Below are 110,978 nucleotides of genomic sequence, written 5' to 3'. Positions count from 1 at the left end.
AAGGTTACACAGAGAGGAGGACCACTTGTTGCATTTCCCTCTTTGGTTCAGATTTGTTGTATCAAAAAGACTCCTCTACCGCACTGTATGTATACAAATGAGGAAAGAACAAACAATGTTGCAAAATCTTATAACAGTGTATGGAATGTCTGTGACTGAGAACGGGAGCTCGATACAAGAAGGTCTCGTTTCTGCTGCTCATAAATCTGCTTGTGTGGATTGTTAACACTTTTACAGCTTTATTCTACTGAGACTCACATTGGTAATGCTGGAATAATCGTTTGTTGAAAATCATGCGACCTTTCCCATCGTGTGCAGCCGCCTCCTGCTGCTGAGGAAGCAGGTCCTGTTCCCAACAGCTTCCCTACGTGTGATAATACCTCCAGTACGACTCGAGTTGTCACTCTCACAGACCCAATGTCATATAGTTACCATCTGATAGGCACACACGCATCATTAGACACGTTTACGCTTGCTATGCAATCAGTGCACGCACAGTATAGAGGATGAGTCCTTGTGTAGAATATTTGCAGCAGGTGGAGTCGTCGGCCTGAAAGCGCTCTATTGTCCCTATTGTAGCGGTTTCACAATGAGCAAGTTGTGAGGCTGGACTCCTCCCTCAAAAACCAAAGGTCTTCGTCCAGGTCCGCCCTAAGATTATAAAAAGAAGACTGCACCGCAGTAACGTACGTCGTCATACAAAAGGTTTCCAGTTTCACTTAGAGCGGAGGAGACGAAGCTAGAATGTCCGGCAGAGGCAAAGGTGGTAAGGGGCTCGGGAAAGGAGGCGCCAAGCGCCACAGGAAAGTGCTGAGAGATAACATCCAGGGCATCACCAAGCCTGCCATCCGCCGCCTTGCCCGACGAGGAGGCGTGAAGCGCATCTCCGGACTCATCTACGAGGAGACCCGCGGGGTGCTGAAGGTCTTCCTGGAGAACGTGATCAGGGACGCCGTCACCTACACCGAGCACGCCAAGAGGAAGACCGTGACCGCTATGGACGTGGTCTATGCTCTGAAACGCCAGGGGCGCACTCTCTATGGGTTCGGGGGCTAAACGCTGAGGCGCCTCTGATCCTCTCACCCACATAAAGGTCCTTTTCAGGGCCACCCACCTATTCCTCGTGAGAGCTATATAACATTGAGCTAGCATTACTGCCGCTCGTGGCGGTCCCCTGACTATACGTCGGCGGAAGTAAACGAAGATGAACTTACAAAGAAGTATCATTTCTTTAGGTTACATGTTGCATGCATGTAATTTGTAACAACTCGCACAGGCTGAGAAGATTGTTCTAAATCTGTAACAATGATACGTGCTGCAGCCTAGACTGTAATCCTTTGTTTCTGAGATGCCTCCAAAATATGGTGGACAAGAACTTGTCTTAATCTAATGAATACAAGTTATTATTTTAACAAAATAGACTGCAAGAGACAAATTCTTAAAAATGAACCGGGCTTTCATACAGTTCCGTCTTTGAAGACGCTGAAACCTCGGTGTCCTGGCAGTTGATCTACACTACTTTGTGAAAGTCAATAAAAGAATTAAAAAAAAGACCCATCACATCACATGGCCTCAGGACTGAGATGAACATGTTCATTCGCATTTGGCCCCAGGGACGTAGATTTGACACTGTGCTCTCCATGATTATAACGTACTGCATGATCATTATGACACTACAATACTAAAGACCCGATCAAAGTGAAAAAAAAAAAAAAAAAAAACATGATATAACTATAGATTGAGTCCCGTTGGACTCTATAAGAGCGCTCTATAAAGAACATTATTATTATTATTATTATTATTATAAGGTTCTGCGGCGCCTGTCATTCTAAATTATACATATCTACAGTATCTTTAATAGCTGCAGACTTGGAAGTTAAAAATACAATGGTAAACGTGATGCAACTATATGAATAGGAGATGTAGGAGCAGAAACATATAAACACCGTATCCCGGATCCTTTTAAATTCTTAACGTGCAGAATGTAAAGCAACGTATATGAAGTGGATGGATGACTACAGTAGCTGTCACAAATCCCAGCTAACACCGGTAAACATGATGCATTTATGCTAATGTGCTTGAATTCTATACACCGGCTTCGTATGCCGATTATTTTATCCCAGGATCTGAAACAATCGGCCATGGCTAGAAAAGGCGGGGTTTTTTTGAATGCTTCAAACGGTTGTATTAAACCAATCGATAGAGGAGGCATGCCCACACTGTCCAATCAGCGTGCAACACTGTGTATAAATAGAATAGCAAGGGGGCGACGTTTCTAATACAGTCGGTACTGTAGCTGCACGCATTTTCTTTTGTGATCATGGCCAGGACCAAGCAGACAGCGCGTAAATCCACCGGCGGGAAAGCTCCCCGCAAGCAGTTGGCCACTAAAGCCGCCAGGAAAAGCGCCCCAGCTACCGGCGGCGTGAAAAAGCCTCACCGCTACCGACCAGGGACCGTCGCCCTCCGCGAGATCCGCCGCTACCAGAAATCCACCGAGCTGCTGATCCGCAAGCTGCCCTTCCAGCGCCTGGTGCGTGAGATTGCCCAGGACTTTAAGACCGACCTGCGCTTCCAGAGCTCTGCCGTCATGGCCCTGCAAGAGGCCAGCGAGGCTTACCTGGTGGGGCTCTTCGAGGACACCAACCTGTGCGCTATCCACGCCAAGAGGGTGACCATCATGCCCAAAGACATCCAGCTGGCCCGCAGGATCCGAGGGGAGAGGGCATAGAGATATTCGGCACTCCTATACACGCAACACCACAAAGGCTCTTTTCAGAGCCACCAAATCTTTCTGAACGAGCTGAAGCGTAAAGCACATTGGTGTTTGAGTGGAATGATGTCAATTCCTTTAACGGGGGGACAGACACCCGGGCTCCAAATTGGTACCCACAGCGCATGTTCCGCTCCTACCTGGCTTTCACCCTGCTTCTGAACCACCTCCATATGCTTTGCGCAGGGGGACTACTCCTAGTCTTCGCTACGAAAGGTTAGACTAGTAGATCACACGTGTGTAAGAGGTGCATTTCGAGAAGTTTAAAATGGCATTTTCTAGGGAAGTAAAAGCACGTGCGGCTTCCCGGTCCTCCTCACCAGGCACGAAATGTTACTATACGGGCTGAAGCATAAGCTACAAATAAGTGATTTTTGCTTCCTGGAACCTTGTTCTTAACGCCTCGGTTCCTTCCTTTGTTCCCCGCTCCTGCCAGTATGAAGGGCAGATCTCATCTGATTGTGATAGGCAGATGCACAAGCTCCGTCGATGCAGGGAACGGTCAATCACTACCGGCCTTCACCATAAACATGATTAGAGAAGGGACGAGGTTTCCTTACATGGATCAAGCTCTCCTGCCCTTCGACTGTTTCCAGAGCTAGCCTCTCCTGTCCCAACAGATTCATGGGGCAGGTTAGCCGGGGCATTTACACCCTCCCTTCCTCCCTCCCGTACAAAGGTCCCGGGTACCACTTCAACCTTTCCCGCTAAATCGGGCTAAGGACTGACATTTAGCCAGTTTATAGAGATGAATCAGCACTTCACAGTCGGGGTGGGTGGCTCTGAAAAGAGCCTTTGGGTCAATAACGGGTAAAACATCTGACGGTCACATCACTTGCTCTTGGCTGGCTTGTGGCTCTCGGTCTTCTTGGGCAGCAACACGGCCTGGATATTGGGCAGTACACCTCCCTGGGCGATGGTCACTCCACCCAGCAACTTGTTGAGCTCTTCGTCGTTGCGCACAGCCAGCTGCAGGTGGCGGGGGATGATGCGGGTCTTCTTGTTGTCGCGGGCAGCGTTACCGGCGAGCTCCAGAATCTCAGCCGTCAGATATTCCAGCACCGCGGCCAGATAGACGGGAGCACCGGCTCCCACACGCTCCGCATAATTTCCCTTTCTCAGCAGACGGTGAACGCGACCAACCGGGAACTGTAGACCGGCACGAGATGAGCGAGTCTTGGCCTTTGCCCGGGTCTTGCCGCCTTGTTTGCCTCTTCCTGACATGCTAAAATGTTCAATGGGCGCGTTTCTTCAAATTCGAAACTGTACTGCGTGCAGACAATGCGCTCTCGATATCGCCCTCCTCTTAAATATACACTCAGGAGGGTCCAGTTCTTGCTGTGTGATTGGTCTGTGCAGGAACCTGATCTGCATTGGTTACTGTGTAACTGGACCAATCTGCAAATGGCGGGCGGGGTTTCGCCGACATCACTCGTAGCCAATAGTGTTACCAGCAGCGAGGACGCCTCGTTTGCATAAGCTGCCTATAAATAGAGCCGATCTGGAGCGGCACAGGACAGATTTTTTCTGCAACGACTCAGAAACGATTATCTGACAATATGCCTGATCCAGCCAAGTCTGCGCCGGCTCCCAAGAAAGGCTCTAAGAAAGCCGTGACCAAAACCCAGAAGAAAGATGGGAAGAAGCGTAGGAAGACCAGGAAGGAGAGTTATGCCATTTACGTGTACAAGGTGTTGAAGCAGGTGCACCCTGATACCGGCATCTCCTCCAAGGCTATGGGCATCATGAACTCCTTCGTTAATGATATCTTTGAGCGCATTGCTGGGGAAGCTTCCCGCCTGGCTCACTACAACAAGCGCTCCACCATCACCTCCAGGGAGATCCAGACCGCCGTACGCCTGCTGCTGCCTGGAGAGCTGGCCAAGCACGCCGTGTCCGAGGGCACCAAGGCCGTCACCAAGTACACCAGCGCCAAGTAATCTCCCCTTCTTCTCCCACCCACACCAGCACAAAGGCTCTTTTCAGAGCCACCCACCTCCTCTCTAATCGAGCTGTAACTATGATGGTTTTTGCTGTGTCCATGCTCCGACCGATATAACTGACTTGTGACGTACCCTCTAGCTATTGTTAACCCTACTGGGTCACACAAAAAAGTGCCTTTATCTCTACCACTTGCAAAGCTGCATTCTGTATTTCTCTTTCTAGGGGATCTGAATCCAGTTTCAAATGTAGGACCGGTTCATTACGTTGCAGATGTCACTGGCTGCTTAAATACACAAAAGATACATGCGACCCATAGGGTGGCCAATGTACACCGTTGGCAATGGATCGCTGTCTTTTTTTCTGAATGAAGTGTGCAGTACGTCAACGTAGCTCAGTACCCAGTTACTTCTATGACCTCCGGTTCCGTTTCGATGCATTTAATTAAGGGTGAACACGTAATTCCTGCTCAGGCACACTTGGTTCCTACTGTAACACGCACACACTTGATTGAAAGGCGATTACAGTTCAGAGCGCCGCAAAGCTGAAATACGCACCGAGTCCGGGAGCCAGGGAAACGTTACAGTAATGGCTTTAATTTCCCGCCGATATCTGAGCGACTCTCATTGTGTGGGTCCATTGTCATTACCAATTCCCCCACTTTCAAATTAAAAATATACAATGTATCTATATCTATTCCACGTATAATAAAATGAAGGGAAAAAAAATAAAATAAAACTAACAACGTTGGGTCATTACGTTTCATCAACACAAATATTCACCACAACGTAGTTGAATGATTTAGTTCTCTTATCAAGCTGATTTTTTACACTGGGTATTAACCAAGAAAAAAAAAAGAAAACAATACCAAGAGAGCAGTTACTATAAATCGAAACATAAAACAATATCTTCTTGTAGCGAACAAAAGGAAAACAATCCAAGGGTTGTGCTTATGAACGAATGGCAAGGCGAGCCATGACTCCGCCTTTAAGTCCAAGTCACCCATCAGGTCCGCTTTCCACTTTATAAAAGCCGCTGACAGGAAAGCTTACTCATTCTTACTGATCGTCACAGATTTTTTGAGAATGTCTGGAAGAGGTAAAGGTGGAAAGGGGCTCGGCAAAGGAGGCGCTAAGCGCCACAGGAAGGTTCTCCGTGACAACATCCAGGGCATCACCAAGCCTGCAATCCGTCGTCTAGCTAGACGAGGGGGTGTTAAGCGTATCTCGGGACTCATCTACGAGGAGACTCGCGGTGTGCTGAAGGTGTTCCTGGAGAATGTGATTCGTGATGCCGTCACCTACACCGAGCACGCCAAGAGGAAGACTGTGACCGCTATGGACGTGGTCTATGCTCTGAAGCGCCAGGGCCGCACTCTCTATGGGTTCGGGGGTTAAATTCTCAGGTGCCTCTCATGCGGTCACCCACACACGCACAAAGGCCCTTTTCAGGGCCACCCATCTTTTCTACGAGAGCGCTGTTACATCCTCCATGTTTAATGTGGCTATTTACCGGGTCCTAATATGAATTCATCACCTAGCAGTGAGGTGGGTGGCGGGTGCAGTGGTTCCTTTTTGGTGTCGGTGATCGTGTAATTAGGTAATCCGCAATATATAGAAAAAAGGTTACGTTACAAACCACGCTGTTAGCGACCACTGCACAGAGGCATATACGTTTTCCGGAGAATTGTGTTTTAAAGGGTCACGAGGAATGCAGATTGAAGAACGTTCCAGTCCGCCTTCTTTGCGATTTACTAAGCTCTATATATACTGTATGTACCCTTGCACTCATACGGTTTGCAGCAGTTAAAATACGAGGCAGCGCTAACGAGTTCTATAGTGGTGAATCACACACCTTCCCTGACAGCTCTGCCACAGATTGAGCTTGCCCTTACAGAGGATGTAGGGCATCAGAACCGGCTGGGAGGGTATGGTGCCACAGGTGAATGCCGCCGGTTTACAGCGATTCATTGAAATGCGCACTAAAACGCTATGCGCTATGAAGCGTTTATTGAAGAGAGCTGATACGTAACGGTCTCATTAATCCCACTTCCCAGCACATATGTTGAATTGTAAAGTGACTGAATTTAAGGGGCAAACTAGAACATTCTGGTGTACCTATTGATTACAAACTGAAGGGCGCTGCCATCAGGCCACGCCCTGCGCTCACAGCTCTGTCGAGAGAGGGTGGGTGGCTCTGAAAAGAGCCTTTTGGGGGAGAACAAGGGAGCGAGGATGCGGCGGTTCAGGCATTACTTCTTTGCCGCGGCTTTCTTGGGCTTTGCTGCCTTCTTGGCTGGGCTTTTTGCGGCTTTAGGCTTCGCCGCCTTCTTGGCCGGACTCTTGGCGGCTTTGGGTTTCGCTGCCTTCTTCGGCTTCACCGCTTTAGGCTTCTTCGGGCTTTTGGCAGCTGCAGCTGGCTTCTTCACCTTCTTCGGGCTCTTGGCTGCACTCGGAGCTTTCTTGGGCTTCTTCGGGGATTTGGCCACTTTCTTTGCAGCAGGTTTCTTGGGCTTCAGAGACTTCTGGGCAACCTTATTGCTCTCCGCCTGCTTCTTATTGAGCTTGAAGGAGCCGGAAGCGCCGGTGCCTTTTACCTGAGTGAGAGTTCCTTTGGTCACCAAACTTTTTACACCCAGTTTCACGCGGCTGTTGTTCTTCTCCACATCGTAGCCTCCGGCAGCCAGAGCCTTCTTCAGGGCGGCAAGGGAAACTCCACTGCGCTCTTTGGAGGCGGCCACGGTTTTTACGATCAGCTCGGAGACGCTGGGTCCAGAAGACTTGGCGCTCTTCTTGGCTCCTCCCGCAGCTTTCTTCGGCTGCCTCTTCTTCTTGGATGCGCCCTCTGATGGAGGGACAGCGGCGGGTGCAGTCTCTGCCATGTTAACACAGACAAAAGGCACAACAAATAAAAATGCAGTACTACTAGCGCACGAGTCACGACAATCGCGTTCTGGATTCTTATATACACGGCAGGCTGTGCTGTGATTGGCTGCTGGGCGTCCAGTGTCCTGTGCTCTCATTGGCGGGATAAGCAGAAGTGTGAAACCTTTCCTTGTCTGAGTTGCAGGGACAATCAGCTGTTACCTTGTGTTTCCATAGCGCAAAAAAACAGTCATCAATAGCGCATGAGGTGAGCAGCGAGGTGCCTCTTTGCACCACACCCGTACTCCAAGGTCTCCCCTATCCCTGTATGCCCACTGCTAGCCTAGAACCTGCGGACCGGGGCAGGAAAATCGAATTGATACTCACCCACACCAGGCTGGATCTGCCCGGCATGTAACCCGTTTCTCCTTTACTGTGACATTAATATGTCCCACCCGGGCTTCTTCTCTCCTCGCAGCCCTGGAGATAATGAAGGTGAGCTGCGGGACACACGGTGCAGAGCAGTTAGCCTGTTGAAACCATTTAAGCTGATGTGCGAGGTCATGTACACACAGCTGGCTAACACAGGCAGCTTGCATTCCAAGGTAGCCTCTATAAACTCTAGTTTCTATTCCGAGATCAGTATACCTACTAGCACAGTCGATAGCCGAGGACAGCGGGTGCCACATCCACTAAATTGTCTCAAAGAAACCCAAGGAGTTCATCACTCCACTCTGTTTATGCTAGTTATACAGTACGTGTCAGTAAATGGCTATATTCACAAGGTTGTGTTTCTTTCAGACTGCTATGAAACACACCTCCAGCGAAATAGCTTTAGTTTACATTCAGCCAGAGCTCAAATCAGTTCAAAAAAGACTAACGGGTGCAAAAAAACAGTCAAGGGCCAATACTAGGAGTCGGTTGGAAGTGGTTGTTATGCTATTGTAGCACACCACAATGACAGGACCACGGGGCCAGCCTTATAGTATACACTGTAATACTGCTCTTGTTAGTTTAGTTTTTGTCTTGGGCTACTTGGCATAGTAGTCCGGTTTGCATTGCAATCCCTGTCCGCACTCATCTCCGCATTAAGAATTGCGCTAGAATTGCTTTGGGGACTCCTGCCAGGAAACACCGTGGGAATCTAGGCCTAGGTGTCCGACGCAATCCATAGGGGAACCAGAGGAAGTAAACTTACAACTGTCCGGCGAAGATCACGTCCTCTTCAATTCCTGCAGTAGCCTGCCTAAAATCTAACATCTTTGTTTTTGTGTGCGATGAGTCGGTTTCTGTCTTTATTTTGATCCATACTGCTTGATAGTCACTGTATTATTTATTTATTTACAGTTTCTTATATAGCGCAGCAGATTCCGTTGCGCTTTACAATAGTAGACAGTGATAAAACAAATTGGGTAACAACAGACAGACTTGGAGGTAGGAGAGCCCTGCTGCAAGTTTACAATCTATAGGAATATAGGAGGGAAAGAGGCACCAGTAATAGCATAGCAGTCCCACCAAGTTACAAGTCCAGAAGGGAAGAAAATAATACATAAGTGCCTCAGAGGGTTATGCGTGTAGAACTTAAATATGATAGGCTTGCCTGAAGAGGTGAGTTTTCCGGGAACACTTGAAAGTTTGGAGGCTAGCGGAGTTCTTATTGTGCATGGAAGGGCATTCCATAGGATAGGAGCAGCCTGATGAAAGTCCTGTAATAGTGAATGGGAGCTAGTGTTCCGTGCAGAAGAGAGACGCAGATCTTGTGCAAAGCGGAGTATAACTGTATCCTAGGTTTTCACCCACATTTACATCAGATATTCTGTCACCAGAACTTAGACATAGAATTTGATGGCAGGTGAGACATTCTTGGACCTTCTTCATTTTTTCCATACTTACAGTATTCTCAAAACTAATTCTTATTTTATTGTAATTATTATTATTATTATTATTATTATAATTTGGTCTATTCCAGGCATGATTAAACTGTATTACCATCTGCCACAATTCATGGGAGGCTATTCAACTTGTCAGCTACTTTTTTTTTGCTGAAACAACTTTTCCTCAAATTTGCCTCTTAATCCATTTCCTTACAGTTTCCTGTCATGTCCTAGGACTAAGAATGTTTCCGTCATTTACCTTGACTGTTTGATTTGCCCCTTTTTTTGTGTGCCGTGTCTAAGGTATTACCTTCTGGAGACATGGGCAACGGATCTTAACATGGCACTCTGTACGGCTCTGTATCAATGACCTTTACTGTGGTAGATACAGTACATTAAAAAGAGAATCCCATTGGATCCTTCCTTTTCCATCTCAGAAGTTCCCATCATAGTGTCGTAAAATAAAAAATAAAAAATTAGAATATGGACACCTTCATTGATTTATTACAATGTAGATGCCTCATTCTTTAAAACTAGAGACAAAGGGGAACTGGCTGTGGTTGTGGAGACACTATGGGGCTTGAGAAACAGAAGGGCTATGGCTGGAGAGATAGAATGGTGGATTACTTGTGAGATTGAAGGTGGGTTTACTGATAGGACTGGATGATAAGGAACAACCATTGAGGAAGAATAATTTCATTGTCAAGGCATAATAGGCCTGGCTAGGGGTTGAGACGAGAAACAAAGAGGGTCTGTACAGACAGAAGGGGACTGGCTGGGATTGGAGATACTCCATAGGGCTGGAGAGACAGAAGGGTGATGGGAGAAATGTAAGGAGCAGCCAAAACAGAAGGAGAAGGGTAGCGTCATGTAGGCCTCTAACATTAGGCAGCTGCTTAGGGGCAGGATCGGGAGCGGGCATCATCGAGTCTGCCCACCACAAAATCAGGGAATCAGACAAGACATTAAACAGACGTGGAAGACGGAAAAGGACTGGTTGGGAAAAGGGAAGCGACGCAGGGCTTTAGAACCAGAAGGGAATTGGCTAAGGTTAGGGAGAAATCACAAGGCTGGAGAGACAGAAGAAACAGCCAGGTATGAGGAAAGGAGTGGGTGGCAGAGGAAGAAAGAGGGGGTTGGGGGGGGGGGGGGGGGGTAGGGGCTGGAGAGACAGAAGGAGTGCTGGCAGAAGCTGGCTGACAATGGATGAATGGATGGCTGGGGAGACAGAAGGCGCTGATTGTATATTCTCCCTGTACTTGCGTGGGTTTCCTCCGGGTACTCCGGGTTTGTTCCAAAAATATACTGGTAGGCTAATTGGCTCCCAACAAAATTAACCCTAGAGTGTCTGTCTGTGTGTGTGCATATGTGTGGTAGGGGATATAGATTATAAGCTCCACTGGGGCAGGGACTGGTGTGAATGTTCAAATATTCTCTGTAAAGCGATGCGGAATCTGTGTGAGCTATATAAGAAACTGTAAATTAATTCATTACAATCACTTATTTATTTTAGTCCATTCTCGTCCTCAAATTGTCTGTTAAGGTCCTAATTTATGTTTGTGTATTTGTAATAAACAATAAAGACGGATGATCGGTCTCCGGTCGTTGCTGATGATGATCATTAAGTTCTTACCACTCTTCTCCCAATTCACTAACATGGGGATTCTATTGAAGATGGGTTGTTGACCGTAGCACGATAACAGATACAATCTGATTGGTGGTTGCCATTGGCAACAACCCATCTTCAGTGGAACTCCCATCTCAGTAAATGTAGCCCAACGTCACTCACATTGTCATTTGAGGGTTATGCCGTGTGTTCGGGTATTGTGGTGCCGTTTATTGTCCCCAGCTTCTGTTCTTTAGTGTTTTATTAATGGTTTAATAGTTTCAAATGAGAGGATTTTATTAGCTCCTGAAATCATCCCGGAGAGATCGTGCGTTCATTGAAGAACTAAGGTTACACAGAGAGGAGGACCACTTGTTGCATTTCCCTCTTTGGTTCAGATTTGTTGTATCAAAAAGACTCCTCTACCGCACTGTATGTATACAAATGAGGAAAGAACAAACAATGTTGCAAAATCTTATAACAGTGTATGGAATGTCTGTGACTGAGAACGGGAGCTCGATACAAGAAGGTCTCGTTTCTGCTGCTCATAAATCTGCTTGTGTGGATTGTTAACACTTTTACAGCTTTATTCTACTGAGACTCACATTGGTAATGCTGGAATAATCGTTTGTTGAAAATCATGCGACCTTTCCCATCGTGTGCAGCCGCCTCCTGCTGCTGAGGAAGCAGGTCCTGTTCCCAACAGCTTCCCTACGTGTGATAATACCTCCAGTACGACTCGAGTTGTCACTCTCACAGACCCAATGTCATATAGTTACCATCTGATAGGCACACACGCATCATTAGACACGTTTACGCTTGCTATGCAATCAGAGTCCTTGTGTAGAATATTTGCAGCAGGTGGAGTCGTCGGCCTGAAAGCGCTCTATTGTCCCTATTGTAGCGGTTTCACAATGAGCAAGTTGTGAGGCTGGACTCCTCCCTCAAAAACCAAAGGTCTTCGTCCAGGTCCGCCCTAAGATTATAAAAAGAAGACTGCACCGCAGTAACGTACGTCGTCATACAAAAGGTTTCCAGTTTCACTTAGAGCGGAGGAGACGAAGCTAGAATGTCCGGCAGAGGCAAAGGTGGTAAGGGGCTCGGGAAAGGAGGCGCCAAGCGCCACAGGAAGGTGCTGAGAGATAACATCCAGGGCATCACCAAGCCTGCCATCCGCCGCCTTGCCCGACGAGGAGGCGTGAAGCGCATCTCCGGACTCATCTACGAGGAGACCCGCGGGGTGCTGAAGGTCTTCCTGGAGAACGTGATCAGGGACGCCGTCACCTACACCGAGCACGCCAAGAGGAAGACCGTGACCGCTATGGACGTGGTCTATGCTCTGAAACGCCAGGGGCGCACTCTCTATGGGTTCGGGGGCTAAACGCTGAGGCGCCTCTGATCCTCTCACCCACATAAAGGTCCTTTTCAGGGCCACCCACCTATTCCTCGTGAGAGCTATATAACATTGAGCTAGCATTACTGCCGCTCGTGGCGGTCCCCTGACTATACGTCGGCGGAAGTAAACGAAGATGAACTTACAAAGAAGTATCATTTCTTTAGGTTACATGTTGCATGCATGTAATTTGTAACAACTCGCACAGGCTGAGAAGATTGTTCTAAATCTGTAACAATGATACGTGCTGCAGCCTAGACTGTAATCCTTTGTTTCTGAGATGCCTCCAAAATATGGTGGACAAGAACTTGTCTTAATCTAATGAATACAAGTTATTATTTTAACAAAATAGACTGCAAGAGACAAATTCTTAAAAATGAACCGGGCTTTCATACAGTTCCGTCTTTGAAGACGCTGAAACCTCGGTGTCCTGGCAGTTGATCTACACTACTTTGTGAAAGTCAATAAAAGAATTAAAAAAAAGACCCATCACATCACATGGCCTCAGGACTGAGATGAACATGTTCATTCGCATTTGGCCCCAGGGACGTAGATTTGACACTGTGCTCTCCATGATTATAACGTACTGCATGATCATTATGACACTACAATACTAAAGACCCGATCAAAGTGAAAAAAAAAAAAAAAAAAAAAATACATGATATAACTATAGATTGAGTCCCGTTGGACTCTATAAGAGCGCTCTATAAAGAACATTATTATTATTATTATAAGGTTCTGCGGCGCCTGTCATTCTAAATTATACATATCTACAGTATCTTTAATAGCTGCAGACTTGGAAGTTAAAAATACAATGGTAAACGTGATGTAACTATATGAATAGGAGATGTAGGAGCAGAAACATATAAACACCGTATCCCGGATCCTTTTAAATTCTTAACGTGCAGAATGTAAAGCAACGTATATGAAGTGGATGGATGACTACAGTAGCTGTCACAAATCCCAGCTAACACTGGTAAACATGATGCATTTATGCTAATGTGCTTGAATTCTATACACCGGCTTCGTATGCCGATTATTTTATCCCAGGATCTGAAACAATCGGCCATGGCTAGAAAAGGCGGGGTTTTTTTGAATGCTTCAAACGGTTGTATTAAACCAATCGATAGAGGAGGCATGCCCACACTGTCCAATCAGCGTGCAACACTGTGTATAAATAGAATAGCAAGGGGGCGACGTTTCTAATACAGTCGGTACTGTAGCTGCACGCATTTTCTTTTGTGATCATGGCCAGGACCAAGCAGACAGCGCGTAAATCCACCGGCGGGAAAGCTCCCCGCAAGCAGTTGGCCACTAAAGCCGCCAGGAAAAGCGCCCCAGCTACCGGCGGCGTGAAAAAGCCTCACCGCTACCGACCAGGGACCGTCGCCCTCCGCGAGATCCGCCGCTACCAGAAATCCACCGAGCTGCTGATCCGCAAGCTGCCCTTCCAGCGCCTGGTGCGTGAGATTGCCCAGGACTTTAAGACCGACCTGCGCTTCCAGAGCTCTGCCGTCATGGCCCTGCAAGAGGCCAGCGAGGCTTACCTGGTGGGGCTCTTCGAGGACACCAACCTGTGCGCTATCCACGCCAAGAGGGTGACCATCATGCCCAAAGACATCCAGCTGGCCCGCAGGATCCGAGGGGAGAGGGCATAGAGATATTCGGCACTCCTATACACGCAACACCACAAAGGCTCTTTTCAGAGCCACCAAATCTTTCTGAACGAGCTGAAGCGTAAAGCACATTGGTGTTTGAGTGGAATGATGTCAATTCCTTTAACGGGGGGACAGACACCCGGGCTCCAAATTGGTACCCACAGCGCATATTCCGCTCCTACCTGGCTTTCACCCTGCTTCTGAACCACCTCCATATGCTTTGCGCAGGGGGACTACTCCTAGTCTTCGCTACGAAAGGTTAGACTAGTAGATCACACGTGTGTAAGAGGTGCATTTCGAGAAGTTTAAAATGGCATTTTCTAGGGAAGTAAAAGCACGTGCGGCTTCCCGGTCCTCCTCACCAGGCACGAAATGTTACTATACGGGCTGAAGCATAAGCTACAAATAAGTGATTTTTGCTTCCTGGAACCTTGTTCTTAACGCCTCGGTTCCTTCCTTTGTTCCCCGCTCCTGCCAGTATGAAGGGCAGATCTCATCTGATTGTGATAGGCAGATGCACAAGCTCCGTCGATGCAGGGAACGGTCAATCACTACCGGCCTTCACCATAAACATGATTAGAGAAGGGACGAGGTTTCCTTACATGGATCAAGCTCTCCTGCCCTTCGACTGTTTCCAGAGCTAGCCTCTCCTGTCCCAACAGATTCATGGGGCAGGTTAGCCGGGGCATTTACACCCTCCCTTCCTCCCTCCCGTACAAAGGTCCCGGGTACCACTTCAACCTTTCCCGCTAAATCGGGCTAAGGACTGACATTTAGCCAGTTTATAGAGATGAATCAGCACTTCACAGTCGGGGTGGGTGGCTCTGAAAAGAGCCTTTGGGTCAATAACGGGTAAAACATCTGACGGTCACATCACTTGCTCTTGGCTGGCTTGTGGCTCTCGGTCTTCTTGGGCAGCAACACGGCCTGGATATTGGGCAGTACACCTCCCTGGGCGATGGTCACTCCACCCAGCAACTTGTTGAGCTCTTCGTCGTTGCGCACAGCCAGCTGCAGGTGGCGGGGGATGATGCGGGTCTTCTTGTTGTCGCGGGCAGCGTTACCGGCGAGCTCCAGAATCTCAGCCGTCAGATATTCCAGAACCGCGGCCAGATAGACGGGAGCACCGGCTCCCACACGCTCCGCATAATTTCCCTTTCTCAGCAGACGGTGAACGCGACCAACCGGGAACTGTAGACCGGCACGAGATGAGCGAGTCTTGGCCTTTGCCCGGGTCTTGCCGCCTTGTTTGCCTCTTCCTGACATGCTAAAATGTTCAATGGGCGCGTTTCTTCAAATTCGAAACTGTACTGCGTGCAGACAATGCGCTCTCGATATCGCCCTCCTCTTAAATATACACTCAGGAGGGTCCAGTTCTTGCTGTGTGATTGGTCTGTGCAGGAACCTGATCTGCATTGGTTACTGTGTAACTGGACCAATCTGCAAATGGCGGGCGGGGTTTCGCCGACATCACTCGTAGCCAATAGTGTTACCAGCAGCGAGGACGCCTCGTTTGCATAAGCTGCCTATAAATAGAGCCGATCTGGAGCGGCACAGGACAGATTTTTTCTGCAACGACTCAGAAACGATTATCTGCCAATATGCCTGATCCAGCCAAGTCTGCGCCGGCTCCCAAGAAAGGCTCTAAGAAAGCCGTGACCAAAACCCAGAAGAAAGATGGGAAGAAGCGTAGGAAGACCAGGAAGGAGAGTTATGCCATTTACGTGTACAAGGTGTTGAAGCAGGTGCACCCTGATACCGGCATCTCCTCCAAGGCTATGGGCATCATGAACTCCTTCGTTAATGATATCTTTGAGCGCATTGCTGGGGAAGCTTCCCGCCTGGCTCACTACAACAAGCGCTCCACCATCACCTCCAGGGAGATCCAGACCGCCGTACGCCTGCTGCTGCCTGGAGAGCTGGCCAAGCACGCCGTGTCCGAGGGCACCAAGGCCGTCACCAAGTACACCAGCGCCAAGTAATCTCCCCTTCTTCTCCCACCCACACCAGCACAAAGGCTCTTTTCAGAGCCACCCACCTCCTCTCTAATCGAGCTGTAACTATGATGGTTTTTGCTGTGTCCATGCTCCGACCGATATAACTGACTTGTGACGTACCCTCTAGCTATTGTTAACCCTACTGGGTCACACAAAAAAGTGCCTTTATCTCTACCACTTGCAAAGCTGCATTCTGTATTTCTCTTTCTAGGGGATCTGAATCCAGTTTCAAATGTAGGACCGGTTCATTACGTTGCAGATGTCACTGGCTGCTTAAATACACAAAAGATACATGCGACCCATAGGGTGGCAATGTACACCGTTGGCAATGGATCGCTGTCTTTTTTTCTGAATGAAGTGTGCAGTACGTCAACGTAGCTCAGTACCCAGTTACTTCTATGACCTCCGGTTCCGTTTCGATGCATTTAATCAAGGGTGAACACGTAATTCCTGCTCAGGCACACTTGGTTCCTACTGTAACACGCACACACTTGATTGAAAGGCGATTACAGTTCAGAGCGCCGCAAAGCTGAAATACGCACCGAGTCCGGGAGCCAGGGAAACGTTACAGTAATGGCTTTAATTTCCCGCCGATATCTGAGCGACTCTCATTGTGTGGGTCCATTGTCATTACCAATTCCCCCACTTTCAAATTAAAAATATACAATGTATCTATATCTATTCCACGTATAATAAAATGAAGGGAAAAAAATAAAATAAAACTAACAACGTTGGGTCATTACGTTTCATCAACACAAATATTCACCACAACGTAGTTGAATGATTTAGTTCTCTTATCAAGCTGATTTTTTACACTGGGTATTAACCAAGAAAAAAAAAAGAAAACAATACCAAGAGAGCAGTTACTATAAATCGAAACATAAAACAATATCTTCTTGTAGCGAACAAAAGGAAAACAATCCAAGGGTTGTGCTTATGAACGAATGGCAAGGCGAGCCATGACTCCGCCTTTAAGTCCAAGTCACCCATCAGGTCCGCTTTCCACTTTATAAAAGCCGCTGACAGGAAAGCTTACTCATTCTTACTGATCGTCACAGATTTTTTGAGAATGTCTGGAAGAGGTAAAGGTGGAAAGGGGCTCGGCAAAGGAGGCGCTAAGCGCCACAGGAAGGTTCTCCGTGACAACATCCAGGGCATCACCAAGCCTGCAATCCGTCGTCTAGCTAGACGAGGGGGTGTTAAGCGTATCTCGGGACTCATCTACGAGGAGACTCGCGGTGTGCTGAAGGTGTTCCTGGAGAATGTGATTCGTGATGCCGTCACCTACACCGAGCACGCCAAGAGGAAGACTGTGACCGCTATGGACGTGGTCTATGCTCTGAAGCGCCAGGGCCGCACTCTCTATGGGTTCGGGGGTTAAATTCTCAGGTGCCTCTCATGCGGTCACCCACACACGCACAAAGGCCCTTTTCAGGGCCACCCATCTTTTCTACGAGAGCGCTGTTACATCCTCCATGTTTAATGTGGCTATTTACCGGGTCCTAATATGAATTCATCACCTAGCAGTGAGGTGGGTGGCGGGTGCAGTGGTTCCTTTTTGGTGTCGGTGATCGTGTAATTAGGTAATCCGCAATATATAGAAAAAGGTTACGTTACAAACCACGCTGTTAGCGACCACTGCACAGAGGCATATACGTTTTCCGGAGAATTGTGTTTTAAAGGGTCACGAGGAATGCAGATTGAAGAACGTTCCAGTCCGCCTTCTTTGCGATTTACTAAGCTCTATATATACTGTATGTACCCTTGCACTCATACGGTTTGCAGCAGTTAAAATACGAGGCAGCGCTAACGAGTTCTATAGTGGTGAATCACACACCTTCCCTGACAGCTCTGCCACAGATTGAGCTTGCCCTTACAGAGGATGTAGGGCATCAGAACCGGCTGGGAGGGTATGGTGCCACAGGTGAATGCCGCCGGTTTACAGCGATTCATTGAAATGCGCACTAAAACGCTATGCGCTATGAAGCGTTTATTGAAGAGAGCTGATACGTAACGGTCTCATTAATCCCACTTCCCAGCACATATGTAGAATTGTAAAGTGACTGAATTTAAGGGGCAAACTAGAACATTCTGGTGTACCTATTGATTACAAACTGAAGGGCGCTGCCATCAGGCCACGCCCTGCGCTCACAGCTCTGTCGAGAGAGGGTGGGTGGCTCTGAAAAGAGCCTTTTGGGGGAGAACAAGGGAGCGAGGATGCGGCGGTTCAGGCATTACTTCTTTGCCGCGGCTTTCTTGGGCTTTGCTGCCTTCTTGGCTGGGCTTTTTGCGGCTTTAGGCTTCGCCGCCTTCTTGGCCGGACTCTTGGCGGCTTTGGGTTTCGCTGCCTTCTTGGCCGGACTCTTGGCGGCCGCCTTCTTCGGCTTCACCGCTTTAGGCTTCTTCGGGCTTTTGGCAGCTGCAGCTGGCTTCTTCACCTTCTTCGGGCTCTTGGCTGCACTCGGAGCTTTCTTGGGCTTCTTCGGGGATTTGGCCACTTTCTTTGCAGCAGGTTTCTTGGGCTTCAGAGACTTCTGGGCAACCTTATTGCTCTCCGCCTGCTTCTTATTGAGCTTGAAGGAGCCGGAAGCGCCGGTGCCTTTTACCTGAGTGAGAGTTCCTTTGGTCACCAAACTTTTTACACCCAGTTTCACGCGGCTGTTGTTCTTCTCCACATCGTAGCCTCCGGCAGCCAGAGCCTTCTTCAGGGCGGCAAGGGAAACTCCACTGCGCTCTTTGGAGGCGGCCACGGTTTTTACGATCAGCTCGGAGACGCTGGGTCCAGAAGACTTGGCGCTCTTCTTGGCTCCTCCCGCAGCTTTCTTCGGCTGCCTCTTCTTCTTGGATGCGCCCTCTGATGGAGGGACAGCGGCGGGTGCAGTCTCTGCCATGTTAACACAGACAAAAGGCACAACAAATAAAAATGCAGTACTACTAGCGCACGAGTCACGACAATCGCGTTCTGGATTCTTATATACACGGCAGGCTGTGCTGTGATTGGCTGCTGGGCGTCCAGTGTCCTGTGCTCTCATTGGCGGGATAAGCAGAAGTGTGAAACCTTTCCCTGTCTGAGTTGCAGGGACAATCAGCTGTTACCTTGTGTTTCCATAGCGCAAAAAAACAGTCATCAATAGCGCATGAGGTGAGCAGCGAGGTGCCTCTTTGCACCACACCCGTACTCCAAGGTCTCCCCTATCCCTGTATGCCCACTGCTAGCCTAGAACCTGCGGACCGGGGCAGGAAAATCGAATTGATACTCACCCACACCAGGCTGGATCTGCCCGGCATGTAACCCGTTTCTCCTTTACTGTGACATTAATATGTCCCACCCGGGCTTCTTCTCTCCTCGCAGCCCTGGAGATAATGAAGGTGAGCTGCGGGACACACGGTGCAGAGCAGTTAGCCTGTTGAAACCATTTAAGCTGATGTGCGAGGTCATGTACACACAGCTGGCTAACACAGGCAGCTTGCATTCCAAGGTAGCCTCTATAAACTCTAGTTTCTATTCCGAGATCAGTATACCTACTAGCACAGTCGATAGCCGAGGACAGCGGGTGCCACATCCACTAAATTGTCTCAAAGAAACCCAAGGAGTTCATCACTCCACTCTGTTTATGCTAGTTATACAGTACGTGTCAGTAAATGGCTATATTCACAAGGTTGTGTTTCTTTCAGACTGCTATGAAACACACCTCCAGCGAAATAGCTTTAGTTTACATTCAGCCAGAGCTCAAATCAGTTCAAAAAAGACTAACGGGTGCAAAAAAACAGTCAAGGGCCAATACTAGGAGTCGGTTGGAAGTGGTTGTTATGCTATTGTAGCACACCACAATGACAGGACCACGGGGCCAGCCTTATAGTATACACTGTAATACTGCTCTTGTTAGTTTAGTTTTTGTCTTGGGCTACTTGGCATAGTAGTCCGGTTTGCATTGCAATCCCTGTCCGCACTCATCTCCGCATTAAGAATTGCGCTAGAATTGCTTTGGGGACTCCTGCCAGGAAACACCGTGGGAATCTAGGCCTAACTTAGTTGTGTGGATTACCTGTACTCTATTTGCGCAGATACTTATTTGCAGTTTCTTATATAAAGCCTTCTGGAGATATGGCCTCCAGAACTGAACACAGTACTCTACATGAGGTCGTACCAATGACCTATACAGTGGGATTATTACTTCTTTCTTTCTACCGCTGGTACCTCTCCCTATGCAACCAAGCATCTGACTTGCCTTCTTCATTGCTTTGTTACATTGCCTACCTGCCTTTAAGTCCCCTGAAATAGTGACACCTAGACCCCTCTCTTCCTCAGTAGTTTCCATTATAGTGCCATTTATACTATATTTAATCTTTGGATTTTTGAGACCCAAGTGCATGATTTTGCATTTTTTTATTTGACATTAAACTATAGTTGCCATGCTCTTGACCTGGGGTAGCCAACCCTAGTCCTCGAGAGCTACCAACAGTGCATGTTTTGCAGGTCTCCTCACAGAATCACAAGTGAGCTAATTAGCTCCATCTGTGTATCTTTTAAAATGTGTCAGTGATTAATGAGTGCAGCTGTGCAGCAGCTAGGTTGTCTGGAAAATGTGCACTGTTGGTAGCTCTCGAGGTCTAGGGTTGGCTACCACTGCTCTTGACCATTCCTCTAATCTGCCTAGATCACCAATCATTTGTTTTACCCTTCCTGGTGTGTCTACCCCGTTGCATACCTTTGTGTCATCTGCAAAAAGGCACATTTTACCCTCAATTCCATGTGCAATATCACCAATACAGATAATAAAAAAGCACTGGTCCATGTACAGATCCCTGGGGTACCCCACTTGTAACCTTTCCCTCCTTTGACTGTACTCCTTTTACTACAACTCTCTGTTTTCTGTCCTAAAAGCATGCTCTTATCCATTTAACTATCTTGAAATCCAATCCCAAGCTTTCAAGGTTATTTAACAGTCTGCGATGTGGGACAGTGTCAAAAGCCTTACTAAAGCCTAGATAACCTACATCTACAGCCCCACCTTGATCTATTACTTTAGTCACCCAGTCAAAGAAGTCAATAAGATGTGTTGGACATGATCTTCCCCCAGTAAACCCATGCTGTTTCGGATCCTGTAAATTGCTGCTTTTGAGATATTCTACAACTCTTTATTTTAAGAGTGCTTCCATAAATTTCACTACTACTGATGTAAGGCTCACTGGTCGATGGTTGCTTACCTCTTCCTTTCTTCCACTTTTGTGCAGTGGGACTACATTCGCTGTTTTCCTGTGCTCTGGGATTACTCCAGTAGCTAGTGACTGGTTGATTAATTCTGTTATTGGTTTTACCAGCTCCACTTTAAGCTCTTTTAGTATCCTTGGATGTATCCCATCTGGCCCCATTGATTTATCCACTTTCAGTTTTGACAGTTCTCTGGGGACTTACATTGTCCCTCTCAAGAAGACATCCACTCTATGGGGTAGGGAGGCCAATCCCGGGATCGGGATCGGCGGGATCCCGGGATTTTGGCCTAAAAAAGGCGGGATTTAAATCCCGGGATTGAGCCTTCCAATCCCGGGAATGCGGGATTAGTGCCCGATAGCCACACTGCTGTCTGCCGGTATTTTACTGATAGGAACAGTGTGCTGTAGCGGCATCATGGCGGTGGCCGGGCTGCGCAGCGTGACCCCTGACATCACGTCACGCTGCACAGCCCGGCTGCTGTCATACCGCTATAGCACACTGTTCTGTACTAGGTTGCCTGGCCACACACCTGCCCGCTGAGCAGCTCATCCTCCCTGGCCGCCCGCTGTGCAGCTCGTCCTACCTGGCCGTCCGCTGTGCAGCTCGTCCTACCTGGCCGTCCGCTGTGCAGCTCGTCCTCCCTGGCTGCCCGCTGTGCAGCTCATCCTCCCTGGCCGCCCACTGTGCAGCTCGTCCTACTTGGCCGCCCGCTGTGCAGCTCGTCCTACCTGGCCGCCCGCTGTGCAGCTCGTCCTTCCTGGCCACCCGCTTGCTGGAGATGTTCCTGCTACTGCCTGTCACCACCTCCATGTAAGTGACAGTGCAGTGCAGGCAGGGAGATAGTGGTTTGGGATTATTCTGCCTTTAATTGATTTACGGTGTGGGCAGTTTGGGGGGGATGGGGACAGCTGTGTTTTTTTTTTGTATCAGGGAGGGCAATCCCGGGATCCCGGGAATCCTGGGATTGAGCATTTTTCAATCCTGAATCCCGGGATTGAAAAAATGCCCCGGGATTGGCATCCCTACTATGGGGGGAGATTTACTAAGAATACGATATATCATATTCGTATTCTTAATACGAATGAATATGAATGCATACGGCTTTTTCAGCCGTATGCAAATTCCTGTTCCGGAAGGTAATATACAAAGCAGTCAGATACGACTGCTTTGTAAACCTCCGATGGCGTATTCATTTGTATTAGCGGCCATATATATGGCCGCTAATACGAATTCATATGGCCATTCTGCACGGATCAGGCAGATCCGTGCAGGCTGTGCTGTGTAAAAAAAAAAAGTCCAAGCATGCGGAGAATTAAAGGGCACGCTGGCCCTTGTAGTTCAACGGTATTAAAAATAGTCAAATAAACACACACTGACACACACAAGAAAAATAAAACTTTATTTCATCCAAAGCCCACACATACTGATACTTACCTATCTTGAGCCCGTAAGGTAGGTCCCTGGGTCCGGTGTCCTGGGGGTCCGGTGTCCTGGGGTGCTGGTCTGGTGTCCTGGGGTTCTGGTCCGGGGGTCCGGTGTCCGACGCAATCCATAGGGGAACCAGAGGAAGTAAACTTACAACTGTCCGGCGAAGATCACGTCCTCTTCAATTCCTGCAGTAGCCTGCCTAAAATCTAACATCTTTGTTTTTGTGTGCGATGAGTCGGTTTCTGTCTTTATTTTGATCCATACTGCTTGATAGTCACTGTATTATTTATTTATTTACAGTTTCTTATATAGCGCAGCAGATTCCGTTGCGCTTTACAATAGTAGACAGTGATAAAACAAATTGGGTAACAACAGACAGACTTGGAGGTAGGAGAGCCCTGCTGCAAGTTTACAATCTATAGGAATATAGGAGGGAAAGAGGCACCAGTAATAGCATAGCAGTCCCACCAAGTTACAAGTCCAGAAGGGAAGAAAATAATACATAAGTGCCTCAGAGGGTTATGCGTGTAGAACTTAAATATGATAGGCTTGCCTGAAGAGGTGAGTTTTCCGGGAACACTTGAAAGTTTGGAGGCTAGCGGAGTTCTTATTGTGCATGGAAGGGCATTCCATAGGATAGGAGCAGCCTGATGAAAGTCCTGTAATAGTGAATGGGAGCTAGTGTTCCGTGCAGAAGAGAGACGCAGATCTTGTGCAAAGCGGAGTATAACTGTATCCTAGGTTTTCACCCACATTTACATCAGATATTCTGTCACCAGAACTTAGACATAGAATTTGATGGCAGGTGAGACATTCTTGGACCTTCTTCATTTTTTCCATACTTACAGTATTCTCAAAACTAATTCTTATTTTATTGTAATTATTATTATTATTATTATAATTTGGTCTATTCCAGGCATGATTAAACTGTATTACCATCTGCCACAATTCATGGGAGGCTATTCAACTTGTCAGCTACTTTTTTTTTGCTGAAACAACTTTTCCTCAAATTTGCCTCTTAATCCATTTCCTTACAGTTTCCTGTCATGTCCTAGGACTAAGAATGTTTCCGTCATTTACCTTGACTGTTTGATTTGCCCCTTTTTTTGTGTGCCGTGTCTAAGGTATTACCTTCTGGAGACATGGGCAACGGATCTTAACATGGCACTCTGTACGGCTCTGTATCAATGACCTTTACTGTGGTAGATACAGTACATTAAAAAGAGAATCCCATTGGATCCTTCCTTTTCCATCTCAGAAGTTCCCATCATAGTGTCGTAAAATAAAAAATAAAAAATTAGAATATGGACACCTTCATTGATTTATTACAATGTAGATGCCTCATTCTTTAAAACTAGAGACAAAGGGGAACTGGCTGTGGTTGTGGAGACACTATGGGGCTTGAGAAACAGAAGGGCTATGGCTGGAGAGATAGAATGGTGGATTACTTGTGAGATTGAAGGTGGGTTTACTGATAGGACTGGATGATAAGGAACAACCATTGAGGAAGAATAATTTCATTGTCAAGGCATAATAGGCCTGGCTAGGGGTTGAGACGAGAAACAAAGAGGGTCTGTACAGACAGAAGGGGACTGGCTGGGATTGGAGATACTCCATAGGGCTGGAGAGACAGAAGGGTGATGGGAGAAATGTAAGGAGCAGCCAAAACAGAAGGAGAAGGGTAGCGTCATGTAGGCCTCTAACATTAGGCAGCTGCTTAGGGGCAGGATCGGGAGCGGGCATCATCGAGTCTGCCCACCACAAAATCAGGGAATCAGACAAGACATTAAACAGACGTGGAAGACGGAAAAGGACTGGTTGGGAAAAGGGAAGCGACGCAGGGCTTTAGAACCAGAAGGGAATTGGCTAAGGTTAGGGAGAAATCACAAGGCTGGAGAGACAGAAGAAACAGCCAGGTATGAGGAAAGGAGTGGGTGGCAGAGGAAGAAAGAGGGGGTTGGGGGGGGGGGGGGGGGGGGGTAGGGGCTGGAGAGACAGAAGGAGTGCTGGCAGAAGCTGGCTGACAATGGATGAATGGATGGCTGGGGAGACAGAAGGCGCTGATTGTATATTCTCCCTGTACTTGCGTGGGTTTCCTCCGGGTACTCCGGGTTTGTTCCAAAAATATACTGGTAGGCTAATTGGCTCCCAACAAAATTAACCCTAGAGTGTCTGTCTGTGTGTGTGCATATGTGTGGTAGGGGATATAGATTATAAGCTCCACTGGGGCAGGGACTGGTGTGAATGTTCAAATATTCTCTGTAAAGCGATGCGGAATCTGTGTGAGCTATATAAGAAACTGTAAATTAATTCATTACAATCACTTATTTATTTTAGTCCATTCTCGTCCTCAAATTGTCTGTTAAGGTCCTAATTTATGTTTGTGTATTTGTAATAAACAATAAAGACGGATGATCGGTCTCCGGTCGTTGCTGATGATGATCATTAAGTTCTTACCACTCTTCTCCCAATTCACTAACATGGGGATTCTATTGAAGATGGGTTGTTGACCGTAGCACGATAACAGATACAATCTGATTGGTGGTTGCCATTGGCAACAACCCATCTTCAGTGGAACTCCCATCTCAGTAAATGTAGCCCAACGTCACTCACATTGTCATTTGAGGGTTATGCCGTGTGTTCGGGTATTGTGGTGCCGTTTATTGTCCCCAGCTTCTGTTCTTTAGTGTTTTATTAATGGTTTAATAGTTTCAAATGAGAGGATTTTATTAGCTCCTGAAATCATCCCGGAGAGATCGTGCGTTCATTGAAGAACTAAGGTTACACAGAGAGGAGGACCACTTGTTGCATTTCCCTCTTTGGTTCAGATTTGTTGTATCAAAAAGACTCCTCTACCGCACTGTATGTATACAAATGAGGAAAGAACAAACAATGTTGCAAAATCTTATAACAGTGTATGGAATGTCTGTGACTGAGAACGGGAGCTCGATACAAGAAGGTCTCGTTTCTGCTGCTCATAAATCTGCTTGTGTGGATTGTTAACACTTTTACAGCTTTATTCTACTGAGACTCACATTGGTAATGCTGGAATAATCGTTTGTTGAAAATCATGCGACCTTTCCCATCGTGTGCAGCCGCCTCCTGCTGCTGAGGAAGCAGGTCCTGTTCCCAACAGCTTCCCTACGTGTGATAATACCTCCAGTACGACTCGAGTTGTCACTCTCACAGACCCAATGTCATATAGTTACCATCTGATAGGCACACACGCATCATTAGACACGTTTACGCTTGCTATGCAATCAGAGTCCTTGTGTAGAATATTTGCAGCAGGTGGAGTCGTCGGCCTGAAAGCGCTCTATTGTCCCTATTGTAGCGGTTTCACAATGAGCAAGTTGTGAGGCTGGACTCCTCCCTCAAAAACCAAAGGTCTTCGTCCAGGTCCGCCCTAAGATTATAAAAAGAAGACTGCACCGCAGTAACGTACGTCGTCATACAAAAGGTTTCCAGTTTCACTTAGAGCGGAGGAGACGAAGCTAGAATGTCCGGCAGAGGCAAAGGTGGTAAGGGGCTCGGGAAAGGAGGCGCCAAGCGCCACAGGAAGGTGCTGAGAGATAACATCCAGGGCATCACCAAGCCTGCCATCCGCCGCCTTGCCCGACGAGGAGGCGTGAAGCGCATCTCCGGACTCATCTACGAGGAGACCCGCGGGGTGCTGAAGGTCTTCCTGGAGAACGTGATCAGGGACGCCGTCACCTACACCGAGCACGCCAAGAGGAAGACCGTGACCGCTATGGACGTGGTCTATGCTCTGAAACGCCAGGGGCGCACTCTCTATGGGTTCGGGGGCTAAACGCTGAGGCGCCTCTGATCCTCTCACCCACATAAAGGTCCTTTTCAGGGCCACCCACCTATTCCTCGTGAGAGCTATATAACATTGAGCTAGCATTACTGCCGCTCGTGGCGGTCCCCTGACTATACGTCGGCGGAAGTAAACGAAGATGAACTTACAAAGAAGTATCATTTCTTTAGGTTACATGTTGCATGCATGTAATTTGTAACAACTCGCACAGGCTGAGAAGATTGTTCTAAATCTGTAACAATGATACGTGCTGCAGCCTAGACTGTAATCCTTTGTTTCTGAGATGCCTCCAAAATATGGTGGACAAGAACTTGTCTTAATCTAATGAATACAAGTTATTATTTTAACAAAATAGACTGCAAGAGACAAATTCTTAAAAATGAACCGGGCTTTCATACAGTTCCGTCTTTGAAGACGCTGAAACCTCGGTGTCCTGGCAGTTGATCTACACTACTTTGTGAAAGTCAATAAAAGAATTAAAAAAAAGACCCATCACATCACATGGCCTCAGGACTGAGATGAACATGTTCATTCGCATTTGGCCCCAGGGACGTAGATTTGACACTGTGCTCTCCATGATTATAACGTACTGCATGATCATTATGACACTACAATACTAAAGACCCGATCAAAGTGAAAAAAAAAAAAAAAAAAAAAAATACATGATATAACTATAGATTGAGTCCCGTTGGACTCTATAAGAGCGCTCTATAAAGAACATTATTATTATTATTATAAGGTTCTGCGGCGCCTGTCATTCTAAATTATACATATCTACAGTTAGGGTTACCACCTTTGTGTTGAGAGATTCCCGGACAGTGGCCCGCCCCTTGACACACCCACAGCCCACCCACTGACCCGCCCTCAGTCCCGCCCCTTGACCCGTCTTATGTTGTTGGTTTTTTAACCTTTGCTTCAATTTCATTCTTGATTTTGCACACCATAATGCCAGTTACATGGTACATCACACATAGTAATGCCTATTACATGTTACGCCATACACTGCAATGCCCATTACATGTTATGCCAGGACTGAAGAAGATTTTTGAAAAGGAGGGAAAACATGGGCAGTGTGCGCCGAAGGCGCGCGCCAAAAATTTTCAACATAATGCTGATTACACGTCACACCCATTACATAGTATACCAAATGCCATAATGCCCATTACATGTATACCACACACTTTGAAGCCCATTACACATTATGCCCATTAGTTGTTATGCCAGGACGCAATTTTTTCCCAAAGTAGGGATAACATGGGCAGTGCCCGCCAAAAGGCACTTGTCAAAATATTTCACCATAATGGCGATTACACGTCACACACCCATTACATAGTATACCACATGCCATAATGCCCATTACATGGTTTGCCACACACCGTAATGCCCATTACATGTTATACCAAACACCATAATGCCCATTACACATTATACCAAACACCGTAATGCCCATTATACATTATGCCACACACTGTAATATCCATTACATATAATACCACACGCTGTCATTTACATATTATGCCTCATAAGTGCCGCTTACCTACATGCTCGTTGCTATGGGTTGAATGCTCTTTGCCAGGGGTTGCATTGTATGCTCTATGCCAGGGGTTGCCTCATGCTCAATGCAAGGGTTACTTGCTCATTGTCAAGGGAAGTGAGATGCTTGTTACCATGAGGAAGGTGAGGGTGACAGTGGCAGGCAGAGAACATTAATCAGGTCTAGGGGCGAATCCAGAAAAATATGACAGGAGGGGCACCACAATAACTGGGTGGCGTGAAGGGTAATATTGTGCGTGCCTTTGGGTGTGGCCACAAAACAAGGGGAGTGGTCTTACAGGGAATGCGTGTCACATTTATTTTCATTGCGTGTGGAGCATGGGGTACAGTTCTAGCGGGTGACATGGTGAGTGTGCGGGGACAGGTCTGCTAGGGGGCTGGGTTAGGGACAGGGTGAGTGTGCGGGGGCATGTCTGGTATGAAACAGGGTTAGGGACATGGTGAGTGTGCGTGGACAGGTGTGGTAGGAGACAGGGTTAGGGACAGGTGTGTTAGGGGACAGAGGTGGTAGGAGACCGGGTCAGGGACAGGTAAGTGTGCGTGGACAGGTGTGGTAGGAGACAGGGTTAGGGACAGGTGTGTTAGGGGACAGAGGTGGTAGGAGACCGGGTCAGGGACAGGTGAGTGTGCGTGGACAGGTATGGTAGGAGACAGGGTTAGGGACAGGTGTTTTAGGGGACAGGGGTGGTAGGAGACAGGGTTAGGGACAGGTGAGTGTGAGGGGACAGGTGTGGTAGGAGACAGGGTTAGGGACAGGTCTGCTAGAGACAGGGTGAATTTTCTGTCCCCACGCCTGCACCTCTCTGTGCCCCCATCATTCTATCCATCCCCCTACACCTCTCCATCCCAGCCCCCCATCCACCCACACACCTCTGTATTATACTTCCGCAGGGTGCCGGGCTGGGGAGGGAGCCACAACCATCAGCGCGGCGGGGAGGGGGGGGGGGGGGGGGTGGGGGGGGGCGGCACAGGGAAGTCAGACTCAGGGCAGAAGAAGAGGGATGACGCTGCCGGGTGCGATGCGGTGCAGCGCCAGCGGGAGAACTGAATGGGCTTTTTTTTAAAGTCCTGTTCAGTTCTCCCGCTAGCGCTGCAGCGCATAGCAAACTATCCGTATCATCATTCGTCTGACTCTTCCCCCCAGCGATTCGCCCTGGTTCCTGGGCCTGATATACAGCGGCGCAGCTGCGGTGGGAGAACAGGACTTCAAACAAAAACACGCCCATACAAATGACTGGCAATCCATTCATTGGCTGAGACCTCTCTCAGCCAATCGCTGATTGGCTGAGAGAGGTCTCAGCCAATGAATGGCTTCCCATTCATTTGTATGGGCGTTTTTTTGTTTGAAGTCCTGTTCTCCCACCGCAGCTGCGCCGGAAACCAGGGCGGACGGACGGACGGACAGGGACAAACGGCAGCCAGTCAGCCACAATCTTCTGTGTGCCCACCCGGTTCCCGGACATTTTATAGTCCGGGAACGCCACCCGTCCGGACTCCGGACACCGGACCTAATTACCGGACTGTCCGGAGTAATCCCGGACGGGTGGTAACCCTATCTACAGTATCTTTAATAGCTGCAGACTTGGAAGTTAAAAATACAATGGTAAACGTGATGTAACTATATGAATAGGAGATGTAGGAGCAGAAACATATAAACACCGTATCCCGGATCCTTTTAAATTCTTAACGTGCAGAATGTAAAGCAACGTATATGAAGTGGATGGATGACTACAGTAGCTGTCACAAATCCCAGCTAACACTGGTAAACATGATGCATTTATGCTAATGTGCTTGAATTCTATACACCGGCTTCGTATGCCGATTATTTTATCCCAGGATCTGAAACAATCGGCCATGGCTAGAAAAGGCGGGGTTTTTTTGAATGCTTCAAACGGTTGTATTAAACCAATCGATAGAGGAGGCATGCCCACACTGTCCAATCAGCGTGCAACACTGTGTATAAATAGAATAGCAAGGGGGCGACGTTTCTAATACAGTCGGTACTGTAGCTGCACGCATTTTCTTTTGTGATCATGGCCAGGACCAAGCAGACAGCGCGTAAATCCACCGGCGGGAAAGCTCCCCGCAAGCAGTTGGCCACTAAAGCCGCCAGGAAAAGCGCCCCAGCTACCGGCGGCGTGAAAAAGCCTCACCGCTACCGACCAGGGACCGTCGCCCTCCGCGAGATCCGCCGCTACCAGAAATCCACCGAGCTGCTGATCCGCAAGCTGCCCTTCCAGCGCCTGGTGCGTGAGATTGCCCAGGACTTTAAGACCGACCTGCGCTTCCAGAGCTCTGCCGTCATGGCCCTGCAAGAGGCCAGCGAGGCTTACCTGGTGGGGCTCTTCGAGGACACCAACCTGTGCGCTATCCACGCCAAGAGGGTGACCATCATGCCCAAAGACATCCAGCTGGCCCGCAGGATCCGAGGGGAGAGGGCATAGAGATATTCGGCACTCCTATACACGCAACACCACAAAGGCTCTTTTCAGAGCCACCAAATCTTTCTGAACGAGCTGAAGCGTAAAGCACATTGGTGTTTGAGTGGAATGATGTCAATTCCTTTAACGGGGGGACAGACACCCGGGCTCCAAATTGGTACCCACAGCGCATATTCCGCTCCTACCTGGCTTTCACCCTGCTTCTGAACCACCTCCATATGCTTTGCGCAGGGGGACTACTCCTAGTCTTCGCTACGAAAGGTTAGACTAGTAGATCACACGTGTGTAAGAGGTGCATTTCGAGAAGTTTAAAATGGCATTTTCTAGGGAAGTAAAAGCACGTGCGGCTTCCCGGTCCTCCTCACCAGGCACGAAATGTTACTATACGGGCTGAAGCATAAGCTACAAATAAGTGATTTTTGCTTCCTGGAACCTTGTTCTTAACGCCTCGGTTCCTTCCTTTGTTCCCCGCTCCTGCCAGTATGAAGGGCAGATCTCATCTGATTGTGATAGGCAGATGCACAAGCTCCGTCGATGCAGGGAACGGTCAATCACTACCGGCCTTCACCATAAACATGATTAGAGAAGGGACGAGGTTTCCTTACATGGATCAAGCTCTCCTGCCCTTCGACTGTTTCCAGAGCTAGCCTCTCCTGTCCCAACAGATTCATGGGGCAGGTTAGCCGGGGCATTTACACCCTCCCTTCCTCCCTCCCGTACAAAGGTCCCGGGTACCACTTCAACCTTTCCCGCTAAATCGGGCTAAGGACTGACATTTAGCCAGTTTATAGAGATGAATCAGCACTTCACAGTCGGGGTGGGTGGCTCTGAAAAGAGCCTTTGGGTCAATAACGGGTAAAACATCTGACGGTCACATCACTTGCTCTTGGCTGGCTTGTGGCTCTCGGTCTTCTTGGGCAGCAACACGGCCTGGATATTGGGCAGTACACCTCCCTGGGCGATGGTCACTCCACCCAGCAACTTGTTGAGCTCTTCGTCGTTGCGCACAGCCAGCTGCAGGTGGCGGGGGATGATGCGGGTCTTCTTGTTGTCGCGGGCAGCGTTACCGGCGAGCTCCAGAATCTCAGCCGTCAGATATTCCAGAACCGCGGCCAGATAGACGGGAGCACCGGCTCCCACACGCTCCGCATAATTTCCCTTTCTCAGCAGACGGTGAACGCGACCAACCGGGAACTGTAGACCGGCACGAGATGAGCGAGTCTTGGCCTTTGCCCGGGTCTTGCCGCCTTGTTTGCCTCTTCCTGACATGCTAAAATGTTCAATGGGCGCGTTTCTTCAAATTCGAAACTGTACTGCGTGCAGACAATGCGCTCTCGATATCGCCCTCCTCTTAAATATACACTCAGGAGGGTCCAGTTCTTGCTGTGTGATTGGTCTGTGCAGGAACCTGATCTGCATTGGTTACTGTGTAACTGGACCAATCTGCAAATGGCGGGCGGGGTTTCGCCGACATCACTCGTAGCCAATAGTGTTACCAGCAGCGAGGACGCCTCGTTTGCATAAGCTGCCTATAAATAGAGCCGATCTGGAGCGGCACAGGACAGATTTTTTCTGCAACGACTCAGAAACGATTATCTGCCAATATGCCTGATCCAGCCAAGTCTGCGCCGGCTCCCAAGAAAGGCTCTAAGAAAGCCGTGACCAAAACCCAGAAGAAAGATGGGAAGAAGCGTAGGAAGACCAGGAAGGAGAGTTATGCCATTTACGTGTACAAGGTGTTGAAGCAGGTGCACCCTGATACCGGCATCTCCTCCAAGGCTATGGGCATCATGAACTCCTTCGTTAATGATATCTTTGAGCGCATTGCTGGGGAAGCTTCCCGCCTGGCTCACTACAACAAGCGCTCCACCATCACCTCCAGGGAGATCCAGACCGCCGTACGCCTGCTGCTGCCTGGAGAGCTGGCCAAGCACGCCGTGTCCGAGGGCACCAAGGCCGTCACCAAGTACACCAGCGCCAAGTAATCTCCCCTTCTTCTCCCACCCACACCAGCACAAAGGCTCTTTTCAGAGCCACCCACCTCCTCTCTAATCGAGCTGTAACTATGATGGTTTTTGCTGTGTCCATGCTCCGACCGATATAACTGACTTGTGACGTACCCTCTAGCTATTGTTAACCCTACTGGGTCACACAAAAAAGTGCCTTTATCTCTACCACTTGCAAAGCTGCATTCTGTATTTCTCTTTCTAGGGGATCTGAATCCAGTTTCAAATGTAGGACCGGTTCATTACGTTGCAGATGTCACTGGCTGCTTAAATACACAAAAGATACATGCGACCCATAGGGTGGCAATGTACACCGTTGGCAATGGATCGCTGTCTTTTTTTCTGAATGAAGTGTGCAGTACGTCAACGTAGCTCAGTACCCAGTTACTTCTATGACCTCCGGTTCCGTTTCGATGCATTTAATCAAGGGTGAACACGTAATTCCTGCTCAGGCACACTTGGTTCCTACTGTAACACGCACACACTTGATTGAAAGGCGATTACAGTTCAGAGCGCCGCAAAGCTGAAATACGCACCGAGTCCGGGAGCCAGGGAAACGTTACAGTAACGGCTTTAATTTCCCGCCGATATCTGAGCGACTCTCATTGTGTGGGTCCATTGTCATTACCAATTCCCCCACTTTCAAATTAAAAATATACAATGTATCTATATCTATTCCACGTATAATAAAATGAAGGGAAAAAAATAAAATAAAACTAACAACGTTGGGTCATTACGTTTCATCAACACAAATATTCACCACAACGTAGTTGAATGATTTAGTTCTCTTATCAAGCTGATTTTTTACACTGGGTATTAACCAAGAAAAAAAAAAGAAAACAATACCAAGAGAGCAGTTACTATAAATCGAAACATAAAACAATATCTTCTTGTAGCGAACAAAAGGAAAACAATCCAAGGGTTGTGCTTATGAACGAATGGCAAGGCGAGCCATGACTCCGCCTTTAAGTCCAAGTCACCCATCAGGTCCGCTTTCCACTTTATAAAAGCCGCTGACAGGAAAGCTTACTCATTCTTACTGATCGTCACAGATTTTTTGAGAATGTCTGGAAGAGGTAAAGGTGGAAAGGGGCTCGGCAAAGGAGGCGCTAAGCGCCACAGGAAGGTTCTCCGTGACAACATCCAGGGCATCACCAAGCCTGCAATCCGTCGTCTAGCTAGACGAGGGGGTGTTAAGCGTATCTCGGGACTCATCTACGAGGAGACTCGCGGTGTGCTGAAGGTGTTCCTGGAGAATGTGATTCGTGATGCCGTCACCTACACCGAGCACGCCAAGAGGAAGACTGTGACCGCTATGGACGTGGTCTATGCTCTGAAGCGCCAGGGCCGCACTCTCTATGGGTTCGGGGGTTAAATTCTCAGGTGCCTCTCATGCGGTCACCCACACACGCACAAAGGCCCTTTTCAGGGCCACCCATCTTTTCTACGAGAGCGCTGTTACATCCTCCATGTTTAATGTGGCTATTTACCGGGTCCTAATATGAATTCATCACCTAGCAGAGAGGTGGGTGGCGGGTGCAGTGGTTCCTTTTTGGTGTCGGTGATCGTGTAATTAGGTAATCCGCAATATATAGAAAAAGGTTACGTTACAAACCACGCTGTTAGCGACCACTGCACAGAGGCATATACGTTTTCCGGAGAATTGTGTTTTAAAGGGTCACGAGGAATGCAGATTGAAGAACGTTCCAGTCCGCCTTCTTTGCGATTTACTAAGCTCTATATATACTGTATGTACCCTTGCACTCATACGGTTTGCAGCAGTTAAAATACGAGGCAGCGCTAACGAGTTCTATAGTGGTGAATCACACACCTTCCCTGACAGCTCTGCCACAGATTGAGCTTGCCCTTACAGAGGATGTAGGGCATCAGAACCGGCTGGGAGGGTATGGTGCCACAGGTGAATGCCGCCGGTTTACAGCGATTCATTGAAATGCGCACTAAAACGCTATGCGCTATGAAGCGTTTATTGAAGAGAGCTGATACGTAACGGTCTCATTAATCCCACTTCCCAGCACATATGTAGAATTGTAAAGTGACTGAATTTAAGGGGCAAACTAGAACATTCTGGTGTACCTATTGATTACAAACTGAAGGGCGCTGCCATCAGGCCACGCCCTGCGCTCACAGCTCTGTCGAGAGAGGGTGGGTGGCTCTGAAAAGAGCCTTTTGGGGGAGAACAAGGGAGCGAGGATGCGGCGGTTCAGGCATTACTTCTTTGCCGCGGCTTTCTTGGGCTTTGCTGCCTTCTTGGCTGGGCTTTTTGCGGCTTTAGGCTTCGCCGCCTTCTTGGCCGGACTCTTGGCGGCTTTGGGTTTCGCTGCCTTCTTGGCCGGACTCTTGGCGGCCGCCTTCTTCGGCTTCACCGCTTTAGGCTTCTTCGGGCTTTTGGCAGCTGCAGCTGGCTTCTTCACCTTCTTCGGGCTCTTGGCTGCACTCGGAGCTTTCTTGGGCTTCTTCGGGGATTTGGCCACTTTCTTTGCAGCAGGTTTCTTGGGCTTCAGAGACTTCTGGGCAACCTTATTGCTCTCCGCCTGCTTCTTATTGAGCTTGAAGGAGCCGGAAGCGCCGGTGCCTTTTACCTGAGTGAGAGTTCCTTTGGTCACCAAACTTTTTACACCCAGTTTCACGCGGCTGTTGTTCTTCTCCACATCGTAGCCTCCGGCAGCCAGAGCCTTCTTCAGGGCGGCAAGGGAAACTCCACTGCGCTCTTTGGAGGCGGCCACGGTTTTTACGATCAGCTCGGAGACGCTGGGTCCAGAAGACTTGGCGCTCTTCTTGGCTCCTCCCGCAGCTTTCTTCGGCTGCCTCTTCTTCTTGGATGCGCCCTCTGATGGAGGGACAGCGGCGGGTGCAGTCTCTGCCATGTTAACACAGACAAAAGGCACAACAAATAAAAATGCAGTACTACTAGCGCACGAGTCACGACAATCGCGTTCTGGATTCTTATATACACGGCAGGCTGTGCTGTGATTGGCTGCTGGGCGTCCAGTGTCCTGTGCTCTCATTGGCGGGATAAGCAGAAGTGTGAAACCTTTCCCTGTCTGAGTTGCAGGGACAATCAGCTGTTACCTTGTGTTTCCATAGCGCAAAAAAACAGTCATCAATAGCGCATGAGGTGAGCAGCGAGGTGCCTCTTTGCACCACACCCGTACTCCAAGGTCTCCCCTATCCCTGTATGCCCACTGCTAGCCTAGAACCTGCGGACCGGGGCAGGAAAATCGAATTGATACTCACCCACACCAGGCTGGATCTGCCCGGCATGTAACCCGTTTCTCCTTTACTGTGACATTAATATGTCCCACCCGGGCTTCTTCTCTCCTCGCAGCCCTGGAGATAATGAAGGTGAGCTGCGGGACACACGGTGCAGAGCAGTTAGCCTGTTGAAACCATTTAAGCTGATGTGCGAGGTCATGTACACACAGCTGGCTAACACAGGCAGCTTGCATTCCAAGGTAGCCTCTATAAACTCTAGTTTCTATTCCGAGATCAGTATACCTACTAGCACAGTCGATAGCCGAGGACAGCGGGTGCCACATCCACTAAATTGTCTCAAAGAAACCCAAGGAGTTCATCACTCCACTCTGTTTATGCTAGTTATACAGTACGTGTCAGTAAATGGCTATATTCACAAGGTTGTGTTTCTTTCAGACTGCTATGAAACACACCTCCAGCGAAATAGCTTTAGTTTACATTCAGCCAGAGCTCAAATCAGTTCAAAAAAGACTAACGGGTGCAAAAAAACAGTCAAGGGCCAATACTAGGAGTCGGTTGGAAGTGGTTGTTATGCTATTGTAGCACACCACAATGACAGGACCACGGGGCCAGCCTTATAGTATACACTGTAATACTGCTCTTGTTAGTTTAGTTTTTGTCTTGGGCTACTTGGCATAGTAGTCCGGTTTGCATTGCAATCCCTGTCCGCACTCATCTCCGCATTAAGAATTGCGCTAGAATTGCTTTGGGGACTCCTGCCAGGAAACACCGTGGGAATCTAGGCCTAACTTAGTTGTGTGGATTACCTGTACTCTATTTGCGCAGATACTTATTTGCAGTTTCTTATATAAAGCCTTCTGGAGATATGGCCTCCAGAACTGAACACAGTACTCTACATGAGGTCGTACCAATGACCTATACAGTGGGATTATTACTTCTTTCTTTCTACCGCTGGTACCTCTCCCTATGCAACCAAGCATCTGACTTGCCTTCTTCATTGCTTTGTTACATTGCCTACCTGCCTTTAAGTCCCCTGAAATAGTGACACCTAGACCCCTCTCTTCCTCAGTAGTTTCCATTATAGTGCCATTTATACTATATTTAATCTTTGGATTTTTGAGACCCAAGTGCATGATTTTGCATTTTTTTATTTGACATTAAACTATAGTTGCCATGCTCTTGACCTGGGGTAGCCAACCCTAGTCCTCGAGAGCTACCAACAGTGCATGTTTTGCAGGTCTCCTCACAGAATCACAAGTGAGCTAATTAGCTCCATCTGTGTATCTTTTAAAATGTGTCAGTGATTAATGAGTGCAGCTGTGCAGCAGCTAGGTTGTCTGGAAAATGTGCACTGTTGGTAGCTCTCGAGGTCTAGGGTTGGCTACCACTGCTCTTGACCATTCCTCTAATCTGCCTAGATCACCAATCATTTGTTTTACCCTTCCTGGTGTGTCTACCCCGTTGCATACCTTTGTGTCATCTGCAAAAAGGCACATTTTACCCTCAATTCCATGTGCAATATCACCAATACAGATAATAAAAAAGCACTGGTCCATGTACAGATCCCTGGGGTACCCCACTTGTAACCTTTCCCTCCTTTGACTGTACTCCTTTTACTACAACTCTCTGTTTTCTGTCCTAAAAGCATGCTCTTATCCATTTAACTATCTTGAAATCCAATCCCAAGCTTTCAAGGTTATTTAACAGTCTGCGATGTGGGACAGTGTCAAAAGCCTTACTAAAGCCTAGATAACCTACATCTACAGCCCCACCTTGATCTATTACTTTAGTCACCCAGTCAAAGAAGTCAATAAGATGTGTTGGACATGATCTTCCCCCAGTAAACCCATGCTGTTTCGGATCCTGTAAATTGCTGCTTTTGAGATATTCTACAACTCTTTATTTTAAGAGTGCTTCCATAAATTTCACTACTACTGATGTAAGGCTCACTGGTCGATGGTTGCTTACCTCTTCCTTTCTTCCACTTTTGTGCAGTGGGACTACATTCGCTGTTTTCCTGTGCTCTGGGATTACTCCAGTAGCTAGTGACTGGTTGATTAATTCTGTTATTGGTTTTACCAGCTCCACTTTAAGCTCTTTTAGTATCCTTGGATGTATCCCATCTGGCCCCATTGATTTATCCACTTTCAGTTTTGACAGTTCTCTGGGGACTTACATTGTCCCTCTCAAGAAGACATCCACTCTATGGGGTAGGGAGGCCAATCCCGGGATCGGGATCGGCGGGATCCCGGGATTTTGGCCTAAAAAAGGCGGGATTTAAATCCCGGGATTGAGCCTTCCAATCCCGGGAATGCGGGATTAGTGCCCGATAGCCACACTGCTGTCTGCCGGTATTTTACTGATAGGAACAGTGTGCTGTAGCGGCATCATGGCGGTGGCCGGGCTGCGCAGCGTGACCCCTGACATCACGTCACGCTGCACAGCCCGGCTGCTGTCATACCGCTATAGCACACTGTTCTGTACTAGGTTGCCTGGCCACACACCTGCCCGCTGAGCAGCTCATCCTCCCTGGCCGCCCGCTGTGCAGCTCGTCCTACCTGGCCGTCCGCTGTGCAGCTCGTCCTACCTGGCCGTCCGCTGTGCAGCTCGTCCTCCCTGGCTGCCCGCTGTGCAGCTCATCCTCCCTGGCCGCCCACTGTGCAGCTCGTCCTACTTGGCCGCCCGCTGTGCAGCTCGTCCTACCTGGCCGCCCGCTGTGCAGCTCGTCCTTCCTGGCCACCCGCTTGCTGGAGATGTTCCTGCTACTGCCTGTCACCACCTCCATGTAAGTGACAGTGCAGTGCAGGCAGGGAGATAGTGGTTTGGGATTATTCTGCCTTTAATTGATTTACGGTGTGGGCAGTTTGGGGGGGATGGGGACAGCTGTGTTTTTTTTTGTATCAGGGAGGGCAATCCCGGGATCCCGGGAATCCTGGGATTGAGCATTTTTCAATCCTGAATCCCGGGATTGAAAAAATGCCCCGGGATTGGCATCCCTACTATGGGGGGAGATTTACTAAGAATACGATATATCATATTCGTATTCTTAATACGAATGAATATGAATGCATACGGCTTTTTCAGCCGTATGCAAATTCCTGTTCCGGAAGGTAATATACAAAGCAGTCAGATACGACTGCTTTGTAAACCTCCGATGGCGTATTCATTTGTATTAGCGGCCATATATATGGCCGCTAATACGAATTCATATGGCCATTCTGCACGGATCAGGCAGATCCGTGCAGGCTGTGCTGTGTAAAAAAAAAAAGTCCAAGCATGCGGAGAATTAAAGGGCACGCTGGCCCTTGTAGTTCAACGGTATTAAAAATAGTCAAATAAACACACACTGACACACACAAGAAAAATAAAACTTTATTTCATCCAAAGCCCACACATACTGATACTTACCTATCTTGAGCCCGTAAGGTAGGTCCCTGGGTCCGGTGTCCTGGGGGTCCGGTGTCCTGGGGTGCTGGTCTGGTGTCCTGGGGTTCTGGTCCGGGGGTCCGGTGTCCGACGCAATCCATAGGGGAACCAGAGGAAGTAAACTTACAACTGTCCGGCGAAGATCACGTCCTCTTCAATTCCTGCAGTAGCCTGCCTAAAATCTAACATCTTTGTTTTTGTGTGCGATGAGTCGGTTTCTGTCTTTATTTTGATCCATACTGCTTGATAGTCACTGTATTATTTATTTATTTACAGTTTCTTATATAGCGCAGCAGATTCCGTTGCGCTTTACAATAGTAGACAGTGATAAAACAAATTGGGTAACAACAGACAGACTTGGAGGTAGGAGAGCCCTGCTGCAAGTTTACAATCTATAGGAATATAGGAGGGAAAGAGGCACCAGTAATAGCATAGCAGTCCCACCAAGTTACAAGTCCAGAAGGGAAGAAAATAATACATAAGTGCCTCAGAGGGTTATGCGTGTAGAACTTAAATATGATAGGCTTGCCTGAAGAGGTGAGTTTTCCGGGAACACTTGAAAGTTTGGAGGCTAGCGGAGTTCTTATTGTGCATGGAAGGGCATTCCATAGGATAGGAGCAGCCTGATGAAAGTCCTGTAATAGTGAATGGGAGCTAGTGTTCCGTGCAGAAGAGAGACGCAGATCTTGTGCAAAGCGGAGTATAACTGTATCCTAGGTTTTCACCCACATTTACATCAGATATTCTGTCACCAGAACTTAGACATAGAATTTGATGGCAGGTGAGACATTCTTGGACCTTCTTCATTTTTTCCATACTTACAGTATTCTCAAAACTAATTCTTATTTTATTGTAATTATTATTATTATTATTATAATTTGGTCTATTCCAGGCATGATTAAACTGTATTACCATCTGCCACAATTCATGGGAGGCTATTCAACTTGTCAGCTACTTTTTTTTTGCTGAAACAACTTTTCCTCAAATTTGCCTCTTAATCCATTTCCTTACAGTTTCCTGTCATGTCCTAGGACTAAGAATGTTTCCGTCATTTACCTTGACTGTTTGATTTGCCCCTTTTTTTGTGTGCCGTGTCTAAGGTATTACCTTCTGGAGACATGGGCAACGGATCTTAACATGGCACTCTGTACGGCTCTGTATCAATGACCTTTACTGTGGTAGATACAGTACATTAAAAAGAGAATCCCATTGGATCCTTCCTTTTCCATCTCAGAAGTTCCCATCATAGTGTCGTAAAATAAAAAATAAAAAATTAGAATATGGACACCTTCATTGATTTATTACAATGTAGATGCCTCATTCTTTAAAACTAGAGACAAAGGGGAACTGGCTGTGGTTGTGGAGACACTATGGGGCTTGAGAAACAGAAGGGCTATGGCTGGAGAGATAGAATGGTGGATTACTTGTGAGATTGAAGGTGGGTTTACTGATAGGACTGGATGATAAGGAACAACCATTGAGGAAGAATAATTTCATTGTCAAGGCATAATAGGCCTGGCTAGGGGTTGAGACGAGAAACAAAGAGGGTCTGTACAGACAGAAGGGGACTGGCTGGGATTGGAGATACTCCATAGGGCTGGAGAGACAGAAGGGTGATGGGAGAAATGTAAGGAGCAGCCAAAACAGAAGGAGAAGGGTAGCGTCATGTAGGCCTCTAACATTAGGCAGCTGCTTAGGGGCAGGATCGGGAGCGGGCATCATCGAGTCTGCCCACCACAAAATCAGGGAATCAGACAAGACATTAAACAGACGTGGAAGACGGAAAAGGACTGGTTGGGAAAAGGGAAGCGACGCAGGGCTTTAGAACCAGAAGGGAATTGGCTAAGGTTAGGGAGAAATCACAAGGCTGGAGAGACAGAAGAAACAGCCAGGTATGAGGAAAGGAGTGGGTGGCAGAGGAAGAAAGAGGGGGTTGGGGGGGGGGGGGGGGGGGGTAGGGGCTGGAGAGACAGAAGGAGTGCTGGCAGAAGCTGGCTGACAATGGATGAATGGATGGCTGGGGAGACAGAAGGCGCTGATTGTATATTCTCCCTGTACTTGCGTGGGTTTCCTCCGGGTACTCCGGGTTTGTTCCAAAAATATACTGGTAGGCTAATTGGCTCCCAACAAAATTAACCCTAGAGTGTCTGTCTGTGTGTGTGCATATGTGTGGTAGGGGATATAGATTATAAGCTCCACTGGGGCAGGGACTGGTGTGAATGTTCAAATATTCTCTGTAAAGCGATGCGGAATCTGTGTGAGCTATATAAGAAACTGTAAATTAATTCATTACAATCACTTATTTATTTTAGTCCATTCTCGTCCTCAAATTGTCTGTTAAGGTCCTAATTTATGTTTGTGTATTTGTAATAAACAATAAAGACGGATGATCGGTCTCCGGTCGTTGCTGATGATGATCATTAAGTTCTTACCACTCTTCTCCCAATTCACTAACATGGGGATTCTATTGAAGATGGGTTGTTGACCGTAGCACGATAACAGATACAATCTGATTGGTGGTTGCCATTGGCAACAACCCATCTTCAGTGGAACTCCCATCTCAGTAAATGTAGCCCAACGTCACTCACATTGTCATTTGAGGGTTATGCCGTGTGTTCGGGTATTGTGGTGCCGTTTATTGTCCCCAGCTTCTGTTCTTTAGTGTTTTATTAATGGTTTAATAGTTTCAAATGAGAGGATTTTATTAGCTCCTGAAATCATCCCGGAGAGATCGTGCGTTCATTGAAGAACTAAGGTTACACAGAGAGGAGGACCACTTGTTGCATTTCCCTCTTTGGTTCAGATTTGTTGTATCAAAAAGACTCCTCTACCGCACTGTATGTATACAAATGAGGAAAGAACAAACAATGTTGCAAAATCTTATAACAGTGTATGGAATGTCTGTGACTGAGAACGGGAGCTCGATACAAGAAGGTCTCGTTTCTGCTGCTCATAAATCTGCTTGTGTGGATTGTTAACACTTTTACAGCTTTATTCTACTGAGACTCACATTGGTAATGCTGGAATAATCGTTTGTTGAAAATCATGCGACCTTTCCCATCGTGTGCAGCCGCCTCCTGCTGCTGAGGAAGCAGGTCCTGTTCCCAACAGCTTCCCTACGTGTGATAATACCTCCAGTACGACTCGAGTTGTCACTCTCACAGACCCAATGTCATATAGTTACCATCTGATAGGCACACACGCATCATTAGACACGTTTACGCTTGCTATGCAATCAGAGTCCTTGTGTAGAATATTTGCAGCAGGTGGAGTCGTCGGCCTGAAAGCGCTCTATTGTCCCTATTGTAGCGGTTTCACAATGAGCAAGTTGTGAGGCTGGACTCCTCCCTCAAAAACCAAAGGTCTTCGTCCAGGTCCGCCCTAAGATTATAAAAAGAAGACTGCACCGCAGTAACGTACGTCGTCATACAAAAGGTTTCCAGTTTCACTTAGAGCGGAGGAGACGAAGCTAGAATGTCCGGCAGAGGCAAAGGTGGTAAGGGGCTCGGGAAAGGAGGCGCCAAGCGCCACAGGAAGGTGCTGAGAGATAACATCCAGGGCATCACCAAGCCTGCCATCCGCCGCCTTGCCCGACGAGGAGGCGTGAAGCGCATCTCCGGACTCATCTACGAGGAGACCCGCGGGGTGCTGAAGGTCTTCCTGGAGAACGTGATCAGGGACGCCGTCACCTACACCGAGCACGCCAAGAGGAAGACCGTGACCGCTATGGACGTGGTCTATGCTCTGAAACGCCAGGGGCGCACTCTCTATGGGTTCGGGGGCTAAACGCTGAGGCGCCTCTGATCCTCTCACCCACATAAAGGTCCTTTTCAGGGCCACCCACCTATTCCTCGTGAGAGCTATATAACATTGAGCTAGCATTACTGCCGCTCGTGGCGGTCCCCTGACTATACGTCGGCGGAAGTAAACGAAGATGAACTTACAAAGAAGTATCATTTCTTTAGGTTACATGTTGCATGCATGTAATTTGTAACAACTCGCACAGGCTGAGAAGATTGTTCTAAATCTGTAACAATGATACGTGCTGCAGCCTAGACTGTAATCCTTTGTTTCTGAGATGCCTCCAAAATATGGTGGACAAGAACTTGTCTTAATCTAATGAATACAAGTTATTATTTTAACAAAATAGACTGCAAGAGACAAATTCTTAAAAATGAACCGGGCTTTCATACAGTTCCGTCTTTGAAGACGCTGAAACCTCGGTGTCCTGGCAGTTGATCTACACTACTTTGTGAAAGTCAATAAAAGAATTAAAAAAAAGACCCATCACATCACATGGCCTCAGGACTGAGATGAACATGTTCATTCGCATTTGGCCCCAGGGACGTAGATTTGACACTGTGCTCTCCATGATTATAACGTACTGCATGATCATTATGACACTACAATACTAAAGACCCGATCAAAGTGAAAAAAAAAAAAAATACATGATATAACTATAGATTGAGTCCCGTTGGACTCTATAAGAGCGCTCTATAAAGAACATTATTATTATTATTATTATTATTATTATTATAAGGTTCTGCGGCGCCTGTCATTCTAAATTATACATATCTACAGTATCTTTAATAGCTGCAGACTTGGAAGTTAAAAATACAATGGTAAACGTGATGTAACTATATGAATAGGAGATGTAGGAGCAGAAACATATAAACACCGTATCCCGGATCCTTTTAAATTCTTAACGTGCAGCATGTAAAGCAACGTATATGAAGTGGATGGATGACTACAGTAGCTGTCACAAATCCCAGCTAACACTGGTAAACATGATGCATTTATGCTAATGTGCTTGAATTCTATACACCGGCTTCGTATGCCGATTATTTTATCCCAGGATCTGAAACAATCGGCCATGGCTAGAAAAGGCGGGGTTTTTTTGAATGCTCCAAACGGTTGTATTAAACCAATCGATAGAGGAGGCATGCCCACACTGTCCAATCAGCGTGCAACACTGTGTATAAATAGAATAGCAAGGGGGCGACGTTTCTAATACAGTCGGTACTGTAGCTGCACGCATTTTCTTTTGTGATCATGGCCAGGACCAAGCAGACAGCGCGTAAATCCACCGGCGGGAAAGCTCCCCGCAAGCAGTTGGCCACTAAAGCCGCCAGGAAAAGCGCCCCAGCTACCGGCGGCGTGAAAAAGCCTCACCGCTACCGACCAGGGACCGTCGCCCTCCGCGAGATCCGCCGCTACCAGAAATCCACCGAGCTGCTGATCCGCAAGCTGCCCTTCCAGCGCCTGGTGCGTGAGATTGCCCAGGACTTTAAGACCGACCTGCGCTTCCAGAGCTCTGCCGTCATGGCCCTGCAAGAGGCCAGCGAGGCTTACCTGGTGGGGCTCTTCGAGGACACCAACCTGTGCGCTATCCACGCCAAGAGGGTGACCATCATGCCCAAAGACATCCAGCTGGCCCGCAGGATCCGAGGGGAGAGGGCATAGAGATATTCGGCACTCCTATACACGCAACACCACAAAGGCTCTTTTCAGAGCCACCAAATCTTTCTGAACGAGCTGAAGCGTAAAGCACATTGGTGTTTGAGTGGAATGATGTCAATTCCTTTAACGGGGGGACAGACACCCGGGCTCCAAATTGGTACCCACAGCGCATGTTCCGCTCCTACCTGGCTTTCACCCTGCTTCTGAACCACCTCCATATGCTTTGCGCAGGGGGACTACTCCTAGTCTTCGCTACGAAAGGTTAGACTAGTAGATCACACGTGTGTAAGAGGTGCATTTCGAGAAGTTTAAAATGGCATTTTCTAGGGAAGTAAAAGCACGTGCGGCTTCCCGGTCCTCCTCACCAGGCACGAAATGTTACTATACGGGCTGAAGCATAAGCTACAAATAAGTGATTTTTGCTTCCTGGAACCTTGTTCTTAACGCCTCGGTTCCTTCCTTTGTTCCCCGCTCCTGCCAGTATGAAGGGCAGATCTCATCTGATTGTGATAGGCAGATGCACAAGCTCCGTCGATGCAGGGAACGGTCAATCACTACCGGCCTTCACCATAAACATGATTAGAGAAGGGACGAGGTTTCCTTACATGGATCAAGCTCTCCTGCCCTTCGACTGTTTCCAGAGCTAGCCTCTCCTGTCCCAACAGATTCATGGGGCAGGTTAGCCGGGGCATTTACACCCTCCCTTCCTCCCTCCCGTACAAAGGTCCCGGGTACCACTTCAACCTTTCCCGCTAAATCGGGCTAAGGACTGACATTTAGCCAGTTTATAGAGATGAATCAGCACTTCACAGTCGGGGTGGGTGGCTCTGAAAAGAGCCTTTGGGTCAATAACGGGTAAAACATCTGACGGTCACATCACTTGCTCTTGGCTGGCTTGTGGCTCTCGGTCTTCTTGGGCAGCAACACGGCCTGGATATTGGGCAGTACACCTCCCTGGGCGATGGTCACTCCACCCAGCAACTTGTTGAGCTCTTCGTCGTTGCGCACAGCCAGCTGCAGGTGGCGGGGGATGATGCGGGTCTTCTTGTTGTCGCGGGCAGCGTTACCGGCGAGCTCCAGAATCTCAGCCGTCAGATATTCCAGAACCGCGGCCAGATAGACGGGAGCACCGGCTCCCACACGCTCCGCATAATTTCCCTTTCTCAGCAGACGGTGAACGCGACCAACCGGGAACTGTAGACCGGCACGAGATGAGCGAGTCTTGGCCTTTGCCCGGGTCTTGCCGCCTTGTTTGCCTCTTCCTGACATGCTAAAATGTTCAATGGGCGCGTTTCTTCAAATTCGAAACTGTACTGCGTGCAGACAATGCGCTCTCGATATCGCCCTCCTCTTAAATATACACTCAGGAGGGTCCAGTTCTTGCTGTGTGATTGGTCTGTGCAGGAACCTGATCTGCATTGGTTACTGTGTAACTGGACCAATCTGCAAATGGCGGGCGGGGTTTCGCCGACATCACTCGTAGCCAATAGTGTTACCAGCAGCGAGGACGCCTCGTTTGCATAAGCTGCCTATAAATAGAGCCGATCTGGAGCGGCACAGGACAGATTTTTTCTGCAACGACTCAGAAACGATTATCTGCCAATATGCCTGATCCAGCCAAGTCTGCGCCGGCTCCCAAGAAAGGCTCTAAGAAAGCCGTGACCAAAACCCAGAAGAAAGATGGGAAGAAGCGTAGGAAGACCAGGAAGGAGAGTTATGCCATTTACGTGTACAAGGTGTTGAAGCAGGTGCACCCTGATACCGGCATCTCCTCCAAGGCTATGGGCATCATGAACTCCTTCGTTAATGATATCTTTGAGCGCATTGCTGGGGAAGCTTCCCGCCTGGCTCACTACAACAAGCGCTCCACCATCACCTCCAGGGAGATCCAGACCGCCGTACGCCTGCTGCTGCCTGGAGAGCTGGCCAAGCACGCCGTGTCCGAGGGCACCAAGGCCGTCACCAAGTACACCAGCGCCAAGTAATCTCCCCTTCTTCTCCCTCCCCACACCAGCACAAAGGCTCTTTTCAGAGCCACCCACCTCCTCTCTAATCGAGCTGTAACTATGATGGTTTTTGCTGTGTCCATGCTCCGACCGATATAACTGACTTGTGACGTACCCTCTAGCTATTGTTAACCCTACTGGGTCACACAAAAAAGTGCCTTTATCTCTACCACTTGCAAAGCTGCATTCTGTATTTCTCTTTCTAGGGGATCTGAATCCAGTTTCAAATGTAGGACCGGTTCATTACGTTGCAGATGTCACTGGCTGCTTAAATACACAAAAGATACATGCGACCCATAGGGTGGCCAATGTACACCGTTGGCAATGGATCGCTGTCTTTTTTTTCTGAATGAAGTGTGCAGTACGTCAACGTAGCTCAGTACCCAGTTACTTCTATGACCTCCGGTTCCGTTTCGATGCATTTAATTAAGGGTGAACACGTAATTCCTGCTCAGGCACACTTGGTTCCTACTGTAACACGCACACACTTGATTGAAAGGCGATTACAGTTCAGAGCGCCGCAAAGCTGAAATACGCACCGAGTCCGGGAGCCAGGGAAACGTTACAGTAATGGCTTTAATTTCCCGCCGATATCTGAGCGACTCTCATTGTGTGGGTCCATTGTCATTACCAATTCCCCCACTTTCAAATTAAAAATATACAATGTATCTATATCTATTCCACGTATAATAAAATGAAGGGAAAAAAATAAAATAAAACTAACAACGTTGGGTCATTACGTTTCATCAACACAAATATTCACCACAACGTAGTTGAATGATTTAGTTCTCTTATCAAGCTGATTTTTTACACTGGGTATTAACCAAGAAAAAAAAAAGAAAACAATACCAAGAGAGCAGTTACTATAAATCGAAACATAAAACAATATCTTCTTGTAGCGAACAAAAGGAAAACAATCCAAGGGTTGTGCTTATGAACGAATGGCAAGGCGAGCCATGACTCCGCCTTTAAGTCCAAGTCACCCATCAGGTCCGCTTTCCACTTTATAAAAGCCGCTGACAGGAAAGCTTACTCATTCTTACTGATCGTCACAGATTTTTTGAGAATGTCTGGAAGAGGTAAAGGTGGAAAGGGGCTCGGCAAAGGAGGCGCTAAGCGCCACAGGAAGGTTCTCCGTGACAACATCCAGGGCATCACCAAGCCTGCAATCCGTCGTCTAGCTAGACGAGGGGGTGTTAAGCGTATCTCGGGACTCATCTACGAGGAGACTCGCGGTGTGCTGAAGGTGTTCCTGGAGAATGTGATTCGTGATGCCGTCACCTACACCGAGCACGCCAAGAGGAAGACTGTGACCGCTATGGACGTGGTCTATGCTCTGAAGCGCCAGGGCCGCACTCTCTATGGGTTCGGGGGTTAAATTCTCAGGTGCCTCTCATGCGGTCACCCACACACGCACAAAGGCCCTTTTCAGGGCCACCCATCTTTTCTACGAGAGCGCTGTTACATCCTCCATGTTTAATGTGGCTATTTACCGGGTCCTAATATGAATTCATCACCTAGCAGTGAGGTGGGTGGCGGGTGCAGTGGTTCCTTTTTGGTGTCGGTGATCGTGTAATTAGGTAATCCGCAATATATAGAAAAAGGTTACGTTACAAACCACGCTGTTAGCGACCACTGCACAGAGGCATATACGTTTTCCGGAGAATTGTGTTTTAAAGGGTCACGAGGAATGCAGATTGAAGAACGTTCCAGTCCGCCTTCTTTGCGATTTACTAAGCTCTATATATACTGTATGTACCCTTGCACTCATACGGTTTGCAGCAGTTAAAATACGAGGCAGCGCTAACGAGTTCTATAGTGGTGAATCACACACCTTCCCTGACAGCTCTGCCACAGATTGAGCTTGCCCTTACAGAGGATGTAGGGCATCAGAACCGGCTGGGAGGGTATGGTGCCACAGGTGAATGCCGCCGGTTTACAGCGATTCATTGAAATGCGCACTAAAACGCTATGCGCTATGAAGCGTTTATTGAAGAGAGCTGATACGTAACGGTCTCATTAATCCCACTTCCCAGCACATATGTAGAATTGTAAAGTGACTGAATTTAAGGGGCAAACTAGAACATTCTGGTGTACCTATTGATTACAAACTGAAGGGCGCTGCCATCAGGCCACGCCCTGCGCTCACAGCTCTGTCGAGAGAGGGTGGGTGGCTCTGAAAAGAGCCTTTTGGGGGAGAACAAGGGAGCGAGGATGCGGCGGTTCAGGCATTACTTCTTTGCCGCGGCTTTCTTGGGCTTTGCTGCCTTCTTGGCTGGGCTTTTTGCGGCTTTAGGCTTCGCCGCCTTCTTGGCCGGACTCTTGGCGGCTTTGGGTTTCGCTGCCTTCTTGGCCGGACTCTTGGCGGCCGCCTTCTTCGGCTTCACCGCTTTAGGCTTCTTCGGGCTTTTGGCAGCTGCAGCTGGCTTCTTCACCTTCTTCGGGCTCTTGGCTGCACTCGGAGCTTTCTTGGGCTTCTTCGGGGATTTGGCCACTTTCTTTGCAGCAGGTTTCTTGGGCTTCAGAGACTTCTGGGCAACCTTATTGCTCTCCGCCTGCTTCTTATTGAGCTTGAAGGAGCCGGAAGCGCCGGTGCCTTTTACCTGAGTGAGAGTTCCTTTGGTCACCAAACTTTTTACACCCAGTTTCACGCGGCTGTTGTTCTTCTCCACATCGTAGCCTCCGGCAGCCAGAGCCTTCTTCAGGGCGGCAAGGGAAACTCCACTGCGCTCTTTGGAGGCGGCCACGGTTTTTACGATCAGCTCGGAGACGCTGGGTCCAGAAGACTTGGCGCTCTTCTTGGCTCCTCCCGCAGCTTTCTTCGGCTGCCTCTTCTTCTTGGATGCGCCCTCTGATGGAGGGACAGCGGCGGGTGCAGTCTCTGCCATGTTAACACAGACAAAAGGCACAACAAATAAAAATGCAGTACTACTAGCGCACGAGTCACGACAATCGCGTTCTGGATTCTTATATACACGGCAGGCTGTGCTGTGATTGGCTGCTGGGCGTCCAGTGTCCTGTGCTCTCATTGGCGGGATAAGCAGAAGTGTGAAACCTTTCCCTGTCTGAGTTGCAGGGACAATCAGCTGTTACCTTGTGTTTCCATAGCGCAAAAAAACAGTCATCAATAGCGCATGAGGTGAGCAGCGAGGTGCCTCTTTGCACCACACCCGTACTCCAAGGTCTCCCCTATCCCTGTATGCCCACTGCTAGCCTAGAACCTGCGGACCGGGGCAGGAAAATCGAATTGATACTCACCCACACCAGGCTGGATCTGCCCGGCATGTAACCCGTTTCTCCTTTACTGTGACATTAATATGTCCCACCCGGGCTTCTTCTCTCCTCGCAGCCCTGGAGATAATGAAGGTGAGCTGCGGGACACACGGTGCAGAGCAGTTAGCCTGTTGAAACCATTTAAGCTGATGTGCGAGGTCATGTACACACAGCTGGCTAACACAGGCAGCTTGCATTCCAAGGTAGCCTCTATAAACTCTAGTTTCTATTCCGAGATCAGTATACCTACTAGCACAGTCGATAGCCGAGGACAGCGGGTGCCACATCCACTAAATTGTCTCAAAGAAACCCAAGGAGTTCATCACTCCACTCTGTTTATGCTAGTTATACAGTACGTGTCAGTAAATGGCTATATTCACAAGGTTGTGTTTCTTTCAGACTGCTATGAAACACACCTCCAGCGAAATAGCTTTAGTTTACATTCAGCCAGAGCTCAAATCAGTTCAAAAAAGACTAACGGGTGCAAAAAAACAGTCAAGGGCCAATACTAGGAGTCGGTTGGAAGTGGTTGTTATGCTATTGTAGCACACCACAATGACAGGACCACGGGGCCAGCCTTATAGTATACACTGTAATACTGCTCTTGTTAGTTTAGTTTTTGTCTTGGGCTACTTGGCATAGTAGTCCGGTTTGCATTGCAATCCCTGTCCGCACTCATCTCCGCATTAAGAATTGCGCTAGAATTGCTTTGGGGACTCCTGCCAGGAAACACCGTGGGAATCTAGGCCTAACTTAGTTGTGTGGATTACCTGTACTCTATTTGCGCAGATACTTATTTGCAGTTTCTTATATAAAGCCTTCTGGAGATATGGCCTCCAGAACTGAACACAGTACTCTACATGAGGTCGTACCAATGACCTATACAGTGGGATTATTACTTCTTTCTTTCTACCGCTGGTACCTCTCCCTATGCAACCAAGCATCTGACTTGCCTTCTTCATTGCTTTGTTACATTGCCTACCTGCCTTTAAGTCCCCTGAAATAGTGACACCTAGACCCCTCTCTTCCTCAGTAGTTTCCATTATAGTGCCATTTATACTATATTTAATCTTTGGATTTTTGAGACCCAAGTGCATGATTTTGCATTTTTTTATTTGACATTAAACTATAGTTGCCATGCTCTTGACCTGGGGTAGCCAACCCTAGTCCTCGAGAGCTACCAACAGTGCATGTTTTGCAGGTCTCCTCACAGAATCACAAGTGAGCTAATTAGCTCCATCTGTGTATCTTTTAAAATGTGTCAGTGATTAATGAGTGCAGCTGTGCAGCAGCTAGGTTGTCTGGAAAATGTGCACTGTTGGTAGCTCTCGAGGTCTAGGGTTGGCTACCACTGCTCTTGACCATTCCTCTAATCTGCCTAGATCACCAATCATTTGTTTTACCCTTCCTGGTGTGTCTACCCCGTTGCATACCTTTGTGTCATCTGCAAAAAGGCACATTTTACCCTCAATTCCATGTGCAATATCACCAATACAGATAATAAAAAAGCACTGGTCCATGTACAGATCCCTGGGGTACCCCACTTGTAACCTTTCCCTCCTTTGACTGTACTCCTTTTACTACAACTCTCTGTTTTCTGTCCTAAAAGCATGCTCTTATCCATTCAACTATCTTGAAATCCAATCCCAAGCTTTCAAGGTTATTTAACAGTCTGCGATGTGGGACAGTGTCAAAAGCCTTACTAAAGCCTAGATAACCTACATCTACAGCCCCACCTTGATCTATTACTTTAGTCACCCAGTCAAAGAAGTCAATAAGATGTGTTGGACATGATCTTCCCCCAGTAAACCCATGCTGTTTCGGATCCTGTAAATTGCTGCTTTTGAGATATTCTACAACTCTTTATTTTAAGAGTGCTTCCATAAATTTCACTACTACTGATGTAAGGCTCACTGGTCGATGGTTGCTTACCTCTTCCTTTCTTCCACTTTTGTGCAGTGGGACTACATTCGCTGTTTTCCTGTGCTCTGGGATTACTCCAGTAGCTAGTGACTGGTTGATTAATTCTGTTATTGGTTTTACCAGCTCCACTTTAAGCTCTTTTAGTATCCTTGGATGTATCCCATCTGGCCCCATTGATTTATCCACTTTCAGTTTTGACAGTTCTCTGGGGACTTACATTGTCCCTCTCAAGAAGACATCCACTCTATGGGGTAGGGAGGCCAATCCCGGGATCGGCGGGATCCCGGGATTTTGGCCTAAAAAAGGCGGGATTTAAATCCCGGGATTGAGCCTTCCAATCCCGGGAATGCGGGATTAGTGCCCGATAGCCACACTGCTGTCTGCCGGTATTTTACTGATAGGAACAGTGTGCTGTAGCGGCATCATGGCGGTGGCCGGGCTGCGCAGCGTGACCCCTGACATCACGTCACGCTGCACAGCCCGGCTGCTGTCATACCGCTATAGCACACTGTTCTGTACTAGGTTGCCTGGCCACACACCTGCCCGCTGAGCAGCTCATCCTCCCTGGCCGCCCGCTGTGCAGCTCGTCCTACCTGGCCGTCCGCTGTGCAGCTCGTCCTACCTGGCCGTCCGCTGTGCAGCTCGTCCTCCCTGGCTGCCCGCTGTGCAGCTCATCCTCCCTGGCCGCCCACTGTGCAGCTCGTCCTACCTGGCCGCCCGCTGTGCAGCTCGTCCTACCTGGCCGCCCGCTGTGCAGCTCGTCCTTCCTTGCCACCCGCTTGCTGGAGATGTTCCTGCTACTGCCTGTCACCACCTCCATGTAAGTGACAGTGCAGTGCAGGCAGGGAGATAGTGGTTTGGGATTATTCTGCCTTTAATTGATTTACGGTGTGGGCAGTTTGGGGGGGATGGGGACAGCTGTGTTTTTTTTTGTATCAGGGAGGCCAATCCCGGGATCCCGGGAATCCTGGGATTGAGCATTTTTCAATCCCGAATCCCGGGATTGAAAAAATGCCCCGGGATTGGCATCCCTACTATGGGGGGAGATTTACTAAGAATACAATATATCATATTCGTATTCTTAATACGAATGAATATGAATGCATACGGCTTTTTCAGCCGTATGCAAATTCCTGTTCCGGAAGGTAATATACAAAGCAGTCAGATACGACTGCTTTGTAAACCTCCGATGGCGTATTCATTTGTATTAGCGGCCATATATATGGCCGCTAATACGAATTCATATGGCCATTCTGCACGGATCAGGCAGATCCGTGCAGGCTGTGCTGTGTAAAAAAAAAAAAGTCCAAGCATGCGGAGAATTAAAGGGCACGCTGGCCCTTGTAGTTCAACGGTATTAAAAATAGTCAAATAAACACACACTGACAAACACAAGAAAAATAAAACTTTATTTCATCCAAAGCCCACACATACTGATACTTACCTATCTTGAGCCCGTAAGGTAGGTCCCTGGGTCCGGTGTCCTGGGGGTCCGGTGTCCTGGGGTGCTGGTCTGGTGTCCTGGGGTTCTGGTCCGGGGGTCCGGTGTCCGACGCAATCCATAGGGGAACCAGAGGAAGTAAACTTACAACTGTCCGGCGAAGATCACGTCCTCTTCAATTCCTGCAGTAGCCTGCCTAAAATCTAACATCTTTGTTTTTGTGTGCGATGAGTCGGTTTCTGTCTTTATTTTGATCCATACTGCTTGATAGTCACTGTATTATTTATTTATTTACAGTTTCTTATATAGCGCAGCAGATTCCGTTGCGCTTTACAATAGTAGACAGTGATAAAACAAATTGGGTAACAACAGACAGACTTGGAGGTAGGAGAGCCCTGCTGCAAGTTTACAATCTATAGGAATATAGGAGGGAAAGAGGCACCAGTAATAGCATAGCAGTCCCACCAAGTTACAAGTCCAGAAGGGAAGAAAATAATACATAAGTGCCTCAGAGGGTTATGCGTGTAGAACTTAAATATGATAGGCTTGCCTGAAGAGGTGAGTTTTCCGGGAACACTTGAAAGTTTGGAGGCTAGCGGAGTTCTTATTGTGCATGGAAGGGCATTCCATAGGATAGGAGCAGCCTGATGAAAGTCCTGTAATAGTGAATGGGAGCTAGTGTTCCGTGCAGAAGAGAGACGCAGATCTTGTGCAAAGCGGAGTATAACTGTATCCTAGGTTTTCACCCACATTTACATCAGATATTCTGTCACCAGAACTTAGACATAGAATTTGATGGCAGGTGAGACATTCTTGGACCTTCTTCATTTTTTCCATACTTACAGTATTCTCAAAACTAATTCTTATTTTATTGTAATTATTATTATTATTATTATTATTATTATTATTATTATTATAATTTGGTCTATTCCAGGCATGATTAAACTGTATTATCATCTGCCACAATTCATGGGAGGCTATTCAACTTGTCAGCTACTTTTTTTTTTGCTGAAACAACTTTTCCTCAAATTTGCCTCTTAATCCATTTCCTTACAGTTTCCTGTCATGTCCTAGGACTAAGAATGTTTCCGTCATTTACCTTGACTGTTTGATTTGCCCCTTTTTTTGTGTGCCGTGTCTAAGGTATTACCTTCTGGAGACATGGGCAACGGATCTTAACATGGCACTCTGTACGGCTCTGTATCAATGACCTTTACTGTGGTAGATACAGTACATTAAAAAGAGAATCCCATTGGATCCTTCCTTTTCCATCTCAGAAGTTCCCATCATAGTGTCGTAAAATAAAAAATAAAAAATTAGAATATGGACACCTTCATTGGAGATACTCCATAGGGCTGGAGAGACAGAAGGGTGATGGGAGAAATGTAAGGAGCAGCCAAAACAGAAGGAGAAGGGTAGCGTCATGTAGGCCTCTAACATTAGGCAGCTGCTTAGGGGCAGGATCGGGAGCGGGCATCATCGAGTCTGCCCACCACAAAATCAGGGAATCAGACAAGACATTAAACAGACGTGGAAGACGGAAAAGGACTGGTTGGGAAAAGGGAAGCGACGCAGGGCTTTAGAACCAGAAGGGAATTGGCTAAGGTTAGGGAGAAATCACAAGGCTGGAGAGACAGAAGAAACAGCCAGGTATGAGGAAAGGAGTGGGTGGCAGAGGAAGAAAGAGGGGGTTGGGGGGGGGGGGGGGGGTAGGGGCTGGAGAGACAGAATGAGTGCTGGCAGAAGCTGGCTGACAATGGATGAATGGATGGCTGGGGAGACAGAAGGCGCTGATTGTATATTCTCCCTGTACTTGCGTGGGTTTCCTCCGGGTACTCCGGGTTTGTTCCAAAAATATACTGGTAGGCTAATTGGCTCCAAACAAAATTAACCCTAGAGTGTCTGTCTGTGTGTGTGCATATGTGTGGTAGGGGATATAGATTATAAGCTCCACTGGGGCAGGGACTGGTGTGAATGTTCAAATATTCTCTGTAAAGCGATGCGGAATCTGTGTGAGCTATATAAGAAACTGTAAATTAATTCATTACAATCACTTATTTATTTTAGTCCATTCTCGTCCTCAAATTGTCTGTTAAGGTCCTAATTTATGTTTGTGTATTTGTAATAAACAATAAAGACGGATGATCGGTCTCCGGTCGTTGCTGATGATGATCATTAAGTTCTTACCACTCTTCTCCCAATTCACTAACATGGGGATTCTATTGAAGATGGGTTGTTGACCGTAGCATGATAACAGATACAATCTGATTGGTGGTTGCCATTGGCAACAACCCATCTTCAGTGGAACTCCCATCTCAGTAAATGTAGCCCAACGTCACTCACATTGTCATTTGAGGGTTATGCCGTGTGTTCGGGTATTGTGGTGCCGTTTATTGTCCCCAGCTTCTGTTCTTTAGTGTTTTATTAATGGTTTAATAGTTTCAAATGAGAGGATTTTATTAGCTCCTGAAATCATCCCGGAGAGATCGTGCGTTCATTGAAGAACTAAGGTTACACAGAGAGGAGGACCACTTGTTGCATTTCCCTCTTTGGTTCAGATTTGTTGTATCAAAAAGACTCCTCTACCGCACTGTATGTATACAAATGAGGAAAGAACAAACAATGTTGCAAAATCTTATAACAGTGTATGGAATGTCTGTGACTGAGAACGGGAGCTCGATACAAGAAGGTCTCGTTTCTGCTGCTCATAAATCTGCTTGTGTGGATTGTTAACACTTTTACAGCTTTATTCTACTGAGACTCACATTGGTAATGCTGGAATAATCGTTTGTTGAAAATCATGCGACCTTTCCCATCGTGTGCAGCCGCCTCCTGCTGCTGAGGAAGCAGGTCCTGTTCCCAACAGCTTCCCTACGTGTGATAATACCTCCAGTACGACTCGAGTTGTCACTCTCACAGACCCAATGTCATATAGTTACCATCTGATAGGCACACACGCATCATTAGACACGTTTACGCTTGCTATGCAATCAGTGCACGCACAGTATAGAGGATGAGTCCTTGTGTAGAATATTTGCAGCAGGTGGAGTCGTCGGCCTGAAAGCGCTCTATTGTCCCTATTGTAGCGGTTTCACAATGAGCAAGTTGTGAGGCTGGACTCCTCCCTCAAAAACCAAAGGTCTTCGTCCAGGTCCGCCCTAAGATTATAAAAAGAAGACTGCACCGCAGTAACGTACGTCGTCATACAAAAGGTTTCCAGTTTCACTTAGAGCGGAGGAGACGAAGCTAGAATGTCCGGCAGAGGCAAAGGTGGTAAGGGGCTCGGGAAAGGAGGCGCCAAGCGCCACAGGAAGGTGCTGAGAGATAACATCCAGGGCATCACCAAGCCTGCCATCCGCCGCCTTGCCCGACGAGGAGGCGTGAAGCGCATCTCCGGACTCATCTACGAGGAGACCCGCGGGGTGCTGAAGGTCTTCCTGGAGAACGTGATCAGGGACGCCGTCACCTACACCGAGCACGCCAAGAGGAAGACCGTGACCGCTATGGACGTGGTCTATGCTCTGAAACGCCAGGGGCGCACTCTCTATGGGTTCGGGGGCTAAACGCTGAGGCGCCTCTGATCCTCTCACCCACATAAAGGTCCTTTTCAGGGCCACCCACCTATTCCTCGTGAGAGCTATATAACATTGAGCTAGCATTACTGCCGCTCGTGGCGGTCCCCTGACTATACGTCGGCGGAAGTAAACGAAGATGAACTTACAAAGAAGTATCATTTCTTTAGGTTACATGTTGCATGCATGTAATTTGTAACAACTCGCACAGGCTGAGAAGATTGTTCTAAATCTGTAACAATGATACGTGCTGCAGCCTAGACTGTAATCCTTTGTTTCTGAGATGCCTCCAAAATATGGTGGACAAGAACTTGTCTTAATCTAATGAATACAAGTTATTATTTTAACAAAATAGACTGCAAGAGACACATTCTTAAAAATGAACCGGGCTTTCATACAGTTCCGTCTTTGAAGACGCTGAAACCTCGGTGTCCTGGCAGTTGATCTACACTACTTTGTGAAAGTCAATAAAAGAATTAAAAAAAAGACCCATCACATCACATGGCCTCAGGACTGAGATGAACATGTTCATTCGCATTTGGCCCCAGGGACGTAGATTTGACACTGTGCTCTCCATGATTATAACGTACTGCATGATCATTATGACACTACAATACTAAAGACCCGATCAAAGTGAAAAAAAAAAAAAATACATGATATAACTATAGATTGAGTCCCGTTGGACTCTATAAGAGCGCTCTATAAAGAACATTATTATTATTATTATTATTATAAGGTTCTGCGGCGCCTGTCATTCTAAATTATACATATCTACAGTATCTTTAATAGCTGCAGACTTGGAAGTTAAAAATACAATGGTAAACGTGATGTAACTATATGAATAGGAGATGTAGGAGCAGAAACATATAAACACCGTATCCCGGATCCTTTTAAATTCTTAACGTGCAGCATGTAAAGCAACGTATATGAAGTGGATGGATGACTACAGTAGCTGTCACAAATCCCAGCTAACACTGGTAAACATGATGCATTTATGCTAATGTGCTTGAATTCTATACACCGGCTTCGTATGCCGATTATTTTATCCCAGGATCTGAAACAATCGGCCATGGCTAGAAAAGGCGGGGTTTTTTTGAATGCTCCAAACGGTTGTATTAAACCAATCGATAGAGGAGGCATGCCCACACTGTCCAATCAGCGTGCAACACTGTGTATAAATAGAATAGCAAGGGGGCGACGTTTCTAATACAGTCGGTACTGTAGCTGCACGCATTTTCTTTTGTGATCATGGCCAGGACCAAGCAGACAGCGCGTAAATCCACCGGCGGGAAAGCTCCCCGCAAGCAGTTGGCCACTAAAGCCGCCAGGAAAAGCGCCCCAGCTACCGGCGGCGTGAAAAAGCCTCACCGCTACCGACCAGGGACCGTCGCCCTCCGCGAGATCCGCCGCTACCAGAAATCCACCGAGCTGCTGATCCGCAAGCTGCCCTTCCAGCGCCTGGTGCGTGAGATTGCCCAGGACTTTAAGACCGACCTGCGCTTCCAGAGCTCTGCCGTCATGGCCCTGCAAGAGGCCAGCGAGGCTTACCTGGTGGGGCTCTTCGAGGACACCAACCTGTGCGCTATCCACGCCAAGAGGGTGACCATCATGCCCAAAGACATCCAGCTGGCCCGCAGGATCCGAGGGGAGAGGGCATAGAGATATTCGGCACTCCTATACACGCAACACCACAAAGGCTCTTTTCAGAGCCACCAAATCTTTCTGAACGAGCTGAAGCGTAAAGCACATTGGTGTTTGAGTGGAATGATGTCAATTCCTTTAACGGGGGGACAGACACCCGGGCTCCAAATTGGTACCCACAGCGCATATTCCGCTCCTACCTGGCTTTCACCCTGCTTCTGAACCACCTCCATATGCTTTGCGCAGGGGGACTACTCCTAGTCTTCGCTACGAAAGGTTAGACTAGTAGATCACACGTGTGTAAGAGGTGCATTTCGAGAAGTTTAAAATGGCATTTTCTAGGGAAGTAAAAGCACGTGCGGCTTCCCGGTCCTCCTCACCAGGCACGAAATGTTACTATACGGGCTGAAGCATAAGCTACAAATAAGTGATTTTTGCTTCCTGGAACCTTGTTCTTAACGCCTCGGTTCCTTCCTTTGTTCCCCGCTCCTGCCAGTATGAAGGGCAGATCTCATCTGATTGTGATAGGCAGATGCACAAGCTCCGTCGATGCAGGGAACGGTCAATCACTACCGGCCTTCACCATAAACATGATTAGAGAAGGGACGAGGTTTCCTTACATGGATCAAGCTCTCCTGCCCTTCGACTGTTTCCAGAGCTAGCCTCTCCTGTCCCAACAGATTCATGGGGCAGGTTAGCCGGGGCATTTACACCCTCCCTTCCTCCCTCCCGTACAAAGGTCCCGGGTACCACTTCAACCTTTCCCGCTAAATCGGGCTAAGGACTGACATTTAGCCAGTTTATAGAGATGAATCAGCACTTCACAGTCGGGGTGGGTGGCTCTGAAAAGAGCCTTTGGGTCAATAACGGGTAAAACATCTGACGGTCACATCACTTGCTCTTGGCTGGCTTGTGGCTCTCGGTCTTCTTGGGCAGCAACACGGCCTGGATATTGGGCAGTACACCTCCCTGGGCGATGGTCACTCCACCCAGCAACTTGTTGAGCTCTTCGTCGTTGCGCACAGCCAGCTGCAGGTGGCGGGGGATGATGCGGGTCTTCTTGTTGTCGCGGGCAGCGTTACCGGCGAGCTCCAGAATCTCAGCCGTCAGATATTCCAGCACCGCGGCCAGATAGACGGGAGCACCGGCTCCCACACGCTCCGCATAATTTCCCTTTCTCAGCAGACGGTGAACGCGACCAACCGGGAACTGTAGACCGGCACGAGATGAGCGAGTCTTGGCCTTTGCCCGGGTCTTGCCGCCTTGTTTGCCTCTTCCTGACATGCTAAAATGTTCAATGGGCGCGTTTCTTCAAATTCGAAACTGTACTGCGTGCAGACAATGCGCTCTCGATATCGCCCTCCTCTTAAATATACACTCAGGAGGGTCCAGTTCTTGCTGTGTGATTGGTCTGTGCAGGAACCTGATCTGCATTGGTTACTGTGTAACTGGACCAATCTGCAAATGGCGGGCGGGGTTTCGCCGACATCACTCGTAGCCAATAGTGTTACCAGCAGCGAGGACGCCTCGTTTGCATAAGCTGCCTATAAATAGAGCCGATCTGGAGCGGCACAGGACAGATTTTTTCTGCAACGACTCAGAAACGATTATCTGCCAATATGCCTGATCCAGCCAAGTCTGCGCCGGCTCCCAAGAAAGGCTCTAAGAAAGCCGTGACCAAAACCCAGAAGAAAGATGGGAAGAAGCGTAGGAAGACCAGGAAGGAGAGTTATGCCATTTACGTGTACAAGGTGTTGAAGCAGGTGCACCCTGATACCGGCATCTCCTCCAAGGCTATGGGCATCATGAACTCCTTCGTTAATGATATCTTTGAGCGCATTGCTGGGGAAGCTTCCCGCCTGGCTCACTACAACAAGCGCTCCACCATCACCTCCAGGGAGATCCAGACCGCCGTACGCCTGCTGCTGCCTGGAGAGCTGGCCAAGCACGCCGTGTCCGAGGGCACCAAGGCCGTCACCAAGTACACCAGCGCCAAGTAATCTCCCCTTCTTCTCCCACCCACACCAGCACAAAGGCTCTTTTCAGAGCCACCCACCTCCTCTCTAATCGAGCTGTAACTATGATGGTTTTTGCTGTGTCCATGCTCCGACCGATATAACTGACTTGTGACGTACCCTCTAGCTATTGTTAACCCTACTGGGTCACACAAAAAAGTGCCTTTATCTCTACCACTTGCAAAGCTGCATTCTGTATTTCTCTTTCTAGGGGATCTGAATCCAGTTTCAAATGTAGGACCGGTTCATTACGTTGCAGATGTCACTGGCTGCTTAAATACACAAAAGATACATGCGACCCATAGGGTGGCCAATGTACACCGTTGGCAATGGATCGCTGTCTTTTTTTCTGAATGAAGTGTGCAGTACGTCAACGTAGCTCAGTACCCAGTTACTTCTATGACCTCCGGTTCCGTTTCGATGCATTTAATTAAGGGTGAACACGTAATTCCTGCTCAGGCACACTTGGTTCCTACTGTAACACGCACACACTTGATTGAAAGGCGATTACAGTTCAGAGCGCCGCAAAGCTGAAATACGCACCGAGTCCGGGAGCCAGGGAAACGTTACAGTAATGGCTTTAATTTCCCGCCGATATCTGAGCGACTCTCATTGTGTGGGTCCATTGTCATTACCAATTCCCCCACTTTCAAATTAAAAATATACAATGTATCTATATCTATTCCACGTATAATAAAATGAAGGGAAAAAAATAAAATAAAACTAACAACGTTGGGTCATTACGTTTCATCAACACAAATATTCACCACAACGTAGTTGAATGATTTAGTTCTCTTATCAAGCTGATTTTTTTACACTGGGTATTAACCAAGAAAAAAAAAAGAAAACAATACCAAGAGAGCAGTTACTATAAATCGAAACATAAAACAATATCTTCTTGTAGCGAACAAAAGGAAAACAATCCAAGGGTTGTGCTTATGAACGAATGGCAAGGCGAGCCATGACTCCGCCTTTAAGTCCAAGTCACCCATCAGGTCCGCTTTCCACTTTATAAAAGCCGCTGACAGGAAAGCTTACTCATTCTTACTGATCGTCACAGATTTTTTGAGAATGTCTGGAAGAGGTAAAGGTGGAAAGGGGCTCGGCAAAGGAGGCGCTAAGCGCCACAGGAAGGTTCTCCGTGACAACATCCAGGGCATCACCAAGCCTGCAATCCGTCGTCTAGCTAGACGAGGGGGTGTTAAGCGTATCTCGGGACTCATCTACGAGGAGACTCGCGGTGTGCTGAAGGTGTTCCTGGAGAATGTGATTCGTGATGCCGTCACCTACACCGAGCACGCCAAGAGGAAGACTGTGACCGCTATGGACGTGGTCTATGCTCTGAAGCGCCAGGGCCGCACTCTCTATGGGTTCGGGGGTTAAATTCTCAGGTGCCTCTCATGCGGTCACCCACACACGCACAAAGGCCCTTTTCAGGGCCACCCATCTTTTCTACGAGAGCGCTATTACATCCTCCATGTTTAATGTGGCTATTTACCGGGTCCTAATATGAATTCATCACCTAGCAGTGAGGTGGGTGGCGGGTGCAGTGGTTCCTTTTTGGTGTCGGTGATCGTGTAATTAGGTAATCCGCAATATATAGAAAAAGGTTACGTTACAAACCACGCTGTTAGCGACCACTGCACAGAGGCATATACGTTTTCCGGAGAATTGTGTTTTAAAGGGTCACGAGGAATGCAGATTGAAGAACGTTCCAGTCCGCCTTCTTTGCGATTTACTAAGCTCTATATATACACTGTATGTACCCTTGCACTCATACGGTTTGCAGCAGTTAAAATACGAGGCAGCGCTAACGAGTTCTATAGTGGTGAATCACACACCTTCCCTGACAGCTCTGCCACAGATTGAGCTTGCCCTTACAGAGGATGTAGGGCATCAGAACCGGCTGGGAGGGTTTGGTGCCACAGGTGAATGCCGCCGGTTTACAGCGATTCATTGAAATGCGCACTAAAACGCTATGCGCTATGAAGCGTTTATTGAAGAGAGCTGATACGTAACGGTCTCATTAATCCCACTTCCCAGCACATATGTAGAATTGTAAAGTGACTGAATTTAAGGGGCAAACTAGAACATTCTGGTGTACCTATTGATTACAAACTGAAGGGCGCTGCCATCAGGCCACGCCCTGCGCTCACAGCTCTGTCGAGAGAGGGTGGGTGGCTCTGAAAAGAGCCTTTTGGGGGAGAACAAGGGAGCGAGGATGCGGCGGTTCAGGCATTACTTCTTTGCCGCGGCTTTCTTGGGCTTTGCTGCCTTCTTGGCTGGGCTTTTTGCGGCTTTAGGCTTCGCCGCCTTCTTGGCCGGACTCTTGGCGGCTTTGGGTTTCGCTGCCTTCTTGGCCGGACTCTTGGCGGCCGCCTTCTTCGGCTTCACCGCTTTAGGCTTCTTCGGGCTTTTGGCAGCTGCAGCTGGCTTCTTCACCTTCTTCGGGCTCTTGGCTGCACTCGGAGCTTTCTTGGGCTTCTTCGGGGATTTGGCCACTTTCTTTGCAGCAGGTTTCTTGGGCTTCAGAGACTTCTGGGCAACCTTATTGCTCTCCGCCTGCTTCTTATTGAGCTTGAAGGAGCCGGAAGCGCCGGTGCCTTTTACCTGAGTGAGAGTTCCTTTGGTCACCAAACTTTTTACACCCAGTTTCACGCGGCTGTTGTTCTTCTCCACATCGTAGCCTCCGGCAGCCAGAGCCTTCTTCAGGGCGGCAAGGGAAACTCCACTGCGCTCTTTGGAGGCGGCCACGGTTTTTACGATCAGCTCGGAGACGCTGGGTCCAGAAGACTTGGCGCTCTTCTTGGCTCCTCCCGCAGCTTTCTTCGGCTGCCTCTTCTTCTTGGATGCGCCCTCTGATGGAGGGACAGCGGCGGGTGCAGTCTCTGCCATGTTAACACAGACAAAAGGCACAACAAATAAAAATGCAGTACTACTAGCGCACGAGTCACGACAATCGCGTTCTGGATTCTTATATACACGGCAGGCTGTGCTGTGATTGGCTGCTGGGCGTCCAGTGTCCTGTGCTCTCATTGGCGGGATAAGCAGAAGTGTGAAACCTTTCCCTGTCTGAGTTGCAGGGACAATCAGCTGTTACCTTGTGTTTCCATAGCGCAAAAAAACAGTCATCAATAGCGCATGAGGTGAGCAGCGAGGTGCCTCTTTGCACCACACCCGTACTCCAAGGTCTCCCCTATCCCTGTATGCCCACTGCTAGCCTAGAACCTGCGGACCGGGGCAGGAAAATCGAATTGATACTCACCCACACCAGGCTGGATCTGCCCGGCATGTAACCCGTTTCTCCTTTACTGTGACATTAATATGTCCCACCCGGGCTTCTTCTCTCCTCGCAGCCCTGGAGATAATGAAGGTGAGCTGCGGGACACACGGTGCAGAGCAGTTAGCCTGTTGAAACCATTTAAGCTGATGTGCGAGGTCATGTACACACAGCTGGCTAACACAGGCAGCTTGCATTCCAAGGTAGCCTCTATAAACTCTAGTTTCTATTCCGAGATCAGTATACCTACTAGCACAGTCGATAGCCGAGGACAGCGGGTGCCACATCCACTAAATTGTCTCAAAGAAACCCAAGGAGTTCATCACTCCACTCTGTTTATGCTAGTTATACAGTACGTGTCAGTAAATGGCTATATTCACAAGGTTGTGTTTCTTTCAGACTGCTATGAAACACACCTCCAGCGAAATAGCTTTAGTTTACATTCAGCCAGAGCTCAAATCAGTTCAAAAAAGACTAACGGGTGCAAAAAAACAGTCAAGGGCCAATACTAGGAGTCGGTTGGAAGTGGTTGTTATGCTATTGTAGCACACCACAATGACAGGACCACGGGGCCAGCCTTATAGTATACACTGTAATACTGCTCTTGTTAGTTTAGTTTTTGTCTTGGGCTACTTGGCATAGTAGTCCGGTTTGCATTGCAATCCCTGTCCGCACTCATCTCCGCATTAAGAATTGCGCTAGAATTGCTTTGGGGACTCCTGCCAGGAAACACCGTGGGAATCTAGGCCTAACTTAGTTGTGTGGATTACCTGTACTCTATTTGCGCAGATACTTATTTGCAGTTTCTTATATAAAGCCTTCTGGAGATATGGCCTCCAGAACTGAACACAGTACTCTACATGAGGTCGTACCAATGACCTATACAGTGGGATTATTACTTCTTTCTTTCTACCGCTGGTACCTCTCCCTATGCAACCAAGCATCTGACTTGCCTTCTTCATTGCTTTGTTACATTGCCTACCTGCCTTTAAGTCCCCTGAAATAGTGACACCTAGACCCCTCTCTTCCTCAGTAGTTTCCATTATAGTGCCATTTATACTATATTTAATCTTTGGATTTTTGAGACCCAAGTGCATGATTTTGCATTTTTTTATTTGACATTAAACTATAGTTGCCATGCTCTTGACCTGGGGTAGCCAACCCTAGTCCTCGAGAGCTACCAACAGTGCATGTTTTGCAGGTCTCCTCACAGAATCACAAGTGAGCTAATTAGCTCCATCTGTGTATCTTTTAAAATGTGTCAGTGATTAATGAGTGCAGCTGTGCAGCAGCTAGGTTGTCTGGAAAATGTGCACTGTTGGTAGCTCTCGAGGTCTAGGGTTGGCTACCACTGCTCTTGACCATTCCTCTAATCTGCCTAGATCACCAATCATTTGTTTTACCCTTCCTGGTGTGTCTACCCCGTTGCATACCTTTGTGTCATCTGCAAAAAGGCACATTTTACCCTCAATTCCATGTGCAATATCACCAATACAGATAATAAAAAAGCACTGGTCCATGTACAGATCCCTGGGGTACCCCACTTGTAACCTTTCCCTCCTTTGACTGTACTCCTTTTACTACAACTCTCTGTTTTCTGTCCTAAAAGCATGCTCTTATCCATTTAACTATCTTGAAATCCAATCCCAAGCTTTCAAGGTTATTTAACAGTCTGCGATGTGGGACAGTGTCAAAAGCCTTACTAAAGCCTAGATAACCTACATCTACAGCCCCACCTTGATCTATTACTTTAGTCACCCAGTCAAAGAAGTCAATAAGATGTGTTGGACATGATCTTCCCCCAGTAAACCCATGCTGTTTCGGATCCTGTAAATTGCTGCTTTTGAGATATTCTACAACTCTTTATTTTAAGAGTGCTTCCATAAATTTCACTACTACTGATGTAAGGCTCACTGGTCGATGGTTGCTTACCTCTTCCTTTCTTCCACTTTTGTGCAGTGGGACTACATTCGCTGTTTTCCTGTGCTCTGGGATTACTCCAGTAGCTAGTGACTGGTTGATTAATTCTGTTATTGGTTTTACCAGCTCCACTTTAAGCTCTTTTAGTATCCTTGGATGTATCCCATCTGGCCCCATTGATTTATCCACTTTCAGTTTTGACAGTTCTCTGGGGACTTACATTGTCCCTCTCAAGAAGACATCCACTCTATGGGGTAGGGAGGCCAATCCCGGGATCGGGATCGGCGGGATCCCGGGATTTTGGCCTAAAAAAGGCGGGATTTAAATCCCGGGATTGAGCCTTCCAATCCCGGGAATGCGGGATTAGTGCCCGATAGCCACACTGCTGTCTGCCGGTATTTTACTGATAGGAACAGTGTGCTGTAGCGGCATCATGGCGGTGGCCGGGCTGCGCAGCGTGACCCCTGACATCACGTCACGCTGCACAGCCCGGCTGCTGTCATACCGCTATAGCACACTGTTCTGTACTAGGTTGCCTGGCCACACACCTGCCCGCTGAGCAGCTCATCCTCCCTGGCCGCCCGCTGTGCAGCTCGTCCTACCTGGCCGTCCGCTGTGCAGCTCGTCCTACCTGGCCGTCCGCTGTGCAGCTCGTTCTCCCTGGCTGCCCGCTGTGCAGCTCATCCTCCCTGGCCGCCCACTGTGCAGCTCGTCCTACCTGGCCGCCCGCTGTGCAGCTCGTCCTACCTGGCCGCCCGCTGTGCAGCTCGTCCTTCCTGGCCACCCGCTTGCTGGATATGTTCCTGCTACTGCCTGTCACCACCTCCATGTAAGTGACAGTGCAGTGCAGGCAGGGAGATAGTGGTTTGGGATTATTCTGCCTTTAATTGATTTACGGTGTGGGCAGTTTGGGGGGGATGGGGACAGCTGTGTTTTTTTTTTGTATCAGGGAGGCCAATCCCGGGATCCCGGGAATCCTGGGATTGAGCATTTTTCAATCCCGAATCCCGGGATTGAAAAAATGCCCCGGGATTGGCATCCCTACTATGGGGGGAGATTTACTAAGAATACGATATATCATATTCGTATTCTTAATACGAATGAATATGAATGCATACGGCTTTTTCAGCCGTATGCAAATTCCTGTTCCGGAAGGTAATATACAAAGCAGTCAGATACGACTGCTTTGTAAACCTCCGATGGCGTATTCATTTGTATTAGCGGCCATATATATATGGCCGCTAATACGAATTCATATGGCCATTCTGCACGGATCAGGCAGATCCGTGCAGGCTGTGCTGTGTAAAAAAAAAAAAGTCCAAGCATGCGGAGAATTAAAGGGCACGCTGGCCCTTGTAGTTCAACGGTATTAAAAATAGTCAAATAAACACACACTGACACACACAAGAAAAATAAAACTTTATTTCATCCAAAGCCCACACATACTGATACTTACCTATCTTGAGCCCGTAAGGTAGGTCCCTGGGTCCGGTGTCCTGGGGGTCCGGTGTCCTGGGGTGCTGGTCTGGTGTCCTGGGGTTCTGGTCCGGGGGTCCGGTGTCCGACGCAATCCATAGGGGAACCAGAGGAAGTAAACTTACAACTGTCCGGCGAAGATCACGTCCTCTTCAATTCCTGCAGTAGCCTGCCTAAAATCTAACATCTTTGTTTTTGTGTGCGATGAGTCGGTTTCTGTCTTTATTTTGATCCATACTGCTTGATAGTCACTGTATTATTTATTTATTTACAGTTTCTTATATAGCGCAGCAGATTCCGTTGCGCTTTACAATAGTAGACAGTGATAAAACAAATTGGGTAACAACAGACAGACTTGGAGGTAGGAGAGCCCTGCTGCAAGTTTACAATCTATAGGAATATAGGAGGGAAAGAGGCACCAGTAATAGCATAGCAGTCCCACCAAGTTACAAGTCCAGAAGGGAAGAAAATAATACATAAGTGCCTCAGAGGGTTATGCGTGTAGAACTTAAATATGATAGGCTTGCCTGAAGAGGTGAGTTTTCCGGGAACACTTGAAAGTTTGGAGGCTAGCGGAGTTCTTATTGTGCATGGAAGGGCATTCCATAGGATAGGAGCAGCCTGATGAAAGTCCTGTAATAGTGAATGGGAGCTAGTGTTCCGTGCAGAAGAGAGACGCAGATCTTGTGCAAAGCGGAGTATAACTGTATCCTAGGTTTTCACCCACATTTACATCAGATATTCTGTCACCAGAACTTAGACATAGAATTTGATGGCAGGTGAGACATTCTTGGACCTTCTTCATTTTTTCCATACTTACAGTATTCTCAAAACTAATTCTTATTTTATTGTAATTATTATTATTATTATTATTATTATTATTATTATTATTATTATTATTATTATTATTATTATTATTATAATTTGGTCTATTCCAGGCATGATTAAACTGTATTATCATCTGCCACAATTCATGGGAGGCTATTCAACTTGTCAGCTACTTTTTTTTTGCTGAAACAACTTTTCCTCAAATTTGCCTCTTAATCCATTTCCTTACAGTTTCCTGTCATGTCCTAGGACTAAGAATGTTTCCGTCATTTACCTTGACTGTTTGATTTGCCCCTTTTTTTGTGTGCCGTGTCTAAGGTATTACCTTCTGGAGACATGGGCAACGGATCTTAACATGGCACTCTGTACGGCTCTGTATCAATGACCTTTACTGTGGTAGATACAGTACATTAAAAAGAGAATCCCATTGGATCCTTCCTTTTCCATCTCAGAAGTTCCCATCATAGTGTCGTAAAATAAAAAATAAAAAATTAGAATATGGACACCTTCATTGATTTATTACAATGTAGATGCCTCATTCTTTAAAACTAGAGACAAAGGGGAACTGGCTGTGGTTGTGGAGACACTATGGGGCTTGAGAAACAGAAGGGCTATGGCTGGAGAGATAGAATGGTGGATTACTTGTGAGATTGAAGGTGGGTTTACTGATAGGACTGGATGATAAGGAACAACCATTGAGGAAGAATAATTTCATTGTCAAGGCATAATAGGCCTGGCTAGGGGTTGAGACGAGAAACAAAGAGGGTCTGTACAGACAGAAGGGGACTGGCTGGGATTGGAGATACTCCATAGGGCTGGAGAGACAGAAGGGTGATGGGAGAAATGTAAGGAGCAGCCAAAACAGAAGGAGAAGGGTAGCGTCATGTAGGCCTCTAACATTAGGCAGCTGCTTAGGGGCAGGATCGGGAGCGGGCATCATCGAGTCTGCCCACCACAAAATCAGGGAATCAGACAAGACATTAAACAGACGTGGAAGACGGAAAAGGACTGGTTGGGAAAAGGGAAGCGACGCAGGGCTTTAGAACCAGAAGGGAATTGGCTAAGGTTAGGGAGAAATCACAAGGCTGGAGAGACAGAAGAAACAGCCAGGTATGAGGAAAGGAGTGGGTGGCAGAGGAAGAAAGAGGGGGTTGGGGGGGGGGGGGGGGTAGGGGCTGGAGAGACAGAAGGAGTGCTGGCAGAAGCTGGCTGACAATGGATGAATGGATGGCTGGGGAGACAGAAGGCGCTGATTGTATATTCTCCCTGTACTTGCGTGGGTTTCCTCCGGGTACTCCGGGTTTGTTCCAAAAATATACTGGTAGGCTAATTGGCTCCCAACAAAATTAACCCTAGAGTGTCTGTCTGTGTGTGTGCATATGTGTGGTAGGGGATATAGATTATAAGCTCCACTGGGGCAGGGACTGGTGTGAATGTTCAAATATTCTCTGTAAAGCGATGCAGAATCTGTGTGAGCTATATAAGAAACTGTAAATTAATTCATTACAATCACTTATTTATTTTAGTCCATTCTCGTCCTCAAATTGTCTGTTAAGGTCCTAATTTATGTTTGTGTATTTGTAATAAACAATAAAGACGGATGATCGGTCTCCGGTCGTTGCTGATGATGATCATTAAGTTCTTACCACTCTTCTCCCAATTCACTAACATGGGGATTCTATTGAAGATGGGTTGTTGACCGTAGCACGATAACAGATACAATCTGATTGGTGGTTGCCATTGGCAACAACCCATCTTCAGTGGAACTCCCATCTCAGTAAATGTAGCCCAACGTCACTCACATTGTCATTTGAGGGTTATGCCGTGTGTTCGGGTATTGTGGTGCCGTTTATTGTCCCCAGCTTCTGTTCTTTAGTGTTTTATTAATGGTTTAATAGTTTCAAATGAGAGGATTTTATTAGCTCCTGAAATCATCCCGGAGAGATCGTGCGTTCATTGAAGAACTAAGGTTACACAGAGAGGAGGACCACTTGTTGCATTTCCCTCTTTGGTTCAGATTTGTTGTATCAAAAAGACTCCTCTACCGCACTGTATGTATACAAATGAGGAAAGAACAAACAATGTTGCAAAATCTTATAACAGTGTATGGAATGTCTGTGACTGAGAACGGGAGCTCGATACAAGAAGGTCTCGTTTCTGCTGCTCATAAATCTGCTTGTGTGGATTGTTAACACTTTTACAGCTTTATTCTACTGAGACTCACATTGGTAATGCTGGAATAATCGTTTGTTGAAAATCATGCGACCTTTCCCATCGTGTGCAGCCGCCTCCTGCTGCTGAGGAAGCAGGTCCTGTTCCCAACAGCTTCCCTACGTGTGATAATACCTCCAGTACGACTCGAGTTGTCACTCTCACAGACCCAATGTCATATAGTTACCATCTGATAGGCACACACGCATCATTAGACACGTTTACGCTTGCTATGCAATCAGTGCACGCACAGTATAGAGGATGAGTCCTTGTGTAGAATATTTGCAGCAGGTGGAGTCGTCGGCCTGAAAGCGCTCTATTGTCCCTATTGTAGCGGTTTCACAATGAGCAAGTTGTGAGGCTGGACTCCTCCCTCAAAAACCAAAGGTCTTCGTCCAGGTCCGCCCTAAGATTATAAAAAGAAGACTGCACCGCAGTAACGTACGTCGTCATACAAAAGGTTTCCAGTTTCACTTAGAGCGGAGGAGACGAAGCTAGAATGTCCGGCAGAGGCAAAGGTGGTAAGGGGCTCGGGAAAGGAGGCGCCAAGCGCCACAGGAAGGTGCTGAGAGATAACATCCAGGGCATCACCAAGCCTGCCATCCGCCGCCTTGCCCGACGAGGAGGCGTGAAGCGCATCTCCGGACTCATCTACGAGGAGACCCGCGGGGTGCTGAAGGTCTTCCTGGAGAACGTGATCAGGGACGCCGTCACCTACACCGAGCACGCCAAGAGGAAGACCGTGACCGCTATGGACGTGGTCTATGCTCTGAAACGCCAGGGGCGCACTCTCTATGGGTTCGGGGGCTAAACGCTGAGGCGCCTCTGATCCTCTCACCCACATAAAGGTCCTTTTCAGGGCCACCCACCTATTCCTCGTGAGAGCTATATAACATTGAGCTAGCATTACTGCCGCTCGTGGCGGTCCCCTGACTATACGTCGGCGGAAGTAAACGAAGATGAACTTACAAAGAAGTATCATTTCTTTAGGTTACATGTTGCATGCATGTAATTTGTAACAACTCGCACAGGCTGAGAAGATTGTTCTAAATCTGTAACAATGATACGTGCTGCAGCCTAGACTGTAATCCTTTGTTTCTGAGATGCCTCCAAAATATGGTGGACAAGAACTTGTCTTAATCTAATGAATACAAGTTATTATTTTAACAAAATAGACTGCAAGAGACAAATTCTTAAAAATGAACCGGGCTTTCATACAGTTCCGTCTTTGAAGACGCTGAAACCTCGGTGTCCTGGCAGTTGATCTACACTACTTTGTGAAAGTCAATAAAAGAATTAAAAAAAAGACCCATCACATCACATGGCCTCAGGACTGAGATGAACATGTTCATTCGCATTTGGCCCCAGGGACGTAGATTTGACACTGTGCTCTCCATGATTATAACGTACTGCATGATCATTATGACACTACAATACTAAAGACCCGATCAAAGTGAAAAAAAAAAAAAAAATACATGATATAACTATAGATCGAGTCCCGTTGGACTCTATAAGAGCGCTCTATAAAGAACATTATTATTATTATTATTATTATTATTATAAGGTTCTGCGGCGCCTGTCATTCTAAATTATACATATCTACAGTATCTTTAATAGCTGCAGACTTGGAAGTTAAAAATACAATGGTAAACGTGATGTAACTATATGAATAGGAGATGTAGGAGCAGAAACATATAAACACCGTATCCCGGATCCTTTTAAATTCTTAACGTGCAGAATGTAAAGCAACGTATATGAAGTGGATGGATGACTACAGTAGCTGTCACAAATCCCAGCTAACACTGGTAAACATGATGCATTTATGCTAATGTGCTTGAATTCTATACACCGGCTTCGTATGCCGATTATTTTATCCCAGGATCTGAAACAATCGGCCATGGCTAGAAAAGGCGGGGTTTTTTTGAATGCTTCAAACGGTTGTATTAAACCAATCGATAGAGGAGGCATGCCCACACTGTCCAATCAGCGTGCAACACTGTGTATAAATAGAATAGCAAGGGGGCGACGTTTCTAATACAGTCGGTACTGTAGCTGCACGCATTTTCTTTTGTGATCATGGCCAGGACCAAGCAGACAGCGCGTAAATCCACCGGCGGGAAAGCTCCCCGCAAGCAGTTGGCCACTAAAGCCGCCAGGAAAAGCGCCCCAGCTACCGGCGGCGTGAAAAAGCCTCACCGCTACCGACCAGGGACCGTCGCCCTCCGCGAGATCCGCCGCTACCAGAAATCCACCGAGCTGCTGATCCGCAAGCTGCCCTTCCAGCGCCTGGTGCGTGAGATTGCCCAGGACTTTAAGACCGACCTGCGCTTCCAGAGCTCTGCCGTCATGGCCCTGCAAGAGGCCAGCGAGGCTTACCTGGTGGGGCTCTTCGAGGACACCAACCTGTGCGCTATCCACGCCAAGAGGGTGACCATCATGCCCAAAGACATCCAGCTGGCCCGCAGGATCCGAGGGGAGAGGGCATAGAGATATTCGGCACTCCTATACACGCAACACCACAAAGGCTCTTTTCAGAGCCACCAAATCTTTCTGAACGAGCTGAAGCGTAAAGCACATTGGTGTTTGAGTGGAATGATGTCAATTCCTTTAACGGGGGGACAGACACCCGGGCTCCAAATTGGTACCCACAGCGCATATTCCGCTCCTACCTGGCTTTCACCCTGCTTCTGAACCACCTCCATATGCTTTGCGCAGGGGGACTACTCCTAGTCTTCGCTACGAAAGGTTAGACTAGTAGATCACACGTGTGTAAGAGGTGCATTTCGAGAAGTTTAAAATGGCATTTTCTAGGGAAGTAAAAGCACGTGCGGCTTCCCGGTCCTCCTCACCAGGCACGAAATGTTACTATACGGGCTGAAGCATAAGCTACAAATAAGTGATTTTTGCTTCCTGGAACCTTGTTCTTAACGCCTCGGTTCCTTCCTTTGTTCCCCGCTCCTGCCAGTATGAAGGGCAGATCTCATCTGATTGTGATAGGCAGATGCACAAGCTCCGTCGATGCAGGGAACGGTCAATCACTACCGGCCTTCACCATAAACATGATTAGAGAAGGGACGAGGTTTCCTTACATGGATCAAGCTCTCCTGCCCTTCGACTGTTTCCAGAGCTAGCCTCTCCTGTCCCAACAGATTCATGGGGCAGGTTAGCCGGGGCATTTACACCCTCCCTTCCTCCCTCCCGTACAAAGGTCCCGGGTACCACTTCAACCTTTCCCGCTAAATCGGGCTAAGGACTGACATTTAGCCAGTTTATAGAGATGAATCAGCACTTCACAGTCGGGGTGGGTGGCTCTGAAAAGAGCCTTTGGGTCAATAACGGGTAAAACATCTGACGGTCACATCACTTGCTCTTGGCTGGCTTGTGGCTCTCGGTCTTCTTGGGCAGCAACACGGCCTGGATATTGGGCAGTACACCTCCCTGGGCGATGGTCACTCCACCCAGCAACTTGTTGAGCTCTTCGTCGTTGCGCACAGCCAGCTGCAGGTGGCGGGGGATGATGCGGGTCTTCTTGTTGTCGCGGGCAGCGTTACCGGCGAGCTCCAGAATCTCAGCCGTCAGATATTCCAGCACCGCGGCCAGATAGACGGGAGCACCGGCTCCCACACGCTCCGCATAATTTCCCTTTCTCAGCAGACGGTGAACGCGACCAACCGGGAACTGTAGACCGGCACGAGATGAGCGAGTCTTGGCCTTTGCCCGGGTCTTGCCGCCTTGTTTGCCTCTTCCTGACATGCTAAAATGTTCAATGGGCGCGTTTCTTCAAATTCGAAACTGTACTGCGTGCAGACAATGCGCTCTCGATATCGCCCTCCTCTTAAATATACACTCAGGAGGGTCCAGTTCTTGCTGTGTAATTGGTCTGTGCAGGAACCTGATCTGCATTGGTTACTGTGTAACTGGACCAATCTGCAAATGGCGGGCGGGGTTTCGCCGACATCACTCGTAGCCAATAGTGTTACCAGCAGCGAGGACGCCTCGTTTGCATAAGCTGCCTATAAATAGAGCCGATCTGGAGCGGCACAGGACAGATTTTTTCTGCAACGACTCAGAAACGATTATCTGCCAATATGCCTGATCCAGCCAAGTCTGCGCCGGCTCCCAAGAAAGGCTCTAAGAAAGCCGTGACCAAAACCCAGAAGAAAGATGGGAAGAAGCGTAGGAAGACCAGGAAGGAGAGTTATGCCATTTACGTGTACAAGGTGTTGAAGCAGGTGCACCCTGATACCGGCATCTCCTCCAAGGCTATGGGCATCATGAACTCCTTCGTTAATGATATCTTTGAGCGCATTGCTGGGGAAGCTTCCCGCCTGGCTCACTACAACAAGCGCTCCACCATCACCTCCAGGGAGATCCAGACCGCCGTACGCCTGCTGCTGCCTGGAGAGCTGGCCAAGCACGCCGTGTCCGAGGGCACCAAGGCCGTCACCAAGTACACCAGCGCCAAGTAATCTCCCCTTCTTCTCCCACCCACACCAGCACAAAGGCTCTTTTCAGAGCCACCCACCTCCTCTCTAATCGAGCTGTAACTATGATGGTTTTTGCTGTGTCCATGCTCCGACCGATATAACTGACTTGTGACGTACCCTCTAGCTATTGTTAACCCTACTGGGTCACACAAAAAAGTGCCTTTATCTCTACCACTTGCAAAGCTGCATTCTGTATTTCTCTTTCTAGGGGATCTGAATCCAGTTTCAAATGTAGGACCGGTTCATTACGTTGCAGATGTCACTGGCTGCTTAAATACACAAAAGATACATGCGACCCATAGGGTGGCCAATGTACACCGTTGGCAATGGATCGCTGTCTTTTTTTCTGAATGAAGTGTGCAGTACGTCAACGTAGCTCAGTACCCAGTTACTTCTATGACCTCCGGTTCCGTTTCGATGCATTTAATTAAGGGTGAACACGTAATTCCTGCTCAGGCACACTTGGTTCCTACTGTAACACGCACACACTTGATTGAAAGGCGATTACAGTTCAGAGCGCCGCAAAGCTGAAATACGCACCGAGTCCGGGAGCCAGGGAAACGTTACAGTAATGGCTTTAATTTCCCGCCGATATCTGAGCGACTCTCATTGTGTGGGTCCATTGTCATTACCAATTCCCCCACTTTCAAATTAAAAATATACAATGTATCTATATCTATTCCACGTATAATAAAATGAAGGGAAAAAAATAAAATAAAACTAACAACGTTGGGTCATTACGTTTCATCAACACAAATATTCACCACAACGTAGTTGAATGATTTAGTTCTCTTATCAAGCTGATTTTTTTACACTGGGTATTAACCAAGAAAAAAAAAAGAAAACAATACCAAGAGAGCAGTTACTATAAATCGAAACATAAAACAATATCTTCTTGTAGCGAACAAAAGGAAAACAATCCAAGGGTTGTGCTTATGAACGAATGGCAAGGCGAGCCATGACTCCGCCTTTAAGTCCAAGTCACCCATCAGGTCCGCTTTCCACTTTATAAAAGCCGCTGACAGGAAAGCTTACTCATTCTTACTGATCGTCACAGATTTTTTGAGAATGTCTGGAAGAGGTAAAGGTGGAAAGGGGCTCGGCAAAGGAGGCGCTAAGCGCCACAGGAAGGTTCTCCGTGACAACATCCAGGGCATCACCAAGCCTGCAATCCGTCGTCTAGCTAGACGAGGGGGTGTTAAGCGTATCTCGGGACTCATCTACGAGGAGACTCGCGGTGTGCTGAAGGTGTTCCTGGAGAATGTGATTCGTGATGCCGTCACCTACACCGAGCACGCCAAGAGGAAGACTGTGACCGCTATGGACGTGGTCTATGCTCTGAAGCGCCAGGGCCGCACTCTCTATGGGTTCGGGGGTTAAATTCTCAGGTGCCTCTCATGCGGTCACCCACACACGCACAAAGGCCCTTTTCAGGGCCACCCATCTTTTCTACGAGAGCGCTGTTACATCCTCCATGTTTAATGTGGCTATTTACCGGGTCCTAATATGAATTCATCACCTAGCAGTGAGGTGGGTGGCGGGTGCAGTGGTTCCTTTTTGGTGTCGGTGATCGTGTAATTAGGTAATCCGCAATATATAGAAAAAGGTTACGTTACAAACCACGCTGTTAGCGACCACTGCACAGAGGCATATACGTTTTCCGGAGAATTGTGTTTTAAAGGGTCACGAGGAATGCAGATTGAAGAACGTTCCAGTCCGCCTTCTTTGCGATTTACTAAGCTCTATATATACACTGTATGTACCCTTGCACTCATACGGTTTGCAGCAGTTAAAATACGAGGCAGCGCTAACGAGTTCTATAGTGGTGAATCACACACCTTCCCTGACAGCTCTGCCACAGATTGAGCTTGCCCTTACAGAGGATGTAGGGCATCAGAACCGGCTGGGAGGGTATGGTGCCACAGGTGAATGCCGCCGGTTTACAGCGATTCATTGAAATGCGCACTAAAACGCTATGCGCTATGAAGCGTTTATTGAAGAGAGCTGATACGTAACGGTCTCATTAATCCCACTTCCCAGCACATATGTAGAATTGTAAAGTGACTGAATTTAAGGGGCAAACTAGAACATTCTGGTGTACCTATTGATTACAAACTGAAGGGCGCTGCCATCAGGCCACGCCCTGCGCTCACAGCTCTGTCGAGAGAGGGTGGGTGGCTCTGAAAAGAGCCTTTTGGGGGAGAACAAGGGAGCGAGGATGCGGCGGTTCAGGCATTACTTCTTTGCCGCGGCTTTCTTGGGCTTTGCTGCCTTCTTGGCTGGGCTTTTTGCGGCTTTAGGCTTCGCCGCCTTCTTGGCCGGACTCTTGGCGGCTTTGGGTTTCGCTGCCTTCTTGGCCGGACTCTTGGCGGCCGCCTTCTTCGGCTTCACCGCTTTAGGCTTCTTCGGGCTTTTGGCAGCTGCAGCTGGCTTCTTCACCTTCTTCGGGCTCTTGGCTGCACTCGGAGCTTTCTTGGGCTTCTTCGGGGATTTGGCCACTTTCTTTGCAGCAGGTTTCTTGGGCTTCAGAGACTTCTGGGCAACCTTATTGCTCTCCGCCTGCTTCTTATTGAGCTTGAAGGAGCCGGAAGCGCCGGTGCCTTTTACCTGAGTGAGAGTTCCTTTGGTCACCAAACTTTTTACACCCAGTTTCACGCGGCTGTTGTTCTTCTCCACATCGTAGCCTCCGGCAGCCAGAGCCTTCTTCAGGGCGGCAAGGGAAACTCCACTGCGCTCTTTGGAGGCGGCCACGGTTTTTACGATCAGCTCGGAGACGCTGGGTCCAGAAGACTTGGCGCTCTTCTTGGCTCCTCCCGCAGCTTTCTTCGGCTGCCTCTTCTTCTTGGATGCGCCCTCTGATGGAGGGACAGCGGCGGGTGCAGTCTCTGCCATGTTAACACAGACAAAAGGCACAACAAATAAAAATGCAGTACTACTAGCGCACGAGTCACGACAATCGCGTTCTGGATTCTTATATACACGGCAGGCTGTGCTGTGATTGGCTGCTGGGCGTCCAGTGTCCTGTGCTCTCATTGGCGGGATAAGCAGAAGTGTGAAACCTTTCCCTGTCTGAGTTGCAGGGACAATCAGCTGTTACCTTGTGTTTCCATAGCGCAAAAAAACAGTCATCAATAGCGCATGAGGTGAGCAGCGAGGTGCCTCTTTGCACCACACCCGTACTCCAAGGTCTCCCCTATCCCTGTATGCCCACTGCTAGCCTAGAACCTGCGGACCGGGGCAGGAAAATCGAATTGATACTCACCCACACCAGGCTGGATCTGCCCGGCATGTAACCCGTTTCTCCTTTACTGTGACATTAATATGTCCCACCCGGGCTTCTTCTCTCCTCGCAGCCCTGGAGATAATGAAGGTGAGCTGCGGGACACACGGTGCAGAGCAGTTAGCCTGTTGAAACCATTTAAGCTGATGTGCGAGGTCATGTACACACAGCTGGCTAACACAGGCAGCTTGCATTCCAAGGTAGCCTCTATAAACTCTAGTTTCTATTCCGAGATCAGTATACCTACTAGCACAGTCGATAGCCGAGGACAGCGGGTGCCACATCCACTAAATTGTCTCAAAGAAACCCAAGGAGTTCATCACTCCACTCTGTTTATGCTAGTTATACAGTACGTGTCAGTAAATGGCTATATTCACAAGGTTGTGTTTCTTTCAGACTGCTATGAAACACACCTCCAGCGAAATAGCTTTAGTTTACATTCAGCCAGAGCTCAAATCAGTTCAAAAAAGACTAACGGGTGCAAAAAAACAGTCAAGGGCCAATACTAGGAGTCGGTTGGAAGTGGTTGTTATGCTATTGTAGCACACCACAATGACAGGACCACGGGGCCAGCCTTATAGTATACACTGTAATACTGCTCTTGTTAGTTTAGTTTTTGTCTTGGGCTACTTGGCATAGTAGTCCGGTTTGCATTGCAATCCCTGTCCGCACTCATCTCCGCATTAAGAATTGCGCTAGAATTGCTTTGGGGACTCCTGCCAGGAAACACCGTGGGAATCTAGGCCTAACTTAGTTGTGTGGATTACCTGTACTCTATTTGCGCAGATACTTATTTGCAGTTTCTTATATAAAGCCTTCTGGAGATATGGCCTCCAGAACTGAACACAGTACTCTACATGAGGTCGTACCAATGACCTATACAGTGGGATTATTACTTCTTTCTTTCTACCGCTGGTACCTCTCCCTATGCAACCAAGCATCTGACTTGCCTTCTTCATTGCTTTGTTACATTGCCTACCTGCCTTTAAGTCCCCTGAAATAGTGACACCTAGACCCCTCTCTTCCTCAGTAGTTTCCATTATAGTGCCATTTATACTATATTTAATCTTTGGATTTTTGAGACCCAAGTGCATGATTTTGCATTTTTTTATTTGACATTAAACTATAGTTGCCATGCTCTTGACCTGGGGTAGCCAACCCTAGTCCTCGAGAGCTACCAACAGTGCATGTTTTGCAGGTCTCCTCACAGAATCACAAGTGAGCTAATTAGCTCCATCTGTGTATCTTTTAAAATGTGTCAGTGATTAATGAGTGCAGCTGTGCAGCAGCTAGGTTGTCTGGAAAATGTGCACTGTTGGTAGCTCTCGAGGTCTAGGGTTGGCTACCACTGCTCTTGACCATTCCTCTAATCTGCCTAGATCACCAATCATTTGTTTTACCCTTCCTGGTGTGTCTACCCCGTTGCATACCTTTGTGTCATCTGCAAAAAGGCACATTTTACCCTCAATTCCATGTGCAATATCACCAATACAGATAATAAAAAAGCACTGGTCCATGTACAGATCCCTGGGGTACCCCACTTGTAACCTTTCCCTCCTTTGACTGTACTCCTTTTACTACAACTCTCTGTTTTCTGTCCTAAAAGCATGCTCTTATCCATTTAACTATCTTGAAATCCAATCCCAAGCTTTCAAGGTTATTTAACAGTCTGCGATGTGGGACAGTGTCAAAAGCCTTACTAAAGCCTAGATAACCTACATCTACAGCCCCACCTTGATCTATTACTTTAGTCACCCAGTCAAAGAAGTCAATAAGATGTGTTGGACATGATCTTCCCCCAGTAAACCCATGCTGTTTCGGATCCTGTAAATTGCTGCTTTTGAGATATTCTACAACTCTTTATTTTAAGAGTGCTTCCATAAATTTCACTACTACTGATGTAAGGCTCACTGGTCGATGGTTGCTTACCTCTTCCTTTCTTCCACTTTTGTGCAGTGGGACTACATTCGCTGTTTTCCTGTGCTCTGGGATTACTCCAGTAGCTAGTGACTGGTTGATTAATTCTGTTATTGGTTTTACCAGCTCCACTTTAAGCTCTTTTAGTATCCTTGGATGTATCCCATCTGGCCCCATTGATTTATCCACTTTCAGTTTTGACAGTTCTCTGGGGACTTACATTGTCCCTCTCAAGAAGACATCCACTCTATGGGGTAGGGAGGCCAATCCCGGGATCGGGATCGGCGGGATCCCGGGATTTTGGCCTAAAAAAGGCGGGACTTAAATCCCGGGATTGAGCCTTCCAATCCCGGGAATGCGGGATTAGTGCCCGATAGCCACACTGCTGTCTGCCGGTATTTTACTGATAGGAACAGTGTGCTGTAGCGGCATCATGGCGGTGGCCGGGCTGCGCAGCGTGACCCCTGACATCACGTCACGCTGCACAGCCCGGCTGCTGTCATACCGCTATAGCACACTGTTCTGTACTAGGTTGCCTGGCCACACACCTGCCCGCTGAGCAGCTCATCCTCCCTGGCCGCCCGCTGTGCAGCTCGTCCTACCTGGCCGTCCGCTGTGCAGCTCGTCCTACCTGGCCGTCCGCTGTGCAGCTCGTCCTCCCTGGCTGCCCGCTGTGCAGCTCATCCTCCCTGGCCGCCCACTGTGCAGCTCGTCCTACCTGGCCGCCCGCTGTGCAGCTCGTCCTACCTGGCCGCCCGCTGTGCAGCTCGTCCTTCCTGGCCACCCGCTTGCTGGAGATGTTCCTGCTACTGCCTGTCACCACCTCCATGTAAGTGACAGTGCAGTGCAGGCAGGGAGATAGTGGTTTGGGATTATTCTGCCTTTAATTGATTTACGGTGTGGGCAGTTTGGGGGGGATGGGGACAGCTGTGTTTTTTTTTTGTATCAGGGAGGCCAATCCCGGGATCCCGGGAATCCTGGGATTGAGCATTTTTCAATCCCGAATCCCGGGATTGAAAAAATGCCCCGGGATTGGCATCCCTACTATGGGGGGAGATTTACTAAGAATACGATATATCATATTCGTATTCTTAATACGAATGAATATGAATGCATACGGCTTTTTCAGCCGTATGCAAATTCCTGTTCCGGAAGGTAATATACAAAGCAGTCAGATACGACTGCTTTGTAAACCTCCGATGGCGTATTCATTTGTATTAGCGGCCATATATATATGGCCGCTAATACGAATTCATATGGCCATTCTGCACGGATCAGGCAGATCCGTGCAGGCTGTGCTGTGTAAAAAAAAAAAAGTCCAAGCATGCGGAGAATTAAAGGGCACGCTGGCCCTTGTAGTTCAACGGTATTAAAAATAGTCAAATAAACACACACTGACACACACAAGAAAAATAAAACTTTATTTCATCCAAAGCCCACACATACTGATACTTACCTATCTTGAGCCCGTAAGGTAGGTCCCTGGGTCCGGTGTCCTGGGGGTCCGGTGTCCTGGGGTGCTGGTCTGGTGTCCTGGGGTTCTGGTCCGGGGGTCCGGTGTCCGACGCAATCCATAGGGGAACCAGAGGAAGTAAACTTACAACTGTCCGGCGAAGATCACGTCCTCTTCAATTCCTGCAGTAGCCTGCCTAAAATCTAACATCTTTGTTTTTGTGTGCGATGAGTCGGTTTCTGTCTTTATTTTGATCCATACTGCTTGATAGTCACTGTATTATTTATTTATTTACAGTTTCTTATATAGCGCAGCAGATTCCGTTGCGCTTTACAATAGTAGACAGTGATAAAACAAATTGGGTAACAACAGACAGACTTGGAGGTAGGAGAGCCCTGCTGCAAGTTTACAATCTATAGGAATATAGGAGGGAAAGAGGCACCAGTAATAGCATAGCAGTCCCACCAAGTTACAAGTCCAGAAGGGAAGAAAATAATACATAAGTGCCTCAGAGGGTTATGCGTGTAGAACTTAAATATGATAGGCTTGCCTGAAGAGGTGAGTTTTCCGGGAACACTTGAAAGTTTGGAGGCTAGCGGAGTTCTTATTGTGCATGGAAGGGCATTCCATAGGATAGGAGCAGCCTGATGAAAGTCCTGTAATAGTGAATGGGAGCTAGTGTTCCGTGCAGAAGAGAGACGCAGATCTTGTGCAAAGCGGAGTATAACTGTATCCTAGGTTTTCACCCACATTTACATCAGATATTCTGTCACCAGAACTTAGACATAGAATTTGATGGCAGGTGAGACATTCTTGGACCTTCTTCATTTTTTCCATACTTACAGTATTCTCAAAACTAATTCTTATTTTATTGTAATTATTATTATTATTATTATTATTATTATTATTATTATTATTATTATTATTATTATTATTATTATAATTTGGTCTATTCCAGGCATGATTAAACTGTATTATCATCTGCCACAATTCATGGGAGGCTATTCAACTTGTCAGCTACTTTTTTTTTGCTGAAACAACTTTTCCTCAAATTTGCCTCTTAATCCATTTCCTTACAGTTTCCTGTCATGTCCTAGGACTAAGAATGTTTCCGTCATTTACCTTGACTGTTTGATTTGCCCCTTTTTTTGTGTGCCGTGTCTAAGGTATTACCTTCTGGAGACATGGGCAACGGATCTTAACATGGCACTCTGTACGGCTCTGTATCAATGACCTTTACTGTGGTAGATACAGTACATTAAAAAGAGAATCCCATTGGATCCTTCCTTTTCCATCTCAGAAGTTCCCATCATAGTGTCGTAAAATAAAAAATAAAAAATTAGAATATGGACACCTTCATTGATTTATTACAATGTAGATGCCTCATTCTTTAAAACTAGAGACAAAGGGGAACTGGCTGTGGTTGTGGAGACACTATGGGGCTTGAGAAACAGAAGGGCTATGGCTGGAGAGATAGAATGGTGGATTACTTGTGAGATTGAAGGTGGGTTTACTGATAGGACTGGATGATAAGGAACAACCATTGAGGAAGAATAATTTCATTGTCAAGGCATAATAGGCCTGGCTAGGGGTTGAGACGAGAAACAAAGAGGGTCTGTACAGACAGAAGGGGACTGGCTGGGATTGGAGATACTCCATAGGGCTGGAGAGACAGAAGGGTGATGGGAGAAATGTAAGGAGCAGCCAAAACAGAAGGAGAAGGGTAGCGTCATGTAGGCCTCTAACATTAGGCAGCTGCTTAGGGGCAGGATCGGGAGCGGGCATCATCGAGTCTGCCCACCACAAAATCAGGGAATCAGACAAGACATTAAACAGACGTGGAAGACGGAAAAGGACTGGTTGGGAAAAGGGAAGCGACGCAGGGCTTTAGAACCAGAAGGGAATTGGCTAAGGTTAGGGAGAAATCACAAGGCTGGAGAGACAGAAGAAACAGCCAGGTATGAGGAAAGGAGTGGGTGGCAGAGGAAGAAAGAGGGGGTTGGGGGGGGGGGGGGGGGGTAGGGGCTGGAGAGACAGAAGGAGTGCTGGCAGAAGCTGGCTGACAATGGATGAATGGATGGCTGGGGAGACAGAAGGCGCTGATTGTATATTCTCCCTGTACTTGCGTGGGTTTCCTCCGGGTACTCCGGGTTTGTTCCAAAAATATACTGGTAGGCTAATTGGCTCCCAACAAAATTAACCCTAGAGTGTCTGTCTGTGTGTGTGCATATGTGTGGTAGGGGATATAGATTATAAGCTCCACTGGGGCAGGGACTGGTGTGAATGTTCAAATATTCTCTGTAAAGCGATGCAGAATCTGTGTGAGCTATATAAGAAACTGTAAATTAATTCATTACAATCACTTATTTATTTTAGTCCATTCTCGTCCTCAAATTGTCTGTTAAGGTCCTAATTTATGTTTGTGTATTTGTAATAAACAATAAAGACGGATGATCGGTCTCCGGTCGTTGCTGATGATGATCATTAAGTTCTTACCACTCTTCTCCCAATTCACTAACATGGGGATTCTATTGAAGATGGGTTGTTGACCGTAGCACGATAACAGATACAATCTGATTGGTGGTTGCCATTGGCAACAACCCATCTTCAGTGGAACTCCCATCTCAGTAAATGTAGCCCAACGTCACTCACATTGTCATTTGAGGGTTATGCCGTGTGTTCGGGTATTGTGGTGCCGTTTATTGTCCCCAGCTTCTGTTCTTTAGTGTTTTATTAATGGTTTAATAGTTTCAAATGAGAGGATTTTATTAGCTCCTGAAATCATCCCGGAGAGATCGTGCGTTCATTGAAGAACTAAGGTTACACAGAGAGGAGGACCACTTGTTGCATTTCCCTCTTTGGTTCAGATTTGTTGTATCAAAAAGACTCCTCTACCGCACTGTATGTATACAAATGAGGAAAGAACAAACAATGTTGCAAAATCTTATAACAGTGTATGGAATGTCTGTGACTGAGAACGGGAGCTCGATACAAGAAGGTCTCGTTTCTGCTGCTCATAAATCTGCTTGTGTGGATTGTTAACACTTTTACAGCTTTATTCTACTGAGACTCACATTGGTAATGCTGGAATAATCGTTTGTTGAAAATCATGCGACCTTTCCCATCGTGTGCAGCCGCCTCCTGCTGCTGAGGAAGCAGGTCCTGTTCCCAACAGCTTCCCTACGTGTGATAATACCTCCAGTACGACTCGAGTTGTCACTCTCACAGACCCAATGTCATATAGTTACCATCTGATAGGCACACACGCATCATTAGACACGTTTACGCTTGCTATGCAATCAGTGCACGCACAGTATAGAGGATGAGTCCTTGTGTAGAATATTTGCAGCAGGTGGAGTCGTCGGCCTGAAAGCGCTCTATTGTCCCTATTGTAGCGGTTTCACAATGAGCAAGTTGTGAGGCTGGACTCCTCCCTCAAAAACCAAAGGTCTTCGTCCAGGTCCGCCCTAAGATTATAAAAAGAAGACTGCACCGCAGTAACGTACGTCGTCATACAAAAGGTTTCCAGTTTCACTTAGAGCGGAGGAGACGAAGCTAGAATGTCCGGCAGAGGCAAAGGTGGTAAGGGGCTCGGGAAAGGAGGCGCCAAGCGCCACAGGAAGGTGCTGAGAGATAACATCCAGGGCATCACCAAGCCTGCCATCCGCCGCCTTGCCCGACGAGGAGGCGTGAAGCGCATCTCCGGACTCATCTACGAGGAGACCCGCGGGGTGCTGAAGGTCTTCCTGGAGAACGTGATCAGGGACGCCGTCACCTACACCGAGCACGCCAAGAGGAAGACCGTGACCGCTATGGACGTGGTCTATGCTCTGAAACGCCAGGGGCGCACTCTCTATGGGTTCGGGGGCTAAACGCTGAGGCGCCTCTGATCCTCTCACCCACATAAAGGTCCTTTTCAGGGCCACCCACCTATTCCTCGTGAGAGCTATATAACATTGAGCTAGCATTACTGCCGCTCGTGGCGGTCCCCTGACTATACGTCGGCGGAAGTAAACGAAGATGAACTTACAAAGAAGTATCATTTCTTTAGGTTACATGTTACATGTTGCATGCATGTAATTTGTAACAACTCGCACAGGCTGAGAAGATTGTTCTAAATCTGTAACAATGATACGTGCTGCAGCCTAGACTGTAATCCTTTGTTTCTGAGATGCCTCCAAAATATGGTGGACAAGAACTTGTCTTAATCTAATGAATACAAGTTATTATTTTAACAAAATAGACTGCAAGAGACAAATTCTTAAAAATGAACCGGGCTTTCATACAGTTCCGTCTTTGAAGACGCTGAAACCTCGGTGTCCTGGCAGTTGATCTACACTACTTTGTGAAAGTCAATAAAAGAATTAAAAAAAAGACCCATCACATCACATGGCCTCAGGACTGAGATGAACATGTTCATTCGCATTTGGCCCCAGGGACGTAGATTTGACACTGTGCTCTCCATGATTATAACGTACTGCATGATCATTATGACACTACAATACTAAAGACCCGATCAAAGTGAAAAAAAAAAAAAAAAATACATGATATAACTATAGATCGAGTCCCGTTGGACTCTATAAGAGCGCTCTATAAAGAACATTATTATTATTATTATTATTATTATTATAAGGTTCTGCGGCGCCTGTCATTCTAAATTATACATATCTACAGTATCTTTAATAGCTGCAGACTTGGAAGTTAAAAATACAATGGTAAACGTGATGTAACTATATGAATAGGAGATGTAGGAGCAGAAACATATAAACACCGTATCCCGGATCCTTTTAAATTCTTAACGTGCAGAATGTAAAGCAACGTATATGAAGTGGATGGATGACTACAGTAGCTGTCACAAATCCCAGCTAACACTGGTAAACATGATGCATTTATGCTAATGTGCTTGAATTCTATACACCGGCTTCGTATGCCGATTATTTTATCCCAGGATCTGAAACAATCGGCCATGGCTAGAAAAGGCGGGGTTTTTTTGAATGCTTCAAACGGTTGTATTAAACCAATCGATAGAGGAGGCATGCCCACACTGTCCAATCAGCGTGCAACACTGTGTATAAATAGAATAGCAAGGGGGCGACGTTTCTAATACAGTCGGTACTGTAGCTGCACGCATTTTCTTTTGTGATCATGGCCAGGACCAAGCAGACAGCGCGTAAATCCACCGGCGGGAAAGCTCCCCGCAAGCAGTTGGCCACTAAAGCCGCCAGGAAAAGCGCCCCAGCTACCGGCGGCGTGAAAAAGCCTCACCGCTACCGACCAGGGACCGTCGCCCTCCGCGAGATCCGCCGCTACCAGAAATCCACCGAGCTGCTGATCCGCAAGCTGCCCTTCCAGCGCCTGGTGCGTGAGATTGCCCAGGACTTTAAGACCGACCTGCGCTTCCAGAGCTCTGCCGTCATGGCCCTGCAAGAGGCCAGCGAGGCTTACCTGGTGGGGCTCTTCGAGGACACCAACCTGTGCGCTATCCACGCCAAGAGGGTGACCATCATGCCCAAAGACATCCAGCTGGCCCGCAGGATCCGAGGGGAGAGGGCATAGAGATATTCGGCACTCCTATACACGCAACACCACAAAGGCTCTTTTCAGAGCCACCAAATCTTTCTGAACGAGCTGAAGCGTAAAGCACATTGGTGTTTGAGTGGAATGATGTCAATTCCTTTAACGGGGGGACAGACACCCGGGCTCCAAATTGGTACCCACAGCGCATATTCCGCTCCTACCTGGCTTTCACCCTGCTTCTGAACCACCTCCATATGCTTTGCGCAGGGGGACTACTCCTAGTCTTCGCTACGAAAGGTTAGACTAGTAGATCACACGTGTGTAAGAGGTGCATTTCGAGAAGTTTAAAATGGCATTTTCTAGGGAAGTAAAAGCACGTGCGGCTTCCCGGTCCTCCTCACCAGGCACGAAATGTTACTATACGGGCTGAAGCATAAGCTACAAATAAGTGATTTTTGCTTCCTGGAACCTTGTTCTTAACGCCTCGGTTCCTTCCTTTGTTCCCCGCTCCTGCCAGTATGAAGGGCAGATCTCATCTGATTGTGATAGGCAGATGCACAAGCTCCGTCGATGCAGGGAACGGTCAATCACTACCGGCCTTCACCATAAACATGATTACAGAAGGGACGAGGTTTCCTTACATGGATCAAGCTCTCCTGCCCTTCGACTGTTTCCAGAGCTAGCCTCTCCTGTCCCAACAGATTCATGGGGCAGGTTAGCCGGGGCATTTACACCCTCCCTTCCTCCCTCCCGTACAAAGGTCCCGGGTACCACTTCAACCTTTCCCGCTAAATCGGGCTAAGGACTGACATTTAGCCAGTTTATAGAGATGAATCAGCACTTCACAGTCGGGGTGGGTGGCTCTGAAAAGAGCCTTTGGGTCAATAACGGGTAAAACATCTGACGGTCACATCACTTGCTCTTGGCTGGCTTGTGGCTCTCGGTCTTCTTGGGCAGCAACACGGCCTGGATATTGGGCAGTACACCTCCCTGGGCGATGGTCACTCCACCCAGCAACTTGTTGAGCTCTTCGTCGTTGCGCACAGCCAGCTGCAGGTGGCGGGGGATGATGCGGGTCTTCTTGTTGTCGCGGGCAGCGTTACCGGCGAGCTCCAGAATCTCAGCCGTCAGATATTCCAGCACCGCGGCCAGATAGACGGGAGCACCGGCTCCCACACGCTCCGCATAATTTCCCTTTCTCAGCAGACGGTGAACGCGACCAACCGGGAACTGTAGACCGGCACGAGATGAGCGAGTCTTGGCCTTTGCCCGGGTCTTGCCGCCTTGTTTGCCTCTTCCTGACATGCTAAAATGTTCAATGGGCGCGTTTCTTCAAATTCGAAACTGTACTGCGTGCAGACAATGCGCTCTAGAGATGGGTCGTTCGTGAACGATCCGGTTCTTTTGAACGGTTCCCTTTAAAGAACGAGGGAGCCGTCGTTCCCAAAATGGTGATCCGGATCAGTTTCGCTTTACAATGCATACAATACAATGCATTGCTTGAGCTCAGCACTGCCACCTTTGGCAGCTGAGATATTTTCTTCTAATTGGAGACTGAGTGAATAGAAAAACAAGCCTGCTTGTGCTGTTGCTGCTGCTGCTGTGTCATGTGCAGATCTAGATTCTTCTTGAAGCCCTGAAGGAGGTCAACAGCAGACTCAGCAGAGGCATTGCAAGATTGCTTCACCATCTTCTACTAGTACAGTATCACAGAAAGTTGTGTAGAAGTATGAACACACATTCTCACAGACACACAGACTTTAGTTAGGCAGTGCACATGTGTTTTTTTTTTTTTTACTAGATCTGTGTTTGCTGGGCTGTGTAGTACTTTTAACTTTAATTTGGAGGGGGAGGGGGCCTTCTTTTAACTTTCATTTGGGGGGGGGGGGGGGGGCTTGGCAATGAGCAAATTTAGTCCCGCTTGGCAATGAACACATTTAATCCCCCTTGGCAATAAGCAAATTTAGTCTCCCTTGGCAGCAAAAGTAATACCCCTTTTACACCGCCGCAAAACCCCGGGTCTTTAGCGGGTCAGACCCCGGTCAGCGGCAGTGTAAATGGGACACGCCGTGTCCCTTTACACTGGACTTCTACCCAGGTCCTGGGAACTGGATTGTTCGTCAGACAAGCGTTGGTCAGACAGTCACTAGGTCGACATGCAGAAAGGTTGACATGGGAAGAGGTCGACATGGAACAAGGTCGACGTGGTTTTAGGTCGACATGGACGTTAGGGTGACATGAGGAAGGTCAAAAGGTCATAAGGTCGACATGGGGTTTTCGCTGTTTTTTGACCCGAATGTCAACACAGTTGGAAGTGAAATCGGACCCTCGCATCGCGCGCAATGCTTCGGGCACAGTGGCTCACTTCGCTTGCCACACTATTATAATCTCACTCCATGCCATAGTGGATGGTAGAGCATGAAATACCGCCTGTCGGCACATGTCGGCTCAACAAACAGTGAAAATCCCCATGTCGACCTTATGACCTGTCGACCTTCCTCATGTTGACCTATAACCATGTAGACCTTGTTCCATGTCGACGTAAAACCACATCGACGTAAAACCACGTCGACTTTTTCAACACACCCTGTATGTTACCTTGTCATTTGTTTTTTGTTTACTATGTACGGCGCTGCGGACACTTTTGCGGCGCCTTATAAATAAACGTACTATTACTACTAACCACGTCGACCTTGTTCCATGTCGACCTAAAACCACGTCGACCTAAAACCACGTCGACCTTTCAGCATGTCGACCTAGTGTTGTTGACCTAATGTCGACCTAGTTCAGTCGACCAAACGACCGTTTCCCCAGCTCCTGACCTGGGTAGAACATGACTATGACCTGGGTAGAGGGCAGTCGGTGTAAATGGGTACACTGGGTCATCCGACCCGGCTCCCATTTACATCAATGGGGGACCGCAGCATCCGCAGGTTGGACAGGGGGGCACAGACAGCCTGCGCTGCTGTCTGCTATATTCAGCAGACAGCAGCGGAGGAGGTGAATGGATGCCGGTGTGAGGCATCCATTCACTTCCAGGACGATGGCTGGAGGGGTGCACGCAGGGCCGGCGCTACCCACTCAGCAGCTCCTGCAAAGCAGGGAGGCGCCATGCTGAAAAGGCGCTGTCTCCCTCCCTGCTCTGCTAAAGCTGCATCAGCCCTCACTGTCACTGCCTCCTGCACGCCGCCCGCAGTGCCTGTCTGACAGCGGGTCACAGTATGGAGAGGCTGAGCAGCTCCCTGCACTGTGCACACACTGTCCTCATCCTGCGACCTGCCCCCTCTTCCTCACGGACACTTGCGCTGAGGCATGTAGTGCTGTCTGTGAATGCCTGGATGACATGTCATGTCCGGATCCGTCCCCTACCCATTGCTCCCTTCGCCTGTCAGCTGTCAATCAAATGATGAACAGGCAGCAGCGCCACTGCTAGTCCTCAACACTCCGCCCCCTCTATCTCCACCCCCTCTTCTTCCATCTCCTCCTTCTCTCCCCTCCTTTCCCCCTCAGTTACGAGTGCTGCACATACTTTTTGTACTGCTTTCGGATCGCATCGCACACACATTGCATGCATGCAGTGCGATGCGATCTAGCCCATAACGTTTGCAATTCTCGCAGCGAGTATTGGCACCTTTAGTGCCTGCAACATTTTGCGGACACAGCACTGAGATGGTGTATGCATACATGTACATGCACCCGAGATCCTCCATAGGATCGCATGTTGCATACACTCCCACAATCAGACTGCAGCTTGTTGCAATTGTAATGTGAAAGGGTGCAAAATATGTGGTTTGCAGGAGGGCGACGGACACCTTAGCACCGGCCCTGGGTGCACGGGGGCTGGGGGCAGCCCAGCAGCTTACCTTGGTGCTGGGCTATCCCCAGCACGGCGATCAGTGGTCCCGGCGGGGATCACCGCGGGCCTGGCGCTTGTAGATGATGTCATTACATTTCTCTAAAATGTGCAATGTACAGAACGCTTTAAGGAGCCGCATCCCGCTGTAAGCTCCTCTTCTCCTTCTGACACCCTCCGTGTACTCCCTGGCTAGCAGCTGTACATGTACCAGAGACATGGTATCTTCTACTCTAGTAAGCCAGTATCCCCTAAATGTATCATCGGGGAACCGCAGCAGGAATCTCCGATCCCTGCTGCGATCCCCCTTTCAGCGCCGCCGGCCGCATCCCCATAGGTTTCTATGGGGGATGCGAAGCTGCCCGATGTATCAACATCGGGCAGCCCGGCTTCGCACCCCTGGGCTACCGCCATTCTGAGATGGCGATAGCCCATTGTAGTCTATGCCTACACATCGCACTGCCTGGCTCGGATGAGAGGGGTCAGCGGGGGTCTGACCCCCGGGCTTCCAGGTTAGGGCTTCGCAGGGACGGGCTCCTTTCGGAGCCCTGTCCCTGCGCCCTCAAAATTGATAAATTGCCCCAATATGATCAATACCCCAGAACACCACCTCACAAAGGATTATTCCCTGTATTTGTCATTGTACAAGTATATAGGTAGGCATGAGGGAAATGGTTGTATTTAATGGGTGAGTAGACACTTTTATTTTTATGTCATAGGGACCCCCTCCTCCCTCCCGAAACTGGCAATGAAAAGGGGTCTTCAAGAGGGAGGCCTGATTTGTACAGTGAGCCACAGAATGTCAGACTCCACCTCCCCCTACTGCCGTATCCGGCGGCGTGTATGCCTGAAATGCTGATTGCCTATTGGGGAGATATTCAAGGGGAGGGGCTACAGGCTAATTGTAGTAGTAGTACAGAGACCGGTAGCCCCACAGGAAGGGACCCTGAGATATATAAGGGGGCAAACCCAACATATTCAATATTCAATTATCTACTGTGTTTACCACGCAGGGCTATTCAATTATTAGTCAATTTTCCCTGTGTGTAAAATCATAGATTCTACGGGCTAATACTGTGGAGAACAATCTATGTTAAGTGCACCACCTAGGTCAGGGTTAGAGAACCTTTGGCCCCAGCTGTTGTTGGACTACACATCCCAGCATTCCCTGCAAGTTTTATCATGGCCAAATAGCAAATTGTAGCAGGGCATGCTGGGATGTGTAGTCCAACAACAGCTGGAGGGCCAAAGGTTCCCCATCTCTGACCTAAGACTTTGCTCTGTTTCTGGACTTCCCTCTTAACGAATGATTGCTATTACCTGTTCTAAACAGGTAAATGGGTAAGAAAGGTGTTTCCACACAGGTAATAACAATCAAACATTAAGAGGGAAGTCCAGAAACAGAGCATTGTGTCCCTCCTGGAAAGGGTCATGTTGGGAGGTATGGTACACTAACTCAAACCATAAATAACTGTCTTTTTTACACAAACTGAGCCGCAGAGCCGCCCAAAGGATCTAGATCTTTTTACTGACCGACCCGGGTCGACCCGGGTCCGCTCAGTGAGCCGTTTTGCCCATCTCTAATGCGCTCTCGATATCGCCCTCCTCTTAAATATACACTCAGGAGGGTCCAGTTCTTGCTGTGTGATTGGTCTGTGCAGGAACCTGATCTGCATTGGTTACTGTGTAACTGGACCAATCTGCAAATGGCGGGCGGGGTTTCGCCGACATCACTCGTAGCCAATAGTGTTACCAGCAGCGAGGACGCCTCGTTTGCATAAGCTGCCTATAAATAGAGCCGATCTGGAGCGGCACAGGACAGATTTTTTCTGCAACGACTCAGAAACGATTATCTGACAATATGCCTGATCCAGCCAAGTCTGCGCCGGCTCCCAAGAAAGGCTCTAAGAAAGCCGTGACCAAAACCCAGAAGAAAGATGGGAAGAAGCGTAGGAAGACCAGGAAGGAGAGTTATGCCATTTACGTGTACAAGGTGTTGAAGCAGGTGCACCCTGATACCGGCATCTCCTCCAAGGCTATGGGCATCATGAACTCCTTCGTTAATGATATCTTTGAGCGCATTGCTGGGGAAGCTTCCCGCCTGGCTCACTACAACAAGCGCTCCACCATCACCTCCAGGGAGATCCAGACCGCCGTACGCCTGCTGCTGCCTGGAGAGCTGGCCAAGCACGCCGTGTCCGAGGGCACCAAGGCCGTCACCAAGTACACCAGCGCCAAGTAATCTCCCCTTCTTCTCCCACCCACACCAGCACAAAGGCTCTTTTCAGAGCCACCCACCTCCTCTCTAATCGAGCTGTAACTATGATGGTTTTTGCTGTGTCCATGCTCCGACCGATATAACTGACTTGTGACGTACCCTCTAGCTATTGTTAACCCTACTGGGTCACACAAAAAAGTGCCTTTATCTCTACCACTTGCAAAGCTGCATTCTGTATTTCTCTTTCTAGGGGATCTGAATCCAGTTTCAAATGTAGGACCGGTTCATTACGTTGCAGATGTCACTGGCTGCTTAAATACACAAAAGATACATGCGACCCATAGGGTGGCCAATGTACACCGTTGGCAATGGATCGCTGTCTTTTTTTCTGAATGAAGTGTGCAGTACGTCAACGTAGCTCAGTACCCAGTTACTTCTATGACCTCCGGTTCCGTTTCGATGCATTTAATTAAGGGTGAACACGTAATTCCTGCTCAGGCACACTTGGTTCCTACTGTAACACGCACACACTTGATTGAAAGGCGATTACAGTTCAGAGCGCCGCAAAGCTGAAATACGCACCGAGTCCGGGAGCCAGGGAAACGTTACAGTAATGGCTTTAATTTCCCGCCGATATCTGAGCGACTCTCATTGTGTGGGTCCATTGTCATTACCAATTCCCCCACTTTCAAATTAAAAATATACAATGTATCTATATCTATTCCACGTATAATAAAATGAAGGGAAAAAAATAAAATAAAACTAACAACGTTGGGTCATTACGTTTCATCAACACAAATATTCACCACAACGTAGTTGAATGATTTAGTTCTCTTATCAAGCTGATTTTTTACACTGGGTATTAACCAAGAAAAAAAAAAGAAAACAATACCAAGAGAGCAGTTACTATAAATCGAAACATAAAACAATATCTTCTTGTAGCGAACAAAAGGAAAACAATCCAAGGGTTGTGCTTATGAACGAATGGCAAGGCGAGCCATGACTCCGCCTTTAAGTCCAAGTCACCCATCAGGTCCGCTTTCCACTTTATAAAAGCCGCTGACAGGAAAGCTTACTCATTCTTACTGATCGTCACAGATTTTTTGAGAATGTCTGGAAGAGGTAAAGGTGGAAAGGGGCTCGGCAAAGGAGGCGCTAAGCGCCACAGGAAGGTTCTCCGTGACAACATCCAGGGCATCACCAAGCCTGCAATCCGTCGTCTAGCTAGACGAGGGGGTGTTAAGCGTATCTCGGGACTCATCTACGAGGAGACTCGCGGTGTGCTGAAGGTGTTCCTGGAGAATGTGATTCGTGATGCCGTCACCTACACCGAGCACGCCAAGAGGAAGACTGTGACCGCTATGGACGTGGTCTATGCTCTGAAGCGCCAGGGCCGCACTCTCTATGGGTTCGGGGGTTAAATTCTCAGGTGCCTCTCATGCGGTCACCCACACACGCACAAAGGCCCTTTTCAGGGCCACCCATCTTTTCTACGAGAGCGCTGTTACATCCTCCATGTTTAATGTGGCTATTTACCGGGTCCTAATATGAATTCATCACCTAGCAGTGAGGTGGGTGGCGGGTGCAGTGGTTCCTTTTTGGTGTCGGTGATCGTGTAATTAGGTAATCCGCAATATATAGAAAAAGGTTACGTTACAAACCACGCTGTTAGCGACCACTGCACAGAGGCATATACGTTTTCCGGAGAATTGTGTTTTAAAGGGTCACGAGGAATGCAGATTGAAGAACGTTCCAGTCCGCCTTCTTTGCGATTTACTAAGCTCTATATATACTGTATGTACCCTTGCACTCATACGGTTTGCAGCAGTTAAAATACGAGGCAGCGCTAACGAGTTCTATAGTGGTGAATCACACACCTTCCCTGACAGCTCTGCCACAGATTGAGCTTGCCCTTACAGAGGATGTAGGGCATCAGAACCGGCTGGGAGGGTATGGTGCCACAGGTGAATGCCGCCGGTTTACAGCGATTCATTGAAATGCGCACTAAAACGCTATGCGCTATGAAGCGTTTATTGAAGAGAGCTGATACGTAACGGTCTCATTAATCCCACTTCCCAGCACATATGTAGAATTGTAAAGTGACTGAATTTAAGGGGCAAACTAGAACATTCTGGTGTACCTATTGATTACAAACTGAAGGGCGCTGCCATCAGGCCACGCCCTGCGCTCACAGCTCTGTCGAGAGAGGGTGGGTGGCTCTGAAAAGAGCCTTTTGGGGGAGAACAAGGGAGCGAGGATGCGGCGGTTTAGGCATTACTTCTTTGCCGCGGCTTTCTTGGGCTTTGCTGCCTTCTTGGCTGGGCTTTTTGCGGCTTTAGGCTTCGCCGCCTTCTTGGCCGGACTCTTGGCGGCTTTGGGTTTCGCTGCCTTCTTGGCCGGACTCTTGGCGGCCGCCTTCTTCGGCTTCACCGCTTTAGGCTTCTTCGGGCTTTTGGCAGCTGCAGCTGGCTTCTTCACCTTCTTCGGGCTCTTGGCTGCACTCGGAGCTTTCTTGGGCTTCTTCGGGGATTTGGCCACTTTCTTTGCAGCAGGTTTCTTGGGCTTCAGAGACTTCTGGGCAACCTTATTGCTCTCCGCCTGCTTCTTATTGAGCTTGAAGGAGCCGGAAGCGCCGGTGCCTTTTACCTGAGTGAGAGTTCCTTTGGTCACCAAACTTTTTACACCCAGTTTCACGCGGCTGTTGTTCTTCTCCACATCGTAGCCTCCGGCAGCCAGAGCCTTCTTCAGGGCGGCAAGGGAAACTCCACTGCGCTCTTTGGAGGCGGCCACGGTTTTTACGATCAGCTCGGAGACGCTGGGTCCAGAAGACTTGGCGCTCTTCTTGGCTCCTCCCGCAGCTTTCTTCGGCTGCCTCTTCTTCTTGGATGCGCCCTCTGATGGAGGGACAGCGGCGGGTGCAGTCTCTGCCATGTTAACACAGACAAAAGGCACAACAAATAAAAATGCAGTACTACTAGCGCACGAGTCACGACAATCGCGTTCTGGATTCTTATATACACGGCAGGCTGTGCTGTGATTGGCTGCTGGGCGTCCAGTGTCCTGTGCTCTCATTGGCGGGATAAGCAGAAGTGTGAAACCTTTCCCTGTCTGAGTTGCAGGGACAATCAGCTGTTACCTTGTGTTTCCATAGCGCAAAAAAACAGTCATCAATAGCGCATGAGGTGAGCAGCGAGGTGCCTCTTTGCACCACACCCGTACTCCAAGGTCTCCCCTATCCCTGTATGCCCACTGCTAGCCTAGAACCTGCGGACCGGGGCAGGAAAATCGAATTGATACTCACCCACACCAGGCTGGATCTGCCCGGCATGTAACCCGTTTCTCCTTTACTGTGACATTAATATGTCCCACCCGGGCTTCTTCTCTCCTCGCAGCCCTGGAGATAATGAAGGTGAGCTGCGGGACACACGGTGCAGAGCAGTTAGCCTGTTGAAACCATTTAAGCTGATGTGCGAGGTCATGTACACACAGCTGGCTAACACAGGCAGCTTGCATTCCAAGGTAGCCTCTATAAACTCTAGTTTCTATTCCGAGATCAGTATACCTACTAGCACAGTCGATAGCCGAGGACAGCGGGTGCCACATCCACTAAATTGTCTCAAAGAAACCCAAGGAGTTCATCACTCCACTCTGTTTATGCTAGTTATACAGTACGTGTCAGTAAATGGCTATATTCACAAGGTTGTGTTTCTTTCAGACTGCTATGAAACACACCTCCAGCGAAATAGCTTTAGTTTACATTCAGCCAGAGCTCAAATCAGTTCAAAAAAGACTAACGGGTGCAAAAAAACAGTCAAGGGCCAATACTAGGAGTCGGTTGGAAGTGGTTGTTATGCTATTGTAGCACACCACAATGACAGGACCACGGGGCCAGCCTTATAGTATACACTGTAATACTGCTCTTGTTAGTTTAGTTTTTGTCTTGGGCTACTTGGCATAGTAGTCCGGTTTGCATTGCAATCCCTGTCCGCACTCATCTCCGCATTAAGAATTGCGCTAGAATTGCTTTGGGGACTCCTGCCAGGAAACACCGTGGGAATCTAGGCCTAACTTAGTTGTGTGGATTACCTGTACTCTATTTGCGCAGATACTTATTTGCAGTTTCTTATATAAAGCCTTCTGGAGATATGGCCTCCAGAACTGAACACAGTACTCTACATGAGGTCGTACCAATGACCTATACAGTGGGATTATTACTTCTTTCTTTCTACCGCTGGTACCTCTCCCTATGCAACCAAGCATCTGACTTGCCTTCTTCATTGCTTTGTTACATTGCCTACCTGCCTTTAAGTCCCCTGAAATAGTGACACCTAGACCCCTCTCTTCCTCAGTAGTTTCCATTATAGTGCCATTTATACTATATTTAATCTTTGGATTTTTGAGACCCAAGTGCATGATTTTGCATTTTTTTATTTGACATTAAACTATAGTTGCCATGCTCTTGACCTGGGGTAGCCAACCCTAGTCCTCGAGAGCTACCAACAGTGCATGTTTTGCAGGTCTCCTCACAGAATCACAAGTGAGCTAATTAGCTCCATCTGTGTATCTTTTAAAATGTGTCAGTGATTAATGAGTGCAGCTGTGCAGCAGCTAGGTTGTCTGGAAAATGTGCACTGTTGGTAGCTCTCGAGGTCTAGGGTTGGCTACCACTGCTCTTGACCATTCCTCTAATCTGCCTAGATCACCAATCATTTGTTTTACCCTTCCTGGTGTGTCTACCCCGTTGCATACCTTTGTGTCATCTGCAAAAAGGCACATTTTACCCTCAATTCCATGTGCAATATCACCAATACAGATAATAAAAAAGCACTGGTCCATGTACAGATCCCTGGGGTACCCCACTTGTAACCTTTCCCTCCTTTGACTGTACTCCTTTTACTACAACTCTCTGTTTTCTGTCCTAAAAGCATGCTCTTATCCATTTAACTATCTTGAAATCCAATCCCAAGCTTTCAAGGTTATTTAACAGTCTGCGATGTGGGACAGTGTCAAAAGCCTTACTAAAGCCTAGATAACCTACATCTACAGCCCCACCTTGATCTATTACTTTAGTCACCCAGTCAAAGAAGTCAATAAGATGTGTTGGACATGATCTTCCCCCAGTAAACCCATGCTGTTTCGGATCCTGTAAATTGCTGCTTTTGAGATATTCTACAACTCTTTATTTTAAGAGTGCTTCCATAAATTTCACTACTACTGATGTAAGGCTCACTGGTCGATGGTTGCTTACCTCTTCCTTTCTTCCACTTTTGTGCAGTGGGACTACATTCGCTGTTTTCCTGTGCTCTGGGATTACTCCAGTAGCTAGTGACTGGTTGATTAATTCTGTTATTGGTTTTACCAGCTCCACTTTAAGCTCTTTTAGTATCCTTGGATGTATCCCATCTGGCCCCATTGATTTATCCACTTTCAGTTTTGACAGTTCTCTGGGGACTTACATTGTCCCTCTCAAGAAGACATCCACTCTATGGGGTAGGGAGGCCAATCCCGGGATCGGCGGGATCCCGGGATTTTGGCCTAAAAAAGGCGGGATTTAAATCCCGGGATTGAGCCTTCCAATCCCGGGAATGCGGGATTAGTGCCCGATAGCCACACTGCTGTCTGCCGGTATTTTACTGATAGGAACAGTGTGCTGTAGCGGCATCATGGCGGTGGCCGGGCTGCGCAGCGTGACCCCTGACATCACGTCACGCTGCACAGCCCGGCTGCTGTCATACCGCTATAGCACACTGTTCTGTACTAGGTTGCCTGGCCACACACCTGCCCGCTGAGCAGCTCATCCTCCCTGGCCGCCCGCTGTGCAGCTCGTCCTACCTGGCCGTCCGCTGTGCAGCTCGTCCTACCTGGCCGTCCGCTGTGCAGCTCGTCCTCCCTGGCTGCCCGCTGTGCAGCTCATCCTCCCTGGCCGCCCACTGTGCAGCTCGTCCTACTTGGCCGCCCGCTGTGCAGCTCGTCCTACCTGGCCGCCCGCTGTGCAGCTCGTCCTTCCTGGCCACCCGCTTGCTGGAGATGTTCCTGCTACTGCCTGTCACCACCTCCATGTAAGTGACAGTGCAGTGCAGGCAGGGAGATAGTGGTTTGGGATTATTCTGCCTTTAATTGATTTACGGTGTGGGCAGTTTGGGGGGGATGGGGACAGCTGTGTTTTTTTTTGTATCAGGGAGGCCAATCCCGGGATCCCGGGAATCCTGGGATTGAGCATTTTTCAATCCCGAATCCCGGGATTGAAAAAATGCCCCGGGATTGGCATCCCTACTATGGGGGGAGATTTACTAAGAATACGATATATCATATTCGTATTCTTAATACGAATGAATATGAATGCATACGGCTTTTTCAGCCGTATGCAAATTCCTGTTCCGGAAGGTAATATACAAAGCAGTCAGATACGACTGCTTTGTAAACCTCCGATGGCGTATTCATTTGTATTAGCGGCCATATATATGGCCGCTAATACGAATTCATATGGCCATTCTGCACGGATCAGGCAGATCCGTGCAGGCTGTGCTGTGTAAAAAAAAAAAGTCCAAGCATGCGGAGAATTAAAGGGCACGCTGGCCCTTGTAGTTCAACGGTATTAAAAATAGTCAAATAAACACACACTGACAAACACAAGAAAAATAAAACTTTATTTCATCCAAAGCCCACACATACTGATACTTACCTATCTTGAGCCCGTAAGGTAGGTCCCTGGGTCCGGTGTCCTGGGGGTCCGGTGTCCTGGGGTGCTGGTCTGGGGTTCTGGTCCGGGGGTCCGGTGTCCGACGCAATCCATAGGGGAACCAGAGGAAGTAAACTTACAACTGTCCGGCGAAGATCACGTCCTCTTCAATTCCTGCAGTAGCCTGCCTAAAATCTAACATCTTTGTTTTTGTGTGCGATGAGTCGGTTTCTGTCTTTATTTTGATCCATACTGCTTGATAGTCACTGTATTATTTATTTATTTACAGTTTCTTATATAGCGCAGCAGATTCCGTTGCGCTTTACAATAGTAGACAGTGATAAAACAAATTGGGTAACAACAGACAGACTTGGAGGTAGGAGAGCCCTGCTGCAAGTTTACAATCTATAGGAATATAGGAGGGAAAGAGGCACCAGTAATAGCATAGCAGTCCCACCAAGTTACAAGTCCAGAAGGGAAGAAAATAATACATAAGTGCCTCAGAGGGTTATGCGTGTAGAACTTAAATATGATAGGCTTGCCTGAAGAGGTGAGTTTTCCGGGAACACTTGAAAGTTTGGAGGCTAGCGGAGTTCTTATTGTGCATGGAAGGGCATTCCATAGGATAGGAGCAGCCTGATGAAAGTCCTGTAATAGTGAATGGGAGCTAGTGTTCCGTGCAGAAGAGAGACGCAGATCTTGTGCAAAGCGGAGTATAACTGTATCCTAGGTTTTCACCCACATTTACATCAGATATTCTGTCACCAGAACTTAGACATAGAATTTGATGGCAGGTGAGACATTCTTGGACCTTCTTCATTTTTTCCATACTTACAGTATTCTCAAAACTAATTCTTATTTTATTGTAATTATTATTATTATTATTATAATTTGGTCTATTCCAGGCATGATTAAACTGTATTACCATCTGCCACAATTCATGGGAGGCTATTCAACTTGTCAGCTACTTTTTTTTTGCTGAAACAACTTTTCCTCAAATTTGCCTCTTAATCCATTTCCTTACAGTTTCCTGTCATGTCCTAGGACTAAGAATGTTTCCGTCATTTACCTTGACTGTTTGATTTGCCCCTTTTTTTGTGTGCCGTGTCTAAGGTATTACCTTCTGGAGACATGGGCAACGGATCTTAACATGGCACTCTGTACGGCTCTGTATCAATGACCTTTACTGTGGTAGATACAGTACATTAAAAAGAGAATCCCATTGGATCCTTCCTTTTCCATCTCAGAAGTTCCCATCATAGTGTCGTAAAATAAAAAATAAAAAATTAGAATATGGACACCTTCATTGATTTATTACAATGTAGATGCCTCATTCTTTAAAACTAGAGACAAAGGGGAACTGGCTGTGGTTGTGGAGACACTATGGGGCTTGAGAAACAGAAGGGCTATGGCTGGAGAGATAGAATGGTGGATTACTTGTGAGATTGAAGGTGGGTTTACTGATAGGACTGGATGATAAGGAACAACCATTGAGGAAGAATAATTTCATTGTCAAGGCATAATAGGCCTGGCTAGGGGTTGAGACGAGAAACAAAGAGGGTCTGTACAGACAGAAGGGGACTGGCTGGGATTGGAGATACTCCATAGGGCTGGAGAGACAGAAGGGTGATGGGAGAAATGTAAGGAGCAGCCAAAACAGAAGGAGAAGGGTAGCGTCATGTAGGCCTCTAACATTAGGCAGCTGCTTAGGGGCAGGATCGGGAGCGGGCATCATCGAGTCTGCCCACCACAAAATCAGGGAATCAGACAAGACATTAAACAGACGTGGAAGACGGAAAAGGACTGGTTGGGAAAAGGGAAGCGACGCAGGGCTTTAGAACCAGAAGGGAATTGGCTAAGGTTAGGGAGAAATCACAAGGCTGGAGAGACAGAAGAAACAGCCAGGTATGAGGAAAGGAGTGGGTGGCAGAGGAAGAAAGAGGGGGTTGGGGGGGGGGGGGGGGGGGGGGGTAGGGGCTGGAGAGACAGAAGGAGTGCTGGCAGAAGCTGGCTGACAATGGATGAATGGATGGCTGGGGAGACAGAAGGCGCTGATTGTATATTCTCCCTGTACTTGCGTGGGTTTCCTCCGGGTACTCCGGGTTTGTTCCAAAAATATACTGGTAGGCTAATTGGCTCCCAACAAAATTAACCCTAGAGTGTCTGTCTGTGTGTGTGCATATGTGTGGTAGGGGATATAGATTATAAGCTCCACTGGGGCAGGGACTGGTGTGAATGTTCAAATATTCTCTGTAAAGCGATGCGGAATCTGTGTGAGCTATATAAGAAACTGTAAATTAATTCATTACAATCACTTATTTATTTTAGTCCATTCTCGTCCTCAAATTGTCTGTTAAGGTCCTAATTTATGTTTGTGTATTTGTAATAAACAATAAAGACGGATGATCGGTCTCCGGTCGTTGCTGATGATGATCATTAAGTTCTTACCACTCTTCTCCCAATTCACTAACATGGGGATTCTATTGAAGATGGGTTGTTGACCGTAGCACGATAACAGATACAATCTGATTGGTGGTTGCCATTGGCAACAACCCATCTTCAGTGGAACTCCCATCTCAGTAAATGTAGCCCAACGTCACTCACATTGTCATTTGAGGGTTATGCCGTGTGTTCGGGTATTGTGGTGCCGTTTATTGTCCCCAGCTTCTGTTCTTTAGTGTTTTATTAATGGTTTAATAGTTTCAAATGAGAGGATTTTATTAGCTCCTGAAATCATCCCGGAGAGATCGTGCGTTCATTGAAGAACTAAGGTTACACAGAGAGGAGGACCACTTGTTGCATTTCCCTCTTTGGTTCAGATTTGTTGTATCAAAAAGACTCCTCTACCGCACTGTATGTATACAAATGAGGAAAGAACAAACAATGTTGCAAAATCTTATAACAGTGTATGGAATGTCTGTGACTGAGAACGGGAGCTCGATACAAGAAGGTCTCGTTTCTGCTGCTCATAAATCTGCTTGTGTGGATTGTTAACACTTTTACAGCTTTATTCTACTGAGACTCACATTGGTAATGCTGGAATAATCGTTTGTTGAAAATCATGCGACCTTTCCCATCGTGTGCAGCCGCCTCCTGCTGCTGAGGAAGCAGGTCCTGTTCCCAACAGCTTCCCTACGTGTGATAATACCTCCAGTACGACTCGAGTTGTCACTCTCACAGACCCAATGTCATATAGTTACCATCTGATAGGCACACACGCATCATTAGACACGTTTACGCTTGCTATGCAATCAGTGCACGCACAGTATAGAGGATGAGTCCTTGTGTAGAATATTTGCAGCAGGTGGAGTCGTCGGCCTGAAAGCGCTCTATTGTCCCTATTGTAGCGGTTTCACAATGAGCAAGTTGTGAGGCTGGACTCCTCCCTCAAAAACCAAAGGTCTTCGTCCAGGTCCGCCCTAAGATTATAAAAAGAAGACTGCACCGCAGTAACGTACGTCGTCATACAAAAGGTTTCCAGTTTCACTTAGAGCGGAGGAGACGAAGCTAGAATGTCCGGCAGAGGCAAAGGTGGTAAGGGGCTCGGGAAAGGAGGCGCCAAGCGCCACAGGAAGGTGCTGAGAGATAACATCCAGGGCATCACCAAGCCTGCCATCCGCCGCCTTGCCCGACGAGGAGGCGTGAAGCGCATCTCCGGACTCATCTACGAGGAGACCCGCGGGGTGCTGAAGGTCTTCCTGGAGAACGTGATCAGGGACGCCGTCACCTACACCGAGCACGCCAAGAGGAAGACCGTGACCGCTATGGACGTGGTCTATGCTCTGAAACGCCAGGGGCGCACTCTCTATGGGTTCGGGGGCTAAACGCTGAGGCGCCTCTGATCCTCTCACCCACATAAAGGTCCTTTTCAGGGCCACCCACCTATTCCTCGTGAGAGCTATATAACATTGAGCTAGCATTACTGCCGCTCGTGGCGGTCCCCTGACTATACGTCGGCGGAAGTAAACGAAGATGAACTTACAAAGAAGTATCATTTCTTTAGGTTACATGTTGCATGCATGTAATTTGTAACAACTCGCACAGGCTGAGAAGATTGTTCTAAATCTGTAACAATGATACGTGCTGCAGCCTAGACTGTAATCCTTTGTTTCTGAGATGCCTCCAAAATATGGTGGACAAGAACTTGTCTTAATCTAATGAATACAAGTTATTATTTTAACAAAATAGACTGCAAGAGACAAATTCTTAAAAATGAACCGGGCTTTCATACAGTTCCGTCTTTGAAGACGCTGAAACCTCGGTGTCCTGGCAGTTGATCTACACTACTTTGTGAAAGTCAATAAAAGAATTAAAAAAAAGACCCATCACATCACATGGCCTCAGGACTGAGATGAACATGTTCATTCGCATTTGGCCCCAGGGACGTAGATTTGACACTGTGCTCTCCATGATTATAACGTACTGCATGATCATTATGACACTACAATACTAAAGACCCGATCAAAGTGAAAAAAAAAAAAAAAAATACATGATATAACTATAGATTGAGTCCCGTTGGACTCTATAAGAGCGCTCTATAAAGAACATTATTATTATTATTATAAGGTTCTGCGGCGCCTGTCATTCTAAATTATACATATCTACAGTATCTTTAATAGCTGCAGACTTGGAAGTTAAAAATACAATGGTAAACGTGATGTAACTATATGAATAGGAGATGTAGGAGCAGAAACATATAAACACCGTATCCCGGATCCTTTTAAATTCTTAACGTGCAGAATGTAAAGCAACGTATATGAAGTGGATGGATGACTACAGTAGCTGTCACAAATCCCAGCTAACACTGGTAAACATGATGCATTTATGCTAATGTGCTTGAATTCTATACACCGGCTTCGTATGCCGATTATTTTATCCCAGGATCTGAAACAATCGGCCATGGCTAGAAAAGGCGGGGTTTTTTTGAATGCTTCAAACGGTTGTATTAAACCAATCGATAGAGGAGGCATGCCCACACTGTCCAATCAGCGTGCAACACTGTGTATAAATAGAATAGCAAGGGGGCGACGTTTCTAATACAGTCGGTACTGTAGCTGCACGCATTTTCTTTTGTGATCATGGCCAGGACCAAGCAGACAGCGCGTAAATCCACCGGCGGGAAAGCTCCCCGCAAGCAGTTGGCCACTAAAGCCGCCAGGAAAAGCGCCCCAGCTACCGGCGGCGTGAAAAAGCCTCACCGCTACCGACCAGGGACCGTCGCCCTCCGCGAGATCCGCCGCTACCAGAAATCCACCGAGCTGCTGATCCGCAAGCTGCCCTTCCAGCGCCTGGTGCGTGAGATTGCCCAGGACTTTAAGACCGACCTGCGCTTCCAGAGCTCTGCCGTCATGGCCCTGCAAGAGGCCAGCGAGGCTTACCTGGTGGGGCTCTTCGAGGACACCAACCTGTGCGCTATCCACGCCAAGAGGGTGACCATCATGCCCAAAGACATCCAGCTGGCCCGCAGGATCCGAGGGGAGAGGGCATAGAGATATTCGGCACTCCTATACACGCAACACCACAAAGGCTCTTTTCAGAGCCACCAAATCTTTCTGAACGAGCTGAAGCGTAAAGCACATTGGTGTTTGAGTGGAATGATGTCAATTCCTTTAACGGGGGGACAGACACCCGGGCTCCAAATTGGTACCCACAGCGCATATTCCGCTCCTACCTGGCTTTCACCCTGCTTCTGAACCACCTCCATATGCTTTGCGCAGGGGGACTACTCCTAGTCTTCGCTACGAAAGGTTAGACTAGTAGATCACACGTGTGTAAGAGGTGCATTTCGAGAAGTTTAAAATGGCATTTTCTAGGGAAGTAAAAGCACGTGCGGCTTCCCGGTCCTCCTCACCAGGCACGAAATGTTACTATACGGGCTGAAGCATAAGCTACAAATAAGTGATTTTTGCTTCCTGGAACCTTGTTCTTAACGCCTCGGTTCCTTCCTTTGTTCCCCGCTCCTGCCAGTATGAAGGGCAGATCTCATCTGATTGTGATAGGCAGATGCACAAGCTCCGTCGATGCAGGGAACGGTCAATCACTACCGGCCTTCACCATAAACATGATTACAGAAGGGACGAGGTTTCCTTACATGGATCAAGCTCTCCTGCCCTTCGACTGTTTCCAGAGCTAGCCTCTCCTGTCCCAACAGATTCATGGGGCAGGTTAGCCGGGGCATTTACACCCTCCCTTCCTCCCTCCCGTACAAAGGTCCCGGGTACCACTTCAACCTTTCCCGCTAAATCGGGCTAAGGACTGACATTTAGCCAGTTTATAGAGATGAATCAGCACTTCACAGTCGGGGTGGGTGGCTCTGAAAAGAGCCTTTGGGTCAATAACGGGTAAAACATCTGACGGTCACATCACTTGCTCTTGGCTGGCTTGTGGCTCTCGGTCTTCTTGGGCAGCAACACGGCCTGGATATTGGGCAGTACACCTCCCTGGGCGATGGTCACTCCACCCAGCAACTTGTTGAGCTCTTCGTCGTTGCGCACAGCCAGCTGCAGGTGGCGGGGGATGATGCGGGTCTTCTTGTTGTCGCGGGCAGCGTTACCGGCGAGCTCCAGAATCTCAGCCGTCAGATATTCCAGAACCGCGGCCAGATAGACGGGAGCACCGGCTCCCACACGCTCCGCATAATTTCCCTTTCTCAGCAGACGGTGAACGCGACCAACCGGGAACTGTAGACCGGCACGAGATGAGCGAGTCTTGGCCTTTGCCCGGGTCTTGCCGCCTTGTTTGCCTCTTCCTGACATGCTAAAATGTTCAATGGGCGCGTTTCTTCAAATTCGAAACTGTACTGCGTGCAGACAATGCGCTCTCGATATCGCCCTCCTCTTAAATATACACTCAGGAGGGTCCAGTTCTTGCTGTGTGATTGGTCTGTGCAGGAACCTGATCTGCATTGGTTACTGTGTAACTGGACCAATCTGCAAATGGCGGGCGGGGTTTCGCCGACATCACTCGTAGCCAATAGTGTTACCAGCAGCGAGGACGCCTCGTTTGCATAAGCTGCCTATAAATAGAGCCGATCTGGAGCGGCACAGGACAGATTTTTTCTGCAACGACTCAGAAACGATTATCTGCCAATATGCCTGATCCAGCCAAGTCTGCGCCGGCTCCCAAGAAAGGCTCTAAGAAAGCCGTGACCAAAACCCAGAAGAAAGATGGGAAGAAGCGTAGGAAGACCAGGAAGGAGAGTTATGCCATTTACGTGTACAAGGTGTTGAAGCAGGTGCACCCTGATACCGGCATCTCCTCCAAGGCTATGGGCATCATGAACTCCTTCGTTAATGATATCTTTGAGCGCATTGCTGGGGAAGCTTCCCGCCTGGCTCACTACAACAAGCGCTCCACCATCACCTCCAGGGAGATCCAGACCGCCGTACGCCTGCTGCTGCCTGGAGAGCTGGCCAAGCACGCCGTGTCCGAGGGCACCAAGGCCGTCACCAAGTACACCAGCGCCAAGTAATCTCCCCTTCTTCTCCCACCCACACCAGCACAAAGGCTCTTTTCAGAGCCACCCACCTCCTCTCTAATCGAGCTGTAACTATGATGGTTTTTGCTGTGTCCATGCTCCGACCGATATAACTGACTTGTGACGTACCCTCTAGCTATTGTTAACCCTACTGGGTCACACAAAAAAGTGCCTTTATCTCTACCACTTGCAAAGCTGCATTCTGTATTTCTCTTTCTAGGGGATCTGAATCCAGTTTCAAATGTAGGACCGGTTCATTACGTTGCAGATGTCACTGGCTGCTTAAATACACAAAAGATACATGCGACCCATAGGGTGGCCAATGTACACCGTTGGCAATGGATCGCTGTCTTTTTTTCTGAATGAAGTGTGCAGTACGTCAACGTAGCTCAGTACCCAGTTACTTCTATGACCTCCGGTTCCGTTTCGATGCATTTAATTAAGGGTGAACACGTAATTCCTGCTCAGGCACACTTGGTTCCTACTGTAACACGCACACACTTGATTGAAAGGCGATTACAGTTCAGAGCGCCGCAAAGCTGAAATACGCACCGAGTCCGGGAGCCAGGGAAACGTTACAGTAATGGCTTTAATTTCCCGCCGATATCTGAGCGACTCTCATTGTGTGGGTCCATTGTCATTACCAATTCCCCCACTTTCAAATTAAAAATATACAATGTATCTATATCTATTCCACGTATAATAAAATGAAGGGAAAAAAATAAAATAAAACTAACAACGTTGGGTCATTACGTTTCATCAACACAAATATTCACCACAACGTAGTTGAATGATTTAGTTCTCTTATCAAGCTGATTTTTTACACTGGGTATTAACCAAGAAAAAAAAAAGAAAACAATACCAAGAGAGCAGTTACTATAAATCGAAACATAAAACAATATCTTCTTGTAGCGAACAAAAGGAAAACAATCCAAGGGTTGTGCTTATGAACGAATGGCAAGGCGAGCCATGACTCCGCCTTTAAGTCCAAGTCACCCATCAGGTCCGCTTTCCACTTTATAAAAGCCGCTGACAGGAAAGCTTACTCATTCTTACTGATCGTCACAGATTTTTTGAGAATGTCTGGAAGAGGTAAAGGTGGAAAGGGGCTCGGCAAAGGAGGCGCTAAGCGCCACAGGAAGGTTCTCCGTGACAACATCCAGGGCATCACCAAGCCTGCAATCCGTCGTCTAGCTAGACGAGGGGGTGTTAAGCGTATCTCGGGACTCATCTACGAGGAGACTCGCGGTGTGCTGAAGGTGTTCCTGGAGAATGTGATTCGTGATGCCGTCACCTACACCGAGCACGCCAAGAGGAAGACTGTGACCGCTATGGACGTGGTCTATGCTCTGAAGCGCCAGGGCCGCACTCTCTATGGGTTCGGGGGTTAAATTCTCAGGTGCCTCTCATGCGGTCACCCACACACGCACAAAGGCCCTTTTCAGGGCCACCCATCTTTTCTACGAGAGCGCTGTTACATCCTCCATGTTTAATGTGGCTATTTACCGGGTCCTAATATGAATTCATCACCTAGCAGTGAGGTGGGTGGCGGGTGCAGTGGTTCCTTTTTGGTGTCGGTGATCGTGTAATTAGGTAATCCGCAATATATAGAAAAAGGTTACGTTACAAACCACGCTGTTAGCGACCACTGCACAGAGGCATATACGTTTTCCGGAGAATTGTGTTTTAAAGGGTCACGAGGAATGCAGATTGAAGAACGTTCCAGTCCGCCTTCTTTGCGATTTACTAAGCTCTATATATACTGTATGTACCCTTGCACTCATACGGTTTGCAGCAGTTAAAATACGAGGCAGCGCTAACGAGTTCTATAGTGGTGAATCACACACCTTCCCTGACAGCTCTGCCACAGATTGAGCTTGCCCTTACAGAGGATGTAGGGCATCAGAACCGGCTGGGAGGGTATGGTGCCACAGGTGAATGCCGCCGGTTTACAGCGATTCATTGAAATGCGCACTAAAACGCTATGCGCTATGAAGCGTTTATTGAAGAGAGCTGATACGTAACGGTCTCATTAATCCCACTTCCCAGCACATATGTAGAATTGTAAAGTGACTGAATTTAAGGGGCAAACTAGAACATTCTGGTGTACCTATTGATTACAAACTGAAGGGCGCTGCCATCAGGCCACGCCCTGCGCTCACAGCTCTGTCGAGAGAGGGTGGGTGGCTCTGAAAAGAGCCTTTTGGGGGAGAACAAGGGAGCGAGGATGCGGCGGTTCAGGCATTACTTCTTTGCCGCGGCTTTCTTGGGCTTTGCTGCCTTCTTGGCTGGGCTTTTTGCGGCTTTAGGCTTCGCCGCCTTCTTGGCCGGACTCTTGGCGGCTTTGGGTTTCGCTGCCTTCTTGGCCGGACTCTTGGCGGCCGCCTTCTTCGGCTTCACCGCTTTAGGCTTCTTCGGGCTTTTGGCAGCTGCAGCTGGCTTCTTCACCTTCTTCGGGCTCTTGGCTGCACTCGGAGCTTTCTTGGGCTTCTTCGGGGATTTGGCCACTTTCTTTGCAGCAGGTTTCTTGGGCTTCAGAGACTTCTGGGCAACCTTATTGCTCTCCGCCTGCTTCTTATTGAGCTTGAAGGAGCCGGAAGCGCCGGTGCCTTTTACCTGAGTGAGAGTTCCTTTGGTCACCAAACTTTTTACACCCAGTTTCACGCGGCTGTTGTTCTTCTCCACATCGTAGCCTCCGGCAGCCAGAGCCTTCTTCAGGGCGGCAAGGGAAACTCCACTGCGCTCTTTGGAGGCGGCCACGGTTTTTACGATCAGCTCGGAGACGCTGGGTCCAGAAGACTTGGCGCTCTTCTTGGCTCCTCCCGCAGCTTTCTTCGGCTGCCTCTTCTTCTTGGATGCGCCCTCTGATGGAGGGACAGCGGCGGGTGCAGTCTCTGCCATGTTAACACAGACAAAAGGCACAACAAATAAAAATGCAGTACTACTAGCGCACGAGTCACGACAATCGCGTTCTGGATTCTTATATACACGGCAGGCTGTGCTGTGATTGGCTGCTGGGCGTCCAGTGTCCTGTGCTCTCATTGGCGGGATAAGCAGAAGTGTGAAACCTTTCCCTGTCTGAGTTGCAGGGACAATCAGCTGTTACCTTGTGTTTCCATAGCGCAAAAAAACAGTCATCAATAGCGCATGAGGTGAGCAGCGAGGTGCCTCTTTGCACCACACCCGTACTCCAAGGTCTCCCCTATCCCTGTATGCCCACTGCTAGCCTAGAACCTGCGGACCGGGGCAGGAAAATCGAATTGATACTCACCCACACCAGGCTGGATCTGCCCGGCATGTAACCCGTTTCTCCTTTACTGTGACATTAATATGTCCCACCCGGGCTTCTTCTCTCCTCGCAGCCCTGGAGATAATGAAGGTGAGCTGCGGGACACACGGTGCAGAGCAGTTAGCCTGTTGAAACCATTTAAGCTGATGTGCGAGGTCATGTACACACAGCTGGCTAACACAGGCAGCTTGCATTCCAAGGTAGCCTCTATAAACTCTAGTTTCTATTCCGAGATCAGTATACCTACTAGCACAGTCGATAGCCGAGGACAGCGGGTGCCACATCCACTAAATTGTCTCAAAGAAACCCAAGGAGTTCATCACTCCACTCTGTTTATGCTAGTTATACAGTACGTGTCAGTAAATGGCTATATTCACAAGGTTGTGTTTCTTTCAGACTGCTATGAAACACACCTCCAGCGAAATAGCTTTAGTTTACATTCAGCCAGAGCTCAAATCAGTTCAAAAAAGACTAACGGGTGCAAAAAAACAGTCAAGGGCCAATACTAGGAGTCGGTTGGAAGTGGTTGTTA

General features: G+C 48.0%; 16 protein-coding genes across 16 annotated transcripts; 8 read left to right on the top strand and 8 right to left on the bottom strand.

Annotated features, from left to right (window-relative positions):
• The first annotated feature begins 744 nt into the window (after positions 1-744).
• Positions 745-6,111, top strand: LOC146073149 (uncharacterized). Its single transcript, XM_083180332.1, has 6 exons — positions 745-1,043; positions 1,105-1,123; positions 2,297-2,641; positions 3,650-3,901; positions 4,315-4,530; positions 5,707-6,111. The coding sequence occupies exons 1-6, from the start codon at positions 745-747 to the stop codon at positions 6,109-6,111; spliced, it is 1,536 nt and encodes a 511-aa protein (XP_083036458.1).
• An 854-nt stretch (positions 6,112-6,965) lies between these two features.
• On the bottom strand, positions 6,966-7,595 carry LOC146073148 (histone H1.01-like). The gene has a single exon (XM_083180331.1). The coding sequence runs from the start codon at positions 7,593-7,595 to the stop codon at positions 6,966-6,968; it is 630 nt and encodes a 209-aa protein (XP_083036457.1).
• A 4,532-nt stretch (positions 7,596-12,127) lies between these two features.
• LOC146073147 (uncharacterized) lies at positions 12,128-17,487 on the top strand. Its single transcript, XM_083180330.1, has 6 exons — positions 12,128-12,426; positions 12,488-12,506; positions 13,675-14,019; positions 15,028-15,279; positions 15,693-15,908; positions 17,083-17,487. The coding sequence occupies exons 1-6, from the start codon at positions 12,128-12,130 to the stop codon at positions 17,485-17,487; spliced, it is 1,536 nt and encodes a 511-aa protein (XP_083036456.1).
• An 853-nt stretch (positions 17,488-18,340) lies between these two features.
• LOC146073146 (histone H1.01-like) lies at positions 18,341-18,997 on the bottom strand. The gene has a single exon (XM_083180329.1). It carries the CDS (start codon positions 18,995-18,997, stop codon positions 18,341-18,343), a length of 657 nt encoding a protein of 218 aa, XP_083036455.1.
• Positions 18,998-26,248: 7,251 nt separating this feature from the next.
• Positions 26,249-33,945, top strand: LOC146073145 (uncharacterized). The gene is made up of 6 exons (XM_083180328.1): positions 26,249-26,547; positions 29,268-29,313; positions 30,133-30,477; positions 31,486-31,737; positions 32,151-32,366; positions 33,541-33,945. The coding sequence occupies exons 1-6, from the start codon at positions 26,249-26,251 to the stop codon at positions 33,943-33,945; spliced, it is 1,563 nt and encodes a 520-aa protein (XP_083036454.1).
• An 853-nt stretch (positions 33,946-34,798) lies between these two features.
• LOC146073144 (histone H1.01-like) lies at positions 34,799-35,455 on the bottom strand. The gene has a single exon (XM_083180327.1). It carries the CDS (start codon positions 35,453-35,455, stop codon positions 34,799-34,801), a length of 657 nt encoding a protein of 218 aa, XP_083036453.1.
• A 7,249-nt stretch (positions 35,456-42,704) lies between these two features.
• Positions 42,705-48,074, top strand: LOC146073143 (uncharacterized). The gene is made up of 6 exons (XM_083180326.1): positions 42,705-43,003; positions 43,065-43,083; positions 44,259-44,603; positions 45,612-45,863; positions 46,277-46,492; positions 47,670-48,074. Exons 1-6 carry the CDS (start codon positions 42,705-42,707, stop codon positions 48,072-48,074), a joined length of 1,536 nt encoding a protein of 511 aa, XP_083036452.1.
• Positions 48,075-48,927: 853 nt separating this feature from the next.
• Positions 48,928-49,584, bottom strand: LOC146073142 (histone H1.01-like). Its single transcript, XM_083180325.1, has one exon. The coding sequence runs from the start codon at positions 49,582-49,584 to the stop codon at positions 48,928-48,930; it is 657 nt and encodes a 218-aa protein (XP_083036451.1).
• A 7,000-nt stretch (positions 49,585-56,584) lies between these two features.
• On the top strand, positions 56,585-61,944 carry LOC146073141 (uncharacterized). The gene is made up of 6 exons (XM_083180324.1): positions 56,585-56,883; positions 56,945-56,963; positions 58,130-58,474; positions 59,483-59,734; positions 60,148-60,363; positions 61,540-61,944. The coding sequence occupies exons 1-6, from the start codon at positions 56,585-56,587 to the stop codon at positions 61,942-61,944; spliced, it is 1,536 nt and encodes a 511-aa protein (XP_083036450.1).
• An 855-nt stretch (positions 61,945-62,799) lies between these two features.
• On the bottom strand, positions 62,800-63,456 carry LOC146073140 (histone H1.01-like). Its single transcript, XM_083180323.1, has one exon. It carries the CDS (start codon positions 63,454-63,456, stop codon positions 62,800-62,802), a length of 657 nt encoding a protein of 218 aa, XP_083036449.1.
• Positions 63,457-70,775: 7,319 nt separating this feature from the next.
• Positions 70,776-76,143, top strand: LOC146073139 (uncharacterized). Its single transcript, XM_083180321.1, has 6 exons — positions 70,776-71,074; positions 71,136-71,154; positions 72,329-72,673; positions 73,682-73,933; positions 74,347-74,562; positions 75,739-76,143. Exons 1-6 carry the CDS (start codon positions 70,776-70,778, stop codon positions 76,141-76,143), a joined length of 1,536 nt encoding a protein of 511 aa, XP_083036447.1.
• Positions 76,144-76,998: 855 nt separating this feature from the next.
• On the bottom strand, positions 76,999-77,655 carry LOC146073138 (histone H1.01-like). The gene has a single exon (XM_083180320.1). The coding sequence runs from the start codon at positions 77,653-77,655 to the stop codon at positions 76,999-77,001; it is 657 nt and encodes a 218-aa protein (XP_083036446.1).
• A 7,318-nt stretch (positions 77,656-84,973) lies between these two features.
• Positions 84,974-94,422, top strand: LOC146073137 (uncharacterized). The gene is made up of 6 exons (XM_083180319.1): positions 84,974-85,272; positions 85,334-85,352; positions 86,535-86,879; positions 87,888-88,139; positions 92,627-92,842; positions 94,018-94,422. Exons 1-6 carry the CDS (start codon positions 84,974-84,976, stop codon positions 94,420-94,422), a joined length of 1,536 nt encoding a protein of 511 aa, XP_083036445.1.
• Positions 94,423-95,275: 853 nt separating this feature from the next.
• Positions 95,276-95,932, bottom strand: LOC146073136 (histone H1.01-like). Its single transcript, XM_083180318.1, has one exon. It carries the CDS (start codon positions 95,930-95,932, stop codon positions 95,276-95,278), a length of 657 nt encoding a protein of 218 aa, XP_083036444.1.
• A 7,260-nt stretch (positions 95,933-103,192) lies between these two features.
• LOC146073135 (uncharacterized) lies at positions 103,193-108,548 on the top strand. Its single transcript, XM_083180317.1, has 6 exons — positions 103,193-103,491; positions 103,553-103,571; positions 104,735-105,079; positions 106,088-106,339; positions 106,753-106,968; positions 108,144-108,548. The coding sequence occupies exons 1-6, from the start codon at positions 103,193-103,195 to the stop codon at positions 108,546-108,548; spliced, it is 1,536 nt and encodes a 511-aa protein (XP_083036443.1).
• An 853-nt stretch (positions 108,549-109,401) lies between these two features.
• Positions 109,402-110,058, bottom strand: LOC146072701 (histone H1.01-like). Its single transcript, XM_083179896.1, has one exon. It carries the CDS (start codon positions 110,056-110,058, stop codon positions 109,402-109,404), a length of 657 nt encoding a protein of 218 aa, XP_083036022.1.
• Positions 110,059-110,978: the final 920 nt, after the last annotated feature.

The sequence above is a fragment of the Crinia signifera genome, chromosome 4 (genome assembly GCF_055691185.1).
Source record: "Crinia signifera chromosome 4, ASM5569118v1, whole genome shotgun sequence".
Taxonomy (NCBI): Eukaryota; Metazoa; Chordata; class Amphibia; order Anura; family Myobatrachidae; genus Crinia; species Crinia signifera.
The sequence above is the reverse complement of the archived record's forward strand: the minus strand, read 5'-3'. Positions and strand labels throughout refer to the sequence as shown.

Bases quoted from the DNA above. Each gene is read 5' to 3' on its own strand.
- LOC146073149 (XM_083180332.1), top strand. From the start codon at position 745: ATGTCCGGCAGAGGCAAAGGTGGTAAGGGGCTCGGGAAAGGAGGCGCC. The intron at 3,902-4,314 runs GTGAACGCGACC...GCAACGACTCAG, and splicing joins TTTCCCTTTCTCAGCAGACG to AAACGATTATCTGACAATAT. The intron at 4,531-5,706 runs GTTAATGATATC...TCCGCCTTTAAG, and splicing joins TGGGCATCATGAACTCCTTC to TCCAAGTCACCCATCAGGTC.
- LOC146073148 (XM_083180331.1), bottom strand. From the start codon at position 7,595: ATGGCAGAGACTGCACCCGCCGCTGTCCCTCCATCAGAGGGCGCATCC.
- LOC146073147 (XM_083180330.1), top strand. From the start codon at position 12,128: ATGTCCGGCAGAGGCAAAGGTGGTAAGGGGCTCGGGAAAGGAGGCGCC. The intron at 14,020-15,027 runs ACCAACCTGTGC...CTTCTTGGGCAG, and splicing joins TGGTGGGGCTCTTCGAGGAC to CAACACGGCCTGGATATTGG. The intron at 15,909-17,082 runs GTTAATGATATC...TCCGCCTTTAAG, and splicing joins TGGGCATCATGAACTCCTTC to TCCAAGTCACCCATCAGGTC.
- LOC146073146 (XM_083180329.1), bottom strand. From the start codon at position 18,997: ATGGCAGAGACTGCACCCGCCGCTGTCCCTCCATCAGAGGGCGCATCC.
- LOC146073145 (XM_083180328.1), top strand. From the start codon at position 26,249: ATGTCCGGCAGAGGCAAAGGTGGTAAGGGGCTCGGGAAAGGAGGCGCC. The intron at 26,548-29,267 runs GTTCGGGGGCTA...TCTTCCCCCCAG, and splicing joins CAGGGGCGCACTCTCTATGG to CGATTCGCCCTGGTTCCTGG. The intron at 32,367-33,540 runs GTTAATGATATC...TCCGCCTTTAAG, and splicing joins TGGGCATCATGAACTCCTTC to TCCAAGTCACCCATCAGGTC.
- LOC146073144 (XM_083180327.1), bottom strand. From the start codon at position 35,455: ATGGCAGAGACTGCACCCGCCGCTGTCCCTCCATCAGAGGGCGCATCC.
- LOC146073143 (XM_083180326.1), top strand. From the start codon at position 42,705: ATGTCCGGCAGAGGCAAAGGTGGTAAGGGGCTCGGGAAAGGAGGCGCC. The intron at 45,864-46,276 runs GTGAACGCGACC...GCAACGACTCAG, and splicing joins TTTCCCTTTCTCAGCAGACG to AAACGATTATCTGCCAATAT. The intron at 46,493-47,669 runs GTTAATGATATC...TCCGCCTTTAAG, and splicing joins TGGGCATCATGAACTCCTTC to TCCAAGTCACCCATCAGGTC.
- LOC146073142 (XM_083180325.1), bottom strand. From the start codon at position 49,584: ATGGCAGAGACTGCACCCGCCGCTGTCCCTCCATCAGAGGGCGCATCC.
- LOC146073141 (XM_083180324.1), top strand. From the start codon at position 56,585: ATGTCCGGCAGAGGCAAAGGTGGTAAGGGGCTCGGGAAAGGAGGCGCC. The intron at 58,475-59,482 runs ACCAACCTGTGC...CTTCTTGGGCAG, and splicing joins TGGTGGGGCTCTTCGAGGAC to CAACACGGCCTGGATATTGG. The intron at 59,735-60,147 runs GTGAACGCGACC...GCAACGACTCAG, and splicing joins TTTCCCTTTCTCAGCAGACG to AAACGATTATCTGCCAATAT.
- LOC146073140 (XM_083180323.1), bottom strand. From the start codon at position 63,456: ATGGCAGAGACTGCACCCGCCGCTGTCCCTCCATCAGAGGGCGCATCC.
- LOC146073139 (XM_083180321.1), top strand. From the start codon at position 70,776: ATGTCCGGCAGAGGCAAAGGTGGTAAGGGGCTCGGGAAAGGAGGCGCC. The intron at 72,674-73,681 runs ACCAACCTGTGC...CTTCTTGGGCAG, and splicing joins TGGTGGGGCTCTTCGAGGAC to CAACACGGCCTGGATATTGG. The intron at 73,934-74,346 runs GTGAACGCGACC...GCAACGACTCAG, and splicing joins TTTCCCTTTCTCAGCAGACG to AAACGATTATCTGCCAATAT.
- LOC146073138 (XM_083180320.1), bottom strand. From the start codon at position 77,655: ATGGCAGAGACTGCACCCGCCGCTGTCCCTCCATCAGAGGGCGCATCC.
- LOC146073137 (XM_083180319.1), top strand. From the start codon at position 84,974: ATGTCCGGCAGAGGCAAAGGTGGTAAGGGGCTCGGGAAAGGAGGCGCC. The intron at 86,880-87,887 runs ACCAACCTGTGC...CTTCTTGGGCAG, and splicing joins TGGTGGGGCTCTTCGAGGAC to CAACACGGCCTGGATATTGG. The intron at 92,843-94,017 runs GTTAATGATATC...TCCGCCTTTAAG, and splicing joins TGGGCATCATGAACTCCTTC to TCCAAGTCACCCATCAGGTC.
- LOC146073136 (XM_083180318.1), bottom strand. From the start codon at position 95,932: ATGGCAGAGACTGCACCCGCCGCTGTCCCTCCATCAGAGGGCGCATCC.
- LOC146073135 (XM_083180317.1), top strand. From the start codon at position 103,193: ATGTCCGGCAGAGGCAAAGGTGGTAAGGGGCTCGGGAAAGGAGGCGCC. The intron at 106,340-106,752 runs GTGAACGCGACC...GCAACGACTCAG, and splicing joins TTTCCCTTTCTCAGCAGACG to AAACGATTATCTGCCAATAT. The intron at 106,969-108,143 runs GTTAATGATATC...TCCGCCTTTAAG, and splicing joins TGGGCATCATGAACTCCTTC to TCCAAGTCACCCATCAGGTC.
- LOC146072701 (XM_083179896.1), bottom strand. From the start codon at position 110,058: ATGGCAGAGACTGCACCCGCCGCTGTCCCTCCATCAGAGGGCGCATCC.